General features: G+C 43.3%; 4 protein-coding genes across 5 annotated transcripts; 3 read left to right on the top strand and 1 right to left on the bottom strand.

Annotated features, from left to right (window-relative positions):
* Positions 1–1,621: 1,621 nt before the first annotated feature.
* On the bottom strand, positions 1,622–13,216 carry LOC124235722 (sorting nexin-33). Its single transcript, XM_046654094.1, has 2 exons — positions 10,759–13,216; positions 1,622–4,446 (listed from the first exon to the last, which is right to left on the bottom strand). Exons 1-2 carry the CDS (start codon positions 12,227–12,229, stop codon positions 4,193–4,195), a joined length of 1,725 nt encoding a protein of 574 aa, XP_046510050.1. The 5' UTR covers positions 12,230–13,216; the 3' UTR covers positions 1,622–4,192.
* A 7,117-nt stretch (positions 13,217–20,333) lies between these two features.
* LOC124236443 (U3 small nucleolar ribonucleoprotein protein IMP3) lies at positions 20,334–21,497 on the top strand. The gene has a single exon (XM_046655450.1). It carries the CDS (start codon positions 20,417–20,419, stop codon positions 20,969–20,971), a length of 555 nt encoding a protein of 184 aa, XP_046511406.1. The 5' UTR covers positions 20,334–20,416; the 3' UTR covers positions 20,972–21,497.
* An 11,462-nt stretch (positions 21,498–32,959) lies between these two features.
* On the top strand, positions 32,960–50,163 carry LOC124236142 (snurportin-1). Of its 2 annotated transcripts, none has more exons than XM_046654874.1 (9): positions 32,960–33,110; positions 35,846–36,008; positions 38,525–38,669; positions 42,639–42,743; positions 42,970–43,066; positions 44,431–44,528; positions 46,381–46,458; positions 47,990–48,070; positions 49,575–50,163. In XM_046654874.1, exons 2-9 carry the CDS (start codon positions 35,851–35,853, stop codon positions 49,896–49,898), a joined length of 1,086 nt encoding a protein of 361 aa, XP_046510830.1. In that variant the 5' UTR covers positions 32,960–33,110; positions 35,846–35,850; the 3' UTR covers positions 49,899–50,163. The 2 variants fall into 2 exon arrangements, with proteins under 2 accessions (XP_046510830.1, XP_046510832.1); XM_046654876.1 differs by lacking the exon at positions 32,960–33,110 and adding an exon at positions 35,266–35,285.
* Positions 50,164–65,279: 15,116 nt separating this feature from the next.
* LOC124236057 (tyrosine-protein phosphatase non-receptor type 9) lies at positions 65,280–142,359 on the top strand. The gene is made up of 13 exons (XM_046654714.1): positions 65,280–65,627; positions 98,201–98,344; positions 100,639–100,728; positions 101,447–101,571; positions 106,195–106,300; positions 118,160–118,270; positions 120,085–120,413; positions 128,012–128,105; positions 134,859–134,925; positions 139,099–139,177; positions 140,364–140,514; positions 140,938–141,145; positions 141,948–142,359. Exons 1-13 carry the CDS (start codon positions 65,565–65,567, stop codon positions 142,160–142,162), a joined length of 1,782 nt encoding a protein of 593 aa, XP_046510670.1. The 5' UTR covers positions 65,280–65,564; the 3' UTR covers positions 142,163–142,359.
* The last annotated feature ends 1,338 nt before the right edge of the window (positions 142,360–143,697 follow it).

Raw genomic sequence — 143,697 nt, 5'->3', positions numbered from 1 at the left:
CATCTGTGAAATGGAATAATGATGCCTACCAGGGCTGCTGTGCAGACCAAGGAGGCCACCACTGTATGAAACACTGCTTTTTAAACAGACCAGACTGCATTTGGGGTTTGACTAACAAAACAAAACCAAAGGAAAAAAGGTTTGTGTTAAACTATGTTGAACCCTGGAGCAGGGTTTCACAATCAGCCCTTTTGAGCTATGTCTGGGGGAGGTGAATTTTTCTTTTTCCCCGTGGTCTTTTTGCTACAGCTCACCGTCTCCTTCTGCCCCAGCCAGTGGAGAGAGGTACTGGAGCTGAACTGGTGCGGAAGCAAGTTGGGGTAGGTGGTGAGCTGAGCAGGCTTGGCTCCCGGAGGCCTGAGTCAGCGGGCAGGCAGGCAGGCAGGGCGGGCCCAGTCCTCACATGCTTGGGGAGGAGATGGTGCAGGAATGTTCCTCCCGCCCAGGCCTGGGCCCTGCCCACCACCTCCTGGCTCCTGCTCGCGTAGATGCCGCAGCCTCAGCTCTGGCTCAAGAGATGGGAGATGCCTGGAGCTTTGTTGCCTGGGTTCAGCCAGGGGCCTTCAGAGGCAGCCTGGCCCAGGGGTGGGCAAGGCCAGACCACAGAGCCAGCCGAGAGCTGGGTGCTGGCCCTGGAGCATCCCCCTTCCCCACTGGGTGATGCTACTAGCTGCCACCCCTCACTAGACCTCAAGTTCCCCATCTGTGCAATGAGGAATGGAACTTGGTGGTGTCAGATGACAGATGAGCCCAGCTGGCTCCCTCAGAAGGTGGTGCAGCTGCAGTCCAAGTGCAGCTACATATGTGTGACACCTTTGCTATAAGCATGTATGATATTGTGGCCGTGTGTGTTTAAATGTGTGTGTGTCGCTGGTATGGCTGTGACGATGTGGCTGAGGCTGATGCTGTGAATGGATGACAACACGTTTGTGGACATGGCTGAGTATATGACCATGCCTATGTGTGTGTGGCCAGGTGTGGCTTATGTGCCTGAGGGCAGATTGTGTGGCTGTGTGGCTGTGTCTGCTTTGTGTTGGGCAATTGTCTCTGTGACTGTGGACATGTGGATGACTGTATGGCACTTGCCATGCGATAGAGGGGCGGGGCTAAGCTGAGCCTAGAGCCACCTGCCTCCCCCAGGCCTGGCTCTGCTCCAGGTGTGGCACAGCTGTGGTACAGCTATGGCATAGTGGTTCACGGCCCTCTTGTGTCCAGAAGGTGACAGGATGCAGGACCTGAGGGCTTCCTCCATCCCCAACCCTACCATGTGACCACAAAGCAGACTTCTTTCCTGGGCTGGGCCAAGACTGGGGATCGGGGTCCCCCGACACCCACCCCCAGGTCCTGGTAGCTGACCAGGGCAGAAAGAGACGCCTTGTTTTCCAACACCTCACAGAAAAGTGAGGGAGGGAACTGGAGGCAGCTGGGCCCAGCTCAGCCTGGAACATCTGCCTGGCATGTGACTGAGGCCAGCTAGAAGGCCCTGCCACCACCAGGACACCCACCCCAACTGGTCCCCCAGTCCCCTGCTGAAAGGGTTTCTGGCTAGCCCAGACGGATCTTAAATTCTCCCAACACCCCAACCCACAGAGATAGAAAGAAACCGGGGGCGGGGGGGCGGGGGGGACTGTGACATCCTCACTCCCCAACCACACATACGCCTCTCCCAGCCTAGAGACCTCAGGATGACTGGAGTAGGCCTGACCCATCCCAAGACATCACATTCTGATTCTTCTCCTGGGTCCAAGCCCCCCTGAGAAAACTGTCAGACCAACTTCCTCACTCTGAGGATGGGAGGAGTGGGAGGAAGGAGTACAAGAGGGTAATACTATTCCCAGGGCAGGAAGCATGAACGGGGACGGTCCAGGCACTCTGGGTTAAGAAGAGCATTCCCATCACCTCTGTGCAGACTGGCCTCAGGAAGGAGACCTCCTCCTGTGGTCAGAGTGCCCTCTGTAGAAGGCCACCTGGAGGTCAAAGCTGAGAAGAAGTGAAGGGCAGGAAGGTCCCTGGGTGGGTTGGAAAATGAAGGATGGAGGGCAGGGAGGAGGGAGGGGAAAATTCCACAGAAAGTCCCAAATCTGACCTAATTTTGACCCAAGGCCAGAGGCCCATTCCAGAAGTTCCTCTGAGGACGCCCTGTACTGAACGGGGAGCCTTTGCTGCCCCTGACCCCATCTCACTGCCCACGAGCTCCCGGGGCCCCTGGCCTGGTCAGAGCCTCCCCTGATGCCTGGACCCCAGCAGCCTTCCCTCCTCCGAGTCCCTATTGCCCTGAAAGAGAACTGTGGCTTCACCAGTGCACTTCTGTCCTGTGTATGAACATGCTCCTGTTCATCCTGCCTGGGGCACCCCCAAGGGCATGGCTGAGGGTCCTCCTCCATTTCCCACTTGGAAGCCACTTGGAAGACTGCTTGGAAAGGACAGTTTCTGAGCCCCACCCCCTCCCCTGGACAGGGCTTTCCTGGGGGCAAGACAGGGACACACCTCTGTGGGGAGAGCAATCCCCTGTGGATTAGACTGTCCTGGGCACAGCTTCCTATCCCTTCCTCATGCGACTCTCAGGCCTAGATCACTAGATCACAGAGCAGCACAGCCAACCCCCTGGCAGGACTCCACCCATTAGAGAGATGAGGCTGTGAGGTCTGGGAAGGGTGTGCATCCAGCTAGGGCCCATGGCCACCTCTAGCTCCCCAGCTAGCACCTCCCATCAGCACAGCCCTCACCCCAACTTTTGAGGTTCTGGGGTAAATTCTAGGCCCACCATGACCTCAGAATCTGGGCCAATAACTCCCAGGGACAATTAGGGTTCTATTCTTCCCCCACCCCTCATCTCCTCCAGACCAAAAGAAAAAAAGTCATGCTTTTGTTATCTTAATTGTAAAAGATTTATCAAGAAAACAAGAAAGAAAGAAAAAAGATTCAAGCAGCAGTAGTGGGTGCAGCCATGACCTCCTGGGGGGGCCAGTGGTGGCACCTGTCAGTTCCCCCAACCCGCTGCTGGATCATGCCCTGGCAGGGGAGGAGGGAGTGGCCCCCTCAAAGATGTAAACACGGGTGGGTGAGAGACAGCACAACCCAACCAGGACCTGGCTGGCATCACAGTGCGGCTGGCTGTGGGCAGGTGGCCCAGGATCCCTGGGGCAGTGGGCGGGCCGGCCCTGTGTTTTTCCCCTGGGTTTCCCACTGTGCAAAAGGAAGGATGCTGGGGTTCACAGGGGCAGAGATCCTGGGAGCCTGAGGTCCAAGCCTGCTCAGAATGTGGGAAGTTATTGCTGGTGAACTCAAATATCTGGTAACTTTTTGGGGTCCCCTCCAGGAAGGTGCCACCAGGGTCCTGGGGTCCATAGCTTGTCTCAGCACCTTGAGCCCAGGGAAAAGATGCTGCATGGTGCCCTAACCAAGGGGCAATGGGACTCAACAGGTGGAGAGGAGTCAGGAGGGAGTTGGCCTGCAGCCTCTCCTGCATGGGGTGGAGGTGGGGCAGGGAGAGGGACATGGTAGCAAGGAAGATCCCTCCCCTCTGTCACACAGGCCAGAATCCCCACTGAGGGGGGCCAAACTTGCTTGGGAAAGGTAAGGGAGAGAAGAGGGGTATTTTCATGCCTCCACCTTTGCTACACTCTTCGTCTCTCTCAAATGTCCTCTCCTCTATTGTCCCCATTATTGTCTGGCAAGTCTTTGTCATTCTTCAAGACACTGCTCAAATGTCACCTAGTCCATGGAGTCTTCCCTGACTGGCAGAATGAGTGGTCCCTTCTGTGAGCTTCCAGGAACTCCTGGCTCTTTGATGTCTGACCTTCACCTTGACTGGGGACTCCCTGAGGGCAGGCGTGCTGCAGCTCTGGTGCTCGGCATCTGAGCTGGGGTCACAGCAGGCCCTGGTGTCTGCTGAATGAATGAGGGTGGGTGGCCAGGTGAGTGAGTGCTATAGGCTCTAGGGGAGGCTAAGACCCTGGCCTAGCCTCAAGTGACTGACCAGCAGCCCAGGCCTCAGCCTGGAGGGTTCCTGGCCCCATTCTCACCCCTGCTGTGCCCCCATCTCTAAGGGGTGGGGACTTCCCCAGGGGTACCCATGACTCCTCTAAAACCCACCTCCAACTCCCCTAGCCACTACTGGTACAGGAGGTCTGGAGAGCAAAGTGTACTGCAGCAACCAGGCCTGGGGTGGGGAGGGGCCAGGTACACGCAGTCAGAGGTTGTCATACATGCGCAGCGTCTTCTCCAGCTGCTGCGCTACCCGCTGGTAGAAAAGGATCTGCTGGCGCAGGTAGTTCTGCATCATGTGCTTGAAGTCGAGCTCGCGGCGCTGGTGGAAGTGGTTCATCTCGGCCTGCAGGGCAAAGCCCACCACGCGGCAGCGCCTGCGAATGCCATCTGCCTCGTCCTGAGCCATGCGGCCCTCGTCACTCATGCGTTGGCTCTCTTTCACCTTGGCGAAGGCACCTGGCACAGGTAGAGTGGAGGACAAGGGAGGTTAGGGCTCTAGTCTCCCCAATTTGCTCTCTAAACCCTCCACAAGCCCCCTCAAGGGCAGCCAACACCCTCATCAAGCTCAACTCAGACCTCGTTCCTGGACTCCAGACCCACAGTCCAGCCACCTATGGCACTGCCAGCAGCCCACACCCCACCAGTCACAGCCCTGCTAGCTGTATTTATTTCCAGGACCAGCCTGTCCCTACCCACCACAGGCCTCAGCATCTCTGATACTGGCTCCTAATTCAGCTGAGACATTACCTCCTCCAGGAACCCTCCCTGAGCCCCCACTGCATTAGGTGCCTCCCAATGCTCTGAGGTGCCTTGGACTTCCCTCTACCACAGCTCTTACCACCCTGTGGTTTCTCTGACTGCCTCCCTTGGGCCTTTGAGCTCAATGTCTCTAGCACCCAGAAGAAGGCCTGCCCACAGCAGACCCTGATACATCTCTGCTGAACTGATTCAAACTGTTCCCCAATGGACTGCTGCAACAGTCCCCCAAGGGTCTCCCACCTCAGTTCCAGCCCCTGAGAGGCTCTCCACAGCACCTGAAGAGCAGCAAAGCTGGGCACCCATGGCTCCAAGCCTTCCCTAGCTCCCTATTGCCTACAGATCAAGGTTTCCACCCATGTGCCTGACCCGTGAGGCCCTCTGGAAGTTGGCCCTGCACCCATTCCACACTGACCCCAGGCTCTTTCCTACCTTCATATCTCTGCCTGCTGGATCCCAATGCATAATTCAAGGCCCTGATCAGGTGCCACTTCTACACTAGAGACTCCCCCAGCACCCCCCGGCAGAATGCCTCTCCTATCTCTCCTCTCCTGAGCTCTCCCCAACCCCATCACACTGCTGATTCTAAAATAGCACCTCAAAGGCCACCTGGAGTTCTCCTTTGTATGTGTCTCCCCCACAGACAGGACCTGGCCCCTCCTCACTCCAGACTCCAGTGGACTAGAGGAGGCCATTGTAATAACCAGCTGACAGATGGGGGTGGGGGATGAACCTGGGCAGGGGACCCAATTTGGAAGAATCTGGATGAATCAACAAGCAGTTGGTGAGTGAATCTCAGTTCTGAATTAACAGGAACTTGACTAAGCCACACTGAAGGCAGTAGGGCTGCTGCTGGCAGGAGGCAGTTGGCCTGTGCCTGGCACTCGCTCCTCCCAGGGCTGTAGGAATCTACGGTACAGAGAAGAGTCAGGAGGTGGGAAGGGTTGGCATGAAGGACAACACACTCGAGCACTTCAAAGCATCTCCTGCACACGAACAGCACATTCATTATCCACGCTCCCACTTCTCCTTTAAGGAGGTCTCTGAGGGCCTTCGAGATGTATTCTTTTTACTCTCACTCAAGTTGTCTGGTGCATTTATTGAGCATTTACTATCTTCCAGGCCAAGGCTCTATATGCTGGAATAACTCTGGATGCCTTCAGAAGAGGCAGTATCCATATTAGCTGGCAGGTGTGTGGCTAACTGGCTAAAAGTGGCACTTCAGGCAGACCGACTCAAGTTTGGAGAATCTCTACGGCTGCTTACACACAGGACCCCAAAGAACTCTACAGTCCCCAGCTCCCAGCCTATTCAGTCCTTCCTCCACCTTCCCTGAATCACCTCTTACCTCCTGCTCCATTCTGATTGCCCAGGCCTGGGCAGCAGAAGACAGATCACCCCATGACCCAGGGTGAGGCCTGAATAAGAGCCTTCAGAGCTGGAGAGGCCCTACAGGCCAGCTGTCCAACCCCTATGCCACTTCCATCCCACTACTGTACAGGGGAAACTGAGGCCCCAAAGGAGAGAGACTTGTCTAGGGGTTCCCAGCTTCCTTCCTGCCCCATAAGTGGGGATGCCTGGTCCAGAGGTATCCCTCCACAGTTGGAGAGTAGACACCACTTCTACTGCAAGGAGCCCAGGCTGGGTCCTCCAAGCATTTGTGTGGGGCCCCCAAACAATGGACTCGGGTATCTGAGAAGGTTCCAAGGGGTACAAAGGACCATAAGAAGGAAGGTAGAAAACAGCAGGACAAAGAAACTGGAGTTAAGCTTCAGCAAAAGGAACCTACTAGAAGAGAATACACTGAAATAGCCTGGATCCCACCTGCCTGAAAAAGTCTGGGTGCAGTGGGGGTGGACCTGCATTCAAGAGGGCTTTTCTTGCCCATGGTCTTGGAGAAAGGAAAGGCCCCTTTTGTCGATGAGGAGATTGAGGCCCAAATAATAGGAAGGAATCTATTGCAACTGCTAGGTATCCAGAGACAGACAGGAAGTCAGGGATGGGGGGCAAAGGCCACAAGGGTCGGGGGGAGGCAGAGGCCCCACCCTGCTCTCTGTCACCTCTCGACCCTGTGACTCAGATTTGGGTCCAGGACCAGCTAACACTAACATGCCCCAGAGATCTGCTGGAAGTCAGGGCTCAGGGCTCAAGCCTGTCCAGCATCCCCCCAGTCTTCCTCTTAGGACTCAACCTGAGCACTGAGGACCCAGGGGAGCCTCCTGCCCTGACAATTGTCCTGTGGGCTGGAGCCCAGGAACGGAGAAAGGAGGGTTGAAGCCTCAGAGATCCAGGGTCCCAGGCATGTTCCCTAAGCTCCCACCTAATCCATCTTATCCCCATCTCTTGGAGGGCGTTACCACCACCCCAGGTTGGAGACAGGAGGTCTGAGTCCTAGTCCCAGCTGTGTCACCTCCAGCAAGCCACTGCTCTTGCCTGGGCTGCAGGTTTCCCCACTGTCAAATGGGACAGGTGGGACTAGATGTGATACTGCTCACATTGGTACAATGCTTCAGAGTTTTCACATCCGTAAAATGGGATAATAAGAGCACTCGCCTTAGAGTATAGTTGAGGTTTAAATGAACTAATATGTATAAAGTATTTAGGGCTGATAGAGAATAAGAGCTCAAGATACTACGTGCAACTGAGTGAAAATGCTTTTCTGTCACAGCAAAAACCAGCTGTGGGTGGCTTGTGGCAATAGGATTCTCTTTGTTTACGGAAGCTGGGAAGGGGAGATCAAGGAGGGGTTAGATGATGGCCCAGAATACAGAGGCTGGACCACTTGTCCCTCAGGTAAGAGCTTGGTCCTGCAAGAGCCACTTTGCCTTGGCCAACCTGTGAGTTCCACGGCCCTTCCGTGCACGCTCTGTGGTCCTGGGCCTGCCTCCAGCCCACCAGGGATGGCAGCTGAGTGAGTGCTAGAGGACCCAAGCCTCCCTCCCTCATCCTTCCCCTTCTGGCTCATCTACCCCAGGCACCCTTGGGGCACTCCTTTCCCCATCCGTCTGGCACAGTAGAAACAGCCTGGGCTGTGGGGTCAGACACATGTGGCTCCAGTTCCTGCTCTGCATGTCATCCCACCCACTGTGCCTCATCTGTAGAATGGAGGGGACCGTACTGACCTCCCTGGCTTATGATGAGCCTTAGGACACAGCCTTGCCCTGGCTGGCTCTCAGGTAGGGACCACAGGACCCAGCTTGCCCTAGACAGTCACTGTTTCCCCTGTTGTCCCAGGGTAACTGTCCTAGGGCTCCTTGTCACCTCCAAACTGCCCTAGCATGGACAGTTAATTATAGGGTTGCCTTCTCTTAGGAGACCCCTGGACTGAGCTCCAGGGACTGGGCCAGCAGGCAGATGGGTTGGTGGGCCTCATGTCAGCGCCAACTGGGCTCAAAGTCCCATTTTACTAACGTGGACACCGAGGGGAGAAAACTCTTTCAAGGTCACCTCAGAGGCAATGTTTGTCCAAATCCTCGTTTCCTGATCCCACCTAGGCCTTCCATCTCCTTCCATCTATGGCCTCTCCCACACACTGGCCATCCATTTAAATGCTGGGACAGGCTGGACAGAATCCAGGGACCCAGGACCCAACCTTCCTGCTCTTTCCTCTGAGAAAAGGATCCACTCACAGGGCCACCATGGGACCTTCCCCTTGCCCCATGCCCAGTTCTGCCAGCCAGATTCCAAGCCCCTCTCCCTAACTTGCCCAACCACAGGCTTGGAAGTGGCAATGCAGAGCCCAGAACAAGGAGTAAGCCTAGAAGGGCTTGGCCCATTGGAGAGGGGTCCTCCACGGGAGGAAAGGTGGGTTGGCCTCTGTCTGAGGTTGAATGTGTCACCCCAGAGGACTGTTGGCCCCTCACTCTTAGAAACACCTCCAGTGGAGACTCAGAAACGGCCTCTCTCAGCTCTGTCTCCCCACCCCAGGGTCAGAAAGGCCAGTCTGGCTTCACTCCCTCCTGCTTCAATGTGAGCCTGGGAGCCCTGGGCATGGCGCTGCCTTCTCGCCCCAGCTCTGCCCTGGGTGAGGGTCCCCAGGCACTGCACGGGGGCAGCTGTTTAATCCTCTGGCCCTGCTTCCCTCCTCCTGCTGCCCTCACAGCTGCCCCCACAGGAACACGCCATCAAAGGAGCTGGTCGAACCAGCTTTCCCAGGCCCTAGCGCTGGCAGCAGCGCACGTGGCTCTACTTCCGCACAAGGAGACACTTGCCCCAGTGGGCCGGAGCCAGCCCCGGGCCACCTCCCCTACCCTATCCCTGCCCCAGAGCTCAGTCAGCACTAAGGTATCACTCTATCCTCGAAAAGACCCTCCCCAGGAGTCCCTTCCCCCACCCTCTTGAAGGGCTAAGAGCTCATGGTTCCACCCTCCCTTTTTCCACCCCTGGCAAAGCCCCAGTGTATAGTTGTATATCCTAGCTGTAAGTCATTCTAGTTCTTCTATGTGGGACGCCGCCACAGAACGGCTTCATGAGCAGTGTGTAGGTCCATGCCAAGGATCTGAATTGGCGAACCCCAGGCTGCCAAAGCAGAATGTGTGAACTTAACCATTCGGTCACGGGGCCAGCCCCAACCCTCCCTTGTTTTATTGATCATAAAATTAAGGTCCAGAGAGGGAAAAGCACTTCCCAGAGACACACAGTAAATTAGGGGCAGAGCCAAGACTAGAACTCAGGCCTCTGGTCTCCTGAAGCTGAAAGAAGAGGCAAGAAGAAGGGGTATGTGGAGATGAGAAAAAAGGGCAGAGAAGAGAAGGAGGAAGAGAAAGTGAGGGGAGAAAGGAGGCTGGGAGCTGGAGAAGGTCTAGAAGTCAACCTCCTGCTAAAGGAGAGCAGGGCTGGTTTACTCCAGACTCTCCTGGGTACCGAGGTAAGGGGTGGGATTTGCTGTCCCCCAGACTCAGTCCAGAGGCCTGCCTCCAGGCCCCACCCAGAGGAAAACTCCCCACCAAGCCAGGCGTGACCTCAGGGCCTAGAGGCCAGGGAGCTAGCCCCACGCCCTGCAGACGTTCTTCCTGAGTTACCAAGCAGCCCCAGGGAGGACCACACCTCTCTCCTGACATCTGCCCTGCCTGTTGTCCCAGGACTGAGCCACCTGCCGGGTCAGCCCCTGACTCACTGCTGAGGCAAGACGACAAGTCAGGCTCGGGAAGGGGGAGTTGGATGGGTCATGTGGATAGTGCCCTGGACCCCTGGTTCCTCCCCCAGCCCAGCCCGGGTGCCCCTAGGTGACCCGGGATGAGTCACTTCCCTGGCAGTTCCTTGACAGCCCCACAGTAACAGACAGGGGTCCATCCTGTTCCTCTCCCATGGAGGGGGCCGTGAGAACTGAAAACATGGCTGGCCTTGGGAGGCAGCCAACAGGGATGTGTCCTTAGGGAGGTGCAGGAGGAACAGACATTCCCAGCTGGGCCATGGACTCCCTGTGCAACCACCCTTCTGTGAACACCAGCTTCTTCATCTGCAAAATGGGGACAGGGACCCTCCTGCACACAGATAGGGAGCTCACAGATAGGATATGCAGCGGTGAGACCAGGCTCCGAAGCTGCAAAGGCAGGGAGGGGAGCTTGTGAGGAGTGGGAAGACAGGCCACTCTCTGTGCTCTTTGTTATCTGGGTCTGTGGCCGTCTCCCTCATGAGCCTGTGGGCTCCTCAAGGGCAAGGCCTGGGCCCTGGTCATCTCCGTATTCCCAGACCCAATCTGATACCTTAAAGAGCTCAGTGCATGATGGGTAAATGAGTAAATGAGACAGAAACAGAGAACATTAACGAATGAATGAACAAACAGACAAGAAGGTAAACAGCAAGCTCCAAGAGGACAGGGACCAGACCCTCCACAATAATATCCCTGCACCTGCCACATAGGAGGTGCTCAACACACTTGTGGACTGAATGAATGAGACAGAGACAGAAAGACTAGATGAGCTGCTCTCTTCTGTCTAGGCCATCCTCATATCCCCAGTGCCCAGCAGAGTGCAGACTCAGTAAGGGTCTCCTGCCTGCACTGGGTCTTACCTTTCTGCAGGTGGATGATGTCAGGGAAGTTGGAGAGCAGGCCCTGGTAGAGAGACAGTGTGTCAAGCATCTGGAAGAGGTCGTTCTTGGGCTGCTCAGCGAACATCTCACCAACGGCTTCATAGGTACGGCCCGTGTGAGAAATGGCACTGTTGAGGGCTTCAGAGCTAAAGGGGGGGTCCATCTGGAAGGCATGACTGATGGCCTGGAAGGCACTGCCAAGCTTCTGGAATTCCTTGCGGAAGCCCCCCACATGCTTGCGCACCAGCTCCGATGCTACAGTGCTGAGTTGCAGGACGCTGTCATCCATCTTCTTGCTGAAGGCCTTGAAGGTGTCCACACGGTCCTCCACATCCTGCAGGTCCTGGTGCTCTGTGGGGATCTGGAAGGTGAGCAGGAAGCTGGCACCCACCATCTCATCCTTCTCTGCCCGGCGTTTTCCCATCTTCCACTGCTTGTCATCCAGGCAGCTGAGGAAATGCTGGAAGCCCTCATACTGGGACAGCACAGGGTGGCTGGTCATGTGGTCCATCCAGAGGATGAGCCGCCGCTTCCGCTTCTCAATGAAGTCCTCCTCGAAGCGGCCTGTGGCCTGTTTCTCTGGCAGGTGGGGCACTGAGATGACAGTGAACTTGTGCAGAAGGCGGTTGTAGAGCCAGTCAAAGTGTTTGTAGCGCCGGTAGACAGGTGAGCCAGCATGGGTGGGTGTGAGCTTATAGGAGATGTAGCTTTTGATGCCCTTGAATTTGGTCTGTTTGGTGGGGTCTTCCACTGAGCAGGCGAATGGGTGGGGGTTGGCCTTCCACTGGGGCCCACGAGGGCCCATTTCAATGGAGTATGTCTCGGCAATCTTGGCCATCATGGGCACATCACCCAGGATGAAGGCCTCCACTCCAGAGCGCACAAAGCATGAGAAACGGTTGAGATTGCGCCCCACCACACTGCCTCGCTTGGCAGACGCCAGGCTGTCCTGCCGCTCCAGGGGTGGCTTCGGCCGGAAGGCCATGTGCTGGCTGGGGTAGGCACCAGGGTAGGAGAGGTTGAGTGGAGGGTGCCCGTTGGTGCCCAGCCCACCAGCCCGTGGCTCCTCCACCACTGTGCATCCATCATCCCAGTCATCCCAGTCATCATCATCATCTTCCTCAAAGCTGCCCTGGTTTGAGAGGAAGCCACTGCCCCCACCACTCCTGGAAGTGTTGGCCACACTGGAGCTGTCATACAAGCTTGCCTGGGTGCCCAGAGAACCTGCAAGGCTGCTGGAGTAGTTGGCATGGTTGGAGCTGGTGCCAGAACGGATGATCTCCACATAAGACGCGGGGAAGAGCCCTGTTTCACCACGGCTGTTCTGGCCCTGCAGCCAGCCATCCAGCGAGGTCTCACTGAAGATGACCAGGTCCTCATCCTGCTGGATGCTGATTTCCTCCTTGTTCTCGCTGCGGAAGTCATAGAGAGCTCGGCCTTTCAGTGCCATGGCTGGGCCAGTGGTAGAGAAAGATGAGGAGAGGGTCCTGCCCAGAACTGGGGACACTCACTAGGGTGTCCAAGAATGCACTAACAACTCAAGGCCTGCTACAGCAACTCAGTCTCAGCCCCTAAGGCGGGGTCTCAGCACCCACTGATGCTGTCCAGCCTCCTCTTCAAAACAATGTCCATGGCCCAGAAACTGCCCTTTCTGGTCTCCTAGCACACACATGTGAGCAGGGAGGGCTCATGTCCATAGTCTTCCTCCCTTCCCTTGGCAGTTCCTCACGGGGGAGTCTCTCTCTCCCCCTACTCCCAGAAGAAAAGTCAAGTGACTCGGAGAAACCAGCTCTGAGAGGGCAAGAATTCGACACTTTCCACTGGAATAATGTTCTAAAATAGAAGAGAATCACTCGGAAGCCACCGTTCCAGAAACCCCAGCAGCTCTGGCTCCCAGCTCCTTCTGGCTCCTCAGGCCTTGGGAGGCTCTCACATTCCTCTGCAAATCTGCTCTTTCCTCCTTCCTCCTCCTCCTCCTGGGCCACTGGGTTTTCAAAAATCCAGAAAATCCAAGGGGGGCAAGGAGAAAAGCAGCAGCCTTCTGAATCCAGTCCAAGAGTGGATGTGTCCGGCTTCACAACAAGCCAGGCCAGGAAAACAAGGACTGAGGCTTACACAACGAGCAGCCAATTCTTCAACCCCAGCGGCCCAGGCCGGCCCTGGGCCGGTTCGGGCGCCCTCTCCCCGCCTCCCAAGTGGCCAACCCCCACCCTGGTGAAGGAGAGGGCGCGACGAGCCGCTCAGGCGACTTTTGGCTACTAGCTGAGTGGCCTCTTTTGTTTGTCTAATTCCTCAGCAGTTTCTAAGCCTGAAGCTGACCCTGATCTGAGTCCAAGGACCCCCGTTCCAAGGTAACCCCCGCGGTAACCAGTCTCGGTGCGCGGGACCCCACCCCTGGCGTGCACGCACACAGTCAACAGGAGTTTGGAGAGTGAGCTCCCGCCAGCAGATGGTGCGCCCGGCCGTCTGTCCGTCCGTCCTCCTCTCGGCCCCGCGGGGTCTGGCCGGTGGGCGGCAGGCTGCGCCCCCAGCCCGCCTCCTCCTCCAGCACTCGCAGCCCCTCTGCGCAGCCAGCGAGAAACCAGCTCCAAAACAAAAAAAGGCGATTCCGGGAGGTGGCGTCCCGAGGAAGGAGGGAATAGCCGAGGGGGGAGGTGAGGGGTGGGGAGAAGGAGGGAGGGAGGAGAATCAGGCTGGGGAATTGGGCAAACTCCACAGCACTTCCGTGTATCCCGGCTGGGCAGGGACGGCCGGCTCCGCCCTCCCGCCTATTCCTGGTTTCTTTCCTTCTGGCCGTCGCCGTCACTCGCTTGAGCTGAGACTGGAATGCATGAGGGAGGAGACGACCCTGGAACTAGGGGGCTGCGGGCCTCCAGGATCAGTTCCTAGGGCGGCCGCACCCCCGAATCCGTCTGTCCTCGCGGGGAGACACCTCTCGCCCGGAGGGGCCTGAGCGCCGCGCGGGGGAGCTCGCCAGCTGCCGCCGCCTCGCCTCCTGGACTCCGTCACCCTCCTGCCTTTTCCGTGACGCAAGTGGAGGAAAACTCCGAAAGTTTGCGAAGCGTGGGGCTACCAGGAGGGCTCCAGAGCCGGGACCCCGGAGAGGGGGTTGAGGAAGGGTGCGTGGAGAGCCGCAGACGTCCCCTTACCTCTCACCTGCTCCCCACCGCCGCCCCGGCGTGGTGCAGCCTGGGGATTGTTCTCTGGAGGGGGCCCCAGAGCCAGCTGCACCCTCACCGAAGAAGCCTGAGTGGCTTCTTCGCTGCAGGTCCTAATACCCTAGCCAGAGAGGGCCAGGAGCACCCCTGCCCTGGGCGACTTCCTAGAGGAGGAAGGACAAGACCCTACATCTGTAGCAGCAGGGAACAAGCTCTCAGGCACAATCCAGTTCCCTCTTGCTTTGTGCGGCGCGGGGACACTGGATGTTCTGTCTTTGCCAGCAGCAGCGGGAGAGGGGTGGTGGGGGTAGGCTTCTGGGAAGAGGCAAGGGGATTTGACCCTTGGTCAGCTCATTCAGAATACTGGGCACTAACTCAGGCACTATGCTGGGCACTGGGGCTTACAGCACAACAAGGCAGTCAGGGTTCCTGCCATGGAGGGTTTACAGTCCACCCTCGTGTCCTTGATTCATCCATTCTGTCTTTATTCAATCATGCATTCAAGGAAACATTACCTGAGTAACTATTCCATACCAGACCCCTAGGCTACAAAGATAAGTAAGAAAGTATCCTCCCAGCAGCTCAGATGTATTGTGACAAGTAAACAGATGCTCCCGCTCTGTGTGACCAGTATCATGAAATGTGAATGGGAGGGCACTGAGCCCAGCCTGGGTGGAGCAAGGATGAAGAAAGGCTTCCTGGAGAAGGTGCCTAAGGTGAGGCAAAGGTTTCAGCCACTACTCTCCTTCCTGGCTGTGCCCTGGTGCCTTGCCTACCTACCCCCTCCAGCCAGAACTTCCTTCCCTCTCATTCTCACTCTTCCCACTTGTTGCAGATTAACTGGCACAAGGTAGCGCTGCTAAAGGTGTGCACCCTCGGCTATTCTGAGGGGTGTGAACTGCAGGCCTCAGGCTCCAAACCCAACTTCATTAGTGCAGTGAGTAGATTCTATTTCCTATGCAGGGCTGGCATTTGAACAGAATAAAGGCTTTTATGTAGTCCAAACCTCGGAAGTCCACGTATTAATTTGCACAGAGAAATACAACTGTGAGGCAGACCTGAATTTTTGCATCAACAGGTCAAGGCAGTTTGGGCTGCTCCTTGGGAAGCCCAGTTACCAGGTTAGCCCAGTGAACTTGGAACTGCCAGGATGGGAAGAGGGGACGGTATGACAAGTCTCTCAGTCAAGAAACCTTGAGATCTCGTCCTCTGCCATGGGGCAGCCTTGATTCTAAGGATTCAGTTCAGCCTAGTATCTCTGTGACCAGAGTCTGAATATGTTTCCCCCAGCTGCTTTTGGGATGCCCCTTTTCTGTGATCTCTTTCTGTTCACAGAGCCTCTCTCCAGACTGCGTTTGGCAATAGCAACTACTTCTTTGGTGTTTGCTGAGTGCTAGACACTGTTGTAACCATTTTACCTCCACTACCTCAATACAGTTGATGGGATTTCTGCTCACCCAACTGGGGTCCTAGTCTAGCCCTACTCCCCTAAGGAGCCCACAGCCACCACACTGATGGTCCTTAGTTGTTTCCCGAACACTTGGGTCACACGTTTACAGATCAACCATCCTGGATTTACTTCCACATCTGTGCTGGGTGGGTTTTTCTAACTCTCAGGGGCCACCCTTATTTCCAGGTTCTTGGGGGAAACTCACTCTCCAGCCTGACAGAGATTTCCAGAACCTGTATCTTCCATTCCCTCCCTTCCAGGGACCCTCAAGCCTAGGGGTAATGGAACCCCTGGTCACTAGTCTCAGGAAATTGCACTAATCTTTGTGGTTTCCCTACACCCTGCCCATTTCTTTGGAAAAAGTCCCTTTATTAAATTCTCCTCACATTATTTTAATTGGAGTGTGTTCTCTTTCCTGCTTGACCCTGATTTGTGCACAGAAAACAGCATCCACCCCCTATCCAGGCATCTACCTTTCCTCCTTTAGGAAAGAAGTCAGCAAGGGAGATCTGTGGCCAGTGGCTTCCAGACTGACCCCGCTGGTGGCAGCAGGGAGGACAGTGGACTATTACTGTAGTAATGCAGACAAGAGATGATGAGAGGTAGGGCAGGGTTAATGGGCTAGAGAGAGGTAAATCTGGGAGTTTATGAAGGTAGAATTGACAGAAATGGCAACCAACAAGAGGTGGGTATTGAGGAAAGAGTGAATTCACATCTTTAAAAAATAGATTCTCAACTCTACTCCCCCTACCAGCTACTGCCTCATTTCTCTGCTTGCCTTTGCAGCAAAATTCCTCAAAATAGTCATCTATACTAGCTGGCTGCAATTTCTTTCCTCTCTTTCTCTTCTTAAACCCCTCCAGCCAGTCTTCCACCCTCACATTCCACTGAAACTATTCTTGTCAAGATCATCAGTAACCTGTTATTCTCAGTCCTCCTCTTACTCAACCTCAGTAGCATTTGACCAGGTTGATTGCTCTTTCTTCCTGGATACACTTTCTTCACTTGCACTGGGGAGACCATAATCTCCTGGTCTCCCTCTACCTTGCTCATCCTCTTCTCTCCAATAATTCTTAACAGTAGAGTGACTACAGAAGAGTGGTCTTCTTGTCTTCTCCATCCATATTCACTCCTTTGATGATCTCACACAGGTACCATCTATCTGCCAATAAGTCCCCCCCCCGCCACTTTTTTTTTTTAATCTCTAGCCCAAATCTTTCTCTAAAATTCCAGACTCACATATCTTTCTCCTTGACCTCTCCCCTCGGATGTCTAATACACATCTCCAGCCCAACATGTCCAAAACTGAATTTCTGATTTTGCCCCCCAAACTTGGCAGCCTTCCCCATCTCAGGTGATGAGTACTTTCTTCCACTTGCTTGGGCCAAAAATTGGAGCCATCCCTGACTCTTATCATCATCCTGGGACTCCTCTCTCGTTGGCACCTCACTACTGCTCTTCTGGTCCCAGCCACCATCTTACTCGCCTGATCACTGCACCAGCTTCCTAATGATCTCTGTGTTTCCACCCCTGCCTCCTGACAGTCTATTTTCAACACAGTAGTCAGAGTGATCCTCTTAAAACATAAGTTAGATGGCAGTCCTTTGCTCAAAATGCTTCAATGTCCTCATATCATTCAACAACAAAAAAAAAAACCCAAAGTCCTTACAAGGGCCTATGAACCTCTGTTATCTGAGCAGCCTTTCCTCCCCTCCTAGCCCACTCTGCTCCAGCCAAGATGGTTTTATTACTCCTCTTCTGACATGCCACATTCCTGTCTTAAGGCATTTGCATTGTTTCCTCTTCCTGAAATGCTCTTCCCCTACATTGCTAAACCCCTATAAAATATCACCTTCTCAATAAGACCTATCCTGAGATGCCCTACTTAAAATTACAGCCCATCCTCGCCCCAAGCTCTCCTATATCCTGCTCAGTTTTGTTTCATAACTTATCACCTGCTAACACGTATAATTTACTTATTATGTTTATGGTCCAGGGAGAAGGAAGTTAACCAAGAGTCCTGCTGCAGACATATTGAGCAAAGGCTGAGGATGGAAGGGAGCGAGGCTGGCAGAATATGAAGGGTGGGGATGAAGTACAACTGGGAGATGATATTTGCACCATAGATAACTCGTTAAGGATTAAGATCCAGAATATATAAAGAACATCTTCAAATCCATTCGAAACAAAAGAAAATAATCTGTTGGGGGCCGGCCTGGTGGCACAGCAGTTAAGTGTGCACGTTCCACTTTGGTGGCCCGGGGTTCGCTGGTTTGGATCCCGGGTGCAGACATGGCACCACTTGGCAAGCCATGCTGTGGCAGGCATCCCACATATAAAGTGGAGGAAGATGGGCACAGATGTTAGCTCAGGGCCAGTATTCCTCAGCAAAAAGAGGAGGATTGGCAGCAGTTAGCTGAGGGCTAATCTTCCTCAAAAAAAAGAAAAGAAAAGAAAAGAATCTGTGTTAGTTTCCTATTGCAGCTGTAATAACTTACCACAAACTTAGTGGCTTAAAATAACACAAATTCATTATATTACACTACTGGAGACCAGAAATCCAAACTGGATTTCACTGGGCGAAAATCAAGTTGTCAGCTGGGGCTGTGCTCCTTCTGGAGGCTCTAGGTAAAAATCCATTTCTTTGCCTTTTCCAGCTTCAAGAGGCTGCCCACGTTCCTCTGCTCTTGGCCACCTTTCATCCTGAAAGCCAGCAATCACATCACTGGGACTTCTGCTTGAATCATCACCTCTCCTCTGACTCTTCCACCCACCTCTTTCACTTACAAGGACTCTCGTGGTGGTGGGCCCTGTGGCTGAATGGTTAAAGTTCCACAAACTCCACTCTGGCACCCAGGTTTGCAGGTTCGGATCCCAGGTGTGGACCCACTCCACTCATCAGGACGCATCCCACATATAAAAAAGTAGGCACAGATGTTAGCTCAGGGCAAATCTTCCTCATACACACAAAAAGGACTCTTGTGATTATATGGGATCCACCCAGATAATCCAGGATAATCTTACCATCTCAAAATCCTTAATTTAGTCTTATCTGCAAAATCCCTTTTGTCATCTGAGGTAATATATTCACAAGCTCTGGGTGGACATCTTTGGGGAACCATTATTCTACTTACCACACAATCCAATAGAAAAATAGACAAAAGACATGAGGCATTTCATAGAGGAGGAAACACATGCAAAATTTTTATTCATCAGGGAAATGCAAATTAAAATCACAATGAAATACCATCACACATTCACCAGATTGGCAAACATTTCAAAAAACTAACAACCAAGTGTTAGTGAGAATAAGAAGCAAAGGGAACACTCATGTGCTGCCAAAGGGGTATAAATTGGTATGAGCCCTTTGGGAGACAATTTGGCAAGATCTAGTAAGGTAGAACATGCACATACTTTAAAACTCAGCAATTCTACCCCAAGATATATACTTGAAACTACTGCATATGTGCAACAGGAGACCTACAATAATGTTAACAGAAGCACTGCTAAAAACAGTCCCTTCAAAAAATTCCAATAGGAAAATAGATTAATAAATTGTATAGAGCTAAACAATGGAATGTTATGCAGCAGTGAAAAAAAAAAAAGGCAACTACAGCTACATACAGTTAACTCCATATGGTGCGATGTCTTCTAAGCAACACTTCTCAAATGTCAGTGTGCATACACTTTACCTGGGGATCTTGTTAAATGCAGATTCTGATTCTGTAGGCCAGGAACGGCAATTGAAATTCTGCATTTCCAACATGTTCTCTGATCCACGGGCTACACTTTGAGTAAGAAGGTTCTCTATATATTTAGGGACGTATGTATAGTGATAAAATTATTTTTCTCTTTAAATAAAAGGTAAAAATAGACACAAAATTCAGGAGGATAAACACTTTACCTCTGGCTAGGTGAGTGGCTGGAATAGGTAGATGAATTGGTTCTGGTTATATTTTCTTAAACTGGCTGTTGGGTTCATAAGCATTCATTATACTTTATAAATTAGGTATCTTACATATATTATTTTCCATATATCAAGTATATTTAAAAAAATGAAAAGCACACAAAAATAAGATGATCAGCAAAGAAGCTAGGTGGCGTCAAAGGCTTGGACAAATAAAGAGGTTAGTCCTACAGCGTTACACTCAGGTATAATTTAGGGATATAACTAGCTGAAACAGCGTTAAATTTAATTCAGTACTCAAACCAGAAATCCACTCTGTCAGGCTAATTCGTCTGAGCCCAGACTAAAGGGTCAGGACTTGTACTTACTATCCAAGTTTCTTAAACTTGCTGGGTTTTATGAATCACGGGGCATTCTCGTCAACAATACAGATTCCCAGGTGGTTCCCGTGGAGATCTCGATTCTGTGCGTGTGGGAAGCGGCCCGAGAATCAGTATTTCATATGTCCGGGGACGCCCAGCTCCGCTAGGCAGGGAAAAACCGCTGCGCCCGCCAGCCGGGTGAAGGACCTGGCGCTGGAGAAAGGCGGGGCTACTCTAGTCAGCCCCCGGGGCGGCCGGCTATGGAAAGCTCCCCACGAGGTGGGAGGAACCCAACGGTGAGTTAGCACAGTAAACCCAATCAAACAAGCACGGCGGTCACCCCTCTCCCCAGCAAGTGGCCTCTTTAGCTTTTAGGGGAGGCTCTCCTGAGAGTCCCTAAAAGGGGGAAGTCTGAATGAGGAAATGATTACCGCACTCGGGGACGCGTTCTTGGCAACTTAAACCCGCGCAGACTCACCTCCGGACCCGGGACCCGGCACCCGCCCCGCCCCTAGCCTCGCCTCTCTCGGGTGCTTTTTCCTCCCTCCCTCCGCGAACAGGAAGCAGAGGAGAAACGCTAGACGCAGATACGGAGGCGTGCCCTACCCTGACCAATGGAAGTCGACGGCAGGGTCTTGAGTCTTTCCGTCATTGGCCAGGAGCCCGAGGGCGGCCCGGTCTTCGCGCGCCGAGGCGGAAGTCGCGCCGGCGCGGGTACGCGCGTTCAGCCTTGAGTTCTGCCGTTTCGGCGGCCGCCATCATGGTGCGGAAGCTTAAGTTCCACGAGCAGAAGCTGCTGAAGCAGGTGGACTTCCTGAACTGGGAGGTCACCGACCACAACCTGCACGAGCTGCGCGTGTTGCGGCGTTACCGGCTGCAGCGGCGCGAGGACTACACGCGCTACAACCAACTGAGCCGCGCTGTGCGCGAGCTGGCGCGGCGCCTGCGCGACCTGCCCGAGCGCGATCCGTTTCGCGTGCGCGCCTCGGCCGCGCTGCTGGATAAACTGTATGCTCTCGGCCTGGTGCCCACGCGCGGCTCGCTCGAGCTCTGCGATTTCGTCACAGCTTCGTCCTTCTGCCGCCGCCGCCTGCCTACCGTTCTCCTTAAGCTGCGCATGGCGCAGCATCTCCAGGCCGCCGTGGCCTTCGTAGAGCAGGGCCACGTGCGCGTGGGCCCCGACGTGGTCACCGACCCCGCCTTCCTTGTCACGCGCAGCATGGAGGACTTTGTCACCTGGGTCGACTCGTCCAAGATCAAGCGGCACGTGCTGGAGTACAATGAGGAGCGCGATGACTTCGATCTGGAGGCCTAGCGGTCTTCCCCCGCCACGGCTGGATTTTATGCATGAAGAAGTTGAGATCTGAAGCTTGAGATTTTCTGGTGGCGCTCTCCTTAGGATTGTGTAAGCCAGTCGTCAGTTCTTAAGAACTTGGCTCCTCAGCTACAGGCTACGCACAGAGGGTACGCCCCTGTATTCCACGAAATTTTCTTAGGCCTTGGACTGTTGATAATTGAATGACTGCCTTAAAAGATGATGGGAGGCGGTTTTGTGCTGCACTGGGGAATTGTTAGGGTCTTGTGCCTGAAACATTGTAGTGTAAAAGCAAGAACTTTGTTCCCCCCACCCCCAGCTATTCCTTTATTTTGTAGCAGAACAGTTTGGTTCAATGTGTTTAATTCGAGTTCTTGCTCCTGATCATGATTAAGCTGTGTACAGATGGGGAGAATTTGGTTTCAAGTTTTCATAAAATGGGTGAGATTTTAGTGTTCAGGGTCCCCTTCGTTTAAAGGAATGCTTTCCTAATGCCAATAAATGGGCCAACTGCTTTGTAAGTGTAGATTTTTGTCTGTCTGGTTTTCTCAGAGTCACATCTATAAGTCTCCTTGGTTCAGAAATCCAGAGAAGAGAAATAGGATCAGCAGCCACCTGCCTGTGGATGAGGGCTGCCACAGGGGCCGCATGTGGAGGTTACAGGATGTTGTACAGAGCTGGGCAGATTTGTCAGTTTACCAGTCCCTTCCTTGGAATGAGTGTTTTGGCAGAGCTCTTCCCCACAGGACTTCCTGTTGATATTCCAGACCCAGGAATACAACGTTAGAGGGCTGAAGTGTTTGCTTGCCTAAGGAAATAATCACCCTGTAGCTTGGCCATCTAGCGGTTAGATGTTTTTAGGACTGGTAGAGAATTGGGAGGGAGAGTAGGGTGGCTACCTGGTTTTACCCAAGATGTCTACAAGGAGAATAAATAGAATGCCAGGACCACTGGATTGACTTTTACCTGTATCTTCTCCATTTCCCCAGGTGTAAGGTAGCATTTGGTGAAGAAGCAGCAAAGGAAGGAAAGGTGGCACGGGCTGATGATAATAGCAAGTGCTTCTACTGTATGTCAGGCATAGTTGTAAGTGCGTTGCATATCTTAAGCCATTTAATTCAACAATCCTATGAAGTAGAGAATCCAATTATTCTCTGCTTTTTAGATGAAGGAACTGAGGCAGAGATGAGTCAAACTACCCAAGACTGCATAGCCAATAAGTGGTGGAGCTGGAATTATGCTCCCTTTAAGAGACTTTCTTAACTTTGACACACCCAGCACTTGGGCTGTGTCAGGGTTTAGAGAAAGTCCTTAAATTTGAGTTTCCAAACTAGCAGAGAAGCAGCAGCACTAGGCAATGTGATTGGCCCCCAACAGGATGCTGTATAAAGGTTTGAGCAAGGAGCAGGCATTGAGCTGCCAAGGCTTGACTGAAAATGTGAGGCCCTGCCTGTGTTAGGCTGCCATTTACCCTTCCCCAAAACCCTGCAAGGTAGGTGGTGGTATCCACACCTTTTCAGTTTGGGAAACAGAATTGGGAGAATTTGTCCAAGGCTGGAGTTCAAGTCCAGGCCTCAGAGGCCATGTTCCTTTCAGTGCCACACCTTTAAACCAGAAGGAGAGAGAACCCTACTTCTCAGCTCTGGTGGCCGTGTACAGCAACCTCTGCCCTTTGAGGAGTGTTCTCAGGGCTCCTTGGATTGGGGATCTCATGGAGAGAGAATTTAGTGGCTCTAAAAGGCAGAACCCCTCCGCAGCCCTCTTGCTCCCACCATACCCCACAGGGCAAGGCAGGTAGATTGGCCCCTGTGGAGTAGTTGGAATCTGCACCTATGACCTAAGCAGATACAACCTCAAAATTCTCTTGAAGGAAGTGGGGTTTAAAAACTTAGGAATAGGGCCTGGCTCCGTGGCCGAGTGGTTAAGTTCGCGCTCTCCGCTGCGGTGGCCCAGGTTTTGGATCCTGGGCGCAGACATGGCACCGCTCGTCAGGCCACGTTGAGGCGACGTCCCACATCCCACAACCAGAAGGACCTGCAACTAAGATATACAACTATGTACGGGGGTTTGGGGAAGATAAAGCAGGAGAAAAAAAAGAAAGAAAGAAAGAGCACCTTTAAAAACATAAAAAATAAATAAAATAAAAATAAAAACTTAGGAATAAAATACAAGATTCTTTAGAAAAGTCTTTCTTATTTCTCCCCTTTTGGGGAAGATGTGAAAGAAATGACTTTCTGCTTCCTATAACCAGAAACTTTGGGTTTAAAAAATATATATATATACAAGACAAGTGATTCAGAGGGTGGACTCGGGTGCCAGACTGCCTGGTCTGAATCCAGGCTTCCATGGTAAATTAGCTGTGTAATATTGAGTATTTACTTAGCCTCTCTGTGCTTCCATTTTCCTGATCACAAATATGTGGTAATATGGAGTAGGGGGAAAGAATGGGGAATTATTTATTAAGGAGTGCAGAGTTTCTGCTTGGGGCAATGAAAAATTTTGGAAATAGGTAATGGTGATGGTTGTACAATATTGTGAATGTGACTAAAATGGAAAATTTTCTGATTCTACCACAATTTTTAAAAAATAAAAAAAGCAGTGGGCAATAATAGTCCTGACATTAAATATTTCAGAGAGAATTAAATGTTTTAATTCCTACAAAGTGCTTAGAGGAGCTCTTGGCATGTGGTTAAGAATTTAAAGCTTAACCCCTCTCTCCTTTCCCTCCCCAGGCTATTATACCAAAAAAGCCTAGTGGATTAAAAGATAGGTGTATGGGGCTGGCCCGGTGGCGCAGCAGTTAAGTTCGTACATTGCACTTCTCGGTGGCCCGGGGTTTGCTGGTTCGGATCCTGGGTGCAGACATGGCACCACCTGGCAAAAGCCATGCTGTGGTAGGTGTCCCACATATAAAGTAGAGGAAGATGGGCATGGATGTTAGCTTAGGGCCAGTCTTCCTCAGCAAAAAGAGGAGGATTTGCAGTAGTTAGCTCAGGGCTAATCTTCCTCAAAAAAAAAAGAAAAAGGTGTACACAGTTGGCAGGACAGCAAGTTGGTACAACCTCTCAGGAGAGCAGTTTTATCATATGTATCAAGAACTTTAAAAATGTACATTATAGGGGCTGGCCCCGTGGCTGAGTGGTTAAGTTCCCGCGCTCCGCTGCAGGCAGCCCAGTGTTTCATTGGTTCGAATCCTGGGCGCGGACATGGCACTGCTCATCAATCCACGCTGAGGCAGCATCCCACATGCCACAACTAGGTGGACCCACAACGAAGAATATACAACTATGTAACGGCGGGGGGCTTTGGGGAGAAAAAGGAAAAAAATAAAATCTTTAAAAAAAAAAATGTATGTTATATACTCTCTGATGTAGAAATGTCACTTTCAAGAATTTAGCATAAGTAAATTATAGATATTTGCAAAAAATAATTATAGGAATCTTCATCACAGTGTTTATAATGGAGAATAATAGGAAAAAGTTGAAATTGTGTCCCAAGGGGACTGGTTAAATTATTGGATATCCTTATGATGAAACACAACCACTAAAAATTATTGCAGCAAGATATTTAAAGACTAAAAAGAGTTAACACTTAAATCGAACATAAAATGGCACCAATAGTATCCCATTTTTCTGAAGAAAACTGTAGGCATAGAAAAAATAATGGGTATAATATTGTCTCTGTGCAGTAGTATTCTTTCTCTTTGTGCTTTTCAGTATTTTCCAACTTTTCTATGAAGACCATGTATTGCAATAAGATAAATATTATAATTTTGTGTGATCTCAATCTGAAGCTTATACACATGGCAAGTTTTGGGAAAAGAAATATTTAGTTTTAAAAAGCGGTGTCCTTAATCAAAGAGCAATTGAAATGCTCTCATTAAAAGAGAAAAGGAGGGGCCGGCCCAGTGGTATAATGGTTAAGTTCGTGTGCTCCACTTCGGTGGCCCAGGGTTCGGGGGTTCTGATCCTGGGCATGGACCTACGCACTACTTGTCAAGCCATGCTGTGGCAGCTCCCCACGTACAAAATAGCCCCCATACAAAATAGACAAAGATGGACACAGATGTTAGCTCAGGGCCAATCTTCCTCAGCCAAAAAAAATACCCAAAGATTGAGACTAAATTGCCTGCCCTCAGAAAGAGGCCTGGACAAATAGTCCAGTGAACTGAGAATCATTTCTTCCCCAAATTCAGTAAGTCAAAGAAAGGTCAGCTTTCCTCAGCCTCTGGAAGCCTGGTGTACCTTCACAATTAGGCCAGCTTCCTAGAAGGGTTAAGTGTATAGATAAGCAAAATAAAAATTTTATGAAACTGATGCCTTCTAATAATTTATATTCCTTTTATTACTATTTTTTATGCTGGTCCCAACCCACTAAATAAATTTTCAGTCCACTAATGGGTTGAAATCTTTTGCTGAAGTTTCAAAGTTGAAGTTTGAAAAAGTGCCCTTGATGGCACTTCAGCCTTTTCCGAATTAAATTAGCATTTTAACTTGGAATATTTAAGAAATTGCTGTTCCCAGCTGTTGAGTCAGAACATTGGCTCCATCTTTTATTAACTATTTGACCTCAAATGAGCTACCTTCCACCTCAGAGCCTGTTTGTCATCTGTGAAATAGGGATAATAGTGTGAAAATTAAATGAGACCAGGCACCCACACAAACTTGGCAGCATGTTTTAACTCAGAAAGCACTCAATAAGTGTTTATCGAAAACAAAACCAAACCGAGCTTTGTGAGACCAGTGCTTCTGTGTGGGCATGCTTGGAAAGTAGAGATCAGCTGATGGAGCCCTGACTCCTCAGCATGGCATTCCAGGGCCTCCAGGATCCTGCCTAACTCCGTACCTCATCTCTAGCTACCTTCGCTCTTCATCCTCACATCCCTTCATCTCCCAGCCTGGACCGTCTGCCCGTGCTTTGGCAAACTTCAGCCCTGGCCTTGTCTCCCCCTTCTGTGAAATCTTTCTTGCTCTCTGTGACATGGCATTCTATACCTGCCACCTTATAAAACATGTCTTGTGAGTCTGTGACTATTTGCCTCACTCCCGAAGCTGTGAGCTCCCCCAGCACCGGGGCCTAGAGACCGTGGCTGACTTATCTTGTGACTTGCAGGGTGTCTGGTTCATTTTTTCAGTCAGTCACCTAATGTTTATTGAGTGCTCACTATGTGCCTGGTGCTTGACACACAGCAGTGAACACAATAGACATGGTTCTGGACTTCTTGTAACTTTCTGTCAAAGAAGTGAGAAACTTTAAGAGAGTCACATAAATGAGATATAAGTTATAGTAAATACTTGGAAGTGAAATGCAGAGTGGTATAAGCACAGGGGGATCTACTGTAGCTGAGAAAGTGACGTTTGAAATGGTATCTGAGAGATTAACTAGGCAAAGTAGATTCAGACGTCAGGGCAAACCTGGAGAAAGTGAGATTTAAGACCTGAGAATGAACATGAATCAAGTAGAAAGTAGGGACAGAACACACCAGGCAGAAAAAACAATGTGTAAGAGCCCTGAGTTAGGAAAGATGTGAGCAATCTACAAACTGAGGGAAAGCAGTGTGGCTAGTGCACAGTGAGGAAGGGGACAGATGGCCAGTGGTAAGTAACAGCCAAATCCTGTAGGTTTGGCAAGGACTTCGAATTTTGTTCTCATCATAAGGTTGTAAGGTTTTAAGCATGGGAGTGACTCAGTAAGACTAGTATGTTTTGAGGACCACTTTGGCTATAGTGTAGAGAACAAATTGGATGTGGACCTGCCTGCATGGATATGTGGGGGCCGTGAGAAGGCTTTTGCGTATTCCAGGTGAGAGACGATGGCTTAGATCAGGGTAGTGGCCTTGGGGCTGGAGAGAATTGGATCTGCAATCTGTTTTGGATACTGTTGGTACGCCGCCCAGATGCTCTTTACCTGGCCAGGGTGCCCACCCTCAGGCTGCCTCCCTTCTCTGGAGAATTGTCTCTGCTGATCTGAGCCTCCTCACCTGAGAGGTTATACCCATCATCACTGCCACCACTCAGGCAGCCAGTGACTGACTGATGTGAGGAACAAAAGGGCAAGCCCTTGGCCTCAAGGCAGGGCAACCCTGTGGCACAGAGCCTTGGTGGGTCAAGCGGATCCTTGCTTTTACCTGAGACCACCTCCTAGCTCTATTCTTTCCTCTTCTCTATCCTCTTCCCTCGCCCCTTTGAAGATTTTTCCTGAAGGGTACCTCCTTGATAAATCACAACACTCCAATCCCTACCTCAGGCTCTATGTCTAGGAACTACACCTAATCCAGAAGAGAAGGTCAGGACTGAGGCAGGGGACAAGCATGGCATCCTCCCTCTGTCCAGTTATCAAGATACAGCACCTGCTTGACAAAAGTGAAGGTGCCCACAGTAATATCACAAAGCCCTCTAAAGAGCTTCTGCAGCCAAAGGGACCCTTGGGCAAGCCTCATGTCTAACGAGGTCCAAGTGACTTTTGCTGGGTCTGGAGAATCAAAATTATAGGACCAAACACAGCTGGGAGCACTGTGGATGAAAGCAGGTCCCAGGCTGCCATCCTGCCTGGGGCCTGCTGCCTCCCTCCCGAGCCTCCACCCGATTTGGCATGTGAGCTGTATTAAGGTAAAAATCTCTCTGACCACAGGGGTCGCTAGCAACTGAGGGTTTGGGACTGAGGAGGGCTGGAGCTGAGCAAGCCAGAAGAATAGCCAGCAGAAAGGAGGAGAAGAGCTCAGGCCTCAGTCTGTAGGCATTAGGTAAGAACTTTGTCAATGCCCAGCTCCATGCCTCCTCAGTCTTGTGCACCTCTGGTCTTGCCAATTTCTGTATAAGTTATCTATTGCTTCAATAATGGTGTGTAGCAAACCAAACCCAAAACTCAGGGGTAAAACAATCAGCATTTATTTAGCTCACAAGTCTGCAGGTCAGCTGGGCACTTCGGGTCTTTGCTGGGCTTACTGATGATTCTGGGATCAAATGTCTGTTGGATTAACGGGTTTGCTCACCTTAACTCAGCTCTGTCTTAAGCCCGGGGAGAATGCTGGCTGGCTGTCCTCTGGTCTAGGCTGCCTTGGCTGGGATGACTATGGCAACTTGGCTGGAATACATTTGTCTCATCTCCCAGCAGCAGTAATTAATTTGCACATCATTTTAATATTATTCTCAAGGTGCCTGGGGTGAGTATGACCAAGAGGGTGGCTCAGGCAAGATGGGAACCTAGATGTGTCCCCACCATGGCCCCCAGGATAAGGCCTTGCATACAGTAGGTGCTTAATAACTGCTTCAAATTTTGCCTCCTTTGATGGTGACTAGCAGGTCTGAGATCAGGGAAAGGCAAGGGAGGCACCTAGGGCACTCGGCCAACTCTGAGAGTGAGTGCCTTTTTAAAATTTTGCACGCTAGGTCCATCACTTGCCTCGTCTTTGTCTCAGCCCTGGTGCTAGGCATAGTGCTGTCAGCGCTGGAGTACAGAGAAGGCACAGTCCCTGTCCTGGGAGGACAGAGACTACAGTGTCTGGCTGTCTACAGATGGATCATCTCTGGGTTTCCCTCATTCTCACATCCCCAACTTCCAGAAGGTTCAGCTCAGCCAGCCCAGCCAGCCCTCACGCTGTTTTTCCCAAGGTCTAGTCATTCTGAACCTTTATCACAATATTCACTATAACCACTTCCCACTTGTATTGTCGTGTACTAAAGAATTTAACTTTGCCCAAAAAGACGTCATTACCCTTGCTTCTGGGAGTAATCTCTAAGCCCTTGGAATGTCTGATAGAAGTGTCTTTGTTTGCCTGGGGTCCTTGGACCAGTCAGATAGCAGCAATGTGACATAGATGTGACATAGAATGGAGGCTCTGAGCCACACCAACAGTGTGATGTAGGATGGGAGCTTTGGGTCATGCAGCTGGACTTCTGGAGGGGCTAGAAACTGAAATCAGCCATGTGGGCAGTTAACCGTTTCTATCTGATGGAGCCCCAATGAAAACTCTGGACACCAAGGCCCAATGGGCTTCTTCTCTGGGTATTAGTACTCCATGCATATTGTCACACGCCGAAGCTGGGTGAGCAAAGCTGTCCTGACTCCATGGGGAGAGGACAATGGAAGCTCTGTTTCACACCTTCTTGAACTCTGTCCTTGGTGCTTCTTCCCTTGGACAACCTGAATCTGTATCTTTTCATTTTTCATAACCGTGAGTATAGCAGCTTTCAGTGAGTTCTGTGAGTCTTTCTAGTGAATTATCAAACCCAACGGTAGTTTGGGGAACCCGCTGTACTTGCAAGTGTTGCAGAAATGAGGACGGTCTTGTGTGGACTGTACCCCCTAACTTTGCAGTTAGCTAAACTCTCACAACTAATAAGTCAAAACTTAATAATTTTCTTTAAATTATGTTGCTTTTCTTTCTACTTAAGTTTATTTTAAAAGGAAACTGCCCAAGGAAAAGCTTTAAGGAGTCAGCCCTGATGGCTTAGTGGTTAAAGTTTGGCACTCTCACCGCTTTAGCAGCCCGAGTTCATTTCCTGAGCGCGGAACCACACCACCCGTCTGTCAGTTGCCATGCTGTGGTGGTGGCTCACATAGAAGAACTAGAAGGACTTGCAACTAGGATATACAACCGTGCACTGGGGTTTTGGGGAGGGGAAAAAAAGAGAAAGATTGGCTACAGATGACAGCTCAGGGTGAATCTTTCTCTGGAAGAAAAAAAAAAAGATTTGAGGATCTTACTCTTTCAGAGTCACATAGTCAGGTCTGAAAGAGAAAGCAAGGCAAATCCCCTTGATGCCTTTGAACTGAAAAGTGAGTTGAAGATATTCTATACCAGTGAAATTACAGAATTTACAGAAGAAAGGCTCTGAAGTCATAGCAGGTAGGTCAACACATTTCCCCATAACAAACAGCTAGTACTATCTGCTTAAGATGAAGGAGACCTTCTATAGGAGATAAGTTTAAAGGTTAGCTTAAAGTTAAGATATCTCCAAGGAACTTCTTTTTAAAATTTTTTTTGTTTTTTTAAGATTGGCACCTGAGCTAACATCTGTTGCCGATCTTCTTCTTCTCCTTCTTTTTTTCTTCTTCTCCCCAAAGCCCCCGACATAGTAGTATATTCTAGTTGTAGGTCCTTCTGGCTCTGTTATGTGGGATGCCACCTCAGCATGGCTTGATGAGCGGTGCTAGGTTGGCGCCCAGGATTCGAACTGGTGAAACCCTGGGCTGCCAAAGTGGAGCATGTGAACTTAATCACTCAGCCACAGGGCCGGCCCCCCTCTAAGAAACTTCTTGAAGACAATTAGCCAGGCTACTTTCATGAAAATAGGAAAATGAATAAGCATAAACTGAACAGGAAGGGACCTTCAAGGTAGTATTGATTTTTTTCTTTCTTTCTTTTCATTTTTTTTTTCCTTTGGCTGAGGAAGATTAGCCCTGAGCTAGCATCTGTTGCCAATCTTCCTCCTTTCTTCTTTTTTTCACTTGAGGACGACTGGCCCTGAGCTAATATCTCTGCCATTCTTCCTCTATTTTGTATGTGGGTTGCCAACGAGTGGTGTAGGTCCGTGCCCAGGGACTGAACCTGGGCTGCTGAAGCAGAGTTAAGCGTCGAACTTAACCACTAGGCCATGAGGCTGGCCCCTAGTGTTGATTATTTCTATTATAATCAAAGAAAAATATACTTCAAGCACTTCTCAGTTCTTATTGACGTAAAACAGACGTAACAGAAAATTTACCAGTTTTAAGTATACAGTTCAGCGGGATTAAGTACATTCACATTGTTGTACAGCCATCACCACCATTCATCTCCAGAACTTTTTCATCATCCCCAACTGAGACTCCGTGCCCATCTAACAATAACTACTGTTTCCCCTCCGTCCAACACCTGGCAACCACCCTTCTACTTTCTGTCTCTGTGAATTTCACTACTTTACGGATGTAAAGGAAAACCTTTCTGTTTTTCTTCTCTGCTCTATCTACCACAATACTACCCATAGAATACTTCTGACACTTCTGGTCACCAAATGTGTGTGTCTGGGGTGGGTGGGTGCGGTTCACACACCAAGCAATTCTGTGACAAAGCTGAATGTCCCTCAATTCAAAGCTGGGTATCCTACAATTTAATTCAGTTTTGACATTATCTACCCGGATATAGTATCAGATCCCACAGGTTAAGAGCTCATTCCCACAAGACTGTCTCTGCCAACCCCGGTTTCAGATGTCAATTGAAGTCCATGTTGTTCTCTGTGCTTATGATGGACTGGCTATCAATCAGAGGTTCCCACAATTCCCTCCCGATTGATTTGCTAGAGCCATTCACACTACTCAGAAAACAGTTTACTTATTAATCAGTTTATTGTAAAAGGATGTAACTCAGGAACAGCCAGATAGAAGAGATGCAGAGGGCAAGGTATGGGGGGAGGGGTGCAGAGCTCCCATTTCCTCTCCAGGGGTGCCACCCACCCAGCACCTCCATGTTTTCAGCAACCAGAAGCTCTCCAAACCCAGTCATTTAGGATTTTCATTATGTAGGCATGATTGACCAAATCATTGGCCTTTGGTGCTTAACTCAACTTCCTGCCCCTCTCCCCTCCCAGGGGGTCGGGGACCAGGACTGAAAATAACAACTCCTTTAATCACTTGGTTGATTCCCCTGGCAACCAGCCCCTGTCCTTAGGGGCTTTCCAAAAGTTACCTCAGTGCATGAATTTGGGGACATCTTTGTCAGTCTCAGTCTATATTCCTCCAGTGTGCCAGGGCTTTGTTCTTTTCTGTGCAGTTCTGACCACTGGATGTGACCTCCATGGTGGTAGGTAAAAAATAGTGGTTCTGGGACACAAAATACTTAACATCCTGGTGTCAAAGTTCCCTAGTGAAGTCAAGCCGTGGGCTTTTCTTTGTCAGTCTCATAAATCAGCCAAACACGAGCTTTTATTTATGGATTCACCAAATAGATAACCTAGTGCACAGATTTGCTCAGACTGACCATTGAAAGATAGAGCTGACCTACATAAATTCTGAGGTCCAAAAATCTGGTTTTCCAGGGCCCCAAGCACCCTTTACCCTCCACGTCAGTCTCCTCTGTTCTATTTAGTCCAAATGGATGGTGTCATGTATATAAAATATGCAACAAGCCCACATCTTGGCATTCCTTAGACTCAAAATGTGCCAATGTGTTTCTGTAGTATAGCAGTATCCAACTTACTTCTCCATAAGTCAAACATTCTGCAAATTTAAATATTTGGCTCAAAAGCTGTGTGACTTTGGCCAAGTCACTCAACCTCTCTGAGCTTCAGTCTCTACTTTCTTGTGTTCTTTGAAGATTAAATGAGATAATTCATGTGAAACACAGTGTCTGGCTCAATGTATGGCTATTCATATTTTTATTTTGCGCCGCAGACGCTGCACTCTAGTTTGATAGATCTCCCAAATCTCGGCCGCTTCCCCTCACCCCTTGCACCAATTCAATCATCTCTTCACCCAGAGTGTACGGAGTGCCTTGTGCTGGACGCTGACTACTTAAGCAGGAAGCAAGCCAGGTGCCTGCCATTGCAAAGCCGATAGCCAAGTGGGAAAGAGAAAAACTCCTAAACCGAGCAAAGGGGCTGTAATCCAGGTATGTATCTGGTGTCGTAAAGGCGAAAGGGAGGAAACGTCGAATCGTCTGAGCCTCGGGGGTGTGAGGGGCGGGTAGGCGGAGTCCCTCACACAGCAGGCAGCAAAGCTCGGGCACAGGAGGGGCAGACTGTCGGTGCACCCCTGAAGGCTGGGCGGGCGGGGGAAGCGGGCAGCGGGGCCCGGGGCTGGAGGGCCTAGAATGCTCGCCCGCGAGATCGGGGTTCCTCCAGTTGGCGAAAGAAGCCCCGCGGAGCTTGTGCCTGGGAGGGAGGCCTCGGCCCGGCCCCATGCCCTCGCAGCAGGGGTCCTGCCCCGCACCCCGCAGGAGCAGCTAGGGGCCCGGCCCGGCCGACAGGAAAGCCCCGGCGATTGAAGGCGGAAGTGACGGCTAGCGGCGGCCGACCGCGGAAGGACTCGCGGCGTTCGCAGCCGCGGGCGGACCCGGAACTCGGCGGCCCAGGGGGCGGGCCCAGCTCTTCCAGGCAGCTGATTGGTCATTCCCCGGCGGCGGTGGCGGCGGCGGCGGCGCGCGCGGAAGTGTCACCTCCGCCCGGTGAGTCCTGGGTTCGAGCCTGAGCCCCCTGGCTGAGGGCTGTGACTCCCTCTTCCCGGCTTCGCGTTCCCAGCCTCCGGAGGTGTCACCTGGACGGGCAGAGCCAGGCTGGGGTCTCCGCTTGGGGCGCGCTTCGGCTCTTCTGTTCCGGGCGGTCTGGCCACGACCCCTGGGGGACTTTCTGTGGGGGAGGGGCGAATCCTGCAAAGTCTAGATGACCTCATCCCTAGAGAAAGGCAGGGCGGGACTGTGGTGGGGAGGACGGCCGAGTGGACCAGGTAGAGTCCCCGGGGCTGAAGCCCGTGGGAGACGCCGAGGAGCCGCTGGGGGACGCGAGGCAGGGACTCCAGGGGAGGAGGCAAGGGACACCCATCGACCTGGAGCGCGGGGGAGGGACCAGGGAGGATCGGAAATTTGGGAGTTAGTAGGGTGGTGGATACAGGTGGAGGATAAAACGACCCAAGATGAGGTCAGAACCCTTGGAGACAGCACCATACAAGGAATGGGTTGAAAGAGCAGGAGCCAGCCCTAAAGGAACGTACAGGGAGCGCCCATGTATCCACGGCGTCAGTTGTAAGAATGTTGTGATTCTTGGCAGAGCGGGAACCCACACCGAGATAAAGCATGATAAGGCCTAATAAATGTGTTTTAGATTTGGTGGTTACTTAGGTAAGCCGAAGACATAAGGAATCTTTTTAAAATTTTGATTATAGAAGTGTTCAAACTTACACAAAAGTACAGAAAAATACAGAAAATATCATACCATTATGGATTCTAAGTACCCATCACCCAGCCGCAACCAGGAATGGCCACCCTGCTTGCTTTACAAATATGTTAAGACACGCCTCAAATCCACACTGATAATATGTTAATCTTAAGTAAGAAAAAAGTTACTTTCATGTTTAATGGGTATAGAGGTTCAGTTTTGCAAGATGAAAAGAGTTCAATGGAGCTTGCTTGCACAACAATGTGAAGTACTTAACGCTACTGAACTGTACACTTAAAAATGGTTGAGGTGGTAAATTTATGTCATGAGTTTTTTGTTTTTTTTAAAGATTGGCACCTGAGCTAACAACTGTTGCCAGTCTTCTTCATTTTTTTCTTCTTCTTTTTCTCCCCAAAGCCCCCCAGTACATAGTTGTGTATTCTAGCTGTGAGTGCCTCTGGTTGTGCTATGTGTCATGAGTTGTTTTTTTTGGGTTTTTTTTGAGGAAGACTGGCCCTGAGCTAACATCCTTGACCATCCTCCTCTATTATATATATGGGATGCCTGCTGCAGCATGGCTTGATAAGGAGTGCATAGGTTCGCACCCGGCATCCGAACTGGTGAACCCTGGGCCACTGAAGCAGAGTGCACAAACCAAACCGCCATGCCACTGGCTGGCCCCCGCAGAGTTGTATTTTTAACTGGAGGCTCTGAAATGAACCTGTTGGGTGTGGTGCTCAGAGCACTGGGACCTGGCCTAGGGTGGAGTTTAAGCACTGGTGGCGAACCTCTGGTTTGCACTAGAACCGAAGGGTTGAGCCAGCCCAGCTGTGTGAGTCAGATTTCTCCAAATGTTCCTGTTTTCTTACAGTCTGAGACATACCTTTAACCCTTGGGTAAGCTCCTGTGCCACCTTATACCTTCATTCACAGGAGAGTGAGTGAAGTGTGAGTTCACCTCTTTCTCTCCACTCCTATTCTTTTTTTTTTTTCTTTTTTGAGAAAGATTAGCCCTGAGCTAACTTCTGCTGCCAATCCTCCTCTTTTTGCTGAGGAAAACTGGCCCTGAGCTCACATCCATGCCCATCTTCCTCTACTTTATATGTGGTACCACAGCATGGCTTTTGCCAAGCAGTGCCATGTCCACACCTGGGATCCGAACCAGCGAACCTCAGGCCCCCGAAGTGGAATGTGAGCACTTAATCACTGCGCCACCGGGCCAGCCCCATCTCCACTCCTGTTCTTTAGGGTCCACCTGGGTAGTCCGTCTCTAACATGATGTCTACTCCCTGTCTCCCAAATGTACCACATGTCAGTCCACACTCCTGGAGCAGCTGGTGTTAACTGGGAGGCAGCCTTCGACATTCTAGCTCTTTTCCAAGTGAGCCTGACATAGATAGCCCTGAAGCCTTCCTTCTGCCCATCCAAAACAAACAAACAAAGAAACAAAACAAAGTATAAAATGAGAAGGTAACTGCCAGATTTGGTTTTTGGCTCCTCTTGTTTTCCACCAGGGGCCCCAGAACCAGTATTTCTCCTGAAGCTAAATTTTCTTAATGTGAGTTGGTGTTTATTAGAAAATTAAACAACCAACTGGATAAAACTTGCATCAGAAAGTTATATTAATTATTGAGTAATGGCTATTTAGAACTATTCAGGGAAAAGTTAGATAGTTGATCACATCACTGGATGTCAATAGTGGTAAGAAGGAATTAATGACATGGCCCTGGTGATGGATGACAAAGAGTAAAAGTTAGATTCAATCATGAGATGAGTTTACTTAGTGGTTAATGTTTAAGTTTATACACTCAGAGCTATCAGAATGATCATTAAATATCTGTAGCAAATAACTTCATTACTCATATGTAACTCATTTACCCTTTAACTTCTTTTTTTCCCATGGAAACAGTTGTGATTTTGGATTAAGTGAGGTTTTTTAGGACTGTAGCCATCACGTTACATCATAAACTGCCTGTACACAGGAGGTGATATGAAGTGAACAAACCATTTTCTGATGTTTTCGTTTGTAGGGAAGATGGAAGAGCTGAGTCAAGCCCTGGCTAGTAGCTTTTCTGTGTCTCAAGATCTGAACAGCACAGCTGCCCCACACCCCCGTCTGTCCCAGTACAAGTCCAAGTACAGTTCCTTGGAGCAGAGCGAGCGCCGCCGCCGATTGCTGGAACTGCAGAAATCGTAAGGGATATTTTAATGCCTTGGCCTCTTTCTCTAGGCGAGAGCTGTGAACCATTCAGGAGGCTCTGGGCTTGTGTCTACAGAACCCTCTTCAAAGTAGACCCTTTGTAGGTTGATCATCTTGCCCTCGAGGTTGGGAGGGGTAAATCCTAGCAGAGGTAGACATCCTTTACACCCAGAGTTTAGGAAAAGATGAGGAAGTAGGGAGAGACTGAAGTTGGAAAGCAAAAGCTCAATTATTTGGTTAATTTTTTCTTTTTTTCCTGGCAGCAGTACTGAGCTTTGGCAGTTTAGGGACTTGTGAAAGCCACGCCCAGACTTCCACTCCCCACATTCCCTGTGTGGCTTCTCCTGCACTCTGAATCGTTGCAGTGATGTGGTCTTCCTGTCTGCCTTCAACCCAAATGTTCCTGTGGAGCCATTGGGAGTTCAAGACAAATAATTCCACAGGGAATCTGAGGAAATGTCTTCCATACACTTCATTCTCTATGCCAAGATGAGCAAGCAGGATAGGAGTGTTTGAGGTGGGGCTGTTCTGAAGGCAGGGCCTCTCCTTTTATTCTCAGTGCTACTCAGGCCTCTTCTGGGTAATAAATTATGGAATTCAGGATTAGGAGGAACTGTTAACAGCTGCAGTCTCCATCCCGTCTGCATTCTTCCCAGTGCTGCATCACTGGATGTGTTTAGCAGAGATGGCTCCCTGTGGCCTCTGGGTTGCTCAGATCACTCCCCCCACCCACCCACTGGTTTTTAAAAATTGTAATTAATTAATTTGGAATAGGTAATACATTCATATGGTTCAAAATTCAAAATATATAAAGGTACATGGTGAAAAGTCTCCCTCCCAGTTTTGTCCCCTAATCATCTAGTTTCTCTCCCGTATTATTAGTTTCTTGTGTATCCTTCCAAAGATAGTCTACACAGATATGAGCAACCACATATGAGATATGTCGTTGTATATGTACATAACCTTTTTTTCTTTAACAGAAGTAGCAGCGTACAAAACACTATTCTGTACATTTATTTAATAGTGTTTTTTGAAGAGATGCTGTATCAGTTCATTAAGTGCCTCCTCATTCCTTTTTTATGGTGCCAGATATTCCATTAACTGAATAGTTCATAATGTAATCTAACCAATCCTCTACTGATGAGCATCTGGATAGTTTCCTTGTCTTGTGATTAGATAGTGCCTGGGAAGTAACCACAGACACACATCCTTTCCCACATGTACAAGTACACCAGCTCTCCTTTATTCTTGAAATAAAAGAACACTGTGCTTCGTATGCTCTCTCTGGTGTGTACCTTTGTGTGAATGTACATGAACATGTGTGTGTGTGAGAAGAAACCAGCTGAGTTGGTCTCATTGCCTCAGTGGTTGATCTCTCGCCTTAGTGTTGAGGAAACCAAGTGTAGGAGGTTACGTGATATCTACAAAGCACTTTGGAACAATCAGGTTTCAAAAGATTCTTTTTCTTCTCAATTTCACAAACTTTCTAGAATATGCAGTTTTTTAAAAAGAGCAAGATAACAATAAAGAGAAACAAGTAAAAGGTATTAAATCATAAACTAAGTGGCATTTTTTTCCTTCAGTAAACATTCTATTTTTGAAAAATTTTAGTTTACAGAAAAGTTGTGTAGTACAAAGAGTTCCCACATACTCTGCACCCTGTTTCCTATATTGCTAACATCTTACATTATGCTACACTTGTCACAACTAATGAACCAATATTGATACCTTATTAGTAACTAAAGTCTACTCTTTTCCTTAGTTTTTTCTTTTATTTTTTTTGCTGAGGAAGATTAGCCCTGAGCTAACATCTGTGCCAATCTTCCTCCACTTTTTTTATATGTAGGTTGCTGCCACATTATGGCTGAGGAGTGGTGCAGGTCTGTGCCTGGGATCCAAACCCGTGAACCCAGGCTGCCAAAGTGGAGCACACTGAACTTAACGACTATGCCACGGGGCCGGCCCTCTTAGTTTTTTCTAAGTGACCTTTTTTGAAAGTTGGATAAGAACTGGAGAAAGGCCTGGCTGCTCCTCAGAAAGCTGTATAAAGTGGAAAGCCTAGAAGCTGTCTTTGTTTTAAACTTCTCACTGCATTTCAGTGTTTGCTCTCTTCAGTCCCAGGGGGCCTTTGGACTAGCTATCTGCCTTGCAGGGAAGTGTCAGCTTTCACCTGGGGTGAAGGTGGGAGACTTGGTGGGGAGGGGGCAGGTGGGAGTGTGGTCAGCCACTACTGAACCTTGAAAATTCTTTGAATATTTTACTTTGCCCATTCTTAGGAAACTCTGAGGAAGGCTGAGTGTGTTCAGAGGGGGTTTCCTATTTAGGTTCTGTGATCAGGTGGTCAACTAGTTGAGCCTTACAAAGGAAATTCTATTGTCTTTTACTCCTTGGGGATTGGAGAATTCCCAAGTTGCTCCAGAATTTGGAGCCTTTGAATTAAATCTGTCACATTGTAGGGCATCTTCCTATAAGACATACAGATCTGTCCTTATGCCATTTTTTTCTCCAGCAAGCGGCTGGATTATGTGAATCATGCCAGAAGACTGGCTGAAGATGACTGGACAGGGGTGGAGAGTGAGGAAGAAGATAAGAAAGATGACGAAGAAATGGACATTGACACTGGCAAGAAGTTACCAAAACGCTATGCTAATCAAGTGAGTAGTCCAGAGACGATTAGGCCTGGCTAGTCCCACTCTCTTTGCTGTGTAGTGAGAGTTCACTGAAATAAATGTTGCCATACAGAGAGGAGGATGAGGGAGGAAAAGGAATGGGAACTGCAAAAAAAATGCTGATGTGCATAAAGTTTATGAGGTGAAAAGAAGAGATGGCTTACAGTGTCGTGTGCTGACTGGAGATCACTGATGGAGTCTGTGGGTAGTGGATTTGGGAACCAGAGGCTGCCAGCCTGCTGCAGAAGGCCCCTGAGCTATCGATATACTAACAGATTCCATGTGCTTATCATTTCTTAGTCATTGCACAGCTGTTCTGGATTGGGCCTTCCCAGCCCAGCACTACCCCCACCCCACATTCTAGGTTGGTGGTCTTCCCTAAGTGGTGGACTAAGATGTCAGTCTTGGATCTTCACATTCGAATGGTAGAAGGTGGGAAGTACAGTTGCCCTTGAATACGAGGAGCCTGCCCAGCCACCCCAGGCCAGCAAGTTGGCCTGTATAAGGGTGAGGCCATGAAACAAAAGATCACTATAACAAACTTGACTAAATTCCCTGTTCTTCCAGAGAGGAAACCCCTGTGGCCTATGGTGTCATAAGGGAAGCAGGCCTGGAGACTGTCCAGTGCTCTAGGCAGTCCAGGTATTCCAGAAGACAGGGTATGGGTCCAAATGGGGGCAGGGGTCTACCCTCCTAATGTATAGCTCTCTGTATAACCCAAGTTTTTGTCACCTCAGAATCCTCTCCCACCTTTAGAATATGGTTCCTGGGTGCACACACTCCCATCCTCTTTCTCTGCCCCAAATACAGCACAGATAACATCCTCTATGACAAAGTTCAGTTCAGTTCTGTTCAGCAAGTATTACTGAAGGCTCTGCTCTGTGTTAAGCTAGGCTGTGCTGTGGGGAAGATAGTCATAGGCCATAAATAGCCCCTGCACTCCTGGAATAAGTGTAGATTATTGCTTTTGCTATAAGAAAGTGAGATTAACTTCAAACAGGGAAGGAAGCAGGGTTTGAAATCAGGAAAAAGTTAATGAAAGAGGAGGCAGCTTTAAAGCATGGGTAGGACATTGACTTGCAGAGGTGCAGAGCATTCCAGGGCATTCCAGGCAGCAGGAACAGGCTAAGCAAGAGTGCAGAGGTGGGAGAGGAGTATATGATGTGTTCAGGAGCAGTGTGCAGGCCATGAGGATGGAGCAGCATAAGGTTGGGGGATGGAGTACAGCAGAAATATGTGTAGAAGTTTAGATTGAGATTTAGATTCTGGGGAACCCCTGAGAATTTTTGAGCCAGGGCCAGAGTTGGGACTTCATATGATGACACCCACATCAGTGTGTAGAAGGGCCTGGAAGGGAGAGACTGTAGTAAGCTCTTTAGTTTGCTAAAATCATCTAGTGATGGGAGCCAAGGACAGTGAATGTGGGAGGAAAAAGAGGTCATGAGTGTGAGAAATGTTGCCAGGTAGATTGGACAGAATTTAGCAGTGGATTGGATAGGAGAGGCAGTATGAGAAGTGGTTAAGGGTTTAAGCTCTGAGGTCACATAGACCTGACCTCAAAGCCAGACTCTGTTGACATCGAGCAAGTTACTTAACTACTCTAAGTCTCTGGTTTCATATCTGTAAAATGGGAGATAGTAATAGTACCTATCTCATAGGATTGTTAGAAGGATTAAATTAGATAGTGTACCTTAAATACCTAGCTCAGAGCCCATTATAAATGCCTCACAAATATTAGCTGCTTTTTTTTTTGGAGGAAGATTAGCCCTGAACTAATAACTGCTGCCAATCCTCCTCTTTTTGCTGAGGAAGGCTGGCCCTGAGCTCACATCCGTGCCCATCTTCCTCTACTTTCTATGTGGGACGCCTACCACAGCATGGCTTTTGCCAAGCGGTGCCATGTCCGCACCCAGGATCCAAACTGGCAAACCCTGGACTGCTGAGAAGCGGAACATGCGCACTTAACCGCTGCACCACTGGGCTGGCCCCTCATTTACAAGTTTTTTTGTGGACATATGTTTCCATTTCTCTTGGGTATATACCTGGGAGTGGAATTATTGGGTCATATGGTAACTCTATGTTTAATCTTTTGAGGCCAGATGGATTTCCAAAGTGACTATGCCTTTTTATGTTCCCACCAGCAGTGTATGAGAGTTCCAGTTTTTCCACATATTTGCCAATACTTGTTATTGTCCGTACTTTTGGGTATAGCCATCCTGGTGGGTATGAAGCGGTGTCTCATGGTTTTGATTTGCATTTCCCTACTGATTAATGCTTTTGAGCATCTTTTCATGTACTTATTAGCTATTTGTATATCTTCTTTAGAGAAATGTCTATTCAAATCCTTTGCCTATTTTTTAATTGGGTTGTCTTTTATTTTTGAGTGGTAAGAGTTCTTTATATATATATATATATTCTAGATATAAGTCCCTTATCAGATACATGATTTGCAAATATTTTCTTCTATTCTGTGAGTTGTCTCTTCACTTTGTTTATGGTATCATTGGCAGCACAAAAGTTTTAAATTTTGATGTAGTCTAATTTGTTTTTTTTGTTTTGTCACTTGTGCTTTTGGTGTTGTATTACTATTATTCTTTAAGGGAGGGTTGATTATGCCTTGGGATTAAGATTCAGTAAGAGAGAATGGTGGTGCCATTAACAGAGCTGCAGAATGCAGAAGGGAAGGGTGGGTGTTGCAGAGATGAGAAGTGCTTGAGCAACAGAAGGCAATGAATTCCCTTTTGGAGATGCTGAGTTTAAAGTAAAGAGGGGACAAACAGAAAGAGACACTGAGTGGACAGCCAGAAATATAGGCCTGGAGGAAAGGAAAGAGCTCTGGAGATGTAAAAGTAGAATTGGGAGACATCGTCTTAGGAGCAATGAGTGAAGGTACAGAAGTAGATGAAATCCACCCCCAAGGGGACAGCATCTAAGGGAACAGAAAAGGCGAACCTAAAATAGCCCCCTGAATATTATTGACATGATTTGGGGGAGTGTGGGGAGGAAGGTTTGGAGGAAAAAACGGAATAGCACTGTGTCTTGGGTCCAGGGGAACATATGTCAAGGAGGAGGCGGATGTGACTGGCAGCATCATACAAGGAGTGGAGCGGGGAGAACAAGGGGGAGGTGAGGGAAGAGAGAGACTTGGCAGCGAGGAGGTCACTGATTTTGCAGGGCTATGGGGTAGCAAATCTGGACTGAGGGTGTCAGAGTGGGCGGGAAGGCAGCATCAGGAAATATGAAGTAGTTTTAAAAAAAGAGGAAAATGGAATATCTTAAGAGAAGCGCAGAGTGATGAAAAGGTTTTATTTTTGTTTTGTTTTTGAAGATTAGGGGTTGAGTGTTTTGTGGACTAAGAGGAAGGAATGATGAAAGATTCAGTGGGAGGAATTAATTGATGGGCCAAAGTGTTACTTTAGATGGGAGGGACTATGAGTGATGAGTGGAAGAGTTAATCTTTTCTAATTCTTTTCACCTCAGCTTTTTTTTTTTTTTGAGGCAGATTTCCTAACATCCTTTAGTACAATACAGGTCACCAGTTTGGGAAATGATGATCTAGTCTCAGAGCATCTCAAGGTCAGGGACCTTATTCATCTCTGAGGTATAACCCTGGAACATAATCGTTATGATCATGGTAGGTGGGTGGACAAAGTAACAAAAGGAAAGGGGTCCTATCACCCACATACAGGAGGTGAAGTAGTGAGAATGGATGCAGGTAGTGAAAGTGAAGAGAGAAGCTGAAGTTCACAGTAAGTGGCCTCCATCCCATCAGTTGAGCGGGAGATGAGTTGACTGCTAAGAGCAAGTGGGGTGGAGGTCCCACTGTCAGCCTTTTCTACCCTCAATCGTTTAGATGTATTTTCATGATATACATAGGACATGAATTCTTCGTCACTGTAAACACTGGAGCAGCACATTGCTGTTGATTTTTAACACCATGTTTTGTGTTCCCAGTTAATGCTCTCTGAGTGGTTAATTGATGTCCCTTCAGATTTGGGGCAGGAATGGATTGTGGTCGTGTGCCCCGTTGGAAAAAGAGCCCTTATCGTGGCCTCCAGGGTGAGTAGCTCCCTCCTGCTGCCTGGTCTGTAGCAGGAGGAATTCTTTGCGTTCTCTATTCCTTATCTGCCACAGCTGCTGTGCCTGGCATGGGGATTGAAACACTTTCCTGCAGGAGGGATTTGTTGAGAGCCATCTTTGGGCTGATGACACCTCTGCAGAATGTAGAAGCAGAAGTTGAGGAGACTTTGATGCCTATGAAAATGGTAATTTTCTTTCCACACAGGGTTCTACCAGCGCCTACACCAAGAGTGGTTACTGTGTCAACAGGTTTTCTTCCCTTCTGCCAGGAGGCAACAGGCGAAACTCAACAACAGCAAAAGGTATCTACAAACATTGTCCATTTGTTAAGTTTATAATCAGTCAAAGACAATGTAAGTTGCTTGGTTAGTTCTTTTAAAAACCCATTTTGAAAGCATACCTTTGAAACTGCACGTAGACATTGTCCTGCCCACAGGACTCAGGCCCTCTCCTTCAAGGTCAGGCCTCCTCAATTGCAGAATAGATGCAGCCCTGTGAGGCCTGCTGGGCAGTAAATCCCTGAATTAAGGTCAATACACCTTTCCCATGGACTTCCATTACAAAGTGACAGGTGCAGTTTTTTGAGGAAAGTTCCCTAAGAATACCAAGTGTAACATACAGTAAGCTGTTGCAGGGGCTCCCCTTCTAAATTCCCTTTTCTGCTTTATCATTGTCCTAACCTTAGCTTCTCCCTCCTACCTGGACCCAGCTGAGGAGACTAAGATTATGCAGGTTAAATGCCTTGCCCATGGTCAGTCAGTGAGGAAGTGGCAGAGCTAGGCCTGAACCCTGCTGTCTTCCCTGCCTGTTCATGCTCCCTTGGTGCTTCCTTATGTCCTCGGTACTGAGCCGAGACTCCTCTTTGGCTTTTAGAGGCCTTCACATGCGGGCTCTGGCCCATCCATCCTCATTCTTTCCCCTACTCTCCATACACACCCTATCTCTGTCCAGCTGGCTTGCCTCCTTGCTCCTCACAGGTGCCCAGTTCATTCTACCTCTGGGCGTTTGCTCATGCCACTTCAGTACTCCAGCCCAAAATGCCCTCCCACCTCCCCTCTGCCCTGTTATTTTAGTCCTCTGATCCCAGAAGACTCTGTTTATATCCCATTTCTTCCATGAAGCATTACCTACTGCTCCAGTCTCCTTTTTCTGGAACTCCTGTTTCTCTTAGTTTGTGCTGTACAGTTCAGCTCTTGGTTCTTTCCTCGGTATCATCTTATCTCCTTAACTGGATTGTAACATCCTTAAAGGCAGAGACTACTTAATAGTCAGTATTCCCCACAGAACATAGTACCTATGATAGGAACTCAAAAAGTAGTTGTAAACTAAAATGGAAGATTACTTGTTTTCACAGTTGAGCTTCTCTAAGGTGAGTAAATGTCCCAATTTATCTGAAAGTTCAGAATTTCCACTTAGCCAAGGGTGTCTTGATCCCTCTTGTGCTGTCCTATCTCAGGTCAGCATTAAGCTGCACCAGGTAGCCAGAAAGGGCCGTGAAGAACTTTCTTCCTGATGAATCCTTAGTCCTTAGTTCTGGTGCTCACTGCAAACACTGAGGATTATTGGACTCGGTTTCCAAGCCCCCAAGATGGGGCTCAGGAGATTGTGGTGGAGGGATCCCTGATTGGAGGGGGAACCTTCTACTGACTTTCTGCTTTTGTCCCAGACTACACCATTCTGGATTGCATTTACAGTGAGGTGAATCAGACATACTATGTTCTAGATGTGATGTGCTGGCGGGGACACCCTTTTTATGACTGCCAGGTAAGGACTGATACTTCCCTCATGTCTTCTCCTGTTTTCTCCTCTCCTCCCGGGAAAGTGGCTCAGCATGTGGGTTTGGTACGTGACCAGCTTCTTGATGTGTACAGGATGTGGTGTATCAAGAACATTATCTAATGTTCCTTGCATCTTTGAGTGTTTAGATTAGCTTTGTTTTAAAAAAGGAGGAACTACGGGAAGTATAGCAGTTCTTGTGGGGAGGAAAGAGAAACAGAGCAGAGGGGTAGGCTGAGACTCTGTAGGAGCTGTAACTGTCTCCTCCCCTCTCCAGAGTGTGCGAGGATTGCTGGCAGGGAAGATTGTGGGTGAAGGGAGGCCACCTTGTGCAGGCAGCACAAGGGAGAGAAGGTGGATGTAAGGCACTATCAAATAGACTCCTGCCACCTTCACTTCTTCACCAGCCACATCCTGACCCTGAAAATGGCAGGGCCTCCTTCGTGTAACACTAAAGCCTCAAATCTCTGAGAGGCTAGCTCTGGAAGGAGATTTTTCCAAGTGAGGGGAGGCCCAAATATTCTCTGCTCAATTTTCCCCTTCCCTCAACATTTTTCTCGGATTGGCAGTTCTTACAAGTATGACAGTAGCAGTCATCAGAGAGAGGCTAGGTCAGCCCCACAGGTTCCTTCTCTGTTCCCAATTGTCCCAGTTTTATAGTGGTAGTTTTTTTATGTTTCCTTTCCATTATTTTATCATAATGGTTCTCTATGTGTGGCCTCAGAAAGTTGTTAGAAGTGCAAATTCTCAGATCTGCTAAATTAGAAACTATGGAGGTGAGGCTTATGTTTTACAAGCCTCCAGGAGCTCCTCATGCTGGCCCAAGTGTGAGAATCATAGGTTATCACCACAGGCTGCTGCTTTCCAAAGCCATTTCCCCAAGCTAGGTTTCCAAATCATGCGGGACTTCAGAATTCTCACGTGCACCTCATTCAAACAATAACAGCCAAGATTTGCATTGCTAAACACTTTATGAGCATTACCTCATTGATTCCCTTATAACAACTCTATAATGTAAGTACTATTATTATTCCTCATCATATAGATGTGGAAACCGAGAGCCACAGATGTTCACTACCTTGCTCAAGTGCAGAGTCGAGCCGAAAACTCAGAACTTGTAAATTCAATTCAGAACATATTTTCCTTTAATTCTGTTCAAGGGTGTTTTATAAAATGGATTCACAAACCTATAAAGTTGGTAACTAAAACAACCTATATTTTTATAGTATAAATAAAAACTGTTTTTTTAAATTTCTGAAGGTAAAATAATTTAAAACAAAGAAAAGGCCCTAAATAACTATAGAAGGGTACATATCAGTAATTCAGAGAATAAAGTAGTTTATGAGAAGTCACAATTGTATAGTAGTTTCTAATCCTTGGGATTAAAGTAAAACAAAGGTTAACATAACATGCTTTGGAGTTGGAGATTCCTGGGTCCCACAGCATCTTCCTTGTGCACCTGAGCAAATGACATAATTTCTCTGAGGCTCAGAGTCTTCACCTGTAAAATGGAGACAACCATAACTTTCAGAGGGTGGTTGAGGATTAATAAGATTATGTGTGTAAAGTCCTTAGCATGGAGCCTGACACATAGTAGGCCTTCAGTGATAAATATTGGCTCTACTGCTATTAATAATCCTATTGGATTTTATGAAAAAATCTTCAAAGATTTTATAAACACTTTCTTGACCTTATGGTAGTGTTTTAAGGGAAAAGAGGGTAATGATAGGAGGGCTTATGTCTTCATAAATCAGGTGGCTACTTAGAATGGGGTGTTTTTGTTCATATTGTAGTTTGAGATGAGCAATATTTCATCTTTTTTTTTCCTTCTCTGTGGCAGACCGATTTCCGATTCTACTGGATGCATTCAAAGTTACCAGAAGAAGAAGGACTGGGAGAGAAGACCAAGCTCAACCCTGTAAGATCTGGTATTAGGATTAGAGAGTTCTTTGTGGGGATTGGTTTGGATTGATCTGTTATCTAAATATAATCATTATGAATGAAATTCTCTTTTTTTGAGGCAGCATGGCATAATGGGAAGAGTATGGGCTTAACAGTCATCCAGATCTGAATTCCAGTTTTGGCTTTAACAATTACTAAGTTAATAACTTCACTTGGCTTTAGTTTCTTCATCTGTATAGTAGGGTTAATAACAGCTACTTTACAGGATTGTTCTAAGAACCAAATGATATAAATATGCAAATCCTCCTAGCATAATACTTATGGTAGGTGCTCAGTAAATAGTGTTAGATATAAAATGCTAATAACTGCATTTATTAATAATGTTATTTAGAATTCTAATACAGTGGTTCTCAAACTGTAGCATGCATCAGCAGCACCTAGAAGCTTGGTAAAACAGACTCCTGGGTCTCATCCCTAGAGTTTCTGATTCAGTAGGTCTAGGGTGAGGCCTGAGAGTTTGCATTTCTAACAAGTTCCCCAGTAATGCTGATACTGCTTGTCTGTGGACCACACTTTGAGAACCTCTGCTCTTGTATCTGAACTAAGTGTGTCCTCATCTATTCAGTCCTCTCTTTTATAGATGAGAATATAGGCTGAGAGATGGGAAGGCCTTCCCCAGCTCTCACAGTCCAGGATGATAGCCCAAGTGTTTTGGCTATCCCCTCAATGATTTAAATATGTGACAGCTATTTTCTGGGCATTTTATTAGTTAAACTCTGCAGATTGGCACTTACGTGGATTGCTTACAAATTTTTTAAAGGCAATTGGATAACCAGTTACAGGACAGTAATTGGGGTCAGTACTTCCCGTGATGATAGAGTCCTGGAAGAACATCACTGAAGAAGGGGAGCATGGGGCTGCTCTCTGAGATACTATTGTAGGTACTCTACGTGTATTATCTTATTGAATCTGCACAACAAGCCTATGAAGTCAATACTTTTATTATCCCATTTTACAGATGGGAAAACAGGCATATGGAGATTAAATGATTGGCAAAGCTGAGATTCAAACCCAGGCAATCTCACTTCAGAGTTTGTAGTCCTAATCACTTTGTTATACTACTTCAGACTAAAAATCCTTGCTGGTATGAAAGGGGCTTCCCTAACCCTTCATTAAGGGGCAACTGTCACAGGGCTGGGAGAATCACATATAGTCCTTAAACCTAGCACAGGACAGTGGTTCTCAGTCCTGACTGCATGTTAAAATCAACTGGAGAGCTTAAAAAAATGCCTGGGCCCCACCTCAGACCAGTTCAGTCAGAATCTCAGGGTGTGGCCTGGACATCAGTAATTTTTAAGAGTCCCCTAGATGATTCTTTTGTATAAAGCAAGGCTGAGAACCACTGACCTGTAATTCAGAGGGTAGGTGGAAGGGAGAAGGTACGGAAGAATGAAACTGAAAACTTTTCTTCTTTGATATAGCTTTTTAATTGCTGGAACCAATATTATTTGAAACATACTAATTCTTTGTTCTAATTTATATTTTAGTTTAAATTTGTGGGGCTAAAGAATTTCCCTTGTACCCCTGAGAGCCTGTGTAAGGTGCTGTCTATGGATTTCCCTTTTGAGGTAACAAAATCATTGTCTTTATTGCTGTGATGTGATTGTAGGACACAGGGAAACTTGGCCACATGGAGTCCTAAGAGATCCTCTGTCTTTGCCACATCAAAGCATCAGAAAAGGGCTGAAAGCTGATTCCTGGGAAAGGACATGCTTGCTGCCTTTCAGAGCCTCAGCTCCACCCTGATGGATAAGTCAGAATGCCAGAGCTGGAAGGGCCTTGAAAGGACAGCTCATCTAACTCTCATTTTACAGATGGAGAAACTGAGGCCTGTGGGGCAGGGCGAGGTTCCATTCCTAGCTCCTTCTTGTGTGCTTCTTTTTGCTACAAACCAAAGAACCAGGCCCCTTGTTTGACTGCCATGGCTGGTTGTAAAGTAAAGGGGCTTCTATGACTGACAGATCGCAGTGGTGTGAACTCCTAATACTTGCTCCAAAGAGGAAATAGTCCCTGGGGATGGCAGTGCTTGTTAAGCAGTGGCATGGGAATAGGGTGACCAACTCGTCCTGGTTTGTCCTGGACTTTTCCAGTCTTAACGCTGAAAGTTTCATGTTCCCAGAAGCTCCTCAGTCCTGGGCAGTCTTTTGTGATCCTCAAACCTGCAGTTACCCTCTCTAGGCTCAACAAGCAAACTTTCCCTTGCCCATCATACCCTTTAAAATTCTGCCTAGTCACCTGCAAGTATTTGCTTGAACTGAATATAATTTTGCTAAAAGGATCACAGCTTCCCAAATGAGAAAATAGCAAAGGCTGAGTTGCCTTCATTTCTGGGAGTCAATTAAGAAAGTGGTAAGAACACCATCTTTATTTATAACCCTTAGGCCCAGTGACAATAAATGCTTTTTAGAGATGAGTCACTGAATCACGGAAAAGAAAATATGGGACTTGTAGGAGATCTTCCTGTTGAGAAAAACTGAGCTTCCCAGAATATAGCTCACAAACAATTTGGGGGAAGATTTAGGCAGCCAACAGTGGCATGGGGAGCAGAGCTTCTTGACAGCCTGTTTCTCCTGTGCTCAGCAGTCGAGCATCTCAAAGGAGCCCATCCAGTTCCCCTGCTTTGTTCCCTGTGTGGAGCATGTGCCCCACTACAGAGACCGCTGGGTGGTGGAAAATGCATGGGATTTGGGGACAGAAGATCTGGGTTCAAGTTGAATTTCTGCTTTATGCTCACTGTATGTTTTTAGGGAGGCCCCCAGAACTCCATGAGCCTGAGCAGCCCCATCTCTCAAACATCCTTATGGTGGGTAAGAGGGTGAAATAGTAGGTAGGAAAGCACCCTATAAACAGGAAAAGCACTATTTATGTTTTTATTTTCTAAAATTTAGTTTTTCTAGGCCATTTCTTCATTTAGAGATATTGCATGCATGAGAAATGAGGACTCTTTTTCCTCTGGCAGTGACCCAGAAAAAAGGAGTTGGACCACAAGAAAGAGTGCCCCTGTGTGTATAGGGTCTCCTGGTAACATGTAGCCCCAGAAGTCATTTTGATCCCTCGTTTCCCCTCTTGTAGGTAGATGGACTTCTGTTCTACCACAAGCAGACCCACTATAGCCCTGGAAGCACTCCTCTGGTGGGCTGGCTGCGCCCCTACATGGTGTCAGATGTTCTTGGAGTAGCTGTGCCATCTGGCCCACTGACCACCAAGCCAGAATATGCTGGACACCAGCTCCAGCAGATTATTGAGCACAAGAGGAGCCAGAAGGAGGGCGTGAAGGAGAAACTCACACACAAGGTCTCTGAGAATGGACACTATGAATTGGAGCACCTGTCTACCCCCAAGCTGAAGAGCCCTCACCATACCCCAGACCACCCTAGTAGCCTCATGGAGAACTAAAGAAGGCAGCCTCCTTTGGGAGTCACGGGATGGCGCTTGGTCCCAGAAGGAAGGTTGGGAAGGAGGACAGTGACAAGAGGGGACTTCATTTTAGAGTGGACTTTCCAGAGCCACTCCAGCTGGAAACAACTTGTCTCCTACCTGAAATGCTGGCTCAAACAGTTGGGGGAGATTCCCAGGTTGGGTGGTCTTTGGATTTGAGCAGCAGCTTCTATGAAAAGTGTATCCCAGATCCACAATGTAAATATATGTAATTCTTAAGATAGAAAGTTGTTTGTGGTCCTTAAACTTTAGGCAGTCATGAATCTCCCCCGCCTTCCCCCCAGACTACCTAACCATGACTGTTCAAGTCTTGGCTCATTTCACTCTGTTTTTAGCACTTAAGCATTCTGCTGAGTTTCCAGTTGCTGCTGTTGGTAACGTCATTTTCTAAAAGGTCTTACCAGGAACTGCAGTTCTTGGTATTTAAATATATTCCCTCCTCTGAAAGACAAGTGTGATTTTCTTTGGTTTAGACACTGCCAGAGATAAAATACAAATGGAGTTCATTCACTGCTTCAACAAATTTTTGAGCACCTTCCAGAAGATAAGCCTTGTCCTAGGCCCCTGTCATGTAGATTGGTTTATGGAGATGGACAGGACTTGGTCCTTGCCCTTCAGGAGCTCACGATCCAGTCAGAAAATAAACCCACCAGCCTATAGAGTGTGTCAAGACGGTGAGATGATTGCTTTAGTGCAGAAAGATGCCTAGAGCACTGGGGCCGGAGAAGAGCAGAGGAAGGTTTCACAGAGGAGGGACAGAAAGGTGCTCTGCAGATGAGGAGTGGAGGAGTTTCTCATAGAGGCAGGAGGGTATGTAGTTGCACCCCTCCAGAGCAGGGCAGAACTTGCTTTGGGACCTGAGGTAGCTTCAGCATGGCTCAAGTATAAAGTAGGATTAGAGAGCAATGGGAGAGGTGGCTGGAGAGAGAGATGGGCCTGATCATGAAGGGCCTGTGTGTTATGCAGAGGTTTTAGATTTTATGTCATGGGTGAAAGGGAGCCAATGAAGAGCTTTGAGCAGGCAAGATCCATTCAGATTTGTGACCAGAGCTCTTTGGCAGGAGTGGAACATGGTGTCTAAAACTAACCAATTAGTTTCTGTTCTGTGTTCAGGAAATGTACCCCATTTCCTGTGGCCTCAGTGTGCTGCCTACACTGCTTCCCACCTTTCTATGACTTCTCTTATTGGACAAAAGGACTTCACTATTCCACTCCAGTGGTACTAGTGTCCTGAGGACAAAATTTCAGAGGGATCCAGGTCAGATCTTGTCTGACATGTGGTTCTTCCTTTATGTTGATTAATTCTGGGAACAAATCTGGGCAGAAGTTGTGGTTAAGCAGTGCTTAATTACACAAATTCAGCCTACGGATGGAACTAGCCTTAGGGCCGGGCTCTTAGAGAGCTGCTCAAGCTGACTCTGTAAAATGGAAGAAGGAAGAAACTCCCATTGCCCCCACCCAATTACGATCCTGCTGGCTGCAGATTTAAGCATGCCTACATCTATAAGCTCTTTCCTGAATTTAGGTCAATTCTGTAATAGGAACATGATGTTCCTCTTGCCAAGAAGCATGTTGTAGGCTGCCTAGACATTTAGTCTCTGTTTGATGATCTTCTGAATGCTCTAGTCTGTGCTCTCAGCAGCCAAGTGTGTCATTTCAGGAGCTGTGCATACTTATCAGTAGAGACTCAGCTTGTCTCTGCCCAGAAATAATCAGTCTGAAAGGACTACTTCCCCAACGACACTCTCTGGGGACAGATGCATGAGTCAAAGAACATAGCCAAATTTATCACCATGCACAACTTGATAGTGTTAAATGGTAGCTTGAAGGATGTATCTCAGAGGAGTGCCCCTTATATTTTGAACTCAGGAGCCAGTATTACAGACCACTGAAAAGATCTGAATAAGCTCCTGGTCATATTTCTTTGTGAATTATAAAACCACCTCCTGCCACCTGTTTCAAAGATGGTTGTTTTAAAGTTGCTGTAATTGGATATTAGTTTTCTGGCCACCCTTTTGAACAGCTCCCAGTTTCTTTTTTGTGGAATTAACTCTTCCCCATGCAATATAGTCTGGTGGGACTGTAACCTGGGGGAACTGCCTCCTTTAGTCAAGTGTCAGGCTCATGACTCAAGATGGGCCAATCACATGCTCCTCACCAAGAATCTGTGTCTTGAGCAGAGGAACAAAGAGGTGAATCAGTTGGAATTCAATTATTTTGCCCATGGAAAGGCAGGAGGTGTTGTTCTTGCTATGAAACCTGTGAGCATCCAGTAAATTCTATGTTGCTTAAATTAGCCAGAGCTGATTTCTGGGCTGGCAACCAAAACATCCTAACCAATACTATTGCCCAGTGTATCTACACTCCTTGCCTTGGCTGGAGGGCCAGCTCGTCATGAGTTAGTAAGGGACTATTAGTTGAGATCACCTGTTTCATCTCAAGTGCCACTGGAACCCATGTACCTAGAGCAAACCAGGACTTTTCAACCAGTCAGTGCAAAATAAGTAATCTTGGTTATTTCAATGCTAACTCTGAAAAGCCATGCTGGGTTCACCTGCATGGAAGAGTTGGGTGTCCACTTGATCCACTTGTGTTTGGCAGTGGTTTCTCTACATTCACTATTTGTCCACTAGCTCACTTTTCGCTCATGTCTCAACCCACTGAAATCTGACTTTTGTTCCTATCACTTCAAGTGCTCTCATCGAGGGACTGGTGGTCTCCTGTTTTCCAAATCTAAGGGACATTTCCCAGGCTTTCTATTACCTGACTTCAGCTGCCGTGTATGTGCAGACGCCTTCCCTGAGCTCCAGCCCTGTATATATATATAACTACATACCAGTCAAACTCCCAGTCACCTCAAACTCAGCATATCCCAAACTGAACTCATTATCTTTCCTCCTCAGTCCCCCTCAATCATGCTCTTCCTGAGATTCTTGTCCTTGTTAATTGCATATAGTCACCCAAACTAGGAACCAAGGAGTCATTCTGATGATTCCTGTCCCATTTCTTAGCTTTCATGGCTAGTGAGTCACCATGTCCTTTAAATCCCACCTCTCTCTTCTCCATTTCCTCTATGACCTAAGGCCTTAATTCAGGCCTTCATCATTCTTCTCTGCAACAACAACTAGCAGAGTGATCCTTTCCATAAAGGCAAATCTGATCATGTTACTTCAGAGACTTCCCATTGCTTACAAGGTAATGTGAAGTTTCTTAGCTTGCCATGCGAGTTTCTTCATGACCTGGCCTTAGTGTATCTGTCCAGCCTCATAAATTACTTTGCTTCCTGTGCTGCCTCCTCTCCAGCCATGCTGGTTTACAGTTGTCTGTACAAACACCTGTGTTTCATACTCTTTTTTTCCCCCTACACCATCCTCCACACTCTGATTTCATTCACCTGCTGAATATATCTACTCATCTTTGGAAAACTTCATTCAACAGATACCTATTTGAACCTTGACCTCTCCATGTAGAGTTAGCCATTCTTGTCTTTGTGCCCTCCTCATCCCATTCATATCTATTTCCCAAAGTTATCAATAGTCCACAAAATCACCCTTTGGTTTGATAATTCACCAGAAGCACTCAACTCACTGAAGGCTGTTATACTCACGATTACAGTTTAACACAGTGAAAGGAAACAGATTAAAGCTGACCAAGGGAAGAAATGCATGGGCCAGAGTCCAGGAAATTTCCAAACATGGATCTTCCAGTTGTCCTCTCCCAGTTGTGGACAGCATTAACTTTCCTGGTAACTGTGTATGACAATACTCATGGTGTAGTGCCAACCAGAGACTCTCACCTGAGCCTTGGTGTCAAAGTTTTTATTGGGGCTTTGTCACCTAAACCTGGTTGGTTGACCTCAGTCTCCAGCCCCTCCAGAGTTCTAGCTGATAACACATGATCCTCTCCTTCTCCCCCAGTCACATTGCTGGACTATCTGGTGTGGCCAAAGACCCCCAAGTAACAAAGACATTTATTAGGCAGGACATTCCAAGGCCTTAGAGGTTACTTCCCAGGAGCCAGGGGCAAAAGGCCAACCTTTCTGTGCGCAAGGTTGAATTCTTTATACCACATACTCCCTCTATTAGATTGCAAACTCTTTGAGGTCAGGGACCTGGTCTTATTCAGCTTTGGATCCCTGGTGCCTAGCATTATGCCTGGCATTTGTTGTATCAATAAATGTTGGTTGAGTGAATGAAATGATGAGCTGTCTAGAGGAGAGCCCCTCTCCTCTCCACTGCACAGAGGAGTAACCCTGGAGAGAAGGCTGAATGGAGGTGTGGTGGGTTGCTAACAGGTGGCTGGATATACTGCAGACTTCTAAGAACAAGAACTATATTTAGTTCTGTGAATGCAATTAGGAAAGCCTAAAAACTTCTCACTACATTGGAGGAGGGAAAGAAACAATCTTCCTAGCTATAGAATTCCTTTCTAAAAAGTAAATGAGTAAAAACCTCACTATATATATATATTTTTTTTAAATGAAGGGTTTATATTTGGAATTATTTTTTTAAAATTCTTTCTTTTTTTAAAAAAAGATTTTAGTTTTCCTTTTTCTCCCCAAAGCCCCCCGGTACATTGTTGTGTATTTTTTTAGTTGTGGGTCCTTCTAGTTGTGGCATGTGGGATGCTGCCTCAGCATGGCCTGATGAGCAGTGCCATGTCCGCGCCCAGGATTCAAACCGGTGAAACCCCAGGCCGCCGCAGCGGAGCGCAGGAACTTAACCACTCAGCCACGGGGCCGGCCCCTGAATTATTTTTGTTTTATGATTTTCTGAGGAAGATTCACCCTAAGCTAACATCTGTGCCAGTCTTCCTCTGTTTTCTATGTGGGTTGCCGCCCCAGCATGGCCACCAACAAGTGGTCTATGTCCACGCCAGGGAACCAAACCCAGGCCGCCAAAGTGGAGTGTGCTGAAATTAACCATTAGGCCACAAGGCTGGCCCCCACCATATTTTTTTTAAGTAAATGTGGTCTTCTGTTTTATGCCTTCTGATGTACAGGGCAGGAAAAGTAGATAAAAGCTTTGAGATGTTAGCCAGAGTATGACTGCTTGTTTTGGTAAGATGAGCTGATTTTTGAGTCCCACCCTGTCTTGGGATTCTGTGATTATACTCAATCTTTAGATCAAAGAAGAAACAGATTAATTTTAAAATTTTGTTTCCCCATCATGTCCAACTGAGAGGTTTGATTTTGGGCCTTGATTTAATTGTGACTCACCCCCACCACCTGTATCCCCCATCCCCACCCCAGCAGAGGGTCCAGCATCCAATGACAAGGCAGAGGTGAAGAAGAAAGGGCCTGGGTGAGTTGGGAGGCTGGCAGTAGTGAAGGTGAATTAAGAATGGGCTCAGGATTCTTCAAGGCAAGGGAAAACAGGATTGAAACAAAAAACCCACTAATTGGGAAAAAATATTTACAAGTTATATATCCGACAAAGGGTTAATCTCCATAATATATAAAGAACTCACACAGCTCAACAAGAAAAAATCAAACAACCCGATCAAAAATTGGGCAGGGGACATGAACAGACATTTCTCCAAAGAAGATATATGGATGGCCAATAGACACATGAAAAGATGCTCATCATCGCTGTGCATCAGGGAGATGCAAATCAAACTACACTATCACCTTACACCTGTTAGAATGGCAAAAATAACCAAAACAAAAAGTGACAAATGTTGGAGGGGTTGTGGAGAAAAAGGAACTCTCATACATTGTTGGTGGGAATGCAAACTGGTGCAGCCACTATGGAAAACAATATGGAGATTTCTCAAAAAATTAAAAATAGAAATAGCATATGACCCAGCCATCCCACTACTGGGTATCTACCCAAAGGACTTGAAATCAGCAATTCCAAAAGTCCCATGCACCCCTATGTTCATTGCAGCATTATTTACAATAGCCAAGATGTGGAAGCAACCTAAGTGCCCATCAACTGATGATTGGATAAAGAAGATGTGGTATGTATACAATGGAATACTACTCAGCCATAAAAAAGGATAAAATCGTCCCATTCACGACAACAGGGTTGGACCTTGAGGGTATTATGTTAAGTGAACTATCATAATCTTAATAAAAAGTAAAAAAAAAAAAAAAAAAAAAAAAAGGGCTCAGGAGCTAGCCCTGATGGCCTAGTGGTTAAAGTTTAGCACTTCAGTGGCTCAGGTTCACTTCCCAGTCATGGAACCACTTGTCTGTCAGTTGTCATGCTGTGGTGGTGGCTCACATAGAAGAACTAGAACAACTTACAACTAGGATATACAACCGTGTACTGGGGTTTTGAGGAAGGAAAAAAAAAAAGAATGGCCTCAAAAAAAAAAAGAAGGTAGCAAGTATCTGAGGGAAGGGACAGAGTCCCCTAATGTGGGATATATGCATTTGTTTCTCACATCCATTCCAAGTGATGGTGATTGTTTTGAGGAGGCTAAAAAGTGGCCAGAGACAGCCTAGGGAACTGGGAGGTATGCTTCACTATTGGGCCCAGCCCAAAGGCCTTCTCACCATCTTGAGGGACAGTGTGGAGCCGAAGAGGCAAATTTTGAAACCTAGAGAGATCTTCTGGCTAGGGCTTCACACAGACTATCAGCATTTGTAGCAAACTTCCTCCCTTCCTCTCTCCCAGTGGGTTGCGTCCTTCATGACTTCTGTATCTCCCTCTGCTTTTGCCCTTTAGGTTTTCTCTGCAGCACATAGAGGAAATAAAAGATGGAACTCAAATCTGTCAGTTCTGCTTCTCATTGGCAACTTTAACAAAAGCTTTTATAAAGGAGGAAGTTAAAACTGGCTCAAACAAGGTTCTATCTGTGGACTTAATTTATCCATTCTGCTCTGGCCTTCCCATTAACACAGATAAGTCAAAGTGAGTGAGAGCAATGTAACTCAGATGTAATTCATTCTTATATTGAATGTTTTCTCACAAGCAACTAAATATCCAAGGTAACCAAACCTGTTTGACATTCTTTGGCAAGAATTAGACCTTGTTAGCCAGAAAAGGACAGATCCATTCTTTCAGCAAACATTGATGGAGCACCACCTACTGTGTACTGGATATTGTGCTAGGTTCTGAAGAGAGCAATGATTAAGACATGGTCCCTGCTCTCAAGGAGCTCATGGTTTAGTGGGAGAGACCGACAAGGAAGCAAATAATTATAATTCAGAGGGTTAGGTAAACTCTAGACAAAGGTATCGGATATAATAGTAACACAGAATAGTGACTGATTAACCTGTGATTTGGGAGTGGTGAGTAGGCGTACCAGACAAGAAAATTGTGTGAGACAAGAGCCAGATCATTTTACTTTAAAAAAAAAAAAAAAAAGGCAGAAAATAGCAATGGGTATGCACTGGTCCCTAGAGTATTGAATAATGGGGGAAATGTAATCTATGTGGGATAAGATTTTTCACCTTCCTTACCAGCTCACCTCTAGCCATCCTGGTGTTTATAGATTTGGCTCATGAGTAAATAAGCAAAAAATTTTCACCCTAGACTTTGGTTAGAAGTATGACCTTATTTATTCTGTATCTGTTTGCCTTTTAGAAAAATGGCAATAAGAATGTTTTTGGGGGGCTGGCCCCGTGGCCGAGTGGTTAAGTTCGCGCGCTCCGCTGCAGGCGGCCCAGTGTTTCGTTGGTTCGAATCCTGGGCGCGGACATGGCACTGCTCGTCAGACCACGCTGAGGCAGCGTCCCACATGCCACAACTAGAGGAACCCACAACGAAGAATACACAACTATGCACCGGGGGGCTTTGGGGAGAAAAAGGAAAAAATAAAATCTAAAAAAAAAAAAAAAAAAAAAAAGAATGTTTTTGGATCTTTTATAGCCAAAGCATGTCTTTAGCACTACACATCTCATTCATACGCAGTAGATACTTTGGAGCAATGTTTGAGAGGAACTTTGGATTTTAGAAGTAAAGGTGTTTTGGGGGAGAAGTTATAAAATTCCAATCACAGCTTTGGAAGTATCTCTATACTTAGACCTGAACAAAAATTAAGGTAGCAGAAAATGCTAAGATAGAGGTCTCAGAGTTAAGGTGACAGTCTTCACTGATTCAGTCATTCAACACCCATTTATTAAGGACCTGCCTACTAGGTACTAGGCTCTAGTCCCTGAAGGTCCAGGGGCCAAAAAGACAGATGTGGTTCCTGCCTTCCTGGAGCTTACAGTCTAGGAGGGCAGTCAGACACTAGGCTGATGAACATAGAAACAAGTGCACACTTATAAACTGTGATCAGCTCTGTGATAACATAATAAACATAATAACAACATAATAAAGGCCATATATGACAAACGCAGAGCTAACATCATACTCAATGGTGAAAAGCTGAAAGCTTTTCCTCCAAGATCAGGAACAAGAGTAGGATGTCCACTCTTATTCAACATAATATTGGAAGTCCTAGCTACGACAATTAGGCTAGATAAAGAAATAAAAGGTATCCAAATCAAAAAAGAAGTAAAACTGTCATTAATTGCAGATGACATACTATACATAGAAAACCCCTAAAGACTCCACCAAAAAACTGTTAGAACTGTAACCACAAGCCCTCCAGGACCAGTCCAACTGACTCCATCTCTTATCAACAGAGTGACTAAGAATTGCCTTTCAGAAAACATGCAAAGTCATATAGCCAGAGCATGCACAGAAGAAATCTTGACCTGAAATGACTGCAAAACCAAAGATCTTCCTTCCTACAGAACCAAAGGACTGAGACATGACCGGAACTTGACAGTTGGGCTCTTATCAGAAGCAAGGGTCCCTCATTCAGTAAGATCCGGTGTTGAAATTCTTTCCCCACCTGATCATAAAAGTTTAGAACCTCATCGTAAATGTTTAGAAGCTCACCAATCAAAACCTGTCACATCAGCATTTCTGTGTGCCAGCCTGCCCTTCCCTTCCCTCTTAAATTTAACCCCAAATCCTGAATCGAGGAGACAGATCTGAGGGCACATGCCCCCTGTCTCCCTGCAGATTGATCTCACAAAATAAAGCTGATCTCTTTTCCCAAAGGCTGATGCTGTAATTAGTTGGCTTTTTATGGGCATCAGGCAAGAGAACTCCAATTTTGTGTGGTAACAGAACTAATAAATGAATTCAGTAAAGTTGCAGGATACAAAATCAATATATGGGGGCTGGCCACAGGGTGTAGAGGTTAAGTTTGGTGCTCTCTACTTTGGTGGCCCGGGTTTCTGGGTTCAGATCCTGGGCACAGATCTACACCACTCGTTAGCCATGCTGTGGTGGTGACTCACATACAAAATAGAGGAAGACTGGCACAGATGTTAGCTCAGGGCAAATCTTCCTTAGCAAAAAAACCAATATACAGAAATCTGTGGCATTTCTATACACCAATAATGAACTATCAGAAATTAGGAAAACCATCCCGTTTCCAATTGCATCAAAAAGAATAAAATACCTAGAAATAAATTTAACCAAGGAGGTGAAAGACCTGTATACTGAAAACCATAAGACACTGCTGAAAGAAATTAAAGAAGACACAAATAAATTGAAAGATATTCTGTGCTCATGGATTGGAAGAATTAATACTGTTAAAATGTCCATACTACCCAAAACAATCTACAGATTCAATGCAATCCCTATCAAAATTCCAATAGCAGGGGCTGGCCCCGTGGCCGAGTGGTTGGGTTCGTGTGCTCTGCTTTGGTGGCCCAGGGTTTCACTGGTTTGGATCCTGGGCACAGACATGTCACTGCTCATCAAGCCATGCTGAGGCGGCATCCCATATGCCACAACTAGAGGGGCTCACAACTAAAAATACACAACTATGTACCAGGGGACTTTGGGGAGAAAAAGGAAAAATAAAATCTTAAAAAAAAAAAAGTGCTTTAAAAAAAAATTCAAATAGCGTTTTTTGAAGAACTAGAGCAAATAATTTAAAAATTTGTATGGAACCACAAAAGATTTGGAATAGCCAGAGCCATCTTGAGAAAGAAGAACCACAAGCTGGAGGCATCACGCTCCCTGATTTCAAACTATACTGCAAACCTGTAGTAATCAAAACAGCACGGTACTGGCACAGAAACAGACACACAGATCAACAGAACAGAACAGAGAACCCAGAAATAAGCCTACACATAAATGGACAATTAATTTATGCCAAAGAAGCCAAGAACATACAACGGAGAAAGGACATGTCTCTTCAATAAATGGTGTTGGGAAAACTGGACAGCCACATGCAAAAGAATGAAAGTAGACCATCATCTTACACTATACATAAAAATTAACTCAAAATGGATTAAAGACTTGAATGTAAAACCTGAAATCATAAAATTTCTAGAAGAAAACATGAGTGGTAACCTCCTTGACGTCAGTCTTAGCAATGTTTTCATGGATCTGACTCCAAAGGCAAGAGAAACAACAGCAAAAATAAACAAATGAGACTACATCAACCTAAAAACTTCTGCACAGCAAGGGAAACCATCATCAAAATGGAAAGGCAACTTACTGAACAGGAAAAGATATTTGCAAAATATACATCCAATAAGGGGTTAATATCCAAAATATATAAAGAACTCATACAACTGAACAACAAAGAAACAAACAACTCGATTAAAAAATGGGCAGAGGATCTGAATAGACATTTTTCCAAAGAAGATATACAGATGGCCAACAAGCATATGAAAAGATGTTCAACATCACTAATTATTAGGGAAATGTAAATCAAAACCACTATGAGATATCACCTCACACCTGTTAGAATTGCTATTATTGAAAAGACAAGGGGCTGGCCCTGTGGCCAAGTGGTTAAGTTCTTGAGCTCCACTTTGGCGGCCCAGGGTTTCCCAGTTCGAATCCTGGGTGTGGACATTGCACCACTCATCAGGCCACACTGAGGCGGCGTCCCACATCCCACAACTAGAAGTACCCACAACCAAAAATACACAACTGTGTACTGGGGAGCTTTGGGAGAAAAAGGAAAAATAAAATCTTTTTTTTAAAAAAAGATAAGAAATAACAAGCATTGGATAAGACGTGAAGAAAATGGAATCCTTGTACACTGTTGGTGGGATTGTAAATTGGTGCAGCCACTATGGGAAACAATATGGAGATTCCTCAAGAAATTAAGAATAGCACTACCACATGATCCAGCTATTCCACTACTGGGTACTTAGAAGAAGAATATGAAAATGCTAATTCGGAAAGATATACATACCCTTATGTTCATTGCAGCATTATTTACAATAGCCAAGACACAAACAACCTAAGTGTCCATCAATGGATAAATGGATAAAGAAGATGGGGTGTGTCTGTGTGTATAAATACTACTCAGCCATGAAAGAGAATGAAATCTTACCATTTGTGACAACATAGATGGACCTTGAGGATATTATGCTAAGTGAAATAAGTCAGAAAAAGAAAGAGAAATACTGTATGACTTCACTCATATGTGGAATCTAAAAACAAAACGAAATAAATGAACAAACAAAACAAAAACTAATAGATACAGAGAACAGATCCGTGGTTACCAGAGGGGAAGGGGGTGGGCAAAAGGGGTAACAGGGTCAATTGTAGGGTAATGGATGGAAACTAGACATTTGGGGGTGATCACTTTGTAGTGTATACAGATGTCAAATTAGAATATAAACTGAAATTTACGTAACAAACAAAAAAACCCAGAGTGCTGTGAAAGACAGTAACAGGGAGTCTAATTCAGTTTAGGGAGTAGCCAAGGAAGATATTGCTGAGGAATTCACTTTTGAGCTGAGACCTTAAGCATGAGTCAGATTTGTCTGGTGAAGGAGGTGGGAGGAAGGGGAGGATAAGCTTTCTAGACAGAAAGCTGAAACCTATGCTTTAAAAGCAAAAAACAAAAGTACAACCCATAATACCCCTTCCTCTAAGGTTCCCTCTTTCTAATTTATTTTCCACTTTCTGATTTCAGTTCATGTTAATTTAATAAAAACGTGATTTTGTCTGTCACTTACACTCCCCCAACCCTACCTTAGCCTTTCTTTTGAGGCCTTGCAGCCACGTATTCAAAAATGCAAGGAGGCTATGTCAATACATATGGATCCACGTAATATATATATATATTTTGTAAAATGAGGATCATAATTTCAGCCATCTCATACTGTGATGGTGCGATTAGATGAATGAAAATCATTTGGAACAGTGTCTAGCATGTGGTAAGCACCCAATAAATGTGAACTTATTATTTAAGTGTATGTGTGTACTAATTTATTTACTGAGTTTCCTATTGATGGCCCATTATGTTGTTTCCAATCTTTTGCCATTACAAACCATTTTGCAGTCTCTAAGATTTGATGGAGCAGGATGACAGTACCATACTTGATTTTGTTGGTTTGGGCCTGCAGTTAAAGGCAAGTCTTTGTACTCTGATTCTCCTCAGATTTACCTCCTGGAGCAAAGCCAGCCAGCTGCCTTGCATTTGGTTGTGTTACCCACATCTCTGCTCCGAAACTTCCAAACATTGTCCTGTTAGGACCGTGATAGGCAACAGTTCCGGAGAACTGTTCCCTTACACACCCACACACACAGCTGTGCCTCTGAAAACACTGCTGAGTTCTCTCTCCTAGCACATTCTGTTAAACCTCTCCCTTTATTAATTCTCCTCACTCAATCCCTGCACTACGGGTTAGAATGCCTGGAGTCGTTCTAGCTCAATACTAATTAATTAGCTGTGTGACTTTAGATAAATCACCGACCCTTGGTGTCCTGAGGATCACTGGACAAAACAAGTGTAAAAGTGTAAATAATGGATTGAGAGACTCCATCCTCTCCTGTGTCCACTCAGTGGTTTGTACTATTCAGGACCTGCCATTTTTTACTTCAGTTTAGTCCTAGAGACATTTACTTGCTTAGAGAGAAAAACTGTATTTAAGTTACTATTTGAAAAATTTTTGGTGGGGCTGGCCTGGTGGCGCAGGGGTTAAGTTTGCACGTTCTGCTTCGGTGGCCCAGGGTTCACAGGTTCAGATTCCAGGTGCGGACATGGCACCGGTTGGCAAGCCATGCCGTGGCAGGTGACCCACATATAAAGGGGAGGAAGATGGGCATGGATGTTAGCTCAGGGCCAGTCTTCCTCAGCAAAAAGAGGGTTGGCAGCACATGTTAGCTCAGGGCTAATCTTCCTAAAAAAAACTTTGTGTGGGGAAAAGGTTAGACATCCACATGCAAAATTTAGACACACACTATGTTGTTAGAAGCTAAGGTAGTGGTTACTCTTGAGGAGAGTAGTGACTGGGAGGGGACATAAGGAAGGCTTTGGAAAGTTGGGAATGTTCTATTTCTTTTTTTTTCTTCTTCTCCCCAAAGCCCCCCAGTACATAGTTACGTATTCTAGTTGTAGGTCCTTCTAGTTCTGCTATGTGAGACACTGCCTCAGCATGGCTTGATGAGTGCTGCCAGGTCCCTGGGCCACCGAAGCAGAACATGGGAACCCAGCCACTCCGCCACCAGGCTGGCTTGGGAATGTTCCATTTCTTCATCTGTATGCTGGTTACATGGGTGTGTTCAGTTTATCAAAATTCATCAAGCTGTACATACACATATATTTTCACTTTATGTCTGTTATACTTCAATAAAAAGTTAAAGTTAAAACTTAAAATGTACAAAAGAGCATATAGGGAAAAGTCTTCCTCTCCCTTCTGTTCTCCAGACTCCCAGTTCCCCTCCTGGGAGACAATCACTGTTATCTTTCTTGTGTATCCTCCCAAAGCTTTTCTATGTGTAAATAAGTTTACAAACATATGTTTAGTATTTTTTTCTTGTACAACTGACACCATATTATGCACATTATTTGAGTCTGGCGTTTTTCACTTCATAACATAGCTCAGGGATCGTTCCATATCCTTACATGTGGAAGAGACCACTGTCTTGTTCACTGCTGTAACTCCAGTGCATAGCCCAGTGCCCGGCATATAAACGTACTTGTTAAATAAACGGACTGTCTTCCGGAGGAGCGTCTAGTTGCAATATTGAAACTGTAACTCCGGTGTAGGGTGATGAATTCAACCCAGAGTCAGCCTTTTTGGTGCAAAGGATAAACTAACCTACCTGACAAACAGATCCAAGCACCAGGGGTTTCTTCTCTAACCAAGGGCAGCCTGAAGTTCCTATTACAACGACGCAGAAACACGAGGTGAGGTCAGAGGTTGCTTTCATAAAATCCTGCAAGTAGCATCAGAGCCCAGAGCACCTTCCTCAGTAGTCTGAAGACTCCTCGCTTGGGTCTCTCTCCCTCGCTTGGGTCTCTCTCCCAGGGCTTCAGCTCTTGTGACTAGCTGTGGCACGCGTTTGTTAGTTGGGTCCCTTTTGGAATATTTATTTTTGGTCTGGAATGATGCAAAAACATACCAGACCCAGCTCTGACTTCCCTGTGCTCCCCTCCCCCAAAGTGACTCCAAGACTGTACCCCGTAAAACCCCTAAGCTCTTTGCTGCGCCGGCGTGAGTGAAAATCAAGGTTTGCAAAAGCTGCATGATTCCTGAATGAGGTTCGAAATCAGATGCTCCTTTTGTGAAGGACTAAAATTAGCTACACTGGTGATGGATTACAGGATGCGGCCGGCAAAGAGAGAGAAGGCCGCGATTATTGGGTCTGTGCCTCCACTTGAGCATCCTGGACCTCGCAGGCAATCTCTCCAGGGTCTTTCACTCAGCAGTGACAAGGAAATAGATGAAGATCGTGCATTCCTCACGTAGGTGGTAGCAGCAGGTAACCCCCGGCGAGGTGCCCGTCAGCAGCTAGTTTTCAAACGAATGTACTGTCTTCCTCCTTCACCGAGCTTAACCTCATAAAACTCAGACTCCTTTCTTCCTTCTTCTTCCTCTCCGCAGTCCAGAGACGCCCGAAGCCCCTCCCCCGCCCTGGTTCCTCTAGGTCCCCCCTTCCCCCCGCCGGACCGCCCAGCTTCCCCCACTCACGCTCCTCTCCCTCCCCTCCCTCCCCCGCCGCCCGCCCCGGGTCCCTCTCTGTCTCCCCCTTCCGGACGGCGTCCTCGCTCCGCGGGGCCCTTCTCGCCGTCTGCTTGTGAATGAGACTCTCCGTTTCTCAATGGAGCCGCGGGGGGCTCGGGCGGCCGCGAGGCGGCCGCAGCGTTGGCAGTGAGCCGGAGTGGGGCGCGTTTCCCTCGCTCCCTCCCGCTCGCCGCCGCGGCTTTTGAGGAACCGGGCTGAGGGGCGCCGCGCAGGTCGCGGGGCCCGCATCCCCGAGGCCTCCTCGTCACGCTCTGGAGGAGCGGGAGCGCCGCCGAGGAAGCGGGACGCCGAGGCCGGCAGCCTTCAGGAAATTTCCGCCGCGACCCTTCGCTCTGGGCTTAGAAAGTTCTTGATTCCCTAGTTCCTTTTTTGATCCCGATTGACTATTAGCTCCTCTTGCACTTTTTTTTTTTTTCCGGGAGAGGAGGCGGAGTGTGAGGAAAGGAGCGAAGAAAATAAAGGATTTCCGCCCAGAAGAGAGCGACAGTTCGGAGAGCTTTTTCTTAAGGGAACGAGCGGCGTTGGCGGCCGCCAGCCCCGCGGGCCCACCATGCGCGAGCCGGCCTCGGGCTGCTGAGGCGCCGCGACGCGGAAGCGGAGGCCGCCAGCCCCGGGCTCTCCGCGCTCCGGACCGCGGGTGTCCGCCGGGCGGCGGCGGCGGCGGCTGCATGGAGCCCGCGACCGCGCCCCAGCCCGCCATGCCGCCGGAGCTGACCCCGGAGGAGGAGCAGGTAAGCGGGCCTGCGGCCGCGCGGTGGGTGTGTCCGGACCCCCGAGGCCTAGGCGGCGTCTGCCGCCGACCCGCGCTCCTCGCGCCTCCGGGCCGGCGCGGGCCTCTGCCCGCCGCGACCGCGCCCCAAGCCGTCGTCCCCTGAAACTCCGGGCGCCGCTGGACGCTGCTCCTGGCCTCCTCTGTCCCTGCGGCTGACGGGCCTCCTCTTGCCCCCTCCCGCTCCCGGGTGGCAATTAAAGTTCCTCGAACTGGGGGGCCTCCCTTTCCCTCTGTCAAGCCCTCCCCGACATTTGCAGGACACCTACTTGCCTCTGGCCCGTCCACCCCTATAAATTTTGTGCTGCTTTCCGTGAGGGTTTGTGATTAAAAGGGCTCGCGGAGAGGGTTCCTGCGGGGACTGTCTCCTCTCCCGAGGAGAGTGGCGATAGGCTCTGGTGCACAGATGCCCCAGACTTCCCGACGAGCCCCTCGGGCTTCTCAGAGGGCCGTGGCAGGCCTTCTCGCACAGATGCTGCAAGGTCCCTGCTCCCCAAGTCCCTGGCGGTGACTGCCGTATTCAGCTCTCGGGCTGGGCCCATCCCCTGACCCCCACTTCCATCCCCCCCGTCTCATCTCCCTGTCTCGTCTCCATCTTTCTGAAGCCGGGATTGAGCTCCATTGTCCCCTAAAGCTTATGACCCTCCGTTCCCAGAAGGAAGTGGTTTGTTGTGTCATTCTGGGGGCTTGAGTGAGGGAAAAGCCCAGGGCCCTTAGAACTTTCCCTCTCCCACATTCCTGCTGGGAGACATGGACCGCTCCTTGTGAGGAAGATAGGAAAGTCTGCTAGCTAAGATTGGGACCCCTAAAGGCTTTTTGCTGTCTCTTCCTTGGCGCTCCCATACCTGGCCTAAGCTATACTCAAGTATAGCCATAGTCTGATTCCATGTTTTTAAAAAAACACCTGAAAGAAAAAGATGAACCATGCTGGTAACCCATTTTAAGCTCTCCAGCCCTTGCTCCCAGGGACCACATTCGGTAGCACAGTCTTTGGTACGAAGACAGTCTGGTTTTACACGCTAATATTGGTTAATGGGCTTAAGACCTGATTTTTAGAAAGTCCTTGACTTTTCTCTTCATTTGCGGAGATGACATTATTCATATTTGGCCTCAGACCTCAGTGTTGTCTTTTGATGCCTTGAGATAAAATCAGCATGGAAAAAAAACAAAAGAATTCTGTTGCTGTGTACAAGTGGTGGTAACATCCTGGTAACTGCAGTTGTGTGTTAATAAAATTTGAGTTAGGGCCTAGTGCAAGCAGGTGGCCAAGGAGGCCATCCTGCCAGAATTAGGGAATTACTTCAGTACTAAGGTGTGATGTGTTAGGTTGCTATTAAAGGGGCAAAACTCTTTCTTTCACTTACTTTCCTTGGGCTAGTCAGATTTGAAGTTTCTGTATTTCTAAGACTGAAAGGCATCCAGTATTCCACTATGAAAGTGACATTAGGTTGCAAATTAAAAAGTTAAAACTGAAGAAAGTAAATACTACAGTGTTGGCTTTACTTTGTATATAGTGTATACATACATACACACACGTGTGGTTAGTAAAAATCTTTTACCTTGAGTGAATGTGATCGGCATTAACAAGAACTGGATGGAAACAGTAAAATAGTTATATATTAAGATGAAGACTTTTTTTGGGGGGGTTTTTTTTGGTGAGGAAGATTGACCCTAAGCTAACATGTGTGCCAGTCTTCCTCTGTTTTGTATGTGGGACGTGGCCACAGTATGGCTTGATGAGCAGTGTGTAGGTCCATGCCCAGGATCCAAACCATCGAACCCCAGGCTGCTGAAGAAGAGGGCGTGAACTTAACAACTATTGCCTGCTGGGCCAGCCCCTGTATGGTTTGTTTTTAATCATACCTTTTCTTCCAAAATGCCGAGTTTTCTACAGGCATTTCAGAATGTTGAAACACAAACATAAAAGCAGCATAGTTCCAGTTATTGTAATGCCTGATAAAATTTCATATTTTAGTTTAATATCACATAAGAGTACTCTAAACTGTCAAGATTTCTTAAAATATTTAAATTAAACAGCAAATTTGTGTTAGTCTTATCAAAATAGTTCGTCATGGGGAATGACACATTCACTCCATAGTGCTGCCCCATTGCTCACGCCAGTTTTAGAAGTCACTTGGAGTTGATTTTGAAGCTTGTGGCAGAATCTTTGAAGTATCTTCAGTGTTGGAAAAATCTTGTACTTTTGAGAGTCAATTTGATTTTTGGAAGAAGCAAAACATCTTTTGGAACCCTGTTTCATAAGTAAAGTAAGGGACCAAACTGAGTTGAAACAGGTTCAGGCCAAAGTGAAATGCATTTAGGCCCTTTTTGGGGTGTGTAAACTGCTCTAAAGATGTTTCTGGAGCAGATCCCTCCTGAATGGTATCTCCTTCTATATGGTCATGAAAATCAGAAACCTCGAAGTTTCCTTGGATACTTTGTTCTCCCTTAGCCCCTGAATACTATACATCAGGTTTTCCTGAATATCTCTTGAATTCATCAACTTCTTCCACCATCCCCATCCCCATCCCCTTGGTCCCTCAAGCTATTGTCATACCCTGAGGGAATTTTTGTTTCCTACCTGATCCATCTACCTTCTTTAGCTCTTATTGCAGAAGCCAAAGGCAAATTGCAAATCATCGTCCTTCAGCTTCAGCCTACCTGCCCCCCTGAAATAAGCATTCATGAAACTCTTCAGTGGCTTTTCTTTGCTTTTGGGATATTACAGCTCTTGAATATGGTCTATAAGTCCTCGCAGTTGTGTAGTCTAGAGCCCTAGCTAATTCTCACAGCTCTTGTCTTTGCTCCAGGCACACTGGCCTTTTGGTCTTATATTTTTGCTTGTTTCCTCCTGTGGCAGAATCTTTGCACAAGCTACTTTCCTCTATCTGGAAACACCGTCCACTGTTAACTCCCTCTTCATTCTTTAGCTCTCAGCTTTCACTTCCTGGGGAAGCCCTTCCTTGGGCTCCCCAATTAGGTTAGATCTCTGTTACTGGCTCTCAGAATACCACTTACTGACCTTTACATCATTTATCACAAGTTTACACTATTTGTGCAGTTGTATGACTGAAAGTTCCATGAGAATTGGAACTGTGTCTGCTTTTGCTCACAATCACATGCACATTGCCTAGCATAGTAACTGACACTTAATGGACAATCAAGAAATACTTGTGGAGGGGTGGGCCTTGTGGCATAGTGGTTAAGTTTGGCGCATTCCACTTCATCGGCCTGGGTTTGCGGGTTTGGATCCTGGGCATGGATGTACACCACTTGGCAGCCATGCTGTGGCGGCCACCTGCAAATAAAGTAGAGGAAGATTGGCATAGATGTTAGCTAAGGGCTAATCTTGCTGAAGCGAAAAATGAGGAAGACTTGCAACAGATATTAGCTCAGGGCTAATTTTCCTCAGCAAAAAAAGAAAGAAAAGAAATATTTATGGCACGAATGAAGAGTAGTTCTGTGTGTGATTTGAATACAGACAGCATCATCTCCTTTCAGAGTGGCTTATAAAAATAAGGACATTGTTCATTTTGATATATGTTTTGAAGGTCATCATTATTACTTCATAGTCTCATTTCCTATCTAGGTATGTGTTGGACTATTATACCAAATCCTCGTTTGTAATTTTGATGTTTCTTTTATTTTTTCAGTTTTCAGTAATTATAGAGCCTACAATTGAGTTACAAGGAAAAGTATGATTTGCCTTTAAGGAGCTTACATAAATGACAACAGAGTAATAACAGTAACTGTTTCCTAATCTGCTGCTTTGAGTCAGGCTCTATGCTGGCATTTCACATACGGTTAATCCTTATAAGATTGGAGTTATTACCTCATTTTGCAAATGAGAAGACTCAGACTGAGAGAAGGAAATTGCCCAAGGTCGTATACTAGCAAGCGATAGAGCCATGGTTTCCACTCAGCTCTAGGTAATTTTGCCTCCACTGCAAATGTTCCCTCTATTATATTACATAACTTCTCATGAAGCAATTAGCCAATTTAGTAAGATGCCTACATGGGTATATAATAGCTAATTTTATGAGTTTTAGTATTGATATACATGTTTGGTTTTTTTTTTAAAGATTGGCACCTGAGCTAGCATCTGTTGCCAATCGTCTTTTTTTCTTTCCCTTCTTCTTGCCAAAGTCCCCTAGTACATAGTTGTATATTCTAGTTGTAGGTCCTTCTGGTTGTGCTATGTGCTATGTGGGACACCACCTCAGCATGGCTTGATGAGTGGTTGCAGGTTTGCACCCAGGATCCCAACCAGTGAAGCCCTGGGCCGCTGAAGTGGAGTATGTGAACTTAACCATTCAGCCACGGGGCAGGCCCCTACGTGTTTGGTTTTGATGATGCTTCTTAAAATATGGTTTAAAAAATGCAGACAGAGGGGCTGGCCCCATGGCCGAGTGGTTAAGTTTGTGCCCTCTGCTTCGGCAGCCTGGGGTTTCACCAGTTCGGATCCTGGGCGCGAACGTGACCCGCTCATCAAGCCATGCTGAAGTGGCATCCCACATGCCACAACTAGAAGGATCCACGACTAAAAGTACACAGCTATGTACTTTGGGGCCTTTGGGGAGAAAAAGGAAAAATAAAATCTTAAAAAAAAATTGCAGAGAAAAAAATGCAGAAAACCTTTACTCAGACCTATGTATTGCCACCAGAAACATATCATACAGTCTATGCAAGAAATTGTGATGCAGTTACTCTTGGGAAAAAAATTTGTTCCTTAAGGTAGAATTGACAACCCTCCATTTTGAGGTGTGGTGACAATAAAAATGTAATTTTTCTATATCTTCTTTTTCTTTTGTACAAGAGAAATAACTATTCTTGGAGACAAATATGATGAATATTATCTCTGCAAACTATAAAGACCAAGCTGTTTTTGTGTCAGGAATATATTCTTTTTTTTGATATGTTTATGTGTAAATATAAAGTCCTTTCTTTCTTTCTTTCTTTTTTTTTAAGGAAGATTAGCCCTGAGCTAACTACTGCCAATCCTCCTCTTTTTGCTGAGGAAGACTGGCCCTGAGCTAACATCCATGCCCATCTTCCTCTGCTTTATACATGGGATGCCTACCACAGCATGGCTTTTGCCAAGTGGTGCCATGTCCGCGGCCAGGATCCGAACCGGCTGAAACCCCGGGCCGCAGAAGTGGAGCTCGTGAACTTGACCAGTCGGCCATGGGGCTGGCCCCTGCTTATTATTTTCAAAGGCTCTAAAGAAAATGCCTATTTTGGAGTTGATGTTCTTTAGCACTTATAGCATTGTTGTAAGGATTAATAAACTGATGCATGTAGAGCACTTAGCCTGATGCTTACATAGTAAGCACTAAGTAAAGTTAGCTGTCATCGTGATATTCTCTGTCTTTGCATAGTGAAAGATTTTAGAGCCAAGTTAGTTTAACCCAATCCCAAGGGGAAAAAATATTCATATTCACGCTGGGGACCATCACTTAGCATGGATTCTCATGAATGACCGAAAATAGTTATTTTGCAACTTTATACTGTAGTTTTCAAAAACCTATTCTAATTCCGTTCTGTGGTTTGTGTTCTTATAACGGAATCTTGTAAAGCTAAAAATTTAACTGCCCTGCAGTGGACTTCAGAGATTTTTAGCATCTTTTTTAAGTAATTTTATTGGGATTATAATGGTTTATAACATTGTGTAATTTCGGGTGTACATTATTGTTTATCAATTCCTGAGATTTTTGGCATTTTTCCCAAGGGCAGGGGTTTTATCCTGGTTCTTGTGGCCAGGAACTTCCCTTTTCCCACAGCCTCACATGTCCTGTGCTAAATGTCATCTGTCCCCCTGGAAATAACCATACATCAAGGACTAAATGATTCATAATGTTGGGTTGAAGCCTTCCAGAGAGGGAAAAATGAAGAATTCTCATTATTTTCATTATTGCCAGTAACTAATGATATTGTTGTTGGCAATTAGGTAAAATCTCATTTGGATGTGAGAATTTTACTCGCTTAAAATCTCTGAGCATATCAAGAGTCTTGGACTTAGTTTTGTGAATGTTAAGGGACCTGGAGGGGCCAGCCCTGTGGCCAAGTGGTTAAGTTCATGCTCTCTGTTTTGGTGGCCCAAGGTTTTGCTGGTTTGGATCCTGGGTGTGGACCTAGCACCGCTCATCAAACTACGCTGAGGCGGCATCCCACATAGCACAACTAGAAGGATCTACAACTATGTACTTAGGGGCTTTGGGGAGAAGAAGAAGCAAAAAAAGATTGGCAATAGATGTTAGCTCAGGGCCAATCTTTAAAAAAAAAAAACAGGACCTGGAGGTTTTTTTGAAGTAATTTGACCTTTATTACTTATTAATGAATTGGAAAAGTAAGACAGACCCTGCTTTAGAAGGGAGCTGAACTCTTTTACAGAGGTAAAAGTTAAAACTCATTGTAGGTCAGTACATTTGAGTCTCATTTTCTGATTTGTATATCTTTATTGTCTTGGAAAAGACATAGTAATGTTGGGATATTCCAAGTTTGTCTTCTAAATAGTAAGCCCCATTTTATAGCAGAATAGCTGGTCCACTGCAGTGTCAAGATTAGGTGTCATAGCCCCTGACTCTAATAATTTGTTCAGATACTAAAACCTCCAGTGCAATTTCAGCCATTTCATACCTGTTCTACCATCCTGCCTTGATGTTTCAGACAGTTGGGGGTACTTTATTTTCCAAGTCAATCACTGTCACATTTCCCCCCTATGTACACCTCCCCAAGAGCTCCTTGGTTGCCCTTTCTGGCCGCTAGAATAGTCACCATTTTTTATCCCTCTTCTTTTGAAGTAGGGGTAGATGTTCCTAAACAGTAGTTTAGGCTGTGCTCTTCAGTGCTGGAGCGCCTGTACCTACTGCACTGAGCTCTTTCGTATGATTTTGAAAAGACCTCTTGAGACCCTGACTTAGATGGCATGAGGATGGGGAACCGGGGTGGAGGCAGAGGAGCTCCAGAGCCCATGGGAAGAGTTGTTTGTTTATTAAGAATTGGTTATCTCTTAGGTCCAAACTATAAAATGATGAGACCAAAACAGTAGAGTAGAGGTGACGTTTTCTTTAGTTTCTGCTTCTGAGAAAAGCATCCCATTTTCCTCTGGGAAAGACAGTTTCTTTTTTTTTTTTTTTTAAGATTTTATTTTTTCCTTTTTCTCCCCAAAGACCCCCGGTACGTAGTTGTATATTCTTTGTTGTGGGTCCTTCTAGTTGTGTCATGGGGGACGCTGCCTCAGCGTGGTCTGACGAGCAGTGCCATGTCCACGCCCAGGATTCGAACCAACGAAACACTGGGCAGCCTGCAGCGGAGTGCGCGAACTTAACCACTTGACCACGGGGCCAGCCCCAGACAGTTTCTGTTATATGTACAGATTTCCTCTGAAATACCAAACCTGTCCAAAACACATGTGCACGGTTCTTGTCTTTTTATCCAGCACAACTGGCACACATCTGACTAGGCTTATAGAATTTTATGAAACCAGAATTTATTCTCAGAATTGATGGGCAGATTCTAAAGAGAGCCATCTATGACTTTAGTACTGAAGTGTCTGGGGACGTTAATAATCCATTAATTACTTATTCATTGCTTGAACTATTGGCTAATCTTTATGTTTGCGTTTGCTTTTATATATATCATTATTACATGATATACATCATTATTAAAATCAATCTTTAAAAAAATAGGCTTTTTAGGGCTGGCCCAGTGGCACAGCGGTTAAGTTCTTCTGTTCCACTTCTCAGCGGCCTGGGGTTCCCCGGTTCAGATCCTGGGTGCAGACATGGCACCACTTGGCAAAAGCCATGCTGTGATAGGCGTCCCACATATAAAGTAGAGGAAGATGGGCATGGATGTTAGCTCAGGGCCAGTCTTCCTCAGCAAAAAGAGGAGGATTGGCTCAGGGCTAATCTTCCTCAAAAGAACAAAACGGAAAACCAAATATTTGGGGCCGGCCACTGGGCCGGGTAGTTAAGTTCCTGCGCTCCGCTTCAGTGGCCCAGGGTTTCAATGGTTTGGATCCTGGGCGCAGACATGACACCACTCGTCAAGCCATGCTGAGGGCATCCCACATGCCGCAACTAGAAGGACCCACAACTAAAAATATACAACTCTGTACTGGGGGGCTTTGGGGAGAAAAAGGAAAAATAAAATCTTAAAAAAAAAGGCTTTTTAGATTCTCTACAGTGACCATAGACATAGACATTGACACTGACATTTTGGGCCAGACAATTCTTGGTTGTGGTGGGCTGTTCTTTTATAATTAAAACCAATAACATTTTGTAAAAAATGCTGTGTGCTCTATACTTGTTTAGGATTATGTATATATAAATATGTATGTATGTATATATGTATATGTAAATAATATGTATATGTAAATCCCAGTATTTAAGATTAATGCAAATCTGGCCTTTTTGTAAGCAGAACTATTTATTTACAAGTCAAACCTGGGACTTCTGGGAGGTGACGGAAATGAGTCTTAGGTAAACTTTGGGAATGTCTAGCTTCCTTTGTGACTCCAGGAGTTTCATTTAATAATTTTGAGTCTGTTTTGTCATCTTTCCTTCAGAAGCTTTTAGGAGATGTGCTTAATTTAAGTAAGCAGAATCCCTTACAGTTACAAAATGCTCAATAAATAGTTGTGATAACAGTATTCTTGCCTTCCTTGCTATAGGAAACCATTTTTTTTCGGATAAAAATAGGAAGAAAAATTAAGAATCTGACTTTATAGCAATGAAATGGAAGATTTCAAGATAGCCTAAGACTTCTAACAGTTATCAGGCATGAGTAATGTATCTAGAAGATGATAGTAGGCTACTTGTAGCTCATGTTATGCTGTTACCACTTTTTGTACCATTCATTGGTCCATTGGTTTATTTCTTCTTTCTAGGTTGTAGATTACCTTTAGGCGCACTGATCATCATCATCTTTTTTTCCACATAAAACTATAAAAGGTTCTGGTGATCTAAAAATCACTCATAGAGTGCAAAGAATGACAGTTTATATCTTCCATATCTTATTTAAACAGACTTCGTGAAAAAATTCTCATTCCATTGTTTATCTCAGTGGTTCTCAACCAGGGTGATTTTAAAACAACCCTCCCTCCCCTCCCCTCCCCCAGGGAACATTTGTCAATGTCTAGAGCTATGTTTGATTGTCATGGTTGGGGGGGCATGCTACTGGCATCTAGTGGGTGGAGGCCAAGCATGCTGCCAAATGTCCTATAATGTATAGGACAGCCCACCACAACCAAGAATTGTCTGGCCCAAAATGTCAGTAGTGCTAAGGTTGAGAAACCCTAGTTTATATCTGAAGAATTTTGTAGTTCTTAGGAACAGAGTTACAAGTTCCTACTTTTTAGTTAAAGATAGGTCTTTGGTTAACACATGTAGTATTTATTCAAATATGTGTCCCCAAATACTGGTTTCAGCAATTTGACTTCACGTACTGAAAACCTCTAGTTTAAAACTTAAGTATCTTGCAGCATAACCATCATAGAGGATAAAATGAGCCATTTCCACAGCCTTTGCAGAGGTTTTCAGAGATGGGGAGATTTTCTATGACAAGAAGAACGCTACTGAGCCCTGCCATGGAATGATAATAACGGGAAGGGTTGTCTTTGCTTTCCCCTCCACGTGTTTCTGAGTGTTGCTATGAAGTGTCTGTGTTCCTCTGGTGAGTGAGCCGATTATTATGTATCCCTTTTTCCTTTAATTATGTAGTCCCTTTTCCTTTTCTGAGAGGAAAGTTTTACAGATAACAGCAAAAATAGTTCATTCATTCATTCAGCAATCATTCATTGTCTGTTGTTATTTGCCAGGGTCTTGTTCAGCATGGATTGGGAGCTCTCAGTCCTTGAGGAATTGCCCTCTAGTTCTATCTAAATAGTTCTTGAATTGTGGGCTACCCACCAAGGAGGAGGACCTCTTAGGCACAGTGAGGGCAGGGACTTGATCTTCTTTGCATCCTTAGTGCACATTGTGAGTTCAAAATATGTTTGCTGAAGAATGAGTGAACTGTATTGACATTATTTATTCCTCACACAACCCATGAAGCAGGTTTTGTTTTGCCTAGATTGATTATCTTTATGCTATAGGAATGAGGTCCAGAGGCTTTCAGTAATTTACTGAGGAAGGCATCACTGAGAATCAGACTCTCCTGACTAAATGCAGTGCTCTCTCTAGTAAACTTCTGTCTTAACCAGTGTTTCTGTGTGTGACACAACTTTATACATATATTCTAGAAACAGCTGTCTCTTGGCATTTGTGGGTTGAACATATTCCTGGTTTCAGCTATTTACAAATTTCCCTACAGAGATTTGGCTACATTGTTCTTAGTTGCTTACTGCACATTTACTTGTGAAAGAAATTATATGCTTTAATGGGATTGATGGACTTGAGGGTTCATATGGGTCTCTGACTGTACCTCTCAGAATGTTGTAGGTCTGTTCTTTGCCTTTATAAAACCAGTCTTTAATTTTCTAAACGGAGAATTTAATCTTTCAAATATTATCATCAGCATAATGGGGAAGTATATACGGTATATTTGCTGATCAACAACTAGGATGAGACTGCAGTTTAGAAAATTTTTTTTCTATGATACCTTCACTTTACCCATCTTTTTGTCCATACTTAAGCTACTAGATTTTCTTTCTCAACTGTTGGGAAGTATAAAAGTTGAGAGAGAAAATTTTTCCAAAAAAAAGGTTTTTTTTCTACTGGTTTTTACTTGCTATACTTCCAAAATTTCTCTTTCTTAAATTCATAAAGGAAAAAAAAAGAGTTACTGAGAGAAAGGCCTGTTTGAACATAATACAAGAGCAGAAGAAAACAGTTTTATTTGTGAATGGCCGTTTGTCTCACTGAGACTTTCGCTCTTCCATGCCTGGAAAACTCCCAAAGTGAAGAGAAAATGGTATTTCTCGCTAGGTCAGGGACTTAAAGGTGATTTAGCTAGCAAGATTAAAATATATAGGATTTTCCAACATACTTTTTAAAAATAAATCTTTTTAGATTAGGATTTTAAATGTTTTAGAGAAACTATTTGACATTTCTTGAACTGAATGCCAGTGAGCCATTTGTTTATAGGTAAAACTGAGCATTATTATGAAATTAAATTATCAGAGACATTAAAAAAAAAGGGAAAATTATCCATTCTTTTTTCCTTTGGCCACCCAAAGCATCATTTTCTTTTTTAGTTGTTATCAAGGTAGGGAAATGCTAGTTTTGGAGGTGATTTTGTGAGAAAATTGGAAGCAACTGGAAACTTGTGTTTTTGCTCTTTTTTTTTTAGATTTTATTTTATTTTTTTTTCCTTTTTCTCCCTAAAGCCCCCAGTTACGTAGTTGTATATTCTTAGTTGTGGGTCCTTCCAGTTGTGGCATGTGGGATGCCGCCTCAGCATGGCCCGATGAGTAGTGCCATGTCCACGCCCAGGATCCGAACCGGTGAAACCCTGGGCCACCACAGCGGAACCTGAGAACTTAACCACTCGGCCACGGGGCCGGCCCCGAAACTTGTGTTTTGAATGAAACTGTTAGGACCACTTGAATTTGGAAACAGGTCACAATCTCTAATTGTTGTCGTGCTGTCCTTAAGTACTACAAGTATTGGTAAAAGCCCACATCAGAACTTGTGATGATTAATGTCGCTAAGTGCTACCTACTAGGATGGCTATAATTTAAAAAAAGGAAAAAGGGAAAGAAAATCAATATTGGCATTATTGCTGGTAGGAATGTAAAATGGTGTGCCACTGTGGAAAACTGTTTGGTGGTTTCTCAAAAAATTAAACATAGGGGGCCAGCTTGGTGGCATAGTGATTAACTTCACGCCCTCCACTTCGGCAGCCCAGGGTTCACGGGCCTGGACCCTGGGCGCAAACCTATACACCGCTTATCAAGCCATGCTGTGGCACCATCCCACATACAAAATAGAGGAAAACTGGCATAAATGTTAGCTCAGTGACAGTCTTCCTTACCAAAAAAAGGATTAGACATAGAACTACTATATGACCCAGCATTTCACTCCTAGATGTATATCCAAAAGAATTGAAAGCAGGCACTTGAACAGATACTTGTATGTCTATGTCTTAGCAACATTATTCACAATAGCCAAAAGGTAAAAGCAACCTGAGTGTCCATCAACAGATGAATAGATAAACAAGATATGGTATATACATACAATGGAATATTATTCAGCCTCATTCAAAGGAATTAAATTCTTTTTTTTTTAAAGATTTTATTTTTCCTTTTTCTCCCCAAAGTCTCCTGGTACATAGTTGTATATTTTTAGTTGTGAGTCCTTCTAGTTGTGGCATGTGGGATGCCACCTCAGCATGGCCTGATGAGCGGTGCCATGTCTGCGCCCAGGATCCAAACCAGTGAAAGCCTGGGCCTCTGAAGCGCAGCGCATGAACTTAACCACTCGGCCACGGGGCTGGCCCCAGGAATTAAATTCTGATATATGCTAAAATATGGATGGACCTCAAGAACGTGCTTACTGAAATAAGCCAGACACAGACGAATGTACAATTCCACTTAGATAAGGTACCTAGAATAGGCAAATTCATTGAGACAGAAAGTAGAATGCCAGGGGTTGGGGGGAGATGGGAAGGGAGAGTTATTGTTTAATGGGTACACAGTTTTTGTTGGAGATGATGAAAAGTTTTGGGTATAGATAGTGTTGGTGGTTACCCAACATTGTGAATATATTTAATGCCACTGAGTTGAACACTTACCAATGGTAAATATGATAAGTATTATGTATCTTTTACCACAATAAAAAAAATAATGGCTAAGCACTATTCTAAGTGCTTTACAGGTTTTAATTCATTTTAATGAATAACGCGACTAGTGAGGCAAAGGAAAGAGAATAGATGTTTCCACTCATAGTTGAACTGCTGATCTTGAGCCTAGAATCTCTTACCATAAGTACCATTTCTTGGTTACTGAATGTTATCTATGCTCATAATTCGTTAGAGTGTGAATTGTCATCTGTTTTAAACTCCTGTGAGATGCAGTTGAGGTCTACTATGTAGGAAAATAAGGAGTTTTCTGTGTAGGACAAACCACGAGTGTTATGATACAAGTGGACCCATGTATATAACATCTTCCTCTCCCTTACCCTGTTCCCAGGCTTATGGGGTGAATGACTTGAAATATTGTTGATTTAGAGCAGTGGTTCTCAAACAACATCAGCATGCCCTGGGAGCTTGTTAAAAATGCACATCTTCAAGTCCCACCCTAGACCTACTGAATCAGAAGCCCTAGGGGGTAAGGTCCAATAATTTGTATTTTGACAAACCTCCAAATGCATGCTTGAGTTTGAGAACTAGTGATCCAGAGAATAACTAGGGTGATGTGGTATTGGTTGGTGAACCATCTAGAAGTGAATTTAGACATTCAGGTTCACTTCAGGAAGAGAAGGCCTGGATTTACAAACTGGTTCTGGAACTCTAGGTATAGAGGTAGTTTGAACTGGATGAAAGCTCCAGGAATCTTCTGATTCTAAACTGTAACTGTGCTATTCCAAGGGAGAGGAACAGCAAGGCAAAGTTCTCAAAGACTAGCATTTACCATGGTTTCTCTCATCCAATGAACGAGCAGAGCCTCTATCTACTTTAGAAATAGAAATGGAACCAGGATGTCTGCATGGTTGAAAACAGGGCATTGAGGGGCCAGCCTGGTGGCACAGCGGTTAAGTTCGCACGTTCCACTTTGGCGGCCCGGGGTTCACCGGTTCAGATCCTGGGTGCAGACATGGCACCGCTTGGCACGCGATGCTATGGCAGGCGCCCCACATATAAAGTAGAGGAAGATGGGCACAGATGTTAGCTCAGGGCCAGTCTTCCTAAAAAAAAAAAAAAGAAAACAGGGCATTGAGACACCTGATGTCCACTGCAGATGCCATTCCCTAGAGAGATGCTTGGCTTCCAAGGGAGTATTGAATGAAAGGAGACACAGGCTGTTCTGATTCAGCCAGGAAAACCTGCCAACTTTGACAAGGCTATTCCATAGGGAAGCGTGTGTTGCTCTAATGTCAGTTGCCCTGAGAATCTGGAACTAGGAGTTACCAGATTTTACTGTCTGGGTCCTGCCAGGGAGCTGAGCCTGGTTCTAATTAGAATTGAAAATGGGGCACTGTATTGAGGACAGCCAGATTGCAGGCAGCTTTTCCAGGCATTTTTCTTTGTAGGTTTTCAAATGTCTTCTTAGGTACAATAAGCTAATCTACTTGTACTATTTTATGGGCATGAATAGCTTTGTCCCTGAGTTTATCTGAGAACCTCCTTGGATTTGGAAGTATTGTTTCAGAGAGTTTGAAGTGGTTGCGGTCTGATGACTGATATTGCTTAATTGCAGTCTTCTGGCCAGCTATACCCTTTTGAGCGAGGAGCGGAACTGTGGGTCATGTAGACATTTAGGAAGAGTCCCAGTTTCTTGAGTATGTAACAAAGACTCAGGATTCAGTTACCTAGGGTACAAGTTGTGGGGCTGGGTCTCAGGAAGAAAGCAGGGAGCCAGTTAAATTTGGTGTAGATTAGCAGCGTAACTGAACTAAGTGGGTTCATCTCTTGTTGAGTGTGGAGCCAAGAAACGCGACCAAGGCAGAAGTAGGTGAAGAAAAGGTTTATTGCTTACACAAGCAGTGGAGAACACTGGCAGTAGCTCCCAGTGCAATGTTCTCCTTGAGCACAGTGCTGGTAGAGACTTTATGCACAAGAGAGCAGAGGATAACAGGTTTATTTGTAACAACTGTGTAACAAATGTGCTCATTCAGGGTGCAAACATAGCAGGTAAACATGCTACTACATACGTTGCACCATCTGAAAATGGCTGCTTGCACTCTCCCAGAGAAGGAGAATTTAAGATGCTAATAAGTTTAAGGTAACTTTTGGACGCTTGGAGCTGGAACATCTTGCAAGGGTCTTGCTGCAAACGTGTGAGTTTCTCTGTGATAGCAACATCTGCAAAACAAAGCACATAGTTTCTTGCTGTCTGGAAAACATTTGACAAACCATGTTAGTTATTGATGAGATCCTCAGTAACCCTTTCCTTGCCTGGTTCCCTGGTCATAGCAGCAGCAGGTCTATTCTGCAGGCCAGGGCCAGATTAGCAACACATCTGACATGCCAGGTCCTAGAGTTTTGGACTAGAAGTCATCAAGTCACTCCTGTCAGATCTATTTGACATTGGCATTGGCAAAAATGAATTTGAGGCGGGGCGGGGGTTAGGGGGGAGAGGGAGATGAAGATCAAGGGAGAAGAGAGGTGAAGAATGTATTAGTTGTTAGGGAGTGGAAGCAATTGTCAGGTAGCTTCAGTTGTGTGAAGGAGAGGGAATATAGAACCAGGAAGGAAAGAGCTAGTTACTATGTTTTCAAAGCTTCTCGTGGTTTTGATTTTTCTGGACTGATTCTAATTTTCCAGTTACCTTAAAGTTTAGCAATTAGAACTGAAGACAGTATTGCAAATGAAGTCTGATAGACCTTCTTGTTTTAGACTTACTTGTTTTGGACACTGTGCTTCTGTAACGTGCTCCAAATTCACAATAGTAATTTTTGGCAGTCTTAGCAAACTATTGACTCGTAGATTCAAGTCCACATCTGACATGCTTCTGTTAAATTTCATCTGGTGCTTCTAAAATTGATTTTCTTGCACTTACCCTTCTTAAATTTCATTTTATTAGATTTAATGTTCACTGCCATTTGTTGTCTTATGTGCCAAGTACTTTACAAGTATTACCTTTTCTCCCCTCTTGCAACAATCCTATGGGGTATTATTCCCTTTGTATAGATGTAGAAATTAAGGTTCAAAGAAGTAACTTGCTTGCATTCCAAATAGTAAATGATAGAACCTGGTATTCAAACCCTTGTCTGACTCCAAAGCCTCTTGCTTTGGAATACCATTCGCCCATTGTTCCATCCTGTTTTGATCTTTTAGATCCATGTTCTGTTTTATAATATATTTGTTCTCTTAGTTAAAGGTCCTCCTGCTTTATGGTCAGCATGACCCAGTTCCCTTATTTCAGGCATTTGTAGCAATGGGATGGCACCAGGGACGGATGCAGAGCAAATCGTGGGAAAGAGTGTGGGCTTTAGAGTCACACTTGGTTTTGGAATCTTGGTTGTATCATTATAAATATTGTGACTTGGTAAGGTCCTTAACTTGTCTGGGCCTCCATTGCCTCATATATAAGTCATATATATATATATATATATATATATGTTTTGATACTTACGAATGAGCCTATTGGAAAGGTTGAGTAAAACATGGATGCCAAGAGCTTGACTCATGGCTCAGCATACTGTAGGCTCTCAAATAAACATTAGTCTATTTGACTCTCTCCTTTCAGGGAATTCCTTTAAAATCCTTTTATTTTTTATATCCTTTAAAATATTCCCCTGCAGATCCTATTCATTTTTTAAAAAAATGTCTTTGGGTATAATTGTTTATTGTTTCCGTCATGGCTATCATATGCCCCACCAAGTATGGCAACATGCTTGGCTATTAAAAGTAGTGGTTAAAAACTGTACCACAAATTTCTGTGTGATTATTATGGGTGAGTTACTTAACCTCTTTCTGCTTCAGTTTCATCATATGTAAAATGTAAGTAATAATAGTACCTACCATAAAGATTTGTTATGAGGATTAAATACGTTAATATATATGAAGTCCTTGGAACAGTGCCTGGCAGATAGTGCTGTCTAATCTTTGCTACTATTTATATCTGTAAATTACAGATAATAATAACTACTTTGTAGATTTATTATGAGAATTAAGTGTGTAAACTGCCTAACATTTTACCTGGCAAAAATATAACAAATTAATAGAAGGAAATCTTACTGTCCACAAAGATATCATGAAATGCTCATCAAATGCCTTGCTGAAATGTAGATCTGTGTATCAGTGATTTTCAAACTTTGTCATGCACAAGAATCACCTGGAGATCCTGTTAAAATGCAGATTCTGATTCAGCAGGTTTGTGGTAGGGCCTGAGAGTCTGCATTCCTTACAAGCTCTTAGCTGATGCCAGTGCTACTGGTCTGCAGACGTTACTTGGAGTAGCACTCTTGTATAGTACACTCCTTTATTTTCAGTCTAATTATATTCTTTCTTGAAAGACTTGTTTTCAGTAAATCTCTTCTGGTGATCACTACTCTCTTTTCTAAAAGCTCAAAGCCCACCTTTTTAAAAAAGAATCTATTGTGCAGGGCTAGGTATATATCAGTCATGCGGTTTAACAAGGATTGATGTCAAGGTTCTCAGTGACTGGGAATTTCTGTAGCCCTCAGTAGATGCCCCTCTTTGAAATTAGGATTGTGTTTGCTCATCCTCAGGCTTTGACACCTTGCTCATCCTTGAAGTTCTGCAGCAGGGAGTTCATCAGGCTCCCCTGGAGTTGTCAGGATCATCAGGTTTTACAGTTTTGGAGGCCTGAACTGATTTGGAATAATTAGAGGCTGTCCTATTTTGAGCTTCAGTTCTTGCTTTCCATAAGGCTTCCTCTCTTCAAGCTGAAGATTGTACTTACTGGTAGAGAAATGGAAGAAGTAGGAGTTGTTCTAGACAGTTCTGACAAACCCTTTTTGTTATCCTTAGCTTTATTCACAGGTCTTGGCTCATTCTGGACTGTGACTTTCCCTGTATTTTTCCTTTGGGTCAGAACCACCGCTCTATTATCTTTTTTACTTCCCTCTTCCCTTGTACATGTGTGTTAGTGGCTGTCCTTTTAATATCCATACTCCTTGGAGAATGCTATACAACTATACTAGTCTCTTCAGATTTTTCCCTTTTAAAATTTGAATTGCTATCATTAGTTGCATAATTCATTGTCAGAATCTCACTTTTGAAGACTTCTTTAAAAAATACCAGCATCTCATATATATATATATATATACACACACACACACACACACAATGGAATACTACTTAGCCATAAAAAAGGATAAAATCGTCCCATTCACAACAACATGGATGGACCTTGAGGATATTATGTTAAGTGAAATAAGCCGGATAGAGAAAGGCAATCTCTGTATGACTCCACTCATATGTGGAAGTTAAACATGTAGACAAAGAGAGCAGATTAGTGGTTACCAGGGGAAAGGGGGTGTGGGGGGTGGGCACAAAGGGTGAAGTGGTGCACCTACAACACAACTGAAAAACAATAGTGTACAACTGAAATTTCACAAGGTTGTAAACTATCATAATCTCAATAAAAAGTTAAAAAAAACATACCAGCATCTTGGGGCTGGCCAAGCAGCATAGTGGTTAATGTTACATGCTCTGCTTTGGCAGCCTGCAGTTTGCAGGTTCTCATCCTGGGTGTGGACCTACACACCGCTCGTCACGCCATGCTGTGACAGCATCCCACATAGAAAAAACAGAGGAAGATTGGCACAGACGTTAGCTCAGGGACAATCTTCCTCAAGCAAAAAGAGGAAGATGGGCAACAGATGTTAGCTCAGGGCTGATCTTTCTCAACAAAAAAACCCCCAGTATCTGCCTTCTCTTTAGTTTTTAGATTATGAGACTTTAATTTTGTGAAATCTACATTTTTTAATTTTTATTTTTTGCTGAGGAAGATTAGTGCTGAGCTAAATAACATCTGTGCCAGTTTTCCTCTACTTTGTGTGTAGGTTGCTGCCACAGCATGGCTGATGAGTGGTGTAGGTCTGCGCCTGGGATCCGAACCCACAAACCCAGGCTACTGAAGCAGAGTGCATCAAACTCAAGCACTATGCCATGGGCTGGCCCCAAGTCTACATTTTTAAAGCACTCTAACACAATGGATAAAAAGGTGGGCTCAGAGCCAGCACAGTGGCATAGTGGTTAGGTTCACATGCTCTGCTTTGGTGGCCTGGGGTTCACAGGTTCATCCTGGGCATGGACCTGGCACCGCTTATCAGGCCACACTGTGGCAGCATCCCACATAAAATAGAGGAAGATTGGCACAGATGTTAGCTCAGTGACAGTCTTCCTCAAGCAAAAAGAGGAAGATTGGCAACAGATGTTAGCTCAGGAGCAATCTTCCTCACACACAAAACAACGTGGGCTTACCAGAGTCAGAAAACTGGCTTGTGATGCAGCCTCCACCACTTTTCTTGTTTTGGACCTTGAGCAAGTTACTTAACAGTTGGAAATTTTAGTTTTCTCATCTGTAATATGGGGATAATAAAGAGTATCGACCTCCTAGGGCCATTGAGAGGACCTGACAATCCCATAAAACTCAGTATCTGACTGGTGGTTAGGACTCAATACCCAGTAAATATTAGTTATTGTTAATAGCTAATTTTGTTAAAAGTCTGGTGTTATTTTAAATCAGCGTAGTAAGGTTTACATAATACCTTCATAGATAGCCAGTTATTTGATCATGTGAAGTAGGTGGGTGCTCTCCTTTTTTGGAAGAGGAAACTATGGTGTGAAGAGTTTTGACTGGCCTGAGGGCACATGGCTGTGGCAGAACTAGGTCATTAATTCAGGATTACTGGTGCCACATCTAGAACTTGCTCTCTTAACTGCCTTCTGACAACACTTAGCTATTGGCTATCACGTTTTCAAAGATTACATGATTACTCTGTCTTTGACAGCCTTTTAATTTTTCAACTATTCTGTCTTCTTGGTCTGGATTAAGAGTGCAGTATAGTAGTTCCCTCATCCTTTTAGGATGAAACTGTCAACAAGAATTTATCAGATTTTCTGCACCCTCCACACTTTTAAGATAAATGTGACATCCAGCAAATGACGACGTGCCTGAAGTTCCCTATCTCTAACATCATTATCACCATGCCAATTTTAGGATATGAGTCAAGAAAACAATCCATATTCTCCATTATTGAGCAGCCTAAAGGGTACTCCAACAGCTGGATCATGTCCATTACTCTTTCATCCTCATTCAGAAATTCTCTGGTGTGGTTTGTGGATTTCTACTGGGGAATATCATTTTAAGACACACTGCCGTCCCACTTCCCCTTTTAAGATTTGAATGAGATTTGCCCAACTATTGGCATACTGCATTCTCACATCCACTACACTGAGGTTTTCATGGGGAGAGACCATGTCTTATTTATTTTACAAAATTCATAAACTTTATTTCGGATATCCATGTTTGAAGTTAAGATATTGGCAACTTAATTCTCAGATATTTTCTTTTGTGATTTAATAGTCACCTCTCCCATTGCTTTTCTTATGTCATTCCTGATGTTCTTTCCCAGTTTTATCCAGGAATTTTTCTCTTTCTCTGTTTTCGTTTTTTTTGAGGAAGATTAGCCCTGAGCTAACGTCTGCTGCCACTCCTCCTCTTTTTGCTGAGGAAGACTGGCCTTGAGCTAACATCCTTGCCCATATTCCTCCACTGCATATGTGGGACGCCTACCACAGTGTGGCTTGCCAAGCGGTGCCACGTCTGCACCTGGGATCTGAACCAGCAAAACCCAGGCTGCCGAAGCAGAACATGCGACTTAACTGCTGTGCCACTGGGCCAGCCCCTCTGTTTTAAATTTTAAGCTCTTGTAATCAGATTGACAAGTATTCAGACAAACATGTTCTTCCTACTCCCTGTGAACAGCATTCTTTTAGCAGGCCGAGAGCCCATCATCATTCATAGGTTTACTCATCAGAATGATGCCGTGAGCTGTGCTTGGTGTTGAGTATGCAGTTGTGACCATGGAAGACTTGGCCCCTGAACCTCCCCAAGCTCACAGTCTAATGGGAGCAGATAGACAATTATACAAGCTTTTATAATACTGTGTGCCAGACTGGAAGGCAGTCAAAACTTTCAGGATGAAGTGGGATTTAGACTGACACCTAAGGAGTGAATACGAGAAAACCAGAATTGGGAGTAGAGGAAGGAGAAGAATATTTCAGCACGTTATGGAAAATCAACTCCAGTTTATTGAGAGCCATTCATATTCCTCCTTTTTTCCTAAAGTCTCAGCCATCAATTGGAAGAAGAGATTAAAATTGTCCCCCTCCTCCTAGGTCCTCCAAATCCTTTAGATTTTTTTCCCCCAGAAAGACTTTCCTGGTTTCTTCTGGTTGTGTGGTTCACCCCCTCATTAACCAGCTGGAATGGGTAGCAGTTGGCAAGCTGCTTTCAGGTTCTTCCTTATAGAGGGTGACCAACTACACCCCACCTCCCTTGTCTCCCTCTGGGAACCTGGATGACTTTGTTCTTGCTGATGGTAAGGAGCTTCCTGTTTATTCTCCAGATTTCTGCTTTTTTCTATGTTTCTCTTCTGTTACATTCTTCTGCCCCTCAACCTCTTGACATGAATTTTCTCCTGTGACAATTTAAAAATGTTTACTTCCCTGTTTTCTTGTTGAATTATTTCCTCCATTGTCTCTGGGAGTTCTTCATTCTCTTTGATAACCTTTGGAGTATGGATTTTAAGCCTGAGAGGAGAGATGCCAGCTTTTGTTTAGTAAATATGCTGTTGGCAAATGCCTCCAGAAGGAAAGTGAGTGTGGCACAATTCCTCCTGTGCCGTGGAGCATCCCCTGTTTAGGGCTTGGGTTTTTTTTTTTTTTTTTTTTTTAAAGATTTTATTTTTTCCTTTTTCTCCCCAAAGCCCCCCGGTACATAGTTGTGTATTCTTCGTTGTGGGTTCTTCTAGTTGTGGCATGTGGGACGCTGCCTCAGCGTGGTCTGATGAGCAGTGCCATGTCCGCGCCCAGGATTCGAACTAACGAAACACTGGGCCGCCTGCTCCAACACTGGGCCGCCTGCAGCGGAGCGCGCGAACTTAACCACTCGGCCACGGGGCCAGCCCCTAGGGCTTGGGTTTTTTAAAAGCAACTGTAACCTTTTACCCTTTTGTAGAGCTCCCTAACTCATTCCCTTTAGCCCTGATAATGAAGACTATCAACAAACTTATCATTGGGTGCCATCATTTAAAATACTTTCTAAAGCATTATGTTCAGATATCCCTCTTATATATGTTTTAGTTAAAGACTATATAAAACTAATACCATTTATTTTTGGAGTAGATAGTATAGTCACATGATTTAAACTTTAAAAAGTACAGAAGAAAATCTGGTAAATATTCTCCCTCTTACCATGTCTCTTAGCCACCTAGTTCTTCTTTGAGACACCAATATCATCAGTTTCTTGTATATCCTTGCAGAGTAATTTTGTGCATAGACAAACACATAACATATATGTTATCTGATAAGGTGAATGATGTGTGTCTTGTATTTCTTAAGGCCACTTAGTAGAGTGGAAAGACTATAGATTTTGAAAAGACTTGGATTCAAACTTCAAAGTGTCAGCTCTGCCTTTATTAGTTGAGTGACCTTGGGCAGCTTGCTTAAGTTCTGTGTGCTTTAATAATACTTAGCTTGCCAAGGCTGTTGAGTATGATGTATTTACAGTTCCTTCTTTGGCTCATTTTAAATGCTTCACAAATGGTTGCTACCTTTATTATTTCTTGCTGGACCATATTGTTTGACCTAAGTGAACTGGGAGGGGAAAAGTCTTGCTCTCACAAGTGAATGGATTGAATTGGCTTCTTTACTGTAATATGTGACCAGTGCTCTCTCGCACATGAAAGGGAACCATGAGCCAAGGGAGACAGAAATAACGTTTTGAAAGGAATAGAACATTTTTTGTTTGTCAGGTATTGGAGACTGGCTATTCCTGGTCTAGGGCCTTCACACTTGGCTGGTGGGGTGCCGATAAACCCTAGCCCTTTACTTCTGCTGGTAGGAAGTCATTAACACTGAGGAGCTGTTCATGTTTAATAGCTCAAATTAACTCTGGCCCTTGAGTATTGCTTAAAGCTTTGGACTCTTAGGGGAAGCTTCACTTGGTCAGCCCTGCTTTGGGTTTCCTGCTGTTCAATTCCCAGTGTGATGTCAATCCTTTTGTAGCAGTTAGCTTGCTTTCTTTTTGCTTCTTGCACAATGCTTGATGTAATAGATGGAAGAGTCTGGAATTTCGGAACCATTCCCATTTGGTTTCATCAGGAGGATGGTGCTAGGCCTTTCTTCATGGTTATCTGGCTTTAGTGTTTTTGATGGGATTGGTAGGGCTTTGAGTTTGAAGTTCACTTGGTCTCTTAATGGATGGAAGAAAGAGATTTTATATCTTGCAACACATGGATACCAGAGTAAAGAGAGCTGATAATGTGGGGATATATTTTAAAGTGAGAATTTTTTTTTTTTTTTGGAGGAAGATTAGCCCTGAGCTAACTACTGCCAATCCTCCTCTTTTTGCTGAGGAAGACTGGCCCTCAGTTCACATCTGTGCCCATCTTCCTCTACTTTATATGTGGGACGCCTACCACAGCATGGCGTGCCAAGCGGTGCCATGTCCGCACCCAGGATCCAAACCGGTGAACCCCGGGACCCCGAAGCAGAGTGTGCACACTTAACCAGTGTGCCACCGGGTCAGCTCCTAAAGTGAGAAAACTTTTGAATACTTATTGTGCAAGGTTCTGTGCTGGTTGTGAGTTCCCAAAATACTGTTATCCAGATTGCTGGGAGTAGTCCTTTTAATGATTTATCTTTCATAGACAAATTACATTTGCTATACCCTCTTTGAAAGGACTTGATATTATTTATTTATTTTGAGGAAGATTAGCCCTGAGCTCACATCCGTGCCCGTCTTCCTCTCCTTTATATGTGGGACGCCTGCCACAGCATGGTTTGCCAGGCGGTGCCATGTCTGCATCTGGGATCCAAACCAGCGAACCCCGGGCCGCCGAGAAGCTGAACGTGCAAACTTAACTGCTGTGCCACAGGGTCGGCCCCAGGACTTGATATTTAGTATATTGATAGAGAAGACTTAATTGGGGAACCAATGGAAGGTAGAAATGTCTACCCATTTGAATATGTGAGTTTAGGAATTGTGTGTCATGTTTCATTTATTATAGGAACTGTGAAATACAGAATTTCTTATAGCCAAGGCCTGCACAAGGAATCAAAAGAAGTTTTAGAGACATTAAAATACTCCATAGGTTCTCTTACTTTTTGAAGGAAAGCATTAGAAATCAAAGACTAAAGTGAAATAATTGTTAAAAAAGTTTAGTCCATGGAAATAGAGTGAGTAAATAGAGACAGTGAAGGACAGGTGAGTTGAAATCAATTAGACTTAAGCGCACTGTAAATACTTAAAAAAAAATAAAGTGAAGTGGGTCTGATTGCTGGCACTCTCCACTGCCTTCCTGTGTGTATTTTTCAGCTGCTTTATGAGCCAGGAACTGACCCCAGCTGGAGGTAGACTAGGAATGCAGATGATAAACCACTGAAATGTTAACAGGTTTTTTCTTGGTTAATTGATCTGTGGTATACTCATTTTTTAATGAAAAAAATTGTTTTTCTTTTTTAAAAGTAAATGAAAAAGTCAGTTATTGCCTTTAAAATGACAGCCATTTATTTACAGTTAGAAATGGCTGCACAGATTTGGTTTTCATTTCCGACTTTTTTGGATTAGAAGTTTGGAGGGCTGCACATTGGAGGGTTTTTTTTTTCATTTTTAGAAAGTTTTAGTGGTGGTAGTAAGTATAATTTAAGTAATATTTGTGGTAACTTAAGTAAATAGAACTACTTTGGATTTAATTTGAAATTCATGTATATTTTTCCATTTTATTTTTTTCTAGAAGAAAAGTAATAAAAAATATGGAAACAAAAGGATAAAAGATTTTTGGTTCTATGTTTTACAGATTAATGCTATGGTTAGGGTCTCTTAGTGTTTTTAACAGAAAACTGTCATGTACTTTGATGGCTGCATAATGGTCTATTGTATGGACATTCCATAATTTATTCATTTCCCTATTTATTGTTCGTCATTTAGTTTATTTCTAATATTTTGCTGTTAGAAACAATACTACAGTAAATAGCTTATATCCAGTATTCATTGCAGCATTGTTTCTAACAGCAAAATATTAGAAATAACATGTATCTATCTCTTTTTTTTCCCTTTTTTTTAAAGATTGGCACCTGAGCTAACATCTGTTGCCAGTCGGTTTTTTTTCCTTCTTCTTCCCAAAGTCCCCTGGTATATAGTTGTATATTCCAGTTGTGAGTGCCTCTGGTTGTGCTATGTGGGACGCCACCTCAGCATGGCCTGGTGAGCAGTGCCATGTCTGTGCCTAGGACCCGAACCAGCGAAACCCTGGGCCGCCAAAGCGGAGCACGAGAACTTAACCACTTGGCCACAGGGCTGGCCCCCTATCTGTCTGTCTTTTTACCATCATGCTGATATTTTTGTACAGTAGATTCCTAGAAGTGGTGGTGTGGGTCATAGGGTTTGCACATTTTAAACTGTGCTAGATAAGTGCCAAATGAATACAAAGAAGTGATATGAATTATATAGTTGCCACATTGTGTGAAAGCGCACATTTCCCATATTGTTGCCAACACTGTATATTATCAATCTTTTAATTCTGTCACTTGATACAAATGATATCCCTTTTATTAATTTGTCTTTGTAAATATATACATTTCATTATTTAGCTTTTGACTAGGTTGTACATGGACGTGGTTTAAAAGACATAAAATTTATAGTTTACTCTCCCACCCTGTTTCCCAGCCCCAGTTCAGTCCTCAATCCAGAGGTGACCAGTATTACCAGTTTTTTGTGTATCCTCCTATAAATATTTTATGCATATACAAACAAATTCATGTAGTATACTTTTCCTATTAATTGGCATATCACTTGTATCATATATATACACAAAGGATTGTATACAAAAATCCTATGTATACATAGGATTACTTCTGGATTTTATTCTCTTCTTTAAAATTCCTGTCTTTATGCATCAGGTTTCTTTTTATCTTTTTGCATTATATGACCTTCAATACAACGTTACATAGTAGTAGTAATAGAAGGCCTCCTGGCCTTCCCATCTTTAATAGGAAAAAATTTTTTTAGTGTTTCACCATTTAATATGATGATTGCTTAGGTTTCTGTTAGATAATCCTTACTAAATTAAGGTAGTTCCCTCTATTCCTAGTTTGCTAATTTTTTTTTTTAATCATAATGAGTGTTGAATTTTATTCAATGCATTTGCAGTATCTGTTGAGAAGGTTATATACTTTTTCTCCTTTAGTATCTGTTAATATAGAAAATTGCTTTGATAAGTCTCCTACTGTTTAACTGTCTTTTAATTCCTGGAATAATCCCTCTTTGGTTATGGTGTCTATTTCCTCTATTACACTGCTCTTTCTATAACATAAGAGTTGTCTATACCGTGAAGATTGAATAGAACATGGTGTAAAAGTCATCTGAGCCTCTTGGCTTTTTTTTTTGTAGGGGATATTTGACAACTCTTGTTTTTTAATTTACATTTCTTTGATAGTCAGTGGGCACTAGTAGTTCCAAAAGTAAATCTTTAACGTTCCTTGGTTCTTTCTCCTCTTGTCTGCCTTCTAAATGTTAATGTTTTTCAGAGTTCTATTATTCATCATTCACTCATCATACATATTTATTAGGAGATATTGTTAGAGATATTTATTTGTGCCAGGCACAGTGCTAGGAGCTAGGTGATTAAAATAGACATGATCCCTGCCTTCTCAGAACTTCCCTCCCTGCTGCTAGGTTGTTCCCTTCTAGTCTGGCTTCCTCACTGCTAACAGAGTCATTTTTAGGGGAGAAGGAAGGACCAAACTTTTCACCTCATTGCTTTGCTTAAGTATCTCTATTGAGTCCTTCATATCTATAGGATCATGTGTGGAATCTGGAGCATAGCATACAGGGGTCTTCCCAGTGTGGCTCAGCCTCCATTTTTCTCATCTCCCACCATTCTCCTGGACATACCAGCTACATTGTATCTCCAATAATCCCTGTTCTTTCATCACTCCGCCTTGATAACATTTTGTTTTTTCTAACTAGAATGCTTATCTCTGCCTGGCAAATTCCTACTTGTCCTTCAAGGCACTCCTCTAAAAAGATTTCTTTCTAAAATTCTCCTAGAGAGAGTTTGAATCCTGTAGCACTCTGTTCATAGATCTGTCCTAGAATTTTTCAAATTATATGATGATGGCCTATTTATACATCTGCCTCCATATTTAAATGACTGTAAACTGCTCAGAATAGAGTCTTTATCTCTAAATTGTGTCTCCTCAACAGCTACTATACTCTTAGCACAGAGTAGGCCCTAAACAAATACTTGTTGTGAATGCTTTACTGACTGACTACATGACTGGATGCCTGGAAGAGCCCTGCTGTCCTGCTGCCTTGAAGGGGAGTGCTACTGCTGCTGGTTAGGAAGCTCGCCAGAGAGGAAATGACTCTCCAAACTAGAACAGTGTATACTTGAATAGTCCCACTTTCTTCTCCCCTTCCCCCAAGATTTGTGTGTGTGCGTATCTGTGGTGGTTGTGAGGACATTTACTTAGAAATTTATATACATATATTAGTATTTTTTGTTGACTTTAACTTTTAAATTATTAAAAACGTGAGGACAACTGTGTAGGATGATGGGATTGTGGGTGACCTTTTCCTTTTTTGCAAATTTCTTTTATTACATTGTTCTATAACGTGATAAAATCAGAAATTTTTCTTAAAACTTTTTCCTTCCCAGATGCATTGAAACCCTATTTAACAAAGCATTGGCTCTTATAAAATCACATTTTAAGAAAAGGCAAAATTTCCCTGATCAAATGAAAATATTTGAGATAGACCAGTAATTATTAATTCAAAGGGACTAGGTTTATTTCCATGTTTGGCACAATAACAAAGGGCTAATGGAAAGGTTGTAGTTTTTAGTTTGAAAATTGAACAAACCTTACCTTGCTGCATTATAGCAAGCTATTGTGTCTTAGTTCAAATTCTGTTTCCTAGCAGGTTGATATGGACTAAAGGGATTAATAGACATAACAAGGTAACAATTCACAATGAAGGAAAGATAGGAAAACAGGCATTAAAAGAAGGTAGTTTACTAATGCGTCTGCCACAGAAATTAATGGGGAAATGGCATATTTGCTGAAATACAGAGGGGACTTCAAATTTGTTAAAAGGCAGACACTGAGTCTTACGTTGAATCATTTTCCTTATTTAGGTATTCAGTGCAGAGTGACTGACTGCATTTTTTGCAAGGTGTTTGTCCTGCACAAAGTTCTTCCTTTATTATAATGAGAAATAGTCTCTAGTCAGTTTGATGCTGTTAAAAAGGACTTGTGCTCAGGATGGCAGTGTTAATCCCCAGAGCTGCCAGTGTAGTCTGAAAGTAGGGACAAAAGGATTTAAAGATGGGAGCAGGGGTATAAATAATTCTGGACCCTGCTTCTATATTGATACAGAGTCCTAAATGAGGAGGAGTTGTTCCTTTAGAAACTATCATCTTGCAGTTGAACACATACTGGAGGTTTCTAATTTAAATTTATGCTTTTGGATAAAATGGATTAGAGAGATTTGAATTGCTACAGGCTAAAGAGGAACAACAGATGTAACTTGATTCTGAGGAACTTTGTTTGAAAGAAATTTCCGTGCGAAATGACTGGAGTAAGGAAAAAAAAGAGAATGACTGTCCATTCAGAGACTACCTTCTGCGTACCAGGTACTATGGTAGATGCTTTTCTTTCATTGTCTCCTTCAAGCCTTATCTTTTCAGATGAGGAAATTGAGGCTCAGAGAGGTTAAATGACTTACCCAAATATCACACAACAGTGAGTTAGAGGATGGGTTCTTTCTGATGCCCAAACCTACTAGACTACTAGAGATGTTCCTTGGTGGTTAGGTGGCTGACATCCCAGGAGTCTTATTTTTTTTTGCTGAAGAAGATTCTCCCAGAGCTAACATCTGTGCCAGTCTTCCTCTATTTTGTATGTGAGTGGCCACCACAGCATGGCTGATGAGTGGTGTAGGTCCACACCCCGAATCTGAACCCACCAACCTGGGCCACTGAAGCAGAGTGCACTGAACTTAAAGCTATGCCATGGGGCCAGCACCCCCAGAAGTTTAATTTAAGAGCGAGTTTCTTATAGGTCTGGCTTGTTACTTCCTCCCACATTGTCTTGGAATCCAGGATTTAAGGTACTGCCTGTGGAACTGAATGTGCCAACACATTTTACTTGACGTTTTGGAAGGCCAGCCCCTTGCCTAGAGCTCATCTCAAAATTGTAGCTGCTCTTGGGAGTTTGATGTAACATGAAGACTATGTTGTTGTTTTTTTCTCCCTATGCTGTATTTTAACAGCAGTGAATGGGGTCCAGGGTGTAATCTACTTAACTGACAGATTTCTCAGCCGTTTTATAGCAGGTTCTCTAGTATCTTTATCCTCATGACCATAGTCAGAAACTTGTTTTTATTTATTTAAACATGATTGTGGGAGAAGTAATTACAGTAAGCTTTTGACTACGCTGAAACAAATCTTACCCATACCTGAAAAGCTGGTTGTGAGGAGGGTTGTAAGTGGTAATGTTAGTTTTTCTGTACATCAGTTTAGATCTTTTCCCAAAGGAAGGTGAAAACTGTTTGAACTGTGACTACTCTTTAGCTGACAGGTGTTAACAACTTGTGGTTACTCGTAAGCCTAGATAGATTCAAACTATTGACTTTGAGTTAAAGTATATTGTAATTTGGCTTATTCTTTCACCAGGAAATACACTGATTATTAATTTCAGGAATTTCAGTTATCCCTTTTGTTGAAGAGTTTATTGCTCATTAAAATATCGGGGACTTGTTTTTTTGGTAACCAACAGGACCACAAATTGGTCTCTACTCTGGTTGTGCCAAATCCATGTGTAAACGGGGAGAAATCTGATTAATTGTGTAGAGAAAGGCTTGTCTAGAGAAAGAGCATCCTTTCTGACTTCTTTCAGAGGTTTATCTCTTCCACCAGAGGGATGGGGAAGCAGGAGGGTGAATCTGAGGCTGAACATAGCAGGTGGCGTGTTGTGTGTGTGTACTTGTATCTGTAAATATCACATCACTGTTTATAGTACACTGGACTCTCTTCATGTAAGGCCTAGTCAGGCCAAATCAGGAGGAATTGTTCCCGAGCTTAAAGCCAAGAATAACATCCTGAGCAGCAGGGGACAGAGGTCAGCTCAAGGCAACAGCTCTTGGGGGCTGTAGGACATTGAGAACCTTGAAGGAACTGAATTTAATAAGAAGGGAGCATGGAGCTGGCCTGGTGGCACAGCGGTTAAGTTCACATGGTCTGCTTCTCGGCAGCCCAGGGTTTGCCAGTTCGGATCCTGGGTGCAGACATGGCACCGCTTGGCAAAAGCTATGCTGTGGTAGGCATCCCATATATAAAGTAGAGGAAGATGGGCATGGATGTTAGCTCAGGGCCAGTCTTCCTCAGCAAAAAGAGGAGGATTGTCAGCAGTTAGCTCAGGGCTAATCTTCCTCAAAAAGAAAAAAAAAGAAGGGAGCCAATATGTACTTTGAAGGTAGTATGTGAAACCTGCATGTCTCTTAATTGGGGCATGTCTTATTTATGCGAAATGAAAAATCATCTTAACAGTTGGATATTTGATGAGTTCATATCACCTCCTGGTCATTTAACTATATTTTCCCCTCATGCCTGCATTTTGATTTGTCTGTTTGTTGTTTGTGTTAGAAAAAGGGGAAAAGTGTGTTCTGTTCTTCTAGTGTTTTATTCTACAAGCAGCTTCAGAGAAGCCCAGGAGAGGGCTGGATTTAAGAGATCATATGTTAATTTAAAAAACAAATACCCTTTACAAAATCTGAGGACCTTCCGGACTGGCTGAAGTTTTGTTTCTGGGATCTTTCTGTGCTCACTTCTCTTCTTTTCCCTCCCATCTTTCCTCATTCTGATGCTGGCCACTCACTCCACAGAGGCAACTCAGACTGTTTTCTAGTGGAGCATTCCACTTTGTCCTGTTGTCTTCTCTGGAACTCATTTCTCTGGTCTGACTTCAGTTGGTTTTGGGCCAGAATGATTGTCTGAAAGCTTTTCTTCATGGCCTTTATTTCTTGGCTCTTTTAGTGCACTTTGCCTGATTGTTTTTGCTGGTTCTCTCCTTTTCTGGTGGTGTAAGTTATACTGCCTCCATTGGAAGGTTCTAAAGCTCAGGTGCAACCTCAGGCCTGTTAGATTTTACTCTGGTTTATAAGTGCCTTTTTCCTTTCCTAGAAATTGGAAGATGAATCAGGTGCTCTGTCCTGAGATATTGCCGACTCTTCTGGGACTCTAGTTTACTAGTTGTTTAAACACATATGTAGCAATTTGAATTGTACTTGTCAGATAGGACTTGTTGCCAAGCTTCTGAAGTAGGTCATTGCTGTTTTCTCCTTTTCTTTTTCAGTAGAAAACTAGAGATGAAGAGAGAATTACCTTGTCCGTGGTCACATAGTAGGTTGGTCTTACATCTTTTGAAGCAAACATCATTTTTGTATTATACTTCTTAGCACAGATATTAACAAATAGTTAATAAATACGTCTTAACTGTGAGTTGATTGATTGATCAGTTACATTTCAGAATTCTCATCAAGTTGATCACATTTTGGACCAACATGTGAGTAAAGTTTCTAGATGGAAGGAACCTAATAGCCGTGCAGAAAGTACTTAGCAATTTAGAATATGCGTGAAAAAAATCCCAATGTAAATCTTGTTCTAAAATGAGGAAACAATGGGGGTAGTTTGGCTAGAGCAGAAACTGGTTATAAATGTAAGGAAGAATAGGGTGAGAGAGGGTGAAAGAACATGGGTTAATCAAGAGAGAGGAATAATTCCAGAAATGGACATCTTGCCAGCTTGGGATCAGACAGTGAAAATGAAAATTTCCCACCCTTCCCCCAATGTTAGGCTCTCTACTCCTCTCAAACCACTATCCAGAGGGGCCGTTAATGACTGTCTGGGCACTAGTATCGGGTTTTTGGGTCTTTCGGCTGCCATGTGAAGCATGAGGAAGTCCTGTGGGATCAGTCTTTAGAAAAAACAGTTGGCCTTTTGATTTGTTAAATTCATCCTAATAGTTTTGCCTCTCTCAAGTAGTACTGCTAATGCCAAAGCCAAAACCATTTTCTTTATGGAGGAAGATTAGCCCTGAGCTAACATCCACCGCCATCTGCCTATTTTTGCTGAGGAAAATTGGCCCTAGGCTAACATCTGTGCCCATCTCCCTCTACTTTATATGTGGGATGACTGCCACAGCATGGCTTGATAAGCGGTCTGTTGGTCCACACCCGGGATCCGAACCGGCGAACCCTGGGCCACCCAAGTGGAGTGTGTGAACCCAACCAATATGCCACCAGGCCGGCCCCCCATCCACCTTTTTTTTTCAACCTTAAAAAAATCAAACTCTGCTGTTTTTTTGTTTTGGGGCCAGTAATTTGCATCTCATTTGAGAGCCTTGGTTTCCCCCCTCATTATTTCTTCATGTATCCCTGTGCTAAGCCCTGCTCTCTTGAACCTGTCTCTGGCTTCTGGCCTCATTGAGTTTTATGAATTTTAACTATGTATTTCGGGTTTCAGACCTGTTCCCAACTCTTGTCTTCCTCTGCTCCCTGTAGTAACTTTGGGTTGAGACTTGCTTGGGGAAAGGATGGTATTTTTTTTCTTGTCTTTTGTTTCCATAAGTATGTTCTCAACTTACTAATTACTCTTTACTTTCTTTGTCAAACAGGCCACCAAGCAGTTTCTTGAAGAGATTAACAAGTGGACAGTTCAATACAATGTTTCCCCTCTGTCTTGGAATGTGGCTGTCAAGTTCCTCATGGCCCGGAAGTTTGATGTGCTCCGTGCCATAGAGTTGTTCCACTCCTACAGGGTACGTAACTCAGGGATGGACCAGACCTGTGGCAGCTGGGCTCTCTATGTTGCTATTCTCTCTGCCATACTCTATACAAACAGTGGTTCTCTGAGTGTTTGCCCCACTCCCATAAAAAAAAGGTGTGTCAGTATCCAAGAGCCCTGCTTTGGAGTCAGAAAATCCTTCTGAATAGATACAAAATCTCCCTAAATTTAAAGAAAAAAAAAAGGAGAGGGGGGACAGAAAGCGCTAGGATTAGTTTAAGAGTGAGGCTCACACCTATCTTGTGGATCACTTCATTCAGTGTTTGTTCATTTATTCGACATATATTTATTGTATACATACTATGTTCCAGGTGCAGAGAGTATCATTTAGAAAGAGAGAGTAAACAATTATAGAAATGTTACGATAGGCCAGTACTGGGTTCTATGGAAGCACATTTAGTTAAGAGGAAGCCTTCTTGAAGGAAATGACTTCTAAATTAAGATATGAAGAATGAGTAGGAATCGGACAGGTGGGGGAGTATGGCAGAGAGAACAGCATGTTCAGATACCTAGTGGCAAGAGAGAAATTGAGCTGAGTAGAAATGCTGAGTGGGAATGGGGGGCATGGCAAGAGATTGAGCAGCAGAAGTGAACTAAGCTAGATCAGAGAGTATCTGCTTTTTAAGGGCAGAGAAATTCGTTGAAGGTGTAAACAGCAGAATGACTCGATCAGACTTACATTCTAGAAAGATTTTTCTCACTGTGCTTTAGAGAATGGATCAGAAGGGCTATACTGGAAACAGACCCATTAGGAGACTGTTGTACTTACCGGGAGAGAGACGATTGTGGTATCATTAAGCATGGTGTCAGGAAAGATAGAGAAAGAGTGGGCAGATTTTAGAATTAAAATCAGTTGGACAGGGTTGCTTAAATTGGAAGGAAAGAGGGGTCAAGGGTTTTGGGTCTCTGACTTGAGTGGCAGGGTAAATGGTGGTGGCATTCACTAATTTAGGAGACACTGAAGTGTGGGCAGGTCTGTGGAGAGAGAAGGCCATGAGTTCAGTTTGGCCATGTTAAGTTTGAAGTGCCATTGGGATATCTATGTCCTCTAAGCAATTGGAATATGAGTCTAGGGTTCAGAAAAGAAATCTGGACTGGAAGTAGAGGTTTTGGAGTAACCAAAGTAAAGCTGACTATTGGAGCCTTGCCAATGAGTGAGATCATCCTGGGAGAGTGTGACGAATAGGAAGATGTGTAGGGCAGAACTTCACCTCAGACTTTTTGCTTTGTTTGGTCCAGTATTATTTTAAAAATTGGATTTGAATGCTTTAGGTAGAGCATGCACTCTCTTGTGATCCAAGTACTAAATGCTGTCTTCACTTGCCACTGATCTCAAAAGGCATTTGAATTTGATTTTAGGGTTAGATTGAGGAAGAATGTACACAAAGACCTATCTTATTTTATTCACCAGCATGTTCCTAGTACTCAGCTCAGTGCCTGACAGGTAATAGTTACTCTACAGATATCTGCAGAAGGAATGAATGAGTCAGTGAGTGAATTGAGTGAGCAAATAAATGAAAAAAAAACGCACAGAAGAAACTTAGAAAGAGTAGTTGAAGAAATAAGAAAACCAAGGGAGTATTCTCTATCAAAGGTAGAAAATGTCTCAGGAAAAAGGGCATGTGAATGGTCAACCTTGTCATTTAAAAGGGGGACTGAACATGCCCGGTGGATTCGGTGACAGGAAGGTTATGGTCACTGGAGCAGGAGCTCTCAGTGGTGTAGTTAGATTGGGAGTAAATGAGAATGCAGTAGATAGAGTGTGAAGGAACTGAGGGTGAGCTTAAAGAACCTAGCCATGGAGAATGAGAAGAATGTGATCATGGTAGTTACTGTTGGGAGGATGTTGAGGGAGAGATGGCTCCGGCTCCTATTTAAAATAGGAGAGGCCTCTGCAGGGAGGCAGTGTGAGGATGTCTGCTTCCAGACAGTTTTCGGGTACATGTTTTAATATCCTGGTGCAATACCAGTGCTGCTGCCTGTTTAAGAACTTTGACCTTGCACCCTAATGGTACATACTGGTTGGTCTTCAGGGTCAGGATTCTCACTGATTCAGAGGAAAATATCCTACCTAAAGGGCTGATAAGATAGCATTGGACAAGAATTCTGATAACACTCTCTGTTGACTGGAAGGAGGGTTACAAAGGAATTCATGATTCAATTAGTTAACTCTAAAGTCTCTTATCTCTGAGATTTGGTGGTTACATAAAGCTGTCCTGGATATACAGTATTTTCATATTGATTCATCTTGCTGTGCTTTGTTTTTAGGAAACACGAAGGAAGGAAGGCATTGTGAAGTTGAAACCTCACGAAGAGCCTCTTCGTTCTGAGATCCTTAGTGGAAAATTCACCATCTTAGTGAGTCTTTATGGACCTCTCTTGTACTCTCCTTATTTCCTTTTGTAGCTGTTGTCCTCTTTGTACTTTGTTCTTGGATACCTTATCCTAAATCTAGAGTCTCAATAGTCAGGAGCAGATGTGAAGCAGTTGTGCAGTTTGACACAAAATTATTCTAGTAATAATCGAAATTGTTAAGAATCAACTGTACAGTAGATTTAGGAAAGTTTCTTCATTGGTTCATTAAGGTTAGTCAAGGCCTTTGGGCTGAGTATACAGTGTGTCAGAGGCCCATCCTTCCTTTTTTAATGCAAGCTCTCCCCACTTAGAGACCACAGCCTTTCAGTTGAGTATACAGTGGTACTTTTAAGGCAGAGCATAGAAACCATGGTCAGTTGTATTCCATTGTTTTCTCCTGCTGTTTTTTTTTTTTTCCCATCCTGCTTGGGAAGTTAGCTAAACTGCCAGTGTAGACCATCCTTTAATCTCTCTGCAATTGAAGAGTTAAGAGAATGTGGTTTTTTCCTACTACAGGAATATGATCCAGGGGGTGCTGAGAGTCAGACATGGGATGATATGAACTTTCTTCCCTTTTTGGAGCAATTGATGCAAGTCAGAGAAGTATTGCCAGCATCTGTTTTCTTCAGATCAAACCTTTGTCCAGAATATAAGAAGCCTTAGTGACTGTTGTCATTTTCTATTCAATTTCTAAATGTTTCTTGCTTTTTATTTGCTCTAGAATGTTCGGGATCCAACAGGAGCCTCCATTGCCCTCTTCACTGCCAGATTGCATCATCCTCAGAAGTCAGTCCAACATGTGGTACTTCAGGCTCTGTTTTATTTGCTAGACAGAGCTGTGGATAGGTGAGCATAGACACTATCTTTTAGGCATTCTGTATCCAGATGGGAAAGCGGCAGTCCTTGATTTGATTAAACTCAGCAGTGCCTTCACTGTGCTCCTAGGATGTTCCCTGGGCAGTGCTATGAATAGAAAACATTCCATGTCCTTAAGGGCTTGGCGTGTTTCCAGGTACTATCAAGATGGTGGGTATGCTGTATGTTTACCTGCTTGGCTCTATTTTAGGATAACAGAAGCTGAGAAAACCAATTAACTAGCAGTCCTCAGTGTATTGAGAATTACTTAATTGAAAGAGAGTGAAGGGGAGATGACCTGTGCTGGTTCTTTTTGCTCATTCTCCCCTGAATGTTGATTTTTGAAACCCCCTGGGGCCTTAGTTTCTTTGTCTGTAAAATAGGAATAATGCCATTTATCTCAGAGGATTTTGAGAATCAGCATTCAGGAAAGAAGAGTCTAAAAGTATAAAGTTAAGCAAAATTATAAACAGGTGCATACGCAAAAAGAACTAGCTCGGGTCATTTCTCCCTCCCCCTCTAAGGTAAATGATATTATTACTGTTCTACAGACAAAGAAACTGAAGCCCCATGAAGTTATGTGACTCTTTTACAGTCATCTCATATTGGTGCAAATAGGTCTAAGACCCTGGTTTCTTCAGTGTTGGCCAAAGCTATTTGTACCCTACTCTGTTGGCTTTCTGCCATACTTTCTTTCTTCTCTGGTGCTTGCCATTTACAGTTTGTTATTGCTCCACATGTCATTGGTTGGTCCTCTGGGTTAGAAGTGATATATCGAGAGCCGAGACCTGAGATAGTGAGAGACAGCTGTGCACAACTTTAGTCATGCTGTGGACTTAGTGGATGGGAATAGTCAAAGGATTGTCTGAGGTGGGGTTCTCTGTCTAGTTCGCTTGTTACTGCTTCATTAATGTTACTTTGATAGTACTTAGCTTCTGTTTTTGATGCTCAGTGGGAGATATATCCGAACCACACACACAGCATTATTATTATTATTATTATTATTTTTTTTTTTTTGAGGAAGATTAGCCTTGAGCTGACATCTACAGCCAGTCCTCTTCTTTTTGCTGAGGAAAATTGGCCCTGAGCTAACATCTGTACCCATCTTCCTTTATTTTTTATATGTGGGACGCCTGCCCCGGTGTGGCTTGATAAGCGGTGTGTATGTCCACAGCCAGGATCTGAACTGGTGAACCCTGGGCTGCTGAAGCAGAGCACATGAACTTAACCGCTACACCACTGTGCTGGCCCCAGCATTATTCTGAAAAAGAGAAGTTACTAAGGAGAAAGGACCATTGGTCTCAGAGGCCCTGTACTGCCCAATCAGAAGTGTAGAATTTCTCAGATTCCTGTGATTGGTCTTCAGGCATAATTGCCAGAATATAGGTTCCTTTGAAATGCTTCTTTAGCTCAGAAGAATGAATGAAAGCCTCCTTTACCAAAAAATTCAGTATTGGCCTTTCTCCTTGCGGAGCTTAGAGAGTCAGAGCTCTCAAAGAGGCATGGCAGTGGCCAAAGCTTGCTCTTTCTGGTGTGACTATTGGATCTCACAGGAGGACCACACACATAAACATAATTAAAACTTTGTTTTCATGATGTCCGTTCCTTTCTTAAAACCCTGTGACTCCTCATTATTCAGAGGGTACATATAAAATAAATAAATATGAACCCATTTTTCCAAACAAAATATTCTCACTAGTAAGGTTGTTTTCCCACTTTACCTTGAGCCAGGATGAAAGAGGAGGAAACCCCTCCTCTTTGCTAAATCTTGCCCTTTCTTTAAGGCCCAGCTTCTATGACTGGCCCACTCACCACTCCAACCTGTCATAAATAAAATTCTTTTTACTCTGACTTTAATAACACTTATCAATAATACCAATCACTTTGTATTTAATTATATACAACCTTATGATGTCATTTATCTTAGAGTGTTGTGTTTTTCATCTACCTCTAGATGTAAGCTCCTTGAGGGCAAGGAACCTTCTTTTTTACCATTACATAATGGAAAATTCCCAAATCTCCATGGGTGGAAAGGAAATGGTATCATAAACTTCCACATACCCATCATCTGTCTTCTTCAAAGTGATCTATTACCAGTCTTGTTTCATTGATAGCCTCCCCCCTCCCCCTTGATTATTTTGAAACAAATGTCAGAACTTTATTTTAAACTTCTTGGTGTTCCTGGTAGCATCCAGTTCAGGAATCAAACTCAGTAGGGAAGCAATTATTACTAGAGAAATAGCTATTAATGTAAACCTCATATTCTGTACCCCCAAAAATGAAAATCCTATTGCATATGTATTTATTTCATGTGCCTTCACAGGATGAGTGATTTTTAGGAATATAGATCCTGCATCATTATGCACCATAGCTTCTATTTTATTAAATTCTATTTCCCCTTGCAGTGACTTCTCTGTTTCAGTTCCCTGCCACAGGCTGGAGCTGTGAGAGGAAAATCTATAAATTCTGTAAATTTGGCCCTTGATGAGCTTGTGGACAAATGGGAAGTCTCTAGATCTGGATAGTTTACTCAATAATTGTGCCACTTGTTTAAGAACGTCTTTGATCTTGGTGAATCATAATCTCTCTGGGGTTCTGAAAAAAGGAGTCAAGATTTAGCATTAACTGTAACACATTAGGGGTCATTTGAAACCAAATCTGCTGGAGAAACTTGGGTCTACCTCAGAACTAGAGATTTTTGAAATGCTACATCATGGAGGGGATGCATCTGCCTTTGATTTTGTTGAAAGGGTGAAGATATGGAGGCTTCCAGGAGGTGATACAAAAAAGTTAAGATAGAAAATAACATTGAGACCCCTGATTGCAGGATTCTGTTTTGTGCTAAAAAATTTTCTCAATTGTAAATAGATATGAAAACTTGCCATCATCTGTGAATAGTCCAATCAAATAATTTATTTTGGATGTGCAGATCAGAAGCAGATAAGCATCTGGCTTGGTGGAAGAGTGCAACTTTAGAAGTCTTTAGGCATTAAGGAGATTGGACTGAGGAATACTTTTCATATCTTCATATGTTCTTAACTGCATTCTGAGAATAGACTCATCACCTCTTAATTAACTTTTTAAGATGCTTTCCAAAGACCATTTGTGGGTTTGTTTTCTTCCTTCAAGCCATAAGAGACAAATTCACCATCATTGAGCTTAGAGTTTTGTTTTTCAGTTTCTCACAAGGTCTTAAAAATATTTTCTTAGTGATGGGATTCCAGTCCACTGAATTACTGTTCAGTGACCATTTATTTTATACCTATTTGCAAGGACTGTGCTAGGGACTGTTGAGGGTAATGAGGTGAACAAAACACATTTTTGTCCTCTAGAAGAGAATCAGATGGCCGCACAAAGTGGGAGTACTTTAAGAGCCTCAAGAAAAATCCACAGGAAGATTGATGGGGCTTCAAGGAGATGAAGGATGGTAGTACATTTGATTACAGTTATCAGGCAGATCTTCTTGGAAGAGGAAACTTTTGAGCTGAGCATGGAATGTTATAGAATTTGGATAAGCAGATTCAGAGACATGGGAGAAAACCGTTCCAATTTTGATAACCTAGATGCTCTGGAACATTCTCAAACCTAAGAATTTGACACTTGATAAATCTAACTAAATATGCATCAATAAGTATAATTCTAATTCTAATTCCAACCCATAGGGTTTCCTCCCACACCACTAAGCAATTCTCCAACACTAGCTCGGTGTTCTACAATTCAACTCAATTCTGACACTATCTACCTGGAGGTAGTGTCAGATTCCACAGGTTAAGGGTTTTCAGTCCTACAAAACTGCCCCTCCTTCAGATGCCAGTGGCAAGTCCAGGTTGTCTTCTGTGCTTCTGACCAACAGGCTATAGATTGGAGGTTCCGGTGACCCCCTCCTTGGGTTTGGTGAATTTACTACAGTGGCTCACAGAACTCAGAGAAACATTTTACTTACTAGATTACTGGTTTATTATAAAAGGATGTAATTCAGGAACAGCCAGATGGAAGGGATACATAGGTCCAGGTATAGTGAAAGGAGCATGGAACTTCCATGCTCTCTTTGAGAGGACCACTCTTCTAGCACCTCTTCACATTCACCAACCCTGAAGATCCCTGAACCTGTCCTTTTGGTTTTTATGGAGGCTTCATTACATATGCATGGTTGATTAAATAATTGGCCATTGGTGACTGAATTCAATCTCCGTCCCTTTCCCCTAGGGGAAGGGAGGGGAGGGACTGAAAGTTCCAACCTGCATCACCTGGTTGGTTCCCCTGGCAGCCAGCCCTCATCCTTAGGTGACCTAGGGGCAGTCCAGAGCCACCTCATTAACATATAACAACAGATACTTTTATCACTCTCCTCACTTAGGAAATTCCAAGAGTTTTAGGAACTCTGTGCCAGGAACAAGGTTGAAGACCAAATATGTATTTCTTATTATAAATCACAGCATCACAATAAGTGTAGCTGATTCCAAAGATAAATCCTCTTTTTGTAAGACCAGTGTTCAGGGAGGCAGTTATTTTGGTCCCACGTGTGTCCATAGTTTCTGTATCTGTGTTTTTGCCCCAGCCTTTCAACCTTCCTTATGTGTCTTATAAATATTTTATTCAATGATTGATTTACAGCTTTGAAACTCAGAGGAATGGACTGGTGTTTATCTATGACATGTGCGGTTCTAATTATGCTAACTTTGAGCTGGATCTTGGCAAGAAAGTCCTGAATCTGCTTAAGGTAAGGCTGTGAGAGGGCCTCCTCAATTCTCCTTCAATGGTTAGGAGACTTTTTTTATTTGGGAGATTTAGGAATGATGTAAACTTTCATCCATTATGTTCAATTTAAAGATCACCTGTAAGTGATGACTAATATCTGCTTCCTCAGAACAAGAAATGATCTTAAAAGTAAAGTGAGAGGAATTAAAACAAGAAATGTACAGGAACATTCTAAGTCATAAGGGTAGAATGACCCTTTCCTGGAGTTTTCTAGAATAAGAATGAATGAATTAACTAGGTAAGGCCAGAGTTAGTGAAAAATGTCAGCTGGCTAGCGCCTTTTAGACTTTTTTGTCTCAGTCTAGTCAGAAATATGTTTTACATTGTGACTTAGTATACAAAAGAATGTGTACACTAACTAGGTACATACATGTAGAGCTATATACATAGATAGGTTCTTAATCTCTTATCTCAAACGATTAGGTCCAGAGGTGTTTTTTAATATTTTAAACTTTAAAAGATAATATGATATGTATGCCACTCTATAATCAAACACATTAATATTTCTGCAATGAAATGTATTATTGTTCATAACGAGTAGAGAAGAATAAAGGCTATAAAATAGGATTTCGGGCCTGATTTTGCTGCCCCATGAATTTTTGCACCAAAGTTAACAAAAGAAACTTAGGGTTTTCAGAGCTGTTTAGACTTCAGAATCCAAAGAAAAAGGTGTGTAGATTTGTGTGTACTTATTTATAAAACAGAAAAGTTTCACAAAACAAGCTTTACCCCTACTATGTGCAGTCACTTTGATTACTCAATTCTATTTCATATTTTTAAAATGTTAGTCATGATGTCCTAAATTAATTTCAGGACCTACTGAGTGACAATGTGCAGCTTGAAAAACATTGATCTAGGAGTCTGTGCAGTCTTTGTTCCAGGACCTCACTTGGGAGTACTATGGAACTAGATTTTTAGAGGTGTTTGTATTACTATTATAGCTTTACAGCAGAAAGTATATAAAGAGGGTATTGTATACTGCATGTTGTTTTCTGGGACTTGCGTTTTTCATTCATCATAATATTACTAAAATTCCTACTGTGGCATGTAGCTGTGATTCATTCCTTTTTATTGATGGTTGAAGGATTCATACCTTTTAATTCCTCATCTGTTGATGAATATACCAGTTTATTCATCCACTCTTCTGTTGATGGCTCCTTGACTTGTTTCCTGATTTCTGCTGTTATGAGCAGTGCTGCTGTGAACATTCTTATACATGTCTTCTGGTGCATGTGTGCAAGAGTGTCTCTGGGGCAGTGTTTCTCAACCATGTTTTCGTTATTGCCTCAGTAAGGAGCCTTTTTTAAACATTTCCTCCCCTAACTGTTCCTCTTCTAATGAAAATTCTAATACCACAGATGTACTGTATATATCTTTAAGAACTGAATGTATATCTGTACTTTAAACATAAAAAAGAGTATGATGGGGTTTTTTGCCCATTCCCCACTCTGTTCAGAACTAATTTTACCCCCTTGGGGATGATATCACCCCCATTGAGAATGCATGCTCTAGAGTATACATCTAGGAGTACAATTACTAGGTCATAAAGTCTGTAAAGATTCAACTTTATAAAATAGTGCGAAATTGTTTTCCAAAGTGGTTGTACCCACTTGCCATGTGTAAAATTTTCAGTGATCCACATCGTCTTCAACACTTGATAATATCAGACTTAATTTTTTCCCATTCAGTTGAGTATAAAATAGTATCTTGTGGTTTAACTTGCATTTTTCTTATTAGTGAGATTAATTATCTCTTCATATATTTATTGGCCATAGATGCTTTCTTCTTCTGCAAAATGACTATGAGTTTTACCCGTTTTCCTATTGGTTTGTCTATGTAGTTTTTCGTATATTATTAATACTAATCTATTTGTGTATACATATGTGTGTGTGTATATACATATACACACACTGTCTCAGTTTATAGCTTGTTTTTTCACTTTTTATAAAGTCCTTTTGACTAACAGAAGTTCTTAATTTTAATATGGTTAAATGTGTCTGTATTTTCTTTTTTGGTTAATATGTTTTGCATCTTAAGTCCTTCCCTATTCCAAAGTTGGAAAAAATATATTAACTATTTTCTTTTTTTTTTTACTGCTCTACCACTGATTCTGCCATGTGTATTAACTTTTTAGTTTTCTTTTTTATTGTGGTAAAATATACATAAGAAAATTTACCATTTTAACCACTTTTAAGTTTACAATTCAGTGGCATTAAGTATATTCACAATACAACCATCACCACTGTCCATTTCAGAATGATTTTGTCATCCCAAACAGAAACTGTGTACCCATTGAACAATATCTCCCCATTCCCCCCTCCTCACAGCCCCTGGCAACCTCTCTTCTGTCTCTATGAATTTGCCTGTTCTAGACTCTCATATAAGTGGAATTGTACAATATTTGTCCTTTTGTATCTGTTCTATTTCACTTAGCATGATGTTTTCAGGATTCATATATAGCATGTATCAGAATCAGAATTTCATTCCTTTTTTTCTTTTTTTTTTTAAAGATTGGCACCTGAGCTAACATCTGTTGGCAATCTTCTTTTTCCTTCTTCTTCTCCCCAAAGCCCTCCAGTACATAGTTGTATATTCTAGTTGCAGGTCCTTCTGGTTGTGCCATGCGGGATGCGGCCCCAGCATGGCCTGAGGTGCGGTTCCATGTCTGTCCCTGGGATCTGAACTGGCGAAACCCTGGGCCGCCAAAGTAGAGTGGGCAAACTTAACCACTCGGCCACGGTCCGGCCCCATGAATTTCATTCCTTTTTAAGGATTAATAATATTCCATTATATGCATATACCACATTTTATTTATTCATCTGTTGGTGGACATTTGGGTTGTTTCCACCTTTTGGCTGTTGTGAATAATGCTGCTATGAACGTTGGTGTACAAGCATCTGTTTGAGTCCCTGCTTTCACTTCTTTTGCGTATATACCTAGACGTGGAATTAACTGGATCATATGGTAATTCTATGTTTAACTTTTTGAGGGGCTACTTTCTGTTAAAAGTTTAAAATTTGCTTTTGTCATTTAAGATCTTAATCCATCTGGAGTTGATTGTTGAGTGTAGTATGAGATGTAGGAATCTGACCTTTTCCCCCCATATGGATAGCTAATTTTTTTCCATTTTTACATATTAAATAGTCCCTCCTTTCCACAACTTAGACTTTCTATTTGTCAATTTTAACGAAGTCACAATAACCTGTTAGTATACCACAGACAATTTAATAATCATCTAACCGTCTTTCTGTATTTTTTAGGTTGTTTTCAGGTTTAAATAATGCTGTTATGATCATTTTAGCTTTTCCTCTTAAATTATTTTAAGAACATATTTATAAGACTTGTATTATTTGGTTAAAGATTATGAATGTTCTTATATCTCTCTTATACATCACCAGGTTACTTTTCATAAAAGTGGGAAAAAATTTACATTGTAACCAACAAGTATGGATATCTATTTCCTTGAACCATCCCAGCAATGCACTCTGTAATTTTTTTCCTTTTTTGAATTTAGAAATTCTTAAACTGATACTTCCTTTTTTCTCTTGCTTGTTTGTTTGAACTCCTTTAATAACAAAGTTGTATCTTTTTTTCAAATGTTTTTATGCTGTTCGTGTCTCCTCCTTTATTTGGTTCAAAATAATGAAATACTCTATGTTTTGTTGTTGTTTTTGCTATATAACTTCAAAGAGGCTGAAATAAAGTCCTGTTGTTTTAGAATCTATATCATGTTCTTATTAGTGACTTAGTTGCTCTGTCATTGGGAAAAGATAAAATTTTAAATATAATCCCCTACCATCCCTATTCTCATGCAAATTGTAGACAGAAATTTATTTTGAATGCACACATTCAAATTTATTTTGAAGTCTCACACTCCAGACTTCTATTTAATGTGAATTAATTTCCAGCAGTTACTGTGATGAGGATTTGGATTAAAATATGACACTAGAATAAAAATACTAATAATGTTTGACTTCTTAAGTTGCTCTGAGTAGATTTTCTTCATCTTAGTAAATTTCTTAGGATTAATTCTGTTTTTAAATTTTAAAAAGTCATAACCTATTTTAGTTGCCATCATATGGATTCTTTTTTTTTTATTGAGGTTATGATAGTTTACAACATTATGAAATTTCAGTTGTACATTATTATTATCAGTCATCTTATAGGTGCGCCCCTTTACCCTTTGTGCCCACTCCCCACCACACTTCCCCCTGGTAACCACTAATCTGTTCTCTTTGTCCACGTGTTTATCTTCCACATATGAGTGGAATCATACAGAGTTTGTCTTTCTCTATCCGGCTTATTTCATTTAGCATAATACCCTCAAGGTCCATCCATGTTGTTGTGAATGGGACAATTTTATCATTTTTTATGGCTGAGTAGTATTCCATGGTATCTATCTATCTATCTATCTATCTATATATATATATCTATCTATCTACCGTATCTTCTTTATCCAGTCATCAGTCAATGGGCTGCTTCCACATCTTGACTATTGTGAATAATGCTGCAGTGAACATAGGGGTGCATAAGTGTCTTTGAATTGTTGATTTCAAGTTCTTTGGATAAATACCCAGTAGTGGGATAGTGGGTATTTCTATTTTTAATTTTTTGAGAAATCTCTTTACTTTTCTGTAGTGGCTGCACAAGTTTGCATTCCCACCAGTAGTGTATGAGGATTCCTTTTTCTCCACACCCTCTCCAACATTTGTTATTTTTTGTTTTGGTTATTGTAGCCATTCTAATGGGTGTAAGGTGATATCTTAGTGTAGTTTTGACTTGCATTTCCCTGATGATCAGTGATGATGAGCATCTTTTCATGTGCCCATTGGCCATCTGTATATCTTCTTTGGAAAAATGTCTGTTCATATCCCCTGCCCATTTTTTGATTGGGATGTTTGATTTTTTGTTGTTGAGTTGTGTGAGTTCATTATACATTATGGAGACTAACCCTTTGTTGGATATATGATTTGCAAATATTTTTTCGCAGTTGGTGAGTTGTCTTTTCAGCTCAATCCTGTTTTCCCTTGCCTTGTAGAAGCTCTTTAGTCTGACAAAGTCCCACTTGTTTTATTCTTTCTATTGTTTCCCTTGTCCAAGGAGACATACTGTCTGAAAAGATCCTTTTAAGACTAATATCAAAGAGTGTTCTGCCTATATTTTCTTCCAGAAGTCTTATGGTTTCAGGTCTTACCAAGTCTTTGATCCATTTTGAGTTTATTTTTGTGAATGGTGTAAGAGAATGATTTGTTTTCATTCTTTTGCATTTGGCTAACCAGTTTTCTCAACACCATTTGTTGAAGAGACTTTCCTTTCTCCATTGTATGTTCTCAGCTCCTTTTTGAAGATTAGCTGTCCGTAGATGTGTGGTTTTATTTCTTGGCTTTCAATTCTGTTCTCTTGATCTGTGTGCCTGTTTTTGTACCAGTACCATGCTGTTTTGATTACTATAGCTTTGTAGTATATTGAAGTCAGGGATTGTGATGCCTCCAGCTTTGTTTTTTTTTCTCAGGATTGCTTTAGCAATTTGGGGTCTTTGGTTGCCCCATATGAATTTTAGGATTCCTTGTTCTATTTCCATGAAGAATGTCATTGGGATTCTGATTGGGATTGCATTGAATCTGTAGATTGCTTTAGGTAGTATGAACATCATCATATGGATTCTTAACAGTTTAATTATTATTTTTTTTTTTTTGAGGAACATTAGCCCTGAGCTAACTGCTGCCAATCCTCTTTTTGCTGAGGAAGACTGGCCCTGAGCTCACATCCATGCCCATCTTCCTCTGCTTTATATGTGGGACACCTACCACAGCATGGCATGCCAAGCAGTGCCATGTCCGCACCCAGGATCCAAACCGGCTAACCCCAGGCCACCGAAGCAGAACGTGGGCACTTAACCGCTGCGCCACTGGGCTGGCCCCCTAATTATTGTTTTAGATGAATCATTTAAACCCAACAATGTGGAATTTACCCCCTGAAGGATAAATCTTTATTTTTCTGATTATGAAATACATGGCTAAAACATATAGGTTAAAAAAAATTTTCATTAATGCAGACACATATAAAGTAATACTTACTAATATATACTGAATGCTTTGCATACTGTTCTTAGCTCTTTTTATGCTTTAAAACTCATTTAATCCTGACATCACTCTTATGAGGTGTGATGGCTATCACTATCACTATCCCCATTTTACAGTTCTAGAAACGTAGGCCTAGAGAATTTTAAGAAACTGCCGAAGGTAATACAACTAAATAGTGACAGACTAAAATATTACTTATACTCCCACCCCTTGGAGATTATCAGTCTAAAGAGTTTGGGGTATGTATGTCCAGGCTTTTAAAATGGTTATGTATGTATGTATGTATGCACACACAGGATGAGGGTAATTTATTATTTTTTTCTTTACAAATATTGAGTTGTACTATATCCAGTGGTTGTAACTTGACATTTTTTACTTAACAGTGTATCTTCATTCATCTTTCTATGTCAATACTTATAGCTTTTACTAATTTTTTTCCCTCATTTTTTTTAATGGCTGCAGAATATTCCTTTTATGGATATACTAAGCAGAAAAAAATGAAGTTCGTGCTGTTTTTCTTTTAGCTATACAATAAATATTTATTGGACAAAATTATTAGCAAGCAGCACAAAATCTGTTCATACAATGTGAGTGGTATCCTTAATGAAATCCCAGTTCTGTGTTTCTCTAGATGCTTCAACTTTGGCATGAAAAGTTCTCTTCAGGCAGACACAACAGTACCCTGAAGGCATACTGTTAATGGCATTGGGCAGTTAAAATCCTCCAAAGTCAACCCCAGATTTCACTGTAACCCTAAGTGCCATTCTAAAAGATACAGGATGTAGTTTACCAGATCTCTGCCCTGTTTCTAAGGGAGGGGAATATCCCCAAAATATCTAGGCAATTCACATATATCAAATGTCACCAGTTTCAACGATAAGAGCCCATTTCTAACATCTGTTATATAAAGGAATATCTCATATAATAGGAATAGCTTCTGAAGGGCTTACAGTAGCTGCTTTGGGAGGGTCACCTTTCTGATTAAATGCCAGCTGAGCACTCCTAGAATGTAAATTCTTGTTCATATATTTAGGTAAAAGAACAAGAATGTAAGCTCCATGAAGGCAAGGAATTTTTGTTTGCTTTGGTCACTGCTGTACCTGGCCCATACTAAGTCCTCAAATATTTGTTGAATGAGTAAATATTTGCTGACTGCTGAAGTATTTAAGTTACAGACATTATAAAAATAAACATGTTTTGGCCACCAGCATCTTTTTTTTTTTGAGGAAGATCAGCCCTGAGCTAACTACTGCCAATCCTCTTCTTTTTGCTGAGGAAGACTGGCCCTGGGCTAACATCCGTGCCCATCTTCCTCTACTTTATACATGGGATGCCTACCACAGCATGGTGTGCCAAGCGGTGCCATGTCCACACCCGGGATCTGAACCAGCAAACCCTGGGCCACTAAATCAGAACATGCACACTTAACCGCTGCGCCACCGGCTGGGCCTGTGGCCACCAGCATTCTTAATACAACTACAATAGTAAAAAATAGATTGGAAACAGTCTTATTTTAGGTAGTTCAAGAGCTTAAAAGGAAGAGAGGGAAGCATCCAGGTAAGAGGATATGCACACTAGCTTTCCAGTACTGGATATTAGATACTTTCACTGATTCTATCAATCTTTGTGCCATTTTTTTTGTGTTGTTATAAAGGCTTCAGTGAGCATCATTTTACATACATTTTTTTATATTGGCCAATAATTTCCTCAGGATAAATTGCTAATAATCAAATTCGTAGGGTCAAAGAATGGAAACATTTAAATTTTTGATAAATATTCCCAAATAGCCCTCTAAAAACTTGATTCAAATTTACATTCCCATCAACAGTGTTTTTCACTGGTTTTGTCAACATTAATTTATTTGGATTTTAATCATATACATGTTTTTATTTGGTGTTTTTCTTATTACTGATGAGCTTTAGCATGTTTTCATGTTTATCATCAAGTAAGTATTTCTTTCAAAATTTTTCTTCTCATATACTTTACCCATTTTTCTATTGAAGTGTTTATCTCTTACTCATTTATAAGACTTGTTATTAAGAATATAATTAAGTATGTGTTACTAGCATTTTTTGCAGTTTATAATTTGTTCAATTTTATGGTGTCTTTCATCATACTACTATGTTTTCTTTATTTTTCAAAAAATTTTATATACTATACTATATATAGTATATATATAATATTATATATGATACATAGTATTTTAGATAAAATAATTTGCTTTCAAATAGCTGTCCTGGGAACACTTACTAACTAATACATTTTTTCTATTCATTTAGGATAATACTTTTATACTAAATTCCCTTGTGGTAGGTGTGTCTATTTCTGGACTCCCTGTTCTTTTTTTTTTTTTAGATTTTTTTTTACTTTTCCTTTTTCTCCCAAAGCCCCCAGTACATAGTTGTGTATTTTTAGTTATGGGTCCTTCTAGTTATGGCATGTGGGATGCCACCTCAGCGTGGCCTGATGAGCCGTGCCATGTCCGTGCCCAGGATTCGAACCGGTGAAACCCTAGGCCGCCGCAGCGGAGTGCGTGAAGTTAACCACTGGGCCATGGGGCCGGCTCCCTCCTTGTTCTTTTAAATATTTTATTTTTCCTTTTTCTCCCCAAAGCCCCCCGGTACATAGTTGTGTATTTTTAGTTGGGGGTCCTTCTTGCTGTGGCATGTGGGACACCTCCTCACCATGGCCTGATGAGCAGTGCCATGTCTGCTTCCAGGATCCGAACCAGTGAAACCCTGGGCTGCCAAAGCAAGTGAGTGAACTTAACCACTCGGCCATGGGGCTGGCCCCCAGACTCCCTGTTCTGTTCTATTGATCTAGACCAACATATGCACTGTTTTATTTATTACAGCCTTATAATAAAGTTTAATATCTTGCAGGACAAGCTTCCTAATAATCCTCTATTTCTAAAAGTTGTTTTGACTATTTTTGCTCTTTTATTCTTTGACATACACTTTTGTGTGCTTTTATTTAAATTTTTACTGATATATAACATGCATACTGAAAATGAACTTTATTTTATAACTAGTTTTTGTTTTTTAACTATAAAAGCAATTAAAAACCAATTCAAGGAAAAATACCTGACCTCCTTCCTCAGACATGCCTGTGCCATTCTCCAGAAGTAACCTCTTTGTCAAAATTGTAAATTTGATGAGAAAATTTTTTTAAAAAATTACCATCTCTGGATTAGATGAACTTTAGAGTAATTCAGTCTGGTTCTGGGAAATAAAACACTGAGATTTTATTTGCATATAATGAATTAATAAATTAATTTAGAGAGAATTGACATCTTACAGTGTTATCTTCTCCCACCCAGGAATGCTATGCTGCTGCTTTGTTTTTTTTTTTTAAGTCTTTTGTTATGTCTTTCAATAAAAATTTTAAATTATTTTATTTATCACGCATGTTTCTTAATGAAGTTTATTTCTAGGCTAAAAAATGAATATATATATTTATTTACATATAAAACATAGCAGACACCAAGGATAAATCATCTTTTTTGTAAGATCATTGATTTACAGGGAGAGAGTTAGAGGGGGAGAGAGAGTGTGTGTGAATGGTGTTGGTGTGCACAAGTGATATTATAAATCAGACGTTTTTACTGTTATACTTTTATGCTGATATTATTTATAGGGTGGCTAATTTTTTTCATATTTATCTTTTATACTTTAATATACTATTATAATTAGAAAAAATTTTCATTGTACAAAATTATGGACAACTCACACCAATATACATTAAGAAAAAATATTGTCTTTGATATCATGCAGAAATAACCAATGTTGACATTTTGGTGCATGGTACTTTCTTCTAGATGTTTTTCAATATGCTCCTAATTATGTTTATACAACTTCAATACACAATAAGCTCCAACAACTTTATTTTATGAACATTTGTAATTGCTGAGTAAGTCTATCCTGTACTTACTATAATTTGTTTAATCATTTCTATGTTTGATATTTGGTTTTTTCTCATTTGTTATAATGCACAGTATTTTCAGCAAGCATTTTTATATTTCTTTGCACATCAAATAATTTGCTTGAAGTAGGTTTCTAGAAGTAGAATTACTGGAACAAAGGATATAAACGTTTTAAATAAGGTTGTAAAAAATGAAAGTAATACAAAGTATTATAGAAAATAAAATAGAAAGAATAAAATTAAAATGACTCATAACCCCACTTATCAGAGATAAATTCTCTTGAACTTTTGATATAATGCTTTACAATCTTTTTTCTTTGTGAAAGTATATATGTGTGTGTGTAATTTTTTAAACAAAATTGAGATTATAGTTTTGATCCTGTTTAGTTTAATTAAGATTACATTGTGAGAATTTTTCAAAGTTGTAAAAAATTTTTGAAATTTTCATTTTAAAGTTTATGTAATAATCTTATAAGATATACAATTTTTGTTAACCCCTACCCATTTTCAGAACATATATATTCTTTCCAGTTTTAAAGTATTTTTAACTATCCAAAATACAGGTGCAGTAAACACTTTTGTTTATAAATCTTTATGTTTCTGGTTATTTCCTTAGGGTAGAGTCTCAGAAATAAAATTCATTGATCAAAGGATACACACATTTTAAATAATTTATAATGCCGATGCCTTCTAGAAGGTGTTAGTAATTTACCGTCCCATCAACAGTATATTTGGGTGCCATACAGTCATTTAAATGGACTAGGCCTGAGTCTGTAGGTCTTTGCTCTGAGGAAGCAGATGTAATGGCTTCCACTTTCTATTTATCATTTTGTAGAAATATGGGTATTCCTTGAGACTGGTTTTCGGTCTGGCAGTTAAAGGGGACTTGGCTATTTACGCCCTGAAATGAATTGTTGCATCTTTGAGGGAAGAGATAAAAGGTAGTTTCTCAGACTTTAGAGAAGATGTTTTTGGAGAATTTTGTTCTGGATACTGTATAGTCTTTATAAGGAATGTTTGTGGACCCACGAAATCAGTAGAACTGAAGAGTAGCCAGAGAGTGACATGTCAAATTGAGAATCAGTCTTTTGGAAAAGAATAGGGAGAAAGTGGTAGAAGATAGTGAGATACAATTTTCTCTTTTTTTGAGTCCTTGGGAATAATTTCTTCCCAGTTATAAGGGCAATATTACATAGTATCCTTGCCTATCAGAAGGGCTGAAATATTAAGAAACTAAATGAAACCAACAGCTGGGGATTAGGAATGAATAATTTTTCATTCTTAGGCTTTGTGCAGATCAGGATGTCTCCGTTCTTTTAGACCTCACTTGCCCTTGTACCCTGATCATATTTATTGACTGAATAAATGAATGCATAAATAAAGAGATGGGTAAAAAAATAAGGGATTATAAATACACAGATATCAGAATAAAGGAAAGATTATGAGAAATTTTTTTTCCTCTTCAGTTTATTCATGATCTGATTTTTCTGTAAAGTTTTAATAAGCAGAACCTAAGGATACACACGTATGTGCTGATACAAGTCAGAATAGTTTTTGATCCATAAAACTTATGTTGACAAGAATATTATATCATTACTTTTAAAAGTAAATCTGCTTTTAATTTCTTTCTTTTTAACCATTTTTTCTCTGGCAACTGAAGTGAAACCTGAATTAGGCTGTAGACTCCCCCTGCTGGGTAAGAATGGGGAGAAGAGCAGAAAACCTCCACTTTGGGCTTGAACAGTCACAGGTTCCATTAGGGCTCTGTTGCAGTGCCCTAACTGGTATCTTTAAATCCTCATATGTGTTCTCTACAGGGAGCATTTCCAGCTCGTTTGAAGAAAGTATTGATTGTGGGAGCACCCATATGGTTCCGAGTGCCCTATTCCATCATCAGCCTCCTCCTGAAGGACAAAGTCCGGGAGAGGGTAAGGCAAGCTAGCTTTATTTTATTTGGAGGTGGATAGATACATTCACATCTCTACTGTTGAAACCTGCCAGTTAATTTTCTACCTTCAAAAAAATCCTCCTAGCTTGTCTTCCAGAGTACTTTCTGTTTCTGTGAGTGTATTCACTTGTATTCTCTGCTTTATTCTTTACTCACCTCAGTACAGGCTGCCTTTCCCACTGTAACTACAAGTTCCTTGAAGTTAGGAACTAGGCGTAGTGGCGCTCCCATTCCATAGCACCTTGCATAAAGAGAGTACTGAAGGAATGTGTCCCATGGTTAACTTAGAGGTAGCTGCTACTTCCAAAATTTAGCCTAGTGCTATACAGTTGTTAGAAGTTGTTAATATTTAACAACTTCTAATATAATTGCATTAGTTGAACTAGTGTTTGAATTTGTTCATCTGGAAATATCATTCAGTCCCTTTGACCACCTACGTGGTGGAAGAGTCGCTTACTGCATCTCTTGCTACTTTTATTCCTGGCATTTTCTCTTAAAACAGCTTGTCGCTTTCTAACTTCAAAAGTGTTTTCTAAAATTATCTTAATTCTGGTATCATCCCCTGAGTGTTCCAGGATTGAAAGATTATGGTTTCCCTCATTCACGTCTCATCCTTGGAATCCTCGAAAGAAAGGGCATATGAAACAGTGACATAGTAGGATAGGATTATGAGGTTATAACATTAATAACAATGCAGATCTTTATAGCTAAGATGACTTAGGTTGGAGAGGGAAAACTGAAGACATTTGGTTCTGTGAACTACTTAGGGACCTAGTGAATCTGAGTAGGAGAGATCTTTCCTGAGATAACTCTTTGAGAGGACTCCTTAGGCAAGTTCTTACACTTGAATTATATATAAGTGTAAATGCATGTATAAACTCAGAATATATTGAGCACCTTTATAGTCCAGGCTCTGGGCCCTGGGAATTAAAAATTGACTAAGACAGTCCTTACCCTCAAAGAGCTCATGGTCCTGATAGGGAACATAGAGAAAGACGTGCAAGCAGAGGACTGTGGCTCTGCACAGAGGAGAATATTGCCTCAGGCAGTCAGGGAGGGCTTCACAGAAGAGGTGCACTATAAGCTGACCCTTGAAGAGGCCGAGGAGGAAAATGGGGCATTCCAGGAATAGGCAACAGCAAGAGAGACAAGCATCCTCATTTCACACGGATTCCAAGAAAACCAACTAGGCTAATTTGGTCTAGTGTGGCCGTGTCCAAGCAGAGAGCAGAATTAGGTATTATGATTACTTCTCTAGCATTTTTCTTTGGGCTACCTTGCCTCTGGGTGGCTGGTCTTGTCTTTTATTTCACAGAAACCTGTCTTTGAGAACACCTATACCGAGCTGTGAGTAAAGCATAAGATAACAGGCTTAGAATTGGTTGTCTTAGTAGGGGCTTGACAAAAATAATCACTACCTATGCATTGTTAGTAGTCAAAAAGGCAAATAGTCGCATGAGATGGTACTGGGAAGCCTTGTTAATAGTATAAAGCCTTTGTTCACCATACCTTCCTTTCAGAAGGTATATAACAGGGCCCCTAATTCCAGGAGGGAATTTGATATACATTCTGGGAAGTCAAACCTTTAAGAAATTCATAGGACTTCAATCCCAAGCAGATGAAATGCAGTCTACTTCCTTTACAGGTATACCAAGTATTTCAAGCAAATGTCATCATGTTCTCCAAACCTAACATAAGCACATTTGTTCTTTATCTTCACTATCTTTATGTCTACCGCCCCCTTCCCCCCCCCCCCCACCCCGCATACTCACATGGTTCTTTCTGGCCTTCCAGATTCAGATATTAAAGACGTCTGAGGTCACCCAGCACCTGCCCAGGGAGTGCCTTCCAGAAAACCTGGGTGGGTACATCAAAATTGACCTCGCCACTTGGAATTTCCAGTTCCTACCCGAGATGAATGGCCACCCGGATCCCTTCGATGAGATCATCCTGTTCTCCCTCCCTCCTGCCTTAGACTGGGACTCGGTACATGTTCCGGGTCCCCACGCCATGACGGTCCAAGAGTTGATGGACTATGTTAGTACCAGGCAAAAGCGGGGGATATATGAGGAGTATGAAGACATCCGTCGTGAGAACCCTGTTGGCACTTTCCACTGTTCCATGTAAGTAGGAAACGTTTGGGGTACCGATTGGTTACCAAGATGCTTTTGGCATGGGCTGCCAGCAGCTCCTTCCACACTCACTTCCTTAACAGAGGCTTTTCCTTGTGTTAAGGAGCATCACTCTCGCTTAGATGAAGGTTTCTCTCATCCAGAAAGAGTCATCTGCTTTGGTGCTTGTTGCCAACATCCTATGCTCTAAAATTTCTGAAGGTCTTTGGTACTAACAAGGAACCCTGTAAAAATGGACACATTTTTTGATATTTTCTTGAAATGAAAGTGGTTTTAGGGAAAAAACAATGTAGGCTCAAAATGTAGGTTCTCTATTCCTGTCCTCAGGAACGTGTGTCTGGTCCTTTCATTTGGGCAGTTTCTCCCTAGAGTGTTTATAGTATAACATTACTTTCTGAGGTGGGGTGCTGGTGCATTTAAAATAATCCACAGTCAGGAAGAGAGAAGAGTTCCCTCTTGGAAGTTTAGCCTCATGGGATTTTCCTTCTACCCAAATCCTACCACCAAACCACCTGGCTAGTTTATAACTGGTTCATAACTACTTGATAACTATTCTTGGCAATACAACATAGATTATTTCTCTTATTGTTGCTCTCATTTATCTTACCATATTTTCATTGGCTGCAGCAGAACTTTCTTTCTCTCCAAGTTGAGCTCTGTCTGTTGAAAATTGGGGGAGCAGTCCCAGTGGGTCTCAGGCTCAAGTTCTGGCTTTGCCAAAAATCTCCACTGTGACTTACACAAGTTATTTCCCTTCTCTGCACCTTAGTTTTCCTGTGCGCACACATCTCTGCACCCAGTTTTCCTGTGTGTAATATGTGATGTTAGAGTCTGATATCACCCTCTTTTGTAGCTTAAATGTTTTAGGAATCTGTGCTTGTGTGAGTACCTCTTCCTCCTCATAATTCCTATCCAGCTTAGTCAGTGTGCTCTAAAGAACATTGAGAGATAGAGGCTTTTAGCAAGAGGAAAGAAGAAAAATAATGAGTTAGGGAACAGATAAGGAAAGTAAGAGAGACGAGCACTTGAGAAAAGTCAGTAAGCAGATAAAGAATGCAAAGGAAAATAAGAGGAGAAAGAGAGAGCAGAGCATATATCAAGTGGGGAGAGTAGTCTTTTCTCCCACACAGCTGTTTCTTCTCTACCAGCTCCAAGACCCGTATCTGCATCCAGTCTTTTTCCCAGCCAGACAGTTTTTTCCCGTTGTTGTTGTTGTTGTTGTTTTTAAGATTGGCTCCTTTTCCCGTTGTTTTGTTTTTTTTTAAGATGGGCACTTGAACTAACAACTGTTGCCAATCTTTTTTTTTCCTGCTTTTTCTCCCCAAATCCCCCCAGTACATAGTTGTATATTTTAGTTGTGGGTCCTTCTAGTTGTGTCATGTGGGACACCGCCTCAACATGACCTGACGAGTGGTGCCGTGTCCTCGCCTGGTATCCGAACCAGTGAAACCCGGTGCTGCTGAAGTGGAGCATGCGAACTGAACTACTCGGCAACGGGACCGGCTCTTCCCCTGTATTTTTGAACCAAGGAAGTAGTATGGAGCAGGGAAGAGTGCTAGGCTGCTCCAAGAGGATACACGCTTGTCCTGGGGATTCCTGACCTTGCTCTGGTTGCTTCTGCAGTGAGGCCCTTGAGATGTCATTTCTACCATTGTTTCCCTTCCCCCTATTCAAAAAGCAGGCTTGGCTTGACCTCTTGGCATCCCCCAAACCAGCTATTATCTTATAATCAGAGAACACACCCCAGTCCCATGGAAGGACTTCCTAATTTTGCCTCTTGCTTGAATGAATGAGCCCCCAACTTCAGGAGCTAGAACCCAGAATCCTCATCAGCTCTAGTCCTCTGTCTTACACCAATAATGTGTATTAATGAAGTAATGTGTAATGAGATTCCATTGCTGTTTTAATTTACATTTCCCTAATAGCTAATGATGTTAAACCTTTTTATGTGCTTATGTGCCATCTGTATAGCCTCTTTGTAAAATATCTTTTCATGTTCTTTTTCACCATTCACTAAAATAAACTCAAAATGGATCAAAGACCTAAAGATTAGGCCTGAAACAATAAGTCTTCTAGAAGAAAATATAGGCAGTACACTCTCTGACATCAGCTTCAAAAGAATCTTTTCAGACACCATAACCCCTCAGACGAGGGAAACAATAGAAAGAATAAACAAATGGGACTTCATAAGACTAAAGAGCTTCTTCAAGGCAAGGGAAAACAGGATTGAAACAAAAAAAGAGCCCACTAATTGGGAAAAAATATTTACAAGTTATTTATCTGACAAAGGGTTAATCTCCATAATATATAAAGAACTCCCACAATTCAACAACAAAAAAATCAAACAACCCAGTCACAAAATGGGCAGGGGACATGAACAGACATTTCTCCAAAGAAGATATGCAGATGGCCAATAGACACATGAAAAGATGCTCATCATCACTAATCATCAGGGAAATGCAAATCAAAACTACACTAAGATATCACCTTACACCTGTTAGTATGGCAAAAATATCCAAAACCAAGAGTGACAAATGTTGGAGAGGCTGTGGAGAAAAAGGAACCCTCATACACTGTTGGTGGGAATGCAAACTGGTGCAGCCACTATGGAAAACAGTATGGAGATTTCTCAAAAAGTTAAAAATAGAAATACCTTATGACCCAGCCATCCCACTACTGGGTATCTATCCTAAGAACCTGAAATCAGCAATTCCAAAAGTCCCATGCACCCCTATGTTCATTGCAGCATTATTTACAATAGCCAAGACGTAGAAGCAACCTAAGTGCCCATCAACTGATGATTGGATAAAGAAGATATGGTATATATATACAATGGAATACTACTCAGCCATAAAAAAGGGCACAGTCGTCCCATTCACAACAACATGGATAGACCTTGAGGTATTATGTTGAGTGAAATAAGCCAGTCAGAGAAAGATGAACTCTGTATGACTCCACTCATAGGTGGTAGTTAACATATAGACAAAGAGAACTGATTGGTGGTTACCAGGGGAAAGGGGGGTTGGGGGGAGGGCACTAGGGGTGAAGTGGTGTACCTACAACATGACTAATAATGATGTACAACTGTAATTTCACAAGGTTGTTAGCTATCATAATCTTAATTAAAAAATCTTTTCATGTTTTTTGTCTATTTTTCTATTTGGACTTTTTTTAACTGTTGAAATTTGAGAGTTCTTTATATATTCTAGATACTGGTTCTTTGTTGGATACGTGGTTTGCGAATATTTTCTTCCACTCTGAAGCTTATTTTTTTTCCTCTTAATAGGGTCTCTCGTGAAGCAAAAGTTTTTTATTTTTTTATTTTTTATTTTTTTTGAGGAAGATCAGCCCTGAGCTAATTGCTGCCAATCCTCCTCTTTTTTTTCCTGAGAAAGACTGGCCCTGAGCTAACACCCATGCCCATCTTCCTCTACTTTATATGTGGGATGCCTACCACAGCATGGCTTGCCAACTGGTGCCATGTCTGCACCCTGGATCTGAACTGGTGAACCCCAGGCCGCCGACGTGGAACGTGTGAACTTAACCACTGCGCCACCCAGCCGGCCCCAAAAGTTATTATTTTGATGAAGTCCCTTTAATCAGTTTTTCCTTTTATGGATCATGCTTTTGGCATCAAGTTAAGAGCACTTTGCCCAGCCCTAGATTCCAAAGATTTTCTCCTGTTTTCTTTTTTTCTAAAATTTTTATAGTTTTATGGTTTTTTTTTTTTTAGAAAGATTAGCCCTGAGCTAACTGCTGCCAATCCTCCTCTTTTTGCTGAGGAAGACTGGCCCTGAGCTCACACCCATGCCCATCTTCCTCTACTTCATATGTGGGACGCCTATCACAGCATGGCGTGCCAAGCAGTGCCATGTCTGCACCCGGGATCTGAACTGGTGAACCCTGGGCACCAAAGCAGAATGTGCGAACTTAACTGCTGCACCACCGGGCCAGCCCCAGTTGTATGTTTTACATTTAAGTCTGTGAACAATTTTGAAATAATTTTTGTATAGGTGTAAAGTTTACATTGGTGTTCATTTTGTGTGTGTGCGTATGTGCCTATGTCTGTCCACTTGCTCCAGCACCATTTGTTGAAGGGTATCTTTCCTCCATTGAATTGTCTTTGGAACTTTGTAAAATATCAGCTGGGCTTATTTGTGTGGGAAGAGGGAATTTTTTTAAAGAGCAGAGCATAACATGACAAACAACTATGTTCCTATCATCAGAATTGATACAATTTTTAATATTATATTGGCTTCAAATTTTTTTTTATTATAATAAAAGAAAATTCATTGTAAAGTTGAATCCCTTCTAATTCTCACCATCAGCTCTCACCTCCCAGAAGCAGCTGCTCTAGTACTATGAATATGGTGTGTTTCCTTCTAGGCCATTTTGTTTATGCTGTTACATATACATTTGTACCCACGAACAGTATAGAACATTATTTTATATGAGTGGTCTTTGTAATTATTTTTTTGGTTTTAATCAATATATGGGTAAATAATTTTTTTAAAACCAAGTACTACCAAAGAAAAAAGCGATGACAAAATAAACAGCAGTCTTCTACCTTACCCTCAGTTCCACTCCCTTAGTCATCCATTTTCATCTCTTGTAGCTCTTTATTCTTGTATTTTTTCCATAATTCTAAATAAAATGCTTATAATATTTGTTATTGATTTTTATGGTAGGTAAGCATTTAGCTCTTACACCATGTCTCCAGTTCCCTTTTGACTGTTTTCCAACATAATTATGTCACAATTTTTTATTAAATCAACATTCACTATTTACATTACTGTGACTAATTTTTTTATTGCAGAGCTAAGTGGGCTTCTATGAAATGGTCATATATATTAAATCTTATCAATTCCATTTTTTGTTTCTTCTGGAGTTACTATCTAATTTTTTCATTTGCTTTTAGTTTTCTATGTACCTGTACTTATTTTTTTTCCTATGCTTAATCAGATTTATTTTATACCATCATTATGTTCCAACTGGTCAAATATATCAGGTAATTAATTGATTTCATTATTTTTCCTGGAGATCTCACTTGTAGAACTTTTTGGTTTTTTGCTCCAGTCTAAACTGTGGTTGGTCGTTACCTGGACTCGCTCTTCAGCTCTCATCCTGCCATTTCCCCACCCTACTTTCCTTTACTGACTCTTGTTTCCTGGGTTCCATGTCTTTTTCTTTCTTTACTTATTTTTCTATTTTGCTAGAGCATAAAATTCTAGGTTGGAAATAATTTTACCTTAGAATTTTTAAATCAGTGCCATTCTAATGCTGCTAAATAGTTGGCGTTATTCTTATTCCTTCTCAAGTCTTTGTAAAGATAGTTTCAGATAATCTATCTTTCTGTTTAAAAATTTCACAATGATCTGCCTTGATGTCTTTTTTTCCTTAATTTGACTGAGTGCTTGATAGGTCCTTTTACTCTGAAGGTTTGTGTTCTTTAGTTCTAGGTCTTGTTTTTACGTTATTATTTTTTTCATTCTTTCTTTCTTTGTATTATATCAATTCTCTCTCTCTAAAATATTCCTATCAGTCTGGTTGGATCTCCTAGATCAGGGATTGACAGACTTTTTCTTAAAAGGCAAGATAGTAACTATTTTAGACTTGTGGGCCTTTATAACCTTTGTTGCAAGTACTCAACTCTGCCATTGTAGTGTGAAAGCAGCCAAAGATGGTACTAAACTGATGGGCTTGACTGTGTTCCTGTAAAACTTTTATTTACAAAAACAGGCTAGGCTGTAGTTTGCTGACCACTGTCCTAGAACAATTCCCTTATTTTCTTTAATTTTCTCATTTTTCATCACTTTGACTTTTTGTTTTATATTCTGGGAAATTTCCTTAACTTTCTCTTTCATCTCTTCTATTAAAATTCTTCTTTTTTTTTTAAGGTTTTATTTTTCCTTTTTCTTCCCAAAGCCCCCCAGTACATAGTTGTCTATATATTTTAGTTGTGGGTCCTTCTAGTTGTGGTACATGGGATGCTGCTTCAGCATGGCCTGATGAGCGGTGCCATGTCTGCACCCAGGATTCAAACCAGTGAAACCCTGGACTGCTGAAGTGGAGTGCACGAACTTAACCACTTGGCCATGGGGCCAGCCCCTCTTCTATTAAAATTCTTATTTTGGATGTCATTTTTAATTTCCAAGAGCTTTTCTTCTCTGGTCCTTTTTCATGGTATTCTATTCTTGTTTCATGTATATAGTATCTTTCTCTCTGAGGATATTAATTATACCCTTTTAAAACTCATTTTCTCTTACTGACTCTTTTTTGTGCTTGTTTTTCCCTTTGTATATTTGAATTGGTCTCTTTGGTGTTAGGGGCTTCCCTTAATTACCTAGAGATCCTTAGCTGTCAGGTCACACTTAGTTGTAGGGTTTTTAAAAGCTGTTTGGAAGTGCTGTTTGCATGGGTTAGCGTCAAATTAAAATGATCAACTAACTTGTTGTTGGTGTAGTCCAAATGACAGAATTCTTTTTTTTTTTTCTTCTCCTCCTCCCTAAAGCCCCCAGTACATAGTTGTATATTCTAGTTGTAGGTCAACAGACTTCTTTTATGTAGGGCTGTTCACTTTCTCCAGAGAGGAATTCTCCACTCTCTTGCCTGGTAGGTTCTGAACTTAGATATGAGTGTAGGACAGGCTAGGACAAGGAAAAGGGGGCAGGGGATTCTCAATGTCTATCATTCAGATTTTCATTTATTCCTGTTTTTAGCCTGGGTGTCACCTTGCCTTCCAGGATGTGGGAATTTTAAGGGTAAGGGTGAGTCATTGTGTTTCTCTGTAGGTAACTCTGTGGGTCCTAGCTTTCTACACTTGGCCAAGTCAGCCAAAATTGTTCCATCTGTTTTCTCTCTGCCATTGGGGGTTGAAATCTCTCTGTCTGTTGATGTCTCTGGTGTCACTACTGACTAGTTTCTTTATTGTCATTTTAGTGAGGCTACTAGGTAGAGTGGAGTCAAATGTGTTGTCTACCTACCATGTTAAACTGGAAATTGAGATTTATTTTGAACGTCTTTTGAGAAATTAGTAGAAAATTTTATTTGCAGTTCGTTTTTTGGTGCTGTACCATTTTTCTCTTTTGAGAATAAAGATGAATGAATTTATTTTGAATGGAAATAAAGATATTTCCATTCAAAAGAGAAAAATGGTACATACTTATCATTAAAAATGTTAAATGAGGGTCTGGCCCGGTGGCGCAGCAGTCAAGTGCCCACGTTCAGCTTTGGCGCCCAGGGTTCTCCGGTTCGGATCCCAGGTGCGGACATGGCACCGCTTGGCAAGCCATGCTGTGGTAGGCGTCCCACATATAAAGTAGAGGAAGATGGGCATGGATGTTAGCTCAGGGCCAGTCTTCCTCAGCAAAAAGAGGAGGATTGGCAGCAGATGTTAGCTCCGGGCTAATCTTCCTCAAAAAAAAAAAGTTAAATGATATGGAATTATATAGACTAGACAATGAAAAGGTCCTATGTCTCCACCCCCAAGAGTAATTGACACCCACCCTTGTACTGCTAGAATTTGTACATAACACATGTACATTGTCCCCATTTTCTTTATTTTAGCTTGTCTGTTTCATTTTCTGTAGGTCTCCAGGAAACCTAGAGAAGAACCGCTATGGAGATGTACCCTGCCTGGACCAAACTAGAGTGAAGCTGACAAAACGAAGTGGCCACACTCAGGTAGAAGGATAAATGCTGTCTTTTGAGGAGCACTGAGGGAAGTTTAAACCTCTTGCAAAGTGAAGCTTACTAGTACTGTAGTAGAAAGAACATGGACTCTAAGCCAGAGAGATAAGGTTTGAGTTTTAATTTTGCTATACACTAGTCTGTTACCATAGGCAAGTCTCTATATGCCCATCTCACAGTACTTAGTGGAAATTAAATGAAATACTTTATGTAAATGCTGATACCACAAGGGTGATCGTATATTGTAGATGCTCAATAAATGTTCAATTATTTCTCCTTAGTTGTAAAACCATAGTCATACCATCTACCATATTGATGAGTGAATATGCATCAGTACAAGGCAACTGATTTAAGTGACCTCTGAATTTTCCATTTAGAAGATCTGAAAAAATTTTGGATATACGTATCTGAAAAAATCTAGTATATATGTAGATATCTAAGGATAGAGATGAAATGGTCAAATGACTATATTACTTTATGTATTAATTTGATCATATCTGTACATATTAAAATTCACATATATAATAGTATAGATATTTAGTGAACATGTTATTCAGACTCTTCACATGCACCTTTTTTTTTTTTAAAGATTTTATTTTTTTCCTTTTTCTCCCCAAAGTCCCCCAGTACATAGTTGTATATTCTTCGTTGTGGGTCCTTCTAGTTGTGGCATATGCACCTTTAACATCTGTCTCTTTTCCTATTTGAGCTACTTTTTGAGTCAATCTAACACAGTTTTCCAGAGTACATCATTTTTATTTGCTTTTAAGTACATGCTCACATGACAAGTACATTGTCACTGGAAAGTTTATCCTAAACCAGGAAAATCTACTAGCATAACATTAGTATAGTTTTTTCTTTTCATTCATCCTGTATCTCATGCATCCTCTATAGCATAATCATTTACTTATTACTTTTTAAAGTCCTCTTTAATATAATTTGTTTACAGTAACATCTAACACTTAGAATTTTGAGGTCATTGACTAAAATAGGTGTTATATTTCTTCTTTTTCATTCTGATATAACAGTTCTCTCTGGTGACCTCAATATGCATCAAAAAACCACATTGATTGAGGTTGCTGTTCAAAGTGAAGGAATTTAAATAGTGCGCCTTGAACATGAGACACATTATAGGGACTTGTTATATCTGTCCTCTTTTTATGGGAGATAACTTTTGAGAAAATCATTGCCTTGTATTTGGGCATGTATGTTACATGGGTTGGGACCCTAGGATCGTGATTTTAATCTCCTCTGACCCTGCCGTTTGAAGTGCACAGACTGAATTAATAGCCCTGTCTAGGATCCTTATAGAGGGTTTTCCTGCCAGAGCATTAGCTAAGAGTGGCTGACTGAGGGCAAATTCATCAGTGTTATTGAGATCATCATAGGGGTAAGCTATGAAGGACTTGGGTATAATAGTTGAGTTGGGGCTCTAGGGTCAGAGATATCTGTATTTATCTGTCTTGTTGACTGACTGCTGTGTCTCCAGTGCCTATAACAGTGCTTGGAAGATATCAGACATTCAGTAAATTATTTGTGACTGAATGAGTGAATCCCAGTGTACTAGGAGACTATTCTAGTCATCTTATAATTAATCTGAAGATCATCACTTGAGTTATAATCCCTCTCATTACTGCAAACATTAGCAGAGGCTTTATATCCACGGTAAATAGAGGATTCAGGTTTATTAGTGAATTGTTCACCAGATTTGCTCCTGGAATTATAAAGCTATTAGTCATGGTTTCTGTTGAACATGGCCTATAATATAGTGTGCTTGGTTTGGTTCTTCCTGCTATTTCAGTTTGCCCCCAAATCTATACTTTATTTCTGAGGTCATTTTCTTTCTTTCTTCTTTCTTTCTTTTTTTTTTTTTTTGAGGAAGATTGGCCCTGAGCTAACATCTGTGCCCATCTTCCTCTATTTTATATGTGGGATGCCTGCCACAGCATGGCTTGATAAGCAGTGCTAGGTCTGTGCCTGGGATCTGAACCGGCGAACCCTGGGCCGCTGAAGCAGAGTGCGCAAACTTAACCACTACACCACTGGGCTGGCCCCTCATTTTCATTTTTAATATCTGATGATTCTTCTTAAATTGCTGATTTTAATTCCCAGTGCTCTCAGAGACAAAGATGCTGAAAGCTGATATCCTTAGTTATAAAGCAAAAGTAAATCTCTTTTAAAGATGTGACATTTCAAAGCATGAAGGTAGCTCCAAGAGTAGCAACTTATATGTTACTTATATAATAGTGTTGATTGGCATGTACCAGGCAAATCCTTGTACTTTTCTAAAATGCTTTCTGGCCTAGGTCCTGTAGAGTATACCACTTGAATGTGCTAGGCTGGGCACAGGATGTGCTTTGGCTGACTATGGGTGGACCCTGGATTGAGAAGCACCTGGTTGGGAGTGAGTGAGGCTTTTAGCTTGCTGGATCTGCTGCAGATGGTCCATTAGCTCAGTGAAGGTATGTGGGTCAGGGTAGAACACTAGTAGTATGAGGTCAATACCAGCTGCTGTGGGAGGAGAGAAGAGCAGGAAACTCTTGACTTAATAATTAGTGGGAACAACAAAAAAACAAACAACCTGATGAAAAAATGGGCAGAGGATCTGAACAGATATTTTTCCAAAGGAGATCTACAGATGGCCAACAGACACATGAAAAGATGTTCAGGATCGCTAATTATTAGGGAAATGCAAATCAAAAACTACAATGAGATATCACTTCATGCCTGTCAGAGTGGCTTTTATTAAAAAGACAAGAAATAACAAGTGTTGGAGAGGACGTGGAAAAAAGGGAACCTTTGTACACTGCTGGTGGGAATGTAAACTGGTATAGCCACTATGGAAAAACAGCATGGAGATTCCTCAAAAAATTAAAAATAGAAATACTGTATGATCAAGCTATTCTACTTCTAGGTATTTATGCAAAGAATAGTAAAATACTAATTTGAAGAGATATATGCATCCCAATGTTCATTGCAGCATTATTCACAGTAGCCACAACTTGGAAGTAACCTAAGTGCCCATCAGTGAAGGAGTGGATAAAGAAGATGTGGGATACACACACACACACACACACACTGCAGAATAATACTTAGACATAAAAAAAGATGAAATCTTGCCATTTGCGACAACATGGATTGACCTTGAGGCTCTTTATGCTAAGCAAAATAAGTCAGATGGAGAAAGACAATTACTATATGACTTCATTCATATGTAGAAGATAAACAAACACAAAGATACAGAGAACAGATTGGTGGTTACCAGAGGGGAAGTGGGGAGGGTCCTGGGCAAAAGGGGTAAAGGGGCACATGTGTACAGTGATAGATAAAAACTAGACTTTCGGTGGTGAACACGATGCAGTCTATACAAAAGTTGAAATGGAATGATGCACACCTGAAATTTATGTAATATTATAAACCAAGGTGACCTCAATTTTAAAAAATTAAACAAAATTAAAAGTTTATGTCTTAGAACTTTTTTTTTTTTTTACAGGGGAAGATTTGCCCTAAGCTAACATCTGTTGCCAACCTTCCTCCTTTTTTTCTTCCTTTTTCCCCCCTAAAGCCCCAGAACCTAGTTGTATACAGTTGTAAGTAGTTCTGGTTCTTCTGTGTGAGCCACCGCCACAGCATGGCTACTGGCAGACATGTTGTGTGGTTCTGTGCCCAGAAAGCAAACTTAGCCCACTGAAGTGGAGTGTCCTGAACTTCAACTGCTAGGCCTCAGGGCTGGCTCAGGACATTTCTTGATACATATAAGCAAACATTATTTCTGGAGAAATATCCAGCTGTATTTTTTCATTTTAAATAAAGACATTTGATTCTGAACAAACAAAAAACCAAAAATAAATAATTAGTGGGAGAATAAGTTGGTAAAGTGACTGGCGAACAGACACATATCCACATAACATGGTTTTCACCATGAGATGGAGATGCTTTCTGAAAGTAGCTATGGGGTACAGACAGTTCAGACTGTCCTCCAAGTGATAGGACCCAGTGGAGAAAGGGTGATGGACTGGGGAGTCATTCTGACCTCTCTAGAGTAGAATGGAGTATGGGTTTTCCCTAGTTTGCTATTGAAACTTTTTTTCTTTTGTTCTTCTATAACCCTCCACACCCTCCGCTATCCATCCTAACTGCTAGATATGCTCAACTAGTTATATTATGACTTGAAACTGTAGCTGCATCTTTATTTCTTTTTTATCAACTCTGATTAAAAGATGTTGGCAGAGATCTTGTGAGGAGGTATAATAAAAATAAGAAAAAATTAAATCCTATTTAATTTCTCTGATGGCTAATGATGTTGAAGTAAGTAAGAATGAGGATGCTGGGAGATGGGAGAACGCCCCCAGAAGAGAGTAAATCAGGAGCTGTTCATTGAAACGCCTCCAGATTGGGCTGTTGCTTTGTGTTAATTCACATAGTAATGGAGCCTGGGTGTTTGGCCCATGCTGTTGATGGTACTAGGTATGAAGTGTAGCTTTCTTCCTTCTCCAGGCACACTTTGCCTTTTGTGTGTGGCAGCATGGACAAGATGTTCCTGCTCAGGTTGCTTGGCTTGCTTCCCTTTTGGTTCTGAGCTGTGGTGCTGCAAGTCCTAATGGACTCCATTTTTGTAAATAACAGCTTTATTGAGATAATTCACATACCATACAATTCACTCATTTACAGTGTACAATTCATTGGTTTTTAGTATATTTGCAGAGTTGTGCAACTATCATCGCAATCAACTTTAGAACGTTTTGTCACCTGAGAAAGAAACTCCGTATCCTTGGCTATCATCCCCATTTTCCCCCATTCTACCTACTTTCTGTTTCTATAGATTTACCTATTGTGGACATTTCATATAAATGGAATCATACAATATGTAGCCTTTTGTGTCTGGGTTCTTTTACTTGGTATGTTTTCATGATTTATCCATGTTGTAGCTTATATCAGTACTTCACTCCTTTTCATTGCTAAATAATACTCCATTTTATGGATATACCACATTTTATTTATCCATTCATCAGTTGAATAACATGTGAATTGTTTCCATTTTTTGGCTATTATGAATAATGCTGCTATGAATATTTCTGTATAAGTTTTTCTATAGATATATGTTTTCATTTCCTTCAAGAGTGGAATTGGTAGATCATATGGTAAGTCTGTGTTTAACCTTTTCAGGACCTACCAGACTGTTTGTTTTCTAAAGTGATTGCACCATTTTATATTACCACTAGCAGTGTATGAGGGTTCCAGTTTTTCCACATCTTTGCCAACATTTGTTAGCTATCTTTTACCTATAGCCATCATAGTGGGTGTGAAGTGGTATCTCATTGAGGTTTTTTTTTTTAATTATTATTAAGATTATGATAGTTTACAACCTTGTGAAATTTCAGTTGTACACTATTGTTAGTCATGTTGTATGTTGTAGGTGCACCCCTTCACCCTTTGTGCCCTCCCTTCACCGCCCCTTCCCCTGGTAACCACCAATCAGTTCTCTTTGTCTATATGTTAACTTCCACCTATGAGTGGAGGTACACAGAGTTCATCTTTCTCTATCTGGCTTATTTCACTTAATACCCTCAAGGTCCGTCCATGTTGTTGTGAATGGGACGATTTTATCCTTTTTTATGGCTGAGTAGTATTCCATTGTATATATATACCATATCTTCTTTATCCAATCATCAGTTGATGGGCACTTAGGTTGCTTCCATGTCTTGGCTATTGTAAATAATGCTGCAATGAACATAGGGGTGCATGGGACTTTTGGAATTGCTGATTTCAAGTTCTTTGGATAGATACCCACTAGTAGGATGGCTGGGTCATAAGGTATTTCTATTTTTAATTTTTTGAGAAATCTCCATACTGTTTTCCGTAGTGGCTGCACCAGTTTGCATTCCCACCAACAGTGTATGAGGGTTCCTTTTTCTCCACAGCCTCTCCAACATTTGTCACTTTTTGTTTTGGATATTTTTGCCATTCTAACAGGTGTAAGGTGATATCTTAGTGTAGTTTTGATTTGCATTTCCCTGATGATTAGTGATGATGAGCATCTTTTCATGTGTCTAATGGCCATCCGTATATCTTCTTTGGAGTCTCATTGAGCTTTTGATTTGCATTTCTGATGGCTAATGATGTTGAGCATCTTTTCGTGTGCTTATTGGCCACTTCTTTTATATCTTACTTGGAGAAATGGCTATTCTGATCTTTTGCCCATTTTAAAATTGGGTTGCCTTTTTTACTACTTGGTTGTGAGAGTTCTAATAAATTCTAGATACAAGTCTCTTATCAAATATGTACATTCTATGGCTTGTTTTTTCACTTTCTCAGTGGTGTCTTTGAAGCACAAAATTTTTCAGTTTTAATGTAGTTCAGTTTATCTGTTTTTTCTTTTGTTGCTTGTGCTTTTGTGGTCACATCTAAGAAAGCTTTGCCTAACCCCAGGTCACAATATTTAATCCTATATTTTCTTCTAAGAGTTTTATAGTTTTAGGTTTTACATTAGGTTTGTGATCCATTTTGAGTTAGTTTTTATGTATGGTGTGAGGAAGGGGTCAACTTAATTTTTCTGCATGTGGATATCCAATTGTTCCAGCATCGTTTGTGGAAGTGTGGTTTTTAATTGGCCCTTTCCCTGTTCATTTTCTGCCTGACAAGAAGAGAATATCCACACCTTGGCTTTTATTTACCTAGTACATTATTTTCCTCACCCAAATGGTGTATTCCATGCAGCTGCAATGATATTTCCATTTTTACCATTAGACAGATTACATCAATGCCAGTTTCATGGATGGCTACAAGCAGAAGAATGCTTACATTGGTACACAAGGTAAGTTAGTGTGCCCCTCACAAGTTGGTTTTGTGTCATCTACCTGTGATTCCTTGCATCAGATGATAGCATAATTTTTAAAGGAAATAGTAACTTGATGTGATGTTGTGGCCACTAGATCCTGGCATTTCGTAAAGATTGGGGATTTTTGAGGAAGACAGAGGAGAAGTGTAGAGTTTTTGTACCAGATATTGCTGGAAGCTCACTGCATAGAGATAAACTGGAGATTTGAACACACAACACTACTACAGGGTTTTGGACCGTGTCTTAGTGGTGCCAGCCCAAGGGAATGGGACATGAGAACTCACGGGCTAGTGAGGTGCTCCTAATGTCCAGTAGGAGGCCAGGAGTGGCAGTAGGACTTTCCAGAGATTGAGGCCAACCTATGAATGGGTGTTGCTGTTAAGGGGCTTTTGCTGGTCTCTGTACTGTCAAAGAGCACACCAGCAGTCTTCTGATAGGGATAGTCTGTGCTAGGTCTGACAGTGAAGTACTGGGCTTTAGGCAGATTTCAGACGAAGTTTCTATAAATGCTCCTGTGGGCCCCAGTACTCCCTTTTGACCTGGCCTCTGCCATCTCAAGGAGAATACCAGGTTGCCTTGAAATCGGGTGGGAAGAAATCACAACATAAGAGGACATAACAGGCCACCATATGGACTTAGGGCCCTTTATCCACTGCAGAGCATGGCCAGCAAGAGATCTGGCAAATACCCCCTGAACCAAGTGATCAAACTTAGTATCACCAATAATGGACTAAACATATATTGTATTCTTCCTGTTGAATCCAGTGAGAACTGTACAACATAACTTATGTTGTGTGTTGCTGGTTTTTAAATCTGAATCTAATCCTGAGACACAAAGCAGACAAATCCAGATTGTGAGACATACTATCAGAAAACTGGCTTAGACTCTTCAAAGTTAATGCTGTGAAAAACAAAAAAAGGCAGAGAACTTTCTAGATTAAAGGAGACTAAAGAGATATGATAACCAAAGGCAATGCATGATCCATGATTGGAACCTCAATTTGGAGGAAAAACCCGTTAAGGACAAACTATTGGGACAATTGGAGACTGTGTTTTAGATACTATTATTATATCAGTGTTTAACTGCTTCGGTGTGATAAGGATATTGTTCTATAGGAGAATGTCCTTGTTCTTCTGAATACTTGCTTGAGTCACATATATTTCATAATGTCTTAAACTTACTTTTAAATAGTTCAGTATAGAAGAAAATATGTGTGTATGTATATAGAGAGAAGCACATGTTACAAAATGATAGCTTTTGAGCTAAGGAATGTCTGAATACATTGTACTGTTCTTTCAACTTTTTGTAGGTTTTGAATTTTTCAAAATAAGAGAGAAGTAAAGGGAAAAGGTACTTTGGATACTTGGTACATTGGTAATTGGTCTGATAGTCACAGGTTTATTTTCTTCCCCTAGAAGGGACCACTCCCTCCCAAAGGAGTCCTTTTAAGAGCCTGAGAAGAAACAAGAAAACTATCAGGAAAGATTTTTGTTAGGTATAGGATATGATATGATTTGCCTGAGAGTAGGGGCTTTGTTGAGGAGGATGGCCATGGCGTGGATGGGCTTATGGAGGGTAAGGATTGTCTCTAGGGGGCCTCAGAATGCTCCTTTCTCCAGGTTTAGAATGCAAGGGCACTGCTTAGAGTTGCTAATTATGCAGAGATTGTTTCCTTTAGGCTGGCTCTGAAGGCCCCTGTTTCAAACTCTTGCAGGAATATGAGAGAGATTTCTTGAGTCAAGCACTGATCACCTTTAGAAGGTGTCAGCAGTCTGTTAGGACTGGAACATGGGGTCTGTGATGTTGAGAAGGCTGGTTTGATTTGCCTGGCTAACCTTCTTCTTGGCTATATTCAGTATTCTGATTCTTACTCATAATAATATCTCTACTAATGATATCTATCATCTATTGAGAGTATCTATTATATATCAGGTATATAATCTCCATCTAATTATGGAGACTCTGCAAGGAAGGTTTATTAATCCATGAACAAACTGAAGCCCAAAGAGGTTACGTGACCTTGGGTCACACAGCTAGTAAGTAGCAGAGTCAGAATTTGAACGCATGTCTGCTTGGTTCAAAACTCCTCTCAAGCCAAATCAACAGATTGTTTCACCCATGTCAGCATAAACCACAGACTTTATTTCTTTAGAGAAACCTACTGTTAAAGAGTCTTATCTGGGAAGTGCAACTTTCCCTTTTAAATCTCTCTCTTTTGCCTTGAGGAAATTATGACCCTTCTCAGCCTAGCCTGAGTTTGAGTGGTATCTGTGTTATCAGGTGCTCTAATTGGCAACATCAATTTTGCCAGTGGTTTGAATGTGGAAGATTAAGTATATGAGAGCTGCTGTGGTGCAGGATAGTGGGATATAGACAAAGCTGGGAGTCGGAGATGGAGAAACGGTGTTATTATCTCCTTGACATGCATACTTTGGTAATGCATATCCATTGTAGAAAATTTAGAAAATGAAGCTGAAAATCACTCCTAACCCTAAGACCCATAGATAATGTTAACATTTTGCAGCATCTCCTTCTAAACATTTTTCTGTGCATACAAATAGATTTAGATAAATAAAATACCCAACAAAAGGGGCTCTTTCTGTACTTTATCTCCTTTTTCATTTGATGGTATCTTGTGAATACTATTCGAAAGCATGAAATACAGATCTTAAAACATTACCTTTCCGGACTGCTTAAATTGGGGGTATGCCATAATTAAACTGATCCTTTCCTGTTAGACATTTAGCTTGTTTCCAAGACCTCACATGCTTTTGGCAGTCTCCACTTCTACAAAGACAGAATTCTAGTATTATAAAATGTTCATGCTTGCCAAAAAGCTTTAGTAAAAATGGTAGTGAAATCAGCAGACATGCAGGACAAAATCATCCCTTTGTACTGCCCTCCTTCCCTGAGAGCAGGATAGGAAGAAGCACTGGGAAAGTATAAGAAATTCTCCTGAATTGTTACTCCCTTGATTGAAAGGGAGTTTGTGGCCGACAAGTATCTTCAAAGGTCCTGCTGAGTCCCCAGCCCTGTGCAGGTTCTAACTCTAAAAGGAGAACTTGACGGCCTGGCCTTTGCCCTCAGTACCATGTCTACTGAGATATGATTAATTCTCACAAAGTAAAATGACTGGTATAAGACCATTAACATTAAATGGTTAGGCTGTTTTGATCTAGCTGTGCCATCAAGATCTGAGAGGAGAGGAAGCCCTATAAGGAATGTGGTGGTCAGAGAAACCTTGAAGGAAAGGCAGCACTTGAAAATGGGTAGAAAGTGAATGGCATTGGAGGTGAGAGAGACAGCTTGAGCAAAGGAATAGATGTGGAAGTGAGCATCGTGTGTCTAGATTGTGATGAAGCAATTTCTTAGAAATATTAAACTGTCAGGGCATCCAGAATAGACTGGAAGAGAAAGACTCCTATTCAGAAAAGTAAACCAAGACGGTATTACGGTAACTCAGACAGAAGATGATGTGGTCTTCGTGGTAGTGAAATTGGGCAGGGAGACCAGGATGGGGGTAAAGGGATAAAAACCAAAGATATTTTAAAAGCAAATGTCTCTAGGACTTGGTAACTGCTTTTGGAAGATGAAGGAAATGAGTAAGTCATAGTTGACTCCAGCTTTTTAAGACTGAGTGATTTCAGAATGCCAGTACTGTTAACAGAGGTAGGAAAGTGGAGCAATAAAGCTAATTTTGAAGGAGACTGAATTGCAAACATGTTGGGTCTGAGGAGATGATGGGACATGGAAGGGCAATGGTTCAGTAGGCAACTGGTGATTATAAGGCTTAGGTGAAATGAAAACAGCTAGAGACACGTACACAGTTGACACTGTTAGTCTGGATGTGATAGCTGAAGCCCTGGTGATAAGGCTCTGCCAGGGTATGTAACAGTGCTTCTCAAACTGTAACCTACATACAGCTTCACCTGGGGATCTTGTTAAATGCAGATTGTGCATTTCTAACACTCTCCCATATGATGCTGGTGCTAGTGGTCCAAGGACTACCCTGAATAGCAGGCGTGTAGTGAGAGGAGCAGGGAGCCAGCATCTGTGCTTTGGTGTTAGTAGTTGGGAGATAAACAGAAGAACCTAAGAAGGAAAGAAGAGCTTCCCAAGGTCATGTTTCCTGTCTTCTTTCATTCCAGGCCCTTTGGAGAATACCTATCGTGATTTCTGGCTCATGGTATGGGAACAAAAAGTCTTGGTGATTGTCATGACCACCCGGTGAGTTCATTCCTTTTCTTCCCACTGCCCTCTGCATCTACCCTGTCCCCAAGCATGGATGATTCAAGAGGGGAGTTTAGCTGTTAGAAACAATGAGCATTAGCAAAGCCAGGGCAGAGTTTGGGATATCTTAGCTTTTTCTTAGCTGACCCAGAGTTAACACAGCCACAGTCTGGTGGAGATTGGTACATCTGACTTGTCAAAGCTTTAGTCTATGGCTCTGGTGACTCTGGGCCAATTACAGACTATTCTGAGGTCCTGGCCTTATCCAGCAAAGGAAGTATTGGGAAACATGGGGCAATGCACTTTTAATCTAGTCTTTACTTCCAAATGGCAGCTGTCTTCCTGGCTTCTGAATTACCAGTTTCCTTTGCTCTCCCTTACCCTGCTACTTTTCACCATTTTTCTGCTGGTTCATATTTCCACCTATAGGAGAACTACAAAAAAGAAGGGAAACATAATAGGTCAGGCAGGAAAGTCTTGATGAAAGGATTATTTTTGAAATTTTGGTCTATATATCTGCCAAAACTTCAGGAATTACTATTTGGTAGTATTATCATTATGATAATTATAACCTATTTCAGATGAGGAGAAAAAAAATTAATGAGAATGTTTGCTCAGTTCGCTTCCTCGTGGCACTGTTACAGCCACCTTTGGTTTGGAGAGGAGGTAGAGGAAGAAGTACCACCTCACAGTGCTTTAGAGCCACTGAAGAGTAGTGAGGTGAACTTGAGGACTTTACGTAAACTTCCTGCCAGCATCCCAGGAGCTGTGCCTTTCCCTTTCTCCTCTATCAGCCAAGGACCCTTATTGAGGAAGAGAATGAACAGTGGCTGAGATAACAGGGCAGAGAGGTGAGTCTGGCCCACCATGCTGTCTCTGCTGTCTTTCTTTGTCCACTCAGTATTTATCCCAGCTATGTGAAGAGTACCAAGAGGTATCAGGAAGGTGGCCAAATGATGTATCAGGCCTACTAAATGAGTACATGCACAAACTTTAGCTGTTGTTACATCTGTTTAGAATGAAAGTTTCCTTCCTTTTCTGCCGAGAAACAAGAGTGTAAGTTAGACAGAAGCAATGCAAGAGATGACGTTGCTGCCTAGGAGTACAGCAGGTCATGGGGAGAGCAGGGTTACTGCTGCAGAGAGGAAGGATAGAAGGCTTACCTTGCTCTGTGTGTCTTCAGCTTTGAGGAGGGCGGCAGGAGAAAGTGTGGTCAGTACTGGCCTTTAGAAAAAGACTCTCGGATCCGATTTGGCTTCCTCACAGTGACCAATCTAGGCGTGGAGAACATGAACCATTATAAGAAAACAAAGCTAGAAATTCACAACACAGAGGTAAATCCAGGTTTCTATTTTCTCACTTTTTTGAAGCTGGGGGAAAACCTTTGCTGTAAAGAAAATCTCCAAAGGGAAGAGGCAGGATTCCAGGGAGTTTATAAGTTACTTCCGTTTTTCTGGGAACAGGGTTAGTATATTCAACTCAGAGCCAGTATAGCCATATTATCTCAGCAGAATAGTGGCGTTACTTAGGAATAAAACTTATAAGAAATCTGGATCCTACAACACAGGATTTCTGCCCTCTGTAGACATTTAACCTTTCCTTTGGGTTTGTAGAGAAGTATTATGGAGAAAGTTGAGGGTGGTAGGCAGGAACCTTGGTAGTGGGAATACTGGGGGGTTGAGAATCTGGAAAAGCCAAAGGTAGTCAGGGGCAAGCAGAAATGACCTCATTAACGTTTGCTTCTTTTTTCATCCAAGGAACGGCAGAAACGCCAGGTGACCCACTTTCAGTTCCTAAGCTGGCCAGATTATGGTGTCCCTTCTTCGGCAGCTTCCCTCATTGACTTCTTGAGAGCGGTCAGGAACCAGCAGAGGCTGGCCGTCGGCAGCATGGGAGCGCGCTCCAAAGGGCAGTGCCTTGAGCCACCCATTGTGGTCCATTGCAGTGCAGGCATTGGCAGGACAGGTAATGCATCTGATGCAGCTCTTGGAGCATCCAGAGGCAGCAAGGGTTGGGGAGGCATAACAAAGCTGTTAGTTGCCAGATTGTAAGAATTTGACCCACTGGTGCCATGAAAAATTCCTCTTTAATGTCCTTTTTTTATCCCTAGTACTAGGTATACTGGCTAGAATGTACAGTTCACAAGCCAAGTCCTCTAGGGTTGATGCTTTATACATCCCATCAGCATGATTATCTTCTGACCCCATCACTATCACCTGGGTGTCCCAGAGAGCTCAGCTGGGCTGTTGCTTCCTTCTCATCCCCCTCCCTGGGGAGATCGCCACCATACGCTGTGCTCTCCATTCTGGAGCTAGTTAGCAGGTTTTGCCTTAAGGGGACATGCATTGCAGGGACTGCTGGACTTTCTAGTTCAGAGGTCCCTTTGGGAGAAAGTCAAGAAGAATATGTTTGTGTAAAGTCTCTGTGGAGAAGTTGTAGAGAATCTGAAAATTAGGGCCCAAGTGTGAGAGTGCTATTGTTATATCTTTCTGGAATTGAAGCAGGCAGTTCCTCTATGTCACCTTCCCACTTACTCTTCCTGTTACCCCTTTATATGTCCTGAGAGACAAGAGGCCTTCTCATTTCTCTGGCCTCCAACACTCCCTGTGACCTCCTCCTCAAATCCTTTTAGGCCTAAGGCCAACTGGCCTCCTGCATGACGCACCTTGCCTTTGAATTCATTCATCTAGTCCTGCCTGAGTTATTTGGTAGAGGGAGGGAGAGAGGAGAAGTAGACCAGGTATGACCACTTCCTTCCTTCCTTCAGGTACTTTCTGCTCACTGGACATCTGCCTGGCACAGCTGGAGGAGCTTGGCACCCTTAATGTGTTCCAGACGGTGTCTCGCATGAGGACCCAGAGGGCCTTCAGCATCCAGACCCCTGAGCAGTACTATTTTTGCTACAAGGCAATCCTGGAGTTTGCAGAGAGGGAGGGCATGGTGCCTTCCAGCCACAACCTCCTGGCCATGGAGGATCAGTAACTGTCCCACGAGCCTCCTACCTGCTGGCCAGCCTTCCTTAAACTACCCTGGACACTGCTGAGCCTATAGGTTGCCATCAGTTACGCTGAAGCCATGGACCAAACTCTTTCTTGTGTTTCCCGGCACATGCGTGCTCACAAGGCAGTCTTTCCCTTTGGCTAGATAGATATGGTGAAATTGCTGCTAGAAAGGGCCAGCAGCAATGTATTCTTAATTCCTAGCACCTGCTATCGAACTGTGCCTTATTAAAACCAGATTGTGGCTATCAGTTTTTGCCAGGGGCCCCGAGGTAAGTGGGGGAAGGAACCTCCTCCCCCTTTCCCAATGCCATTCTCCTTCTCGAGGTTGCTCCCATTCCTTCCCTTTGCTAGAATTTGATGGGGAGGTTTGGTGAGCATCCACCTTCCTTCCCAAAGAGCTTGACCATGTTACATATTCTAGAGAACGTCTTGAGTGCCAAGCACGTTTATACCTAGGGCGTGTATTCCAGTCTTTTCTGTCATTCTGTGTGTGTGTGTATGTGCACTTATGTGTATGGGTCCATATGTACGTGTGTATATAATATATATTGTATGTGATAATATGGTTGTATTCTATAAATACATATACACAGAGATACTCCTTTGTAGAACTTCCTGGGGCTTGTGTTGTAGTTCAGGACTCCTTACTTCTTGGACTCTGCTGTTTATCCTGCACTAGCTGTGGTTGGAGTTCATGTTCCTGTTGTCAGACCACAGAGTGATGGAAGAGGACATGCACACATCCACTCTCCGTGCTCCTGCCACAGGCCCTCACCCTTACGTAATGACTTATCTCTTTTCAGAATGCTGCCTGTTGGAGCCAAGAACACTGATTTGTGGTGACACTGGTTTAATTCAGCATGGATTACCCTATCTAATGATTTTTGTCTGTTTACTTTGCTGATTTGGGGAATAGACCTCCACTGTGATTCCAGACCCTCTCTTTCCTCCTCCCCATCCCTTGAGGATTGGTGTCTGGGGGTAGAGATGAACTCACTGAGCAGCCAGAGCCAAAAGCAATCAGTATGAAGTCTTAGAAGGAAAGAGAGGGAGCTGAGGTGTGAGAGAGAGGAAACTACCGTGAGAATCTCTCCTTGGGAGAATGAGTTGGTGCCCTTTCTTCTTTTGCTAGAAGGTTCCTTTCCTTATGCAACTTGGTCCTGTCCACTCAAATGCCCATCTCTTTCTGTCTACTAGTGTGCCAGACCCTGGAGCTCAAGCTGGGTGGGTTTTGTTTCAATAAAAAGCATAACCCGGGCCCAGCCCCGTGGCCGAGTGGTTAAGTTCGTGCACTCTGCTTCGGCGCCCCAGAGTTTTGCTGGTTCGGATCCTGGGTGCGGACATGGCACTGCTCATCAGGCCATGCTGAGGCGGCATCCCACATGCCACAACTAGAAGGACCCACAACTAAAGATACACAACTGTGTACTGAGGGGCTTTGGGGAGAAAGAGGAAAAATAAAATCTTTAAAAAAAAAAAAAAGCTTACCCCCTGGCTGGGTGAGGAGTCCCTTGC

This window comes from Equus quagga, chromosome 2 (assembly GCF_021613505.1).
Source record: "Equus quagga isolate Etosha38 chromosome 2, UCLA_HA_Equagga_1.0, whole genome shotgun sequence".
NCBI lineage: Eukaryota > Metazoa > Chordata > Mammalia > Perissodactyla > Equidae > Equus > Equus quagga.
Note: the sequence above shows the minus strand (reverse complement) of the source record. Positions and strands in the feature narration are given on the sequence as shown.

Bases quoted from the DNA above. Each gene is read 5' to 3' on its own strand.
- LOC124236142 (XM_046654874.1), top strand. From the start codon at position 35,851: ATGGAAGAGCTGAGTCAAGCCCTGGCTAGTAGCTTTTCTGTGTCTCAA. The intron at 43,067-44,430 runs GTATCTACAAAC...CTTTTGTCCCAG, and splicing joins AAACTCAACAACAGCAAAAG to ACTACACCATTCTGGATTGC. The intron at 48,071-49,574 runs GTAACAAAATCA...CCCCTCTTGTAG, and splicing joins CTATGGATTTCCCTTTTGAG to GTAGATGGACTTCTGTTCTA.
- LOC124235722 (XM_046654094.1), bottom strand. From the start codon at position 12,229: ATGGCACTGAAAGGCCGAGCTCTCTATGACTTCCGCAGCGAGAACAAG. The intron at 4,447-10,758 runs GTAAGACCCAGT...TACCTGTGCCAG, and splicing joins CATCATCCACCTGCAGAAAG to GTGCCTTCGCCAAGGTGAAA.
- LOC124236057 (XM_046654714.1), top strand. From the start codon at position 65,565: ATGGAGCCCGCGACCGCGCCCCAGCCCGCCATGCCGCCGGAGCTGACC. The intron at 120,414-128,011 runs GTAAGTAGGAAA...CATTTTCTGTAG, and splicing joins GGCACTTTCCACTGTTCCAT to GTCTCCAGGAAACCTAGAGA. The intron at 134,926-139,098 runs GTAAGTTAGTGT...CTTTCATTCCAG, and splicing joins TGCTTACATTGGTACACAAG to GCCCTTTGGAGAATACCTAT.
- LOC124236443 (XM_046655450.1), top strand. From the start codon at position 20,417: ATGGTGCGGAAGCTTAAGTTCCACGAGCAGAAGCTGCTGAAGCAGGTG.